At 39.5% G+C, this 144,179-nt stretch overlaps 2 protein-coding genes across 6 annotated transcripts in view; both read right to left on the reverse strand.

Annotated features, from left to right (window-relative positions):
* Positions 1 to 576: 576 nt before the first annotated feature.
* Positions 577 to 105,278, reverse strand: ltbp1 (latent transforming growth factor beta binding protein 1). 5 transcript variants are annotated; one of them, XM_069538448.1, is made up of 31 exons: positions 104,579 to 105,278; positions 98,807 to 98,877; positions 86,454 to 86,814; positions 73,380 to 73,531; positions 65,063 to 65,230; positions 56,140 to 56,346; positions 55,004 to 55,305; positions 54,032 to 54,134; positions 50,496 to 50,555; positions 43,680 to 43,802; positions 39,156 to 39,323; positions 34,912 to 35,085; positions 31,752 to 31,774; positions 31,154 to 31,256; positions 29,335 to 29,421; positions 28,348 to 28,473; positions 27,204 to 27,329; positions 23,118 to 23,237; positions 21,402 to 21,524; positions 18,033 to 18,158; positions 17,766 to 17,894; positions 14,903 to 15,031; positions 10,690 to 10,827; positions 9,291 to 9,452; positions 8,958 to 9,047; positions 8,211 to 8,339; positions 7,028 to 7,168; positions 5,447 to 5,623; positions 3,837 to 3,998; positions 2,261 to 2,410; positions 577 to 2,175 (listed from the first exon to the last, which is right to left on the reverse strand). In XM_069538448.1, exons 1-31 carry the CDS (start codon positions 104,944 to 104,946, stop codon positions 2,003 to 2,005), a joined length of 4,671 nt encoding a protein of 1,556 aa, XP_069394549.1. In that variant the 5' UTR covers positions 104,947 to 105,278; the 3' UTR covers positions 577 to 2,002. The 5 variants fall into 5 exon arrangements, with proteins under 5 accessions (XP_069394549.1, XP_069394550.1, XP_069394554.1 ...); XM_069538449.1 differs by having other exon boundaries at positions 1,237 to 2,175; positions 31,752 to 31,771; XM_069538453.1 differs by lacking the exon at positions 65,063 to 65,230 and having other exon boundaries at positions 1,237 to 2,175.
* Positions 105,279 to 122,851: 17,573 nt separating this feature from the next.
* Positions 122,852 to 144,179, reverse strand: part of ttc27 (tetratricopeptide repeat domain 27) — a 65,879-nt gene continuing 44,551 nt past the window's right edge. Inside the window, exons 12-20 of the mRNA XM_020097564.2 lie at positions 144,077 to 144,179; positions 138,281 to 138,508; positions 137,564 to 137,662; positions 136,746 to 136,798; positions 134,740 to 134,905; positions 127,832 to 128,029; positions 127,374 to 127,485; positions 124,760 to 124,860; positions 122,852 to 123,194 (exon numbers count right to left, since the gene is read on the reverse strand). The exon at positions 144,077 to 144,179 is cut by the window's right edge and continues 20 nt beyond it. Of these exons, the coding sequence (XP_019953123.2) occupies positions 123,069 to 123,194; positions 124,760 to 124,860; positions 127,374 to 127,485; positions 127,832 to 128,029; positions 134,740 to 134,905; positions 136,746 to 136,798; positions 137,564 to 137,662; positions 138,281 to 138,508; positions 144,077 to 144,179 (1,186 nt within the window). The 3' untranslated portion in view covers positions 122,852 to 123,068. The remainder of the gene's footprint in view (positions 123,195 to 124,759; positions 124,861 to 127,373; positions 127,486 to 127,831; positions 128,030 to 134,739; positions 134,906 to 136,745; positions 136,799 to 137,563; positions 137,663 to 138,280; positions 138,509 to 144,076) is intronic.

A 144,179-nucleotide genomic window follows, 5' to 3' on the forward strand; every position in this document is an offset into this window, starting at 1 on the left:
AACTGGGCTTATTTCTTGGCATGCTACAGGCTAAACCAAATCACCCAAGCTGTGTGATGTGATAATTCCCTTCACCCTGCTGTGATTTGAATCTTCCACTTTCTGTTGTATTTCACCCCAAATGGAAATCAGTGAGTGAGTTTAAAGGGATAGTGACCTAAAATGAAAATTCACTCATTATATACTCATCACTGTGCCAATGGAGGGGTGGGTGATGGGTTTGAGTCCTCAAAACACTTTAGGAGTTTCAGGAGTAAACAGAGTTTCAGCCAAATTGACCACCTCAAAAAAATTGAAACAAGGTCACTTGCACTGTGTTTTAAGATTAAAAGTCCACTACCGGAAGTGGCAGTGCTAGCGGATGTAGCCACATGAATGCGCACCCCGCACGTGCCCTTGGTGTGAGTGTGACCACACCTCAGAGGAGGCTATCGGAGGACATTTAGGCTAAAAACACTGATTAAATGACGTAGTTTTGAGTCTAATATGAATGTCGGGGCTTGCGCACACTTGGATGACACTACAGAAGCAGTATTTTGTTTCTGTTGTTTTATTATGTCTGAAGAAGAGGACACCATTGACTTCAATTGTATTAGATCCTGCTGCACCGCTGTTTACCCCTGAAACTCCAAAAGTCGCTTCACCCACCCCTCCATTGGCATAGTGGTGAGTAGAATATGAGTGAATTTTAATTTTTCTGTGAACTATCCCGTCAATGTTTACTTCATTTATGAGAATCCTGTCGCCTGCTGTCAACATCATTGATGCCAAATGAGCATGTTCTCCCATTTACACAGAGGAAATCAGCTGAGTAGGCTGGACACAGTTGTGTTTACACTGGTCAGAGACTGTATCAACATGCGTCCCAGACCAACTCTAAATGTGGTCTGAGTGGTTGGATCTCGCATTCACACTTGTTCTTACAGCTGTCCGATAGTGATCGGGGCACCTGAGACACATGTTAGTGTCGGGTCTGAACAGGGCATAAATCTATCCAGCTTTCCATACAGTCATTGTAACAGCTGGTGTTTTACTATACATGTGACTCTGGGCAGCTACACAAAACACTGTGCCTGAACTCATTCTGTTCTGCTGCTCTCACACTACACGTCCTGTATGGACATATTGTTCTACACGTATTTCAGCAGTTTGTTCTCCAAACTGACTGTTTTAAAAAAAACAAAGGTTCTGTCCTCGATCAATCAAAACTCATCCTTTTGGAAGAGTTCAACATTTGGGAAAATACACTGACTTTATTTCAAAAATGTTGTCATATAGACTATATGCTAGGTGTTTCCCCTAAGCACAAAGCTAGGCTAATGACATCTTATGAAATCTTCCCATCTATCTCTAAATGCATAAACATATCCCTAAATGCCAAATATTTCCTTAAACAAGGTAAACATAAGAAATAAGCTAGTTACCTTATTTACATTGCAGTCTCTGAAAATCCATTAAAAAAATTATACTTTCAGGCCTTTTACAAAATTAGGCCTTAACATTGGAAGTGCTTATATAATATTTGGATTAATTTTATTGGAAAACTACTAAACCAAGAAGTATAATAAATATATAACAACAGAGGTAAAGTAAAAAACAGTGATGGAGAACAGGGAGTGAGTGAAAAGAGTGACAATGACATTGGTAAATGGCAGATCTGGATTTGGATTTTCTTTAAATTATGGATTAAGATTTGAAGTCAATTCAAGGGGCAAGGTTTTGAAGGTTTGATTAAGATTATAAATAGATTTTAACAGTTAAAGGTTCTCTTGCTAATTTGGGTATATGACCCCCACATCTCAAATAATCCTCACTGCCGAGGATGAGCTATGAAGTGTTTTGGGATTAGGGAGCGCTGCTGGACACTGACCGAACCAGGGAGATGAACTTAGAGGTCGGTGATCAGGATTTGGCACTGACTGGATGTATTGGACGTCCTCACAAGTATAGTAATACAAGCTTGTGCGTGTGTTTTGTGTCTCTTGTCGCCACCTGTCCATGCTCACTGTGTGTGTGTTGACGTGTGGTGTGTTGGAATCTTCACACAGAAGTTGGGTTTATCAGAGGCAGTGAACCCCGGCAGACACACACACTGATAGGAGCCCACTGTGTTGATGCATTTTGCGTTTTTACACAGCGACATCCGATTGTTCAGTTCTGAACACTCGTTCACATCTGTGGACAGAGGGGGAAACATTAGAGAGCTTTCAAAGGTGTATTCCTTTTTCTTAAGTTTTGTTGTGTGTGGCTGCTCTCTTACCAATGCAGGTCATGCGGGACAGGTCCAAGGTGTATCCATCGAAGCAGTCACAGGTGTATCCCTCCTGAACCCGCACACACCGACCATTCTCACAACCGTTCAGTATCCCACACTCTTCTGCTTGCAAACCCTCAAATGCTTTGAATGGATCTATAACAAAAACAGACGACATTCAGTAATCAATAGATACCACTTTTGTTTGTTTGATTAATTAATTAAAGGTAGTTTAAACTATCATTAAAACCGCGGTTAATGACCACGGTGTGTAGCTCATTATGAAAACTGTCCAGCATCACACACTGGTGCACTGGCGGAACATGCAACATGGGTTTGTGTGTGAAGTTTTACTTTGTTTGTTTGACGACCCTGATGCAGAAAAGGCTGTTATCAGTTTTGATACATTAATATGGAGGATGTCAAATGACCAAAATAATTACATCATTGATTTTATTATTGATAGACTGATTTTTTTTTTTTTTGATTGAGAGGGGGGGGGCAGGTCATGATCTGGTGGGGTGGGGGCTGTAACAGCAGAAGATTAATATCTGGCCATAGCTTAGAAATCCTAAAATATACTGTCTGCAAATTGCACTCATCTCACAAACGCTGATATTTTGTCCTGACTCTTACATTTGGAGTTTGACATCTGCACTCAACGATAAAAAATTAAAATACTATCATCGATACACATTTTTTATAGTTGGGTATTTTTTTTACATTTACAGCAATTTTTAACAATACCGCTATGATACTGATTACCATCATAATTTAGTTTCATAGTGACAACTGATCAAAAGCTGCAGAGATTCCCTCAAGGTGCTGTTTGCGATACAACATTCAAGAGGCCAACAACTTGGCTTTTTAAGGCCACCCTGACCTTGTCCTTTGACCACCAAAATCGAATCGGTTAATCCATGACTCCAAGTGAATATGTATGCCAAAATTGATGGAATTCCTTTCAGGTGTTCCAAATCCACCAAATCCAGGTCATCCTTGAGTCCAAGTGAATGTTTCTGCCAGATGAAATGAAATTCCCTTTGGGCATTCCTGATATATCATGTTCATAACAACGATAACAAAGGACATGTGACCTTGACTTTTTGACCTGAGCACCACAATCCAACCTGTCATTACAGGCAGGCGTGTTCTCTCCAGCTGAGGATTCAGCTGTTGCTGGTGTGGAATGAGGACCAGCAGTGTCTAACTGTTTGCATTAATGGCTCTGATCTGAACGTGTTGTTAGTTTGATTTTCACAAGATGGCAGCAGAGTGCTGCTTGCTTTCAGAAGGACTAAACCTGTATATTTATAACATAAAACCAAATATTCAAGAAAAGCAGAACCTGTATATTTATAATATAAAACCAAATGATGGAAGCTGGTGAAGGTGATGGTAGGAACATTTTAACTGTTTCAAAAAGGTGTTGATTGACCTTTATGATTGTTTTGAGGGCTGTAGTCTGAAACAGCTAGTTTATGCTGATTACAGCTGTAGAATTTAATACTGAGAGGATCTTCTAGTGTTTTGTCCAAAGCAATTCACTGCTGTTAATATAAATTAAACAACCAATACTTACGCTCCTGGTTCTCATAGAAGGGCAGGAAAGCCTGCTGCTCAGGTGATGGAGAGTAGTCTGGCCTCACTTCGTATTCATGGACCGGGCCGGCAGTCAGGGCATCATGACCATATGGCCGCCGTCCACCACCAAGAGGTATGTTACACATGGAGGCATAATCCTCTGAGAGAGAGTGAAAACACATAAAATCAAGAAAAGTACGAAATACCAGTAACTACTATGATGTCATGATATGATCACTAATATTACTGGTTATATCATCAATATAATGAAGAGATTTGAGTTTCCACAGGCACTTAGATGACAAAGAGTGTGTGAGCATACAGTGAATACTGAAGATCAGGACTGCTCGTTTGAAAATTAAGTCTCTTTGTGTGCATGTGGGACAACACTGAAATTAAAAAATAAATTTAAATCAGGAAGGCTAAACTGACGTGGTCACAAATCATATCAGTTGATCTGGTAATGTGTTTGTGTGTATACACTATCATTCATCCAAACAAGCTAAGAGAAAGCAGGTAGAAACGAAGTCTAACCGGCGTGCGGACAACCACTTATTCCATGAAGGTCGGTGATTCGATCACTGCCTCATCAAGTCTGTATGTTAAAAGTGTCCTTGGGCAAGATATTGAACACGTAATTACTCCAATGATACACCATCATGTGTGTGTGTGTGCGTAAGGGATAGAGCAAGCACTATATGGAATGTGACCTGTAGTATGAAGCGCTTAGAGTGGTCAATAAACTAGAAAGGTTTTATAAATTTAACATAAATAAACATATACATTCAGTACATTTACCATGTGTAATGGTATAATGTAATGTCACTTGCCCTGATTCTGATGGATGATGTGGACATATTTCATTGAATAGGTCTGTATGCATGCTGTGATACTGCTATCAATCATCTGAGCGAGTGAAATACTGCACTAATAAGTTGGGTAAATGTAAAGATCAACACTTGGTCTTATGTTTGCTGCAAATGATCAGATTGGTAAATACTCTGTATTTATAAAGTGCTTTTCTGGTGTTGACGACTCAGCGCACTGCTACAAGGACACTGTGCATGCTGAGTGGGGTAGACTGGGATCGAACCTCCGACCATTTGTTAGTGGACATCCTGCTCTGCTTCCTGAGCCACAGCTGTCCACTGGTGCTTTTTTCCATTATGAAATGCATTAACAAGTGAAACCACAGACTGTTTGTAAAGATGGACTACTCTCCTAAAGTAAAGCAAAAGCCTGGTGGCTGGCTCTTCCATGTTAATGGATGGGACACAGACTAAAATAAGTCATAATAAATGTCAAATGATCTTTTCTGTTGTTTCTGTCATTAATTTGTAACTTACTGACAGCTGAGGCTGACTCGGTTGGTCGATGGCAGCATTTATATCCTAGATAGTTTGGCTTTATTATTGAATAGAAAGAGGAAGTGGAGACATGTCCTCCATCTTCATATATAGTCTATGATTGAAAACATAATAAACCAATTCATATCCAGCTTGTGTCAACACTAATGAAGACATACATAAAGTAAATCATTAAATTATGGTGTACTTGGACCTGCCCTAATAGTGTGTATGTGTGTGCACATTGTTGTGTAGTTTGTACCGGTGTCCCTCTGGGGACACAGGGCACAATCCATTCCCCAGGCTTCTCCGTACAGACAGCAGCACTCTGTGTATGTGGTCTTCCTGTTGATACCCAGCGGCTGTGTGCATGTCATGGTCTCTGTAACCGTCTGCCAGCAGATCCCCTGGTAGTCGACCTGCTCTGTCTCATGTTGCTCTGTAAACACACACACAGCATTACTATATAAAGAGCACATGTGTGATTCCATCCATTTGTGCAAATAAATAGAATTAATGAGACACAGAAATTAATTGGGGACATCTTTAAATCTTTTATTTGTATCTAATTGGTGTTGGCTCACTGACATTAAAAGTGAAATTTACTTTGGTTAGTGAAAGCAGAAATGAGGAGAATAAAATACAATCTAGAATTACTGCAACAAAGTTGTATGCCTCTACCAACCAGTCAGGTTGTAGTTCATATCCTTGTCTTTCCAGACTCATGTCATACATGAAGTGTAGAATTGAACTTTGACCTTATGCATATAAATTGTTATAACTATTCATCCTATTCGAAAATTATGTTAAATGTTGTCATAATAAGTGTATGAATTCTTGATTCAGGGCTCTGTGATATCAGAATGACCTTTGACTTTTAACCACCTACCTCTAATCAGTTCATCCATAAGTCCAACGTTAGGACCAAATTACATAGATCACGTTCACAAGAATGGGTTGAATAGACAACCCAAAAACATAACGCTTAAAGGGGATCAATTTAGCTCTCCCTTACTGTCTGTTATATATATTATGTAATGTCTGTATTGAACATGGCCAAAGTTTCAAATAATGTGATAAATGTATGTTAAAATAATGATTTCTTTATAGGGTAATCTGCTCCAAGCACAGCTCGTTCTCCCATTACAGTCTACAGTAAAAATGTATTATAGTCTTTTAATTTATTCAAATAGAAAAAAATCATAAAAATAACTGTCAGTGCAGGTTTACCATTCAGTTGTTTAGTGACAGCAGAATAACATTTTACGAGAAAAATTCGTTTCAGTATTTATTACAAATGATTCTATAATTTACAAAGAGTGACTGAAAGATTAAATCCACTGTGTTGCACAATGAGCAGGTAAAGGATGTAATATTCATTTAATTGAAACATTGTGCTGTAATCTTTGTTTGTTTTCTTCTTTTGTTCACTCACACTCTGGGTCAGATTCAGCCTGGAACATGTACATGTCTGTTACTTAGTTTTAGAAACAACTTTGATACATTTAGACCAAAGGTTCCTAAAGCTTGGCCCATGAATTTTGTAAAGGTACTAAAAAGTTCCAGCAGATTATTGGCTGTGCCTACATTTGAAGTAAGAAAACATTTTATGAGTGGAGGAGGAGAGTGGCTGTTTCAGTCTAAGGCTGAGCTTCTCCAGTGTCCCAGAGTAAAAACAGTAGAGAAGATTGTTGGTGTGGTCCATCAGAATTGGACAAGGAGTACGTTTTTTAGTCAACCGGAGCTCACAGGAGAGGCTCTGAGCAGAACTGTCTGATGTGTCTAGTTTGACTCTTTTTTGCTGATGCTCTGTTGGGATAAGACGAATATGCAGGTTTCTTACCGGCCACGTCAGGAATGAAGACACAGCGTTTGCTGATGGGGTCCAACACCATTGGATGTGTACAGAAACACATGAATGAGCCATCTGTGTTCAGACACTGTCCGCCAACACACACAGACTCATCCAGACACTCATTGATGTCTACACAAAGGAAAAAAACACACAGAGAAAATTCAGAGAAAAATGACAACAAAACCAAATCATCATACCAGCTGCATTAGCTCCACCTGTATCACATGGACAAACATAATCATACACACAAACACATGCATACTGTACAGACACAATTAACTGTTTTGCTATAAGTGACTAAATTAAGCTAACTTGTGTTATCAGCATTAATGTGTTCCAATGCGAATTTTTTTCATAATTTGCAGGACTGAAATCCAGAGTGAAATCTCTGACTTCTCTCACAACTTCAGGATGTATACAGGTGCCAGTTTTCAGTGCACAGGAGTATAAAGAGACCCAGCATGAGTAACAGTACAACACAGGACAGTGTCACACTGGCAGTGCAGGCAGAAGTGGAGAGAAGAGATAGAAGAGACTCAGAGTCTGCCAGGAGAAGCCGAGACGAGGTGTTCGAAATAAGGGCTGAGACGAGGTTGGAAGGACTGTTTGTTGTCTGTTATAAGCTAATTAAAGAGAAGTGACCAAGCAAAGAGTCTCAATTTGTTTTGTGACTGAGGGAGCTTTCTTCTCCTTCACAGCAGTCTGAGGGAGGAGAGAGAACAGGGAGCTAGAACAAGATGTCAAGCTGACAAAACCTTTGAAGCTAAACAGGACAGTAGCAACAAGGCAACATCCCCTATGCTACATCCCTGGAAGATAAAGAGACCACTTTTCTTTACTATAGCATTCCAAATACTAGTATTTGTATTTTCAGGACCATCACCACAAGTATTTGCTTACATTTTTGGACTGCGTACATTTAGATTATTCAGCGATTTTAAATAGTCCTTAAATAGTCTTTATTCAGAATATTCTGAAGTGGCTGTCTCTTATTTATTTAAGTTTTGGGGGCCTCTTCCATGTTATTTTATTGGTAGAGAATTGAATTATGATAAAGTATAGTATGGTATGTTTTCAATCGTGGACGTCCTTGTTTGTTGCTGGTTATTCACATGCACACACATGAACATATACACAAACTCCCTTGATTTTTGTTGTGTGTCACCCTGACCTCTGCACTCCAGCTTGGTAGGGTCGTAGTCCTGTCCAGTCTTGCAGTAACACTCATAGCTTCCCACAGTATCCAGACAGAAGCCTCCTTTACACACCTCCTGGCCAAACAGTGTACATTCATCTGCATCTGCAAGCAGAGAGAAGGCAGCACATGTTACTATTAGACTCTTCTACTAGAGCAGTCATGTGAATCTGAATTCTCAGACTTTTTATCTGAATTATTGCTTATCAAAATAATAAAGTGAGGATAGAGGGTGAAAAATATAAATACAATAGGACCCTACTCTCCAATAGCACAAAGAAGAACACAAACAATATTTGAAACCAGTGTTGTAAGTCAGCACAGTATTATGCATAATGTAAAATTGCATTTTTTAATTATTTCATCCAAAGATCTCAAGCTCATTTCAAACATGTTCTTCAACCCAGTAACCAGACATTAAATTAACTTTATTCTGCTTGTAGAACAAAGTTTAATGTCTGACTGAGCCACTGTGTGAACAGAACAGACCAGAACATTCACAGCAAGAAAGTTGGCGTGTTGATGACCTTTCTATACTCCCACACCCTCTATCCAAGTGCTGCCCCTCTCCTAATTTCCAGGAGGTGTGAACCTACCTGACCCAAGACAATATCCTGTTATGTGCTGCATGTGTGAAAGTGCGAATTCAGACAATGGAGTTTATGTTGAATATATATCTAACTACAACAGAGTCAGCTGTGTACATGTGAAGTCTCGTCTTACTTTTATAAGTGTCAGCAGTGGGTACTTCATACGTCAAGTCAGCACTGGGGAAAAAACCTCTTCCATATGGACACATCTGGTTAAAGTGGTCTGAAAGGGGAAAGAAATGGAAGCATTAAGGTTGGCATGCATGTGGTGTATGTCTCAGCAGTATATACTGTAAGTGCAATTTATCAGGTACACCTCACTGTGTAGGCTAACGGAGGAGTTTAGTTCCTGCTGAGCTGCTATAATGGGTAATACACTGAAGTCAATGTTAATGAATCGGCGCACATATCCCAATACTGAGTGTATCAATGTGTTCATATTGTGTCTCCTCCTCTCCTAACTCACCTGTGCCATTGACAGGGCAGGGATGTACCTCACAGTTGTCGCCCCAGCCAGCTCCCAGTGTGCAGCAGCACTCCTGCAGGGTGACGTGGCTGGTCAGCACACTCTCACACAGGTTCTCATCATTCAGGCGATAGTAGCACTCCTTACGCTCCACCGATGAAGCTGAAGCAAGAAGAGAGGAACACACACACACACACACACACACATACACACAGGAAATGGCAAAGATAAGATCGGACATACAATGTATTTAGCTCAGTTGTTGTCACTGTTGTGAAATCAAGATTTTTTCTGCAGCCCAACTGAATACCAGTACCCCTCCACACACTGTTGTACTGTACATGTCATAAGAAATAAAATAAAATAAATCCGTTGTAAGGACCACACTTTCTGCACTGCACTATTTTTTTCTGACCTGTAATCTGTTAGGAATCTGAGCTGCAAGACATTAACTGAAGAGACCAATGCAAACATGCACATATGACATTTTATTTAACAATAACAAGTGAATTTCAACAAATTTGTATAATAAAAATCTTACTTTGCTGGGAACTCAGACTGATGATTACAACTTTAAAGTCGCTTATTGAGAGGCCTCAAAGCACATCTCATGTCACTGCAGTAACATGATTATCATTCATCCAATTATATAATTTCTGATCGTGGTTTCAACTCTCTACTTATTTTCCTTTTTTTAAAGAGCACATTGTTTTTGAAGATAACTCAAATTCGGGATTAACAAATCAATCTGCAAACTGTGTTCAAAGAATCAAATTAGCTGGTTGAGACAGGATTATTTCAGCCTGATAACATGTTATCAGTTAACCCTGGTTACCCTAACCCTGGGTTAGTTACATTATGTTTGAAGAATTGTGTTGAAGTCATATAACAGTAAATGATTAAGTAAACACATAAGGATGTGAAGATGAAGATTGTGCTGCTACCTTTCTTCCTTACTTGCATATAAGGGTTAAATGCTTGATAGAAGAACTGTGTTAACTGAGTTCTTGTGGATGAACATACATTCTTTTAAACTTTACAGCATTTCGTCATACTATCATAACACTGGCTTCATTCATCACATGTTCTTTAATGAGATACTGCTGTAAATAAAGGATTATTTTGTTTATATAAACCATCAAACAGTCAACAGTCATGTCTGGATTTCATTATAGAGTCATGTTATCCTTTCATCAGCGTACTTCTACGTAATGTGATTGGCTAAAGGAGTGTCGTTTACTTCGTCTGGCTTCCTGGTCTTCTGTAGCAGTAACAAGAAATGTATTGTCTTGTGCCTTTTCACTGTGTAATGTGTGTGTAGCTCAGTTAACCAGCTTGTATGGAGAAATGGTAGTGAGAGGAAACAAGCTGTACACCCTGATGTCCTCGGGAGGCTCACCTGTGGGAACAGGCTCACACTTGGCGTTCATGACGTTATAGTCCTGGCCGCTGGGACACATGCAGTGGAAGGAACCGTCCATGTTCACACACTGAGCTTCTCCACACACACCGCTCAGCACCTCACACTCATTCACATCTGTGGAGAAGGAACACAACATTTTGATAATTATTGGTATAGACTACATAAAGTGTCTTAATAAGCACCATAAGCTGCCAAAACAGCTTCAGTGTGCAAAGATCCTGCAGGTCTGCCTGTCTTCGGATGGAACATCATTCCTCAAGATAATTTTGATTATCAAACACATTGATCCAAAATATGAATAGTTATATTTGGTTTGGTTGAGATCGGTTGACTGTAAAGGCCAGAGCATATAATTCACATAATTTTCATACTCATCCAACCATTGTAGTCTTGTTTCTCCACTCATTTCTCAGGTGTTTGCTTTGCTTTGTCCCCCATCCTGTATATTGGCCGGTTCAGGCCTCTTCAATTCAGGACATGATGTGCATTATCAAGCCAGAACACACACTCTTTAGGGCTCAGGTTAATTATGTACAGCCCCTGTTGTGTGGCAGAACCGCTGTAGTTACACACATAGGGTGAATTTGGGTAATCTGGGACATTTGGTAATGTGGGAAACCTCACCTCCAGTCTGTTTATTTTCTTTTCTAACAAAATCTAGTCAACAGAACTTTTACTACAGGTGAGCATGACTGAAATGTCATGACTTCATGGGGCTGATGTCACAGAAAGGGGCAGGGCAAGTGCCAATCAGAAGCCCCCCTTTGGAATTACATGACGAGGTCAATGACATAGGATTCTGACAAGATTAGTGTAAAGGATAAAAATATAGGAAAGTCATTTAAGTTCTTTAAATGGGCAAATATGCACTTAGTGACTTCCTGAGGTAAAACAAAGATAAACTAAAGAGATGTAGCATATGGTCTGTTGTCAGACAGGAGTTAATGGTAAATACAGTCTGTCCCTGTCTGTTTAAACTGACTGTCTGGTTAGCTAACTAGTACATGATCAGTTTGTTCCAAAAAGCACAGAAGAGCCTGTCTTGTGGTCTGCAACCATTGGTTTCATGAAACATGTGGAGAAGACAATCTGCTGATCGATGATGATAGATGATAGGTGCTTGCTGGTGATTGAATTTGTTTTTACCTTTAATAGAATGTTTTAAATAAATTTTATGGTATTCTTTTTCTTATTGATTTTTTCATAATGATTTTTAAAAATTGGTAATATTGACCTTGACATGTATAAAGCAAGGTGATTTAGGCTTTTTTTTAAGCCTCATACAAGTGTCCCAAATGATCAAGCAACATTAAATGCTGGACCATGTCTCCTCTGAGTATGCAAAAAAATCTCCCAGAATACCCAAATTCAACCTATGTAAACAGAAAAATACCCCTCAAAGCAAAAAAATAGCTTAGGTGGTGATTATACATGTAAATCTCAAGTAAAACGAAAAATTACACGGCAAGGAAGTATAAAGCTGTAATGGCTGAAACTCATGCGTATCAGTTTCATCAGATGCAAACTAGATAGCAAATAGAAAACATGTTAATGAGTCATTCCATAAGTGAATGGGGGGTGGGTGGGGTTCCCAATACCTGCATTTTGCTATAATAAATCTCCTTATTCAGTTAAACCCCAGCAGCCATCTGAAGGCAGCGAGACAGATATGTTGAATAATATGGCGCCTCCAATTTCAGAAATGCCACATAACAGTGCTATTGTGTGTGGTTGTCCATTGAGTTTAATTTGGTTCAATCACATGGGCACTCGCCTGCTCCCCAAAACTACACTCCAATTATATCTCTGCATTTTCTGTCTATATAAATGGCAGATGCTGGATTATGGAATCATTCATTCTTGGCATCATGACCTTGTGTCCTAAATTTCAGTTGTGCCACATTATATTAGTGAAATGCCTTAAGATCCATCTTGCTGTATCATATCAATTACACTAAGATGAGATCAACCATGAAGGGTAGAAGAATTGACAGCAGAATTGAGACTAAAACAGTGTTGTCTTGGTTCAGTTGTGTAAACAACTTCAACACATTTTTGGAATATTCATTTTCAACCATATTGTTAAATATTAGTGTAGCCTACATCTGAATTAGCAACAGATGCAGGGCTTATTATATGTATTTATATATTCTATGGATCACCTACATACATAGACAATGTAAATCTTCTTTATTTGTATCGTGCTTTTCTATTCTTGATTACCAAATAGTTCTTTACAGTACAGTTTTTTGCCATTACCCATTCACAAACACATTCATACAGTACATCTATGGGCAGCACTTTTTTTCGAGGATGATAGCCCTATTATTTGTATATGCACATTAACACCCCAAAAAATGATGTTTTAATCAATTAAATTTTAATTTGTGTAGCCCAGATTCACAAATTAAAATTTGTCTCAATAAGGTGTACCATTTTTTGTCCATAACTCTCGACAAGAATAAGGAAAAACTACAAAAAAAATGGGCAAAAGTGAAATAGATGCTTTGTGTTATTAAATAAAATCTGTTCAGACAACAGTGTGAACTTCTGAAATGGTGTTGGAACAACCTTTCTAAACAATTTTTAATTTCCATTATAGAGAGAACCGTTAGTGTTGCAGCTGCTGGATGAGTGAAACATTTAAATTACTGTAATAAAATACTGGATTTCTTAAGGAATCAAGTAAAAAGAGACCTGTACAAAAGGCAATATCCACCTATCTTGGAACACACACACACTTTGACTGTTGCAAAAGAGGTGTGACAATGGACTCATGTCTTAGCTAAACTAGAGCTAAATGCCAGGGAGAGACAGAAGAGTAAAGCAGAAAAATTTGGCTGATGAGGAGGAGGAGGAAAGGGATAAATGGAGGGGGAGACAGAAGATTGTGTGTGTGTGTGTGTGTGTGTGTGTGTGTGTGTGTGTGTTTATGTAAGTAAGTCCATCTGTGCTAGCCACAGTGCAGTGATGGTGTGGCAGTGAAGTTGAGTCAGCTGGCTGGGTTGCACTTGGGTGTGACTCAGTGGCACTGCCAAAGAAAAGATGGGAAGTTTGTGTGTGTGTGTGTGTGTGTGTGTGTGTGTGTGTGTGTGTGTGTGTGTGTGTGTGTGTGTGTGTGTGTGTGTGTGTGTGTGTGTGATTGTGTGTGTGAGTAATGCACATACTGTATTGGGGTATGAGAATGAGAGCATGCTGGTGGTTGTAGTACTGTACTTTGTGTCTAGGAGAGTGTGTGTGGGGGAAGTGTTCTATCAGGATACAGCGGGGGGGAAGACTTTTCAGACAGTCCTTCCTGCTGGAGGAAAATTGACAAGATGGGAGCTACAGGGGCTGAGTTAACCCAAGAAAACCACCAGCACCCATCTGCTCAGACTTATATCAACCATTTTAAAAGTATTGATTTCGCACTAATATATGACAAAACCCAGACAATACCCAACCCTACCAATGACATGTGTATAGTTCAAGTGCAAATGCAGTCAATATGAGGAGCCATTTGAGATCAAATCACCCAGACCACATTAATAAGTGATGATTCTTCTATCAGTGTGAATGCTATTGTGTCCTGGGCCACATTGCAGGACCACCTACTCAGCGGACTCGTCCTCTGACCCACTTCAGTTTCATAATTATCTCAAAATATAGGGATAAGATTGATTATATTAGTTTGTCTCAAATCTAGTAAACTCTTACAAACTTACAGACTGTCTGAGACAAACCAGCCCCTCGCCTTTCAACCAACGATGCCTTTATTTAAAGTACAAGAGGCACCAAATTTGGGCTTTCACAGCCCATGATGGCCCTAGCTGCCTTTCTTTCTCCACTGGCTTGTTATTCTATATCTTTGTGGAAAGCCAGGCAGACATCAACTATACTGTAGAAATCACATTCGACAAATGAAAATGTCATTACAGATGCAAATGTGTCATTTTACAGATGGAGTTTGTCATTTTGTGTGAACTATTGTTGGATTCTTCTGCTTGTTCACCATTTTATACATTTCTATAACATTGGCATAACTCTGTCTGTCTGTCATTTGCAAGCAGTTACAGTAAGCTAGGACTTGACAGTAAGCATGTTATTAGAGGTTAATACGGAAATCAAGCTGTGGATAGGTTAAATGTCTTGGCATTGTAATATAAGACATCCAACGTAACATGTAATACAACAGAACTGCAACACTTACCCACACAGCCTTGGCCATCCGGGGTCTCCTGGGAGCCCTGGTCACAGAGACATCGGAAGGAGCCCAGTCTGTTCTCACAGAAGCCGTGAGAGCCGCACAGTGTCTCATTGAGACCACACTCATCAATATCTGGAGAACAAACAAACAAATACAACAAAGCTAATTTATATTTTTTCCTCGAGTCCTTGAGCCACACTTTGGGTTACACACACACACAGACACACAAACACATCTCTCACACCTCCTATTAAGCAGTGATGTTGAAAAAAAAACATTGAGTGTATAGGCCTACTTAAAGCTACTTAGCATTACTTAAAGCCCATCTCTATATGACAACAGGGAAAATCATGCTGGTTTCAAAAACCTTAAAAGTCAATTCATCCACAAGTCAGTTCTTACACAGGTGAAGAACTTATCAACCAAAGCCTGTGCTTGTGTCCATCTGATTACTTGAGTGTCTCAGGCTTTAAAGCCATAGTATCTGAAGACCAGGCTACAAGACCAGGCTGAAAATAAATTAAAAAAAACACAAAAAGGCAATGTCCCACATTGAACTATTGTTTGGCCTATGATACAAGGTCCTCATATAGTCTTAGCCCTGGACTCTTAACAGCCATTAAGTTTGCATAATTATACACAGATGCAGCAACATCCATGGATTTCGGAAAGAACTGTCAGGGCAGGTGGATTTCAAGTATTTGGCCTTTTCTGTCCCATTTTGCTTAATTTAGGGAAATATGGCATTAACAATAGTTAATATTCAGTAATACTCCACAGTGCTTAACAAATGCATGATGGTGAAGCCAACAAAGCCAGCATAACATTTCTTGTTATTTTGACATTACTGCTCACTACATCTCATGCAACACTATAGTCTATTCATCATATCAAACCCAAATGGGACCCACTGGACAGGACTCTATACATCTATGTATTTGGCTCTATATAAATACAATTGAATTGAATTTAATTTCTTGTTTTTGTGCAGTAAACCCACTTTTAGCAGTTATTTCCTATATTCAGCTCTACACTGCTATGCTTGTCCATCATCTATTTTTTTTTTTAATTTAATAATACATATGAAGAAAGTGTTGATATTTCAACAGTCCAATCTTTTCTCAGTCATCATGACTTTGCATTTTGCAGAATTTAATTACCCACCACTAGCTTTTTAAGCTCACAACTAGGTCACAACCAGTGTTAATATTAGTGTCTGGGTTGCTGTTGCCTCGCAACCATATTCTCAAACACAACACACTTTTAGTTTTACACTGACTGCAATGAGGCCACCAAGGAAAAGAAATATTTGGCAACATGTTGATTTCTCCAATCAAACTATGTGCATAGAAGTGTAACATAGATGGTTTTAAATTTATTAAAATACATTTTACAATTTTTTTCAGGGGCTTAACCACCACATCCACCACCATCACCACCACTATCTAGACACTGGATGATCTTGTACTATCTCTTACCCTCATTGGGTCTTTTATTTAATGAAGATGCTTCTCAATGTCCGAATCAAATCACCAAACTTTCTTCTGTTTGTACCTTTGATCTAACTCCTTATTGCACTGGTTTGATAAAAGTTGACACTCAGCACACACATACACTTGAGTCTGAGCCCACTTCATAAATCATGAGGCAGAAAGCAACATATATCCCGCCTTGTCTAGACAGCCAGATCAAAGGCTTCCATCTGTTTCTTTTGCTCTCATTTTTTCTTTTCTCTGCTTTTTCTCTTAGGCAGGAGGGGGCATTAAAAACAGCACTGCCACAGAGGCAAACACGCCAACCAAGGTTTAGAAAACAGGATCTGCATATGTGAAGGAAACTGAAGACTTTTTCTTCAACTTTCTTTCTGGCTCTTTTCAGAGCAAACAAGTGAACAGGATGAAAGTAAACACAGCACTATGTGTGTCTGCTTATGAGGGTGTGAACAATACTTAAATTATAAATTATATCAAGGCTACTAAAGTTAAATGTGCTTAATTAATGTAAGCATTATTTTGGATAAAGTTAGATATAAGTCAAATATAAACTTGACTAATTAAAAAGTGGGTGGGAGTTTCTGTGACTGCTAAATCAGTTATATTTACAAAATAAGGAACTTTTTATCAATTGCTTATTATGAATTTGACTAAACAAACATCCACCTTCTTTTATAGCTACATGCTCTCAGATTATAGAATATTACAACATGCTTATCATATTTATGCAGATGACACAGAACTCTATGCAACAATGTTATCGAGTCAATACCGTCCCTTACAATTACTAATTATTACGTAGACATATTTATTTATATAAACGTGTACCTTACTGAATCTAAAATTGTGAATGGAAGTTGGAAATATGATTACCCCCTGTGTACACTGTGGCCCTTTTATGACCCTCGGTTTAAAAAGATCTGTGATGTGCCACTAGTTTAAATATGGGGTAATGAGGCACATTACGTCTCTTCTGGAAGACATTCATTATGTTGCACTTGGTTGTTCACATGAAAACTCAAATTTTGTGAAAAGAGAAAAAAACAGAGCGAGAGAGAAGAAGAAATCTTGTGGTATGAAATGTGTGTGATTGTTGGATTGTTAGAGAGTTACAGGAACTGTTGGATACAGCACTCCTAATTTGAGTGGGTTAACCATTCAACGATCTAAGAAGAACATCTGAGGAAGCATATACTAATTGCTTTACATGACTGGGTGGGGACTTAAATTGATGTATATTTTAAAACAGGCAGATGGGAGCGGCTGTGTGGTTCCTCTCAGTATTCTAAACCAAATCAACAAAATATTTAAGAAACACTTAAAAAAGAACTTGTGAAATTAACTTGTTTCCTTTGTATGACATTGCATCCTACCATCACAGGAGGGTGTGTCGACGTTGGCAGTAAATCCACTCTCACACACACACATATAGAATCCCTCTGTGTTGAGACACATGCCGTTGGGGGAACAGTGTTCCGGCTCATCCATACACTCGTCAACATCTGGGACGACACAGAAAGAGATACACTTAGAGGTGTGTGTGTGTGTGCGTATGTGTGTGTTCATATATTCAAGCAGAGCTACACAGACGCGTGTAGTGGTGAGAGTATGTGTCCTTCTGTCCGAGCTCCAGCTCTCACCTCTGCAGCTGGTGCCATCGATCTGCTGGTATCCCCGTGGGCAGGTACAGGTGTAGGAGCCCATGTTATTCACACACTCCCCTACAGCCGCACAGGGCCTGGTTTCCTCTACACACTCATCCACATCTGAAATACACACACGTCAGTCCCATTAGAAGAGGTTCTTCAGATTGAAACAGACATTTAGAGACACGATCATATAGGGTTCTAGTCTTCACAACTTAAAATGACCTTTTAAAACTTGGTTTTAGGGTTAGAACTAAGGGTGTGCTTGTGTGTGGGGGGGGGGGCATTTAGTTGTGATAATTAAGGTTAGGGTAAGGGGCTAGGGAATTATATATGTCAATAAGTGTCCTCACAACTATAGAGAGACGTGTGTGTGTGTGTGTGTGTGAGAGAGACTGTCCAGACACTGTGGTGCAGATAAGGGAAGAGAGGAGCTGCTAAAAATATTGATACTTTTATCTGAGTCACCTGCTTTGCAGTATTAGTAAAGACACTTCAAAAACATGACTGTTATCTTCAGTATCAGGTAATAGATAATACAATGCAGAGGCTTCCATAGCAATTGTTTTTGTTGTCACCCATATAATAGATAATACACAACATATTTCTTCCTAATTGGTTAAATATTACGTAAAGTAAATACAACTATTTCACCATCTTGTATATTTGCTTAAATCTGGTCAGCTATTTTTTAATATGCACTGGTCATTTTTTCTTTTCAGACTTGTACATATTGTCTTTCTTTATTTCAACATCAACATTTCATCTCTTGGCTCATTATCATCCACAATAAAGCCTGGATCACAAGGAATATTTCAGTTGCTTATTCACAGAAAGAAAACTGCACATTAACACTTTATGGACTAATGGAAAAGCAGAAGGAACATGGCAGTTCCCTTTCCATTGCTGGATTCAAATGTGCATTTGAAATTCAATTACTGAATTTGGGTACTTATTTCTCTTTTAAAACTGCAGTTTCAAACTGATTTCAGAAATCATATCCAAATACATCTGTTTACAACACAGTCTGCACAATGATGACGTCCAAACGTTAACAAATAATTTCATCAGAGCGCAGTTCTAATGGGCATTTTTGTGTGGCCATGACATAACGGATACACACATTTGCAAACAGAGGAAATTATATATATTTATAGACAAGATACAATAATACCTCATGGTTAGCTCTCTGCCCTCTAGTGGTTATTGATGTGTAAAGACACCACATGGAAACAGCAACATTCCTCCTCCTCCTCCTCCTCACTGCAGTACCACTCAAAATCCGAAGATAAGATAGATTTTTCAATGTGATTGCTGAAATGTGAAATATTTAGAGAAGATGCACTTTTTCTAGTGTCTATATTTAGTGTATGAAGCTTTAGCTGAGTATGTCTGAAGAAAACACGTGTCCATTTAATTTACATTATGAAGGGCAAACTATAACTAACCAATACTGCACTTAGTAGAGCGCATCCCTCCACCAAGAACCATCAGAAATTCAATCAAACTGCTCACACTCTCTACTCACGCACTCATAGATATCAGGTCCTTAAATGTGCCTGATTTCTTCCATCAAGATCCATAAATTATTAACTGGGAAAATGTTGTAAAAGGCCCTATCTCACAATCTTCTCACAGACTTCGTTCTACAGGCTTCATTCAGCTTCCCTGTATTTCCACCGTGATAACAGCAGAGAGGCTGCTCAAGCCAGTCATGGTGATGAATTTTATGTTGTTTGCTCCCCAAGGTTCCACAAGGTGGCTGGATTCAGCTGCCCATCATACAGTTATCAGTCAGTTCATATGATTCATTATACAAGTTAATGCACGAGTCAACTGATGTAAGCACAAGGAGAGAGAGCTACTCCAGGTCACCAAAGACAGTGCTGTCTTATCCTCCTCTACATCTACCCCTCACCCCCAACCCCAACCCCCTGCATTTCCTGTCAGAAAATCAATGATAGGCAGTTGGCTTTTATTTTGCACGACACAAGACATTAGTGTGAAACTAGCACAGATGTTATGGTTCCTAATTTTCATATTAATCATTGCACAGATACACTCCACTATTTCCATGACTAGCTCTTGATTATGCTGCAATAGGCCTCGATTGTCGGGGGACATATGACAAATGGAGCCTCTCTTTCCTCCTTCCCTTCTTCTGTATTTATCACAGTTATGTCTGATCCAATACATATTACTTACTTGACTTCTTCCACAGAGTCATTGTGCTTTATCATTGCACACAACTGAGATCCTGGATTGTGATCATGATCGTGGTGTGGATTATGATGACAACTAGAGGATGCTTAGATATACAATATGCCTACTCACATATACTTCTATTATTGGCATCATTACAATATTCATTGTCTGTACATACTGGGAACAGGATCCCTGTCTGAGTTTTCTCCCTCCTACAAGTTTGTTTCGGTAATTTTCCTGACTCTTGTTCAGGGTTAAGGGCAGAGGATGTTTAGCCCTAGGAGCAAATTGTGGTGTGTGAATATGGGCTATATAAATAGAATGTGATTGATTGTTATCTGTATTCAGATCACATATTCAGTCGAATGTCTTTGTTAAATATCTCACATACCAACGAGGTAAATGAGAGCAGGATCAAGCGTACAGTCTTTAATTCTTTCTCTCATCATTGAAATTAGTTTTGTTTAATTTCTCTTTTTGTTTCTGCCTTGAAAAGAGGAAACATCTGGTCTTTGGGTTATCCCTAAACTGCATAGGTCAAATTACATTTTGTTTTACGTTAAAGAAGTTACATCCACATACATATCCTAAGTTAAAGTTAAATGGTCTAATGCCTAGTTTAGCTTACACTATTTTTAATTAGATTTTTCACTCACTGACAAATTTTGGAAGTTGCCAAAAAAGCCCCAGGTCAGAGCCGTATCAGCGCTCAATCGGCCGTCCAAAAATGCTATGGGTGAACTCTTCGAAAATGTGATTCAAGGGGCTAAATATAGATAAATCAATTACAGCCAATCAGAGGGCAGGGATAGGTTGAAGGGGGTGAAGATACATGTAATGGTGCCCGCATTTTGAATATTTTCTTAATTTCTTACTATAGAAATTAATTTAGTTTTAGGCTAGGTTTGACAAAACCACACAAAATAAAAGTTTGTAATCATCAGAAATCAAGTAAATTTTCCTGTGTTATAAAAAAGTTATACAATGGCAAAGTTGAGAATTCCATATGCATATTTGTATATTTCCATTTGTCAGAGATGAGAGCTTTCTGTGAAGCCAAATCCAAGTTGTCTCTTAAAAAGCTGACTACAGATGCTAAAGTAGATTATAAACACAAAAGGGTATGAGTACTAGTACTGAAGGTGTTCCAGATCATACCGTCACACTGGTCTCCAGACGCTGACACTCTGAAGCCTGGCCCACACTCGCAGATAAAGGAGCCTTCAGTATTCAGACAGTGGCCTCTGGTACAGACCCGCTGATCCTGGCACTCATCTATATCTAAAACAACACAAACAATGGAAAACATAAAACATCACATAAGGAGAAAGCAATAGACACACACACACACACACACACAGACAAAGGTGAAAGTTGTATTGAGATCCTGAAAGCATGACAGCTGCATGTCAGCAAAATATGCTTTAAGCATCAAAGTAGGCTACTTAAAATTATAGCATAATCAATTTAAAAACTTTAAAATAGATCCTGTGATTAAGTATTATTGTATTATTATAACAACACAGATCCCTTATAAAAATGTGTCTTTAGTGATTTTGTCCCACAGTATATTTTGTGGGTGCAAAGGAACTGACAGACCTGGAGGCTTTAGTAATGAAAATTCAACCCGACTAAAGTTAACTTGGCAAAAGTCTCAAAACAGAAAATGCAAACCTTCATTACATTGTGGATTTTCAAAGGTCTGGATTTTACTTTATTTAGAGTCTGTATTTCAATCATTTACCACTGCCTCAGGAAATAACCTGAAGAAAACCTTCAGAATGGGGGAATGAGGTACAAATACCAGCATTTAAAAATAAGCTACTAGATCTAGAGCTACTCTTCACACACACACACACACACACACACACACACACACACACACACACACACACACACACACACACACACACACACACACACACACACACAGTTCTAGAGGATGTGACATGTTTGGCAGTGTCACACAAACATCTGTGAGCTGTATAATTAACTTTTATAAAGGACTCTGTTGCATGGCCTTATTATTTCCTCTCACTGCCATCATCATCCACTGCCACCCCACTGTGGCTTGGCCAGGCTTGCATGATGTGGGAGCATGCAGTCAAAACCTCACAGCTAACGCTGTGTCAAGTGGGATAAAAGGAGCAGTAAACTACTGAAAGAGGAGAAATGGGAACACCTTTGGTTTCTGGTAGAAATAACATCACTTCCAGGAAAATGTAGGCCCATACTGTGTGTTCTTTGGAAGGATTCAGTGGTTTTACTGCTTTATTGGTGATATTTTATTATGCCTGTGTTCCCTGACCTAATTCTGTATGTGTTGATGGCAAGGAGATTACTTGTAGAGTGCTAGAGATACACAATTATCTGTATTTTATCTATAGTCGAATTATAGTGGGGATGGACATGTTGTGTTTAGATGTGACCTAAGTATGGCACTGAGAAGAAACACTTTAATGCACCGAGGATGCATCTGTCCCATGTTCAGTCCAATTTTGTTAAAGATACATTAATGATTTGAGGTTCCACTCACATTCAGTGGCTTCAGAAGTGTCTCAACTAAGTCCAGTCGATTTTGTTTACCTCAAGTGTAATTACAACAAACAGGGTGTGGCTGACCAGTGTATGTGGTGCACAGCAAAGGGCTAATCCTTTTTGAAAATAACAGATTTTAGAGTTTTAATTCTTAATCAATTTGCAAATAAACCTATGTCTATTTTGTCATAATATTGGTTATTATATGTAGACAAAAAATGGTACTTTTCCCCTTTCAAGAGTAAATCTGTGATTACAAAGTGTAGATAGTGAATGTGTGTGGAAACTAACTGAATCCACTGTACGCATACACACATACAGTACACTTAAACCTACCTACACACTGGCCTCCCTGTGCCACGAAGCCATCAGGACAAGAGCCACAGTTGTAACTCCCTGGCACATTGAAACAGATTCCAGAGGGGCACACTGTTGTGTTTATACATTCATCGATATCTGAAAAAAATGTGAAAAATCTTTCAAAAAGAATTCTATCACACAGGAATGACAACTGTGTGGGAGAACTGTGGAAATCTAGAAAAAAAAACTCAGATTAATCAATGTAAGAGAATTCCACCAAAACAAATGCATTCAAAAGACACAAAAGATAAGATAAACTGGATACAATTTTAAAATGTAAGATTATTTAAGATTAAAATCAAAAGCTAGAAAATAAAAGGGTACTATTCTAAATTAGATTTAAAATGAGACAGTGGGAGAGGACCAGGAGCTTGTGGGCAGTTACAGAGAAAATGTGGTCCACATAAGTTTTAAGACTGAAAGTTGCTGTAAGAATAACCTCAGTGACTTGGGGGCAGAATATGAGATCAGGAGATCAGCAATGTAATGCGTTTAATAAACAAATACTTCATTATAAAAATCAACCCTGGATTTAACTGGAAACCAAAGGACCATTTGTAATCAGGAGAGGATGGAGTTGATCAAACCTATATTCAGAGAGTTGCAGAAATCAAGATGAGAGATGATAGCGTGGATGACTATTTTTATTTCCTTTTTAAATAAACACTTTGATTTAGTTATTAATTTAGCTATGATTCTAATCTGATAAATGCTGGCCTTCACAACACCTGTTTATCAAAATTAAGATTGATTAAAATTGTTTGTAGTCTGCATACCAGTGATAAAGATTAAGATAAAAGAACCCTATAACTGTTTGTATGTATCATGGAGTTTTTGCAATCTGATTAAAGAATTCAGTTGTGTGTGTTGTGGTCCAAGCTTATCCTTCCATGAATGAATGTGTCTGTGCATATCCATGTCCTGTGGTGAGCGAGCTAATAGCTAAGGTGTTGAAACCCTGTGCAGAAGAACTTTTAGAACTGGACAAAGTAAAATTGTCCTAAAGCATTAGTTTGTCTCATAGAACTGTCTTCGGGCAGATGACATGACTAAAGAGACAAGATAGTGAAAAAACGCTCAAGAGCACAGCAGGAAATTTCCTGCGATGAAGCAGACAAACAAGCAGCATTAAACTAGACATTTTTGTAACATGCATGATACTACCAGAGCTGAGGATTTGTTTGAACGAGTTGTTTTGGCTAAAACAAGCTGTAAGTAGCAGGATCTTCGCTATCATAAGACATCAGACACCTTGCTAAACACGAGAACTTTCTGCCACTGCATCAGAAAAGTTAAAAAAAAGGAAAGTACGTAATATTTTTATCTTTCACAGATCAAAAATTTCAGTGGTTTACATGAATAATAAATACAATATTGCAGGCAAAAGCAATTGAAACAAGTACTCTAAAATCTAGAGGTCATTAAATGATGGCCCGTGAAGGATGTTGTAAAAATGTTAATGACCCTTAAGCAAAGCCCAACCACAATTCCTCTCCTATTGCCTCATCACAGCAAAAAGCTATTAGTGATGTAATGGAAAGATCAGATCAGGGACAAAACACAACAACAGTCCCTGCCTTTCATATGTGGCAATACACATAGCTATGAAAACAGAAATGTCTGAGTTTACACACTGCTCCATCGCACGTGTAATTGAGTGGTGGTTTAGGTGAACATGAGGACTTGAGAAAAATAGTTAAAATCATGACTATAGGTAACTACAGCTCTTAAAATATTATGTTTCTATTATGTTTCTACTCTGCAGCTGGAAACGTTTTTATGTTCTCATTAAAACAATTATTTATCTTTTTGCAAATATTTTTCTTTGATTGAAAATGTACATTTTCTTTTCAATATGTGTAATTTTGTTGACCAATCCCAAGTACAACCCTTTTACATTAATATGCTAGCACCTGCTTCATCTCTATGAATGTACAGTATTAGAATTTGATCATTCTGAAAATGAGCACTGACTCCAATAAAACAGTACTACAGTACTATAACTCTACATAATAACAGCACCAATGCAAGCAGGTTCAGTTATTAAATATGTATGGTAGGACAATCTGCTTTGCTGAGTTTGCCCCACAGTGTAATAACTCTTTTTATGAATTAAAAAATATGACAAAAAATTCTTGAGCCTGTTTTTAAATTTAACTATTATGGTTGTATATCAGCATGCACACGCCTCTCAAAAAAGTCATATCCCTGATCCCTCCACAGCTGAAGGGAGGAGAGTTTTACTGCAGTTCAGAGGAAATAACCATCAGGCCTGTTTGCCCTCACAGTCCTAATTCAGTATCATTTTGGTGGGTGGGGAAAAACTGCGTTGAAATGTCAGGAAACCACGTAATGACAGAGTGCTTCATATTTATATCCCAATAAGGGGGCGAAGTAGGGAGGAGGGTGGTGCAGACACTGTTTAACAGTATGGTCGCTGGTGTTGTCCAAAATTCCATAGACTTCTAATTCTAATAGTATGCACTTAGTGTGCTGAGCTGATGTTTGCCGAAGTATTTGACCGAATACTGACCAGCATCAGAGGCTGTGGCTGTACATACCGTGCATAGTGTCCTTATCAATTTGTCCATATCTCCATCCAACACACTCTGTCCACAATCTGATATAGTATCTTGACTGCTTGATTGCCAGAAACATTTGCTTTTTGACCCTTGGGGAAGATTTTTCATGGAGAAAGACATTCACGGTCGAAGAAAGAATTCAAATATTTTCAGTTATCCCCTTGATCTTTCTTCTAGCAAAACCTTTTGTACATAAAAAATCTAATTCTAAGATCAAAATCATGCTGGGAACATTTATGCTTTATTAATGCTAAATGATTAGTGCTGCTCCCTGAAAGTCAAAGATGTTTGTTGTCATCATACTACATAACTTGATATCTATGATTCAAGATCAGGGATGCTCCTACTCAATCATTAACATTAAACCCCTCACACTTAAGGATTATTTGGGCAGATAATCGGCACTAGGTGACTTCCATTTATTAGTTAATAAATCTCATATTTTAAATAAATAAATTATACAAATATATTTTTTTATTGTACGTGGTTGTTACCTTTGTGTTCCTTCAAAGTAGAGAACAGAAAGTAAGGCTTCTGATTTAAGAGTGATTCAATAATTACATTATCTGAATTATTCCCGATAAAAGCTGGAAAACCTTCAATACCAGTGAAATTCATCATAACACTACAATATTGTTGCCAAAACAAATGTTTTATATTATGTAAGCATCGCAGTCCCACTGAACCCTGTTCAAAACTTTTATAGTTCAAAAGAGTCTTGCTTAATAGCCCATGGAAAAAAATAATGAATGCTGGCTGACAACAGGATTAGTCAGCTAAAGCCCTAGATCGCAGGATTGCAAAGATGTGGAACCACACACACATTGTCTCTCTAAGACACAAATTGGTGCAAAGGCTTTTAATCTTTCATTCAAGTCAGAATGACTAATCCTAAGGCTTTATGATTCCACTTCATAATGGTATATAGGTGAGGGAAAGGAGAAGAGTCTGGAGATAAGAATTCAGGCATAATTTACTTTTGTTTAGTTTTTTTCTTAGTTATATTTGACTCCATTTTTCATGAAGGTAACAATGAAAAAACTGGTAAGGCTCAGAGCAAAGGAAAATTACTAAGAATTGTTTTGCCTCAGCCTCCTCGCTGAACACTGTAGTGTGACAGGTTGCTGCTGACAAGGCTGTAGAATTTTGGTCTTGTTTATTTCCAGTCGAAGGAAAGGTCTTCTTACAATTAAGTTTGTGTTTTTTTTTTCTGTTTGTAACAGGAATTAAAATAAAAGTGAAATGTACAGAGCTCATCCTCAACACGTTTTATTTAATTAAATGGTAGTCAGACAAGTGTCTCAACACCAACTGAATGAATTAAAGTACTGATTGATCAAATTTAGAAATAAACAATAAAGTATCACTTTCATCAGAATCTTCTACAACTGTTGGGTGTGTGCTACATATGTTCGTATGTATAAGGGTTCATGTATGAGAAATCTAAACATCAAACTATTAATAAGCAGAAGTTATTTACCAACACAACTGGTTCCCTCTTCATCAACCAGGAATCCCAATAGACACACACACAGGAAACTGCCCTCTGTGTTCTTGCAGTGACCGCCAACGCACAGAGATGGGCTTTCCAAACACTCATCTAAATCTGGACGGCACACAGCATACAACATTAGTTAGAACTGAAATGATCAACATAAGTAATTACTGTGGCTACTAATGTCAGCATATGTCATTTTGCAATAAGACATTTACAGTGTAATAAAAGAGAGGTCCACAGTTAAACCAATTGTGATATATAGATAAAAAATGACAGCCTCAGTGTCCTACTGGATGTGAAGTTATATTCACCCATCAGAAGGAAGTTTAACTATCATGGAAGTATTTTTAATCAGGCATGCTTTCTTATAGGCTGGACACTTATGAGGTCAATAAACCCACAGCGTGTGAACATGTTGATTCTTGTGATCGCCCACTGAACATGCATGCAGCACACTCTTGTGGGTGACAACTGAGTGACAAGGGAATGCAGGTATTACTCTGTGCTCTGTCTGCCTGCTGAGGATGGATACAACTTTATGGATGAGCTGGAAGTCCCATAATTGCTAATGAACAGTGAGTAAGAGAGGGTTAGTTTGAGGTTTTTATGTTTTCATGAGAAGTCTGGAGCATTATGCAAGAGTAGTGGGATGAATTGACAATGGCAGCAGCCTTGGTCAAGGCAATTAATGGTGAACTTTGTTGGCATGTTGCTCTATTCACAGCAGCTGCAGATGTGTGATGTTATGTGAATCCTCATGTTGTATTGTTTATGCTTGCTTTTTTCACAAAAATTGTTTCATGTGCCACTCGTCTACTCTGTAAATGGTTAATTGTCAGTTAACAAGTGTCTAGTAATTAGGAAAGGTCATCTTCAATTTGTTTTCAAGATGACCTTTCCTAATTACTTATTATCTTTTGAGCACAGATTTTTTTTTAAATCACACGACTGCGTATGTATAGGACAGACTTATCTTAGCATGACAGAGAAGTCAGATACTGTGAGTCTGAAACAAAAACTGTGAAAGCTTCAAACTCTCTGCAGACATAGCTTGGTATAATTGAAGCCAGCCAGCTGTAGAAGATGACCTTTGACCTCAACTGACTGTGACCAATGGACACCTCACCAACACAGGTGGTTTGGGCATCATCCAGGTGGTATCCTTCATCACAGTGGCAGGTGTAGCCCTCATTGGTGTTGTAACAAATCCCCTGGCCACAAATGTAAGGGTTGATCTGGCACTCATCCACCTCTGTGACCGAAAAGAGAGAGAGAAAAGTATGAATGTAGAAGCAGTTTAAGAGCTAATAATGGGTCTCACAAAATATTTAAAAAAGCTGAAGGAAGCACAGCATACAATTAATGTACCACAAGTAAACTGTTCTACATAAAAGAACCACAAGTTCACAACAGGCACCACAATGTAGCCTCAAGCAACCGAGGGAGAATGCAATTAAATGAAGAGAAGTGAAGTCATAGGATTCATTAGTTTTGTCGGATTTTAATTAACATTTTAACAAAAACAGTCATTCACCATGTTTTCTTCAATTCAAGCTGTTTATGTAACTGTGGTGACATTCTCACTAATGCTCAAGAAATTCTTTATTTGTCTCATTATTTCAGGCATAAATCCTTGTTTTACGAAAAAGGATCATGCTCCCTGTCAGACACTGCTTGAGATAGATCTTTTCCCCCTAACTAACTATCCTTGTGTGCCGTCTTACCCACATTCTAAAAGACCATGTCACAACATTTCATGACAACAATCAATGAATGTCAGTAGAATCATTATAATCTCCCAATCCACTTGAGGGAGCAGAGAGAATTCCTCTTTTCATTTCATATGATCAACTCTGATCCATTAATCTCAGCTGCTTTAAACAATGAAACATTGTTGACAGTCTGATCTCTGATGTATTGAAATAATTATATTTTTCAAACTATCAGCCTCTTCCTTGGACTTATTTTCTAGTCTGCAATGAAGTTACTATTGGTTTTTTGATTGACATTTCAGCAAGCCAGCTCACACAGCTTAACAAAAAGCTGGCGCAACTTTAACTGGGTAAACTAGAAGTGAAAAGAATATGAAGACTCTGGAATGTTTTATCTTTACCAGTTGACTGTGTGGGGGCGATGTCCTGGCCTGCATTAGATGGGAGGATCTCCACTGGTGCAGGTGGAGAACTCTTCACGACCACCTCTACCAAGGCAAACACACAATCATAGATATTTAGTCCATTGCATCTGTATTTTACAATTAATGCGACACATTTTCTTTGTCAAATATAACACATTGACTTTTGAGTACATCTACATGTAAGGCTTAAATTCTTGTACATTTTTATTATGGACAAGACACACTGTATATACCCACTGCATCATTATTACACTGGCAGCTCAGCACCTCTAAAAAATTCCCTTGACAACATTTAAGGTATAGTTCAACATTCAACATTTTTGGAAAATATGCTTATTCATTTTCTTGCTGAAAGAAGATGACTCTTGGTCTCCTGTGTGTGCGTAAACTGGAGCTGGAGCCCAGAGGCTCACAAATTAAAGCTCACAAATTAAAGTAGAAAGGAAAAAAGGATGACTGTTCTGCCCCAGCAGATGTGCTCTTCATACAAAGAAGCTCCTTTTGACGTTTGGATGGGTGTAGTCTGCATTTTGAATTGCAATTTATGCTACTTTCCATCGTCAGTGGCCAATTTTTGCTGTAAGTGATCTACAGGTCTAGTCTTACTTCCTCTCCATTCATATTCAGTGTGGATCAGTGCTGCAGTGCATTTATGTTGGCAGCCAGGGGAGGTGGTATATGTTCATAATGAGAGCCGAGTACCTAGTTCAACAGCCAGTACGTCTACATAGATGGAGTCTGTGCAGCAGGTATTATACACAAATACAGCGCCCTGCAGTCCGAAAGTCTGAGACCACTTTCCAATTCACACAAATGTGAAAGATATCCATTCTAAAAAAGGTGCATGACACCACAACTTTGCTGGCAACTTTGCACAACTAACCTTTCTAACTGACCTTGCCAACTAAAAGTTCGGGGGGTGTCACCAAAATCATTCCTCTGTACTATTCTACTATTCTCTGAGAACCTTGAATATACACCAAATCTTTTAGTGGTGACTATTGAGTTATCTTGCTCTATATCAAAGTCTTGGGCAGATAAATAGTTCAGATAGCTAAACTTTTCCAACCTTTGGCTTCACCAAAAGTGAGGCAAAACTACAGAGTCTGCAGCAGATTTGGATGAAAACACACTGATCATAATGAGAGCAGAGGACCATACATAACCAAGGCTACAGCTATGCAAAGAAGGACTCAATACAATACAATGGCTTTGAACCTCTAAGTGGTTGGTTTGTAATAGTAGAACACTTTCCTGGGAACAGACTGCAGTAATCACCCAAACTGGATGACTGAGGAAAATAGGAACATGGAGTAAATGTGAGTGAAGCCTGATAACATTCTTGTGTACTGAGAACATGCACCTCATGTATGCTAGCATATCACTCTGTCACTAATAAGACGTTTTACAATCCTTAGGTACATATGTATGTATGCGTTTAAGTGTGCGTGCAATAATGCTTCATGGTTGTGTTGACAAGTTTTTGTTTGTAACCATCATTGTGAGGAATGTTTCCATTCCAACCTCAACAAGCTTTGTAATGTGTTAAGACTTTATTAGTGGGTTACATTTATAAAACACTACATATTTTATACATTATAAAACAACTTTTACTGCCACTGTAAAAATATCATTGAACAAGATTGAGACTTGTTTTCATAATACATTAAGCTTAAATTATGTGTGCTCATGTTAGGATTCTTATAAACTATAAAAAAAAACTTGAGTACAAGTGAGACTGACAGCCTATATCTGGCCACTGTAGCACAGAATAAAAGGGTAGAGAAACAGACACCTGGGTAGGCTGCCTCCATCTTCACAGTGGACACACCTGGAGATAGCTGGGGCAGGATAGGTTCAACTACTGGCCTATCACTAAACACAGGATCTATCAGCTCCTTCAACAAAAAGACAAACAATAATACCAGAGGGACAAGGTCAACAAAGCACTGTATGCATATGTTGAGGTCCAAAAGTAATCATTTAAGCTTTGCACACTGTCTGACATGCAAAACAGATGTTGTGCCTGGAAGCAGATTAGCATTTAGCTTGCATGGCAACTCGACTGGAGTTTAATAACAAAGCAAGAATGAACAGCTCAGAGAGCAAAGCCAGGAAGCAAAGACTGCCTGCTGCTTCTGCACAGACCTCTGTCTGGATTTCTTTGGAACGCAGTCCAGGATTTCAGTCCATCTATTACTGCTGCTTACATACACACATGCACATCAAAGGTACACATACTCTGACTTCCTGCCTTGTGCTGACCAGCCAAAGTCATGCAGCAATGTCGCTGACTTCATGCAAAGGTGATTCCGCAACCCCTCAGTGGCTGGGGGAGTGTGTCTGTGCATGCACACTTTCTACAGTTTGGCTGTTGAAAGCACCCAACCTACCTGATCTGGTGCAGTTGTTGCTACTGACCAAAGGGAAAAAACAAGCAAAAGTGTCGGTTTGTAACATAATATACCGTACATCGCTTCTATTGATCATGGCAAATTTTAATTTATGTTTTAAGTGACAATTTAAACTGTTATTCCAAGTGTAGGAAACAGGATATTGTACATTGTGCAGAGCGACTTTCAGTCCGTTTCCCCTGGTTCTTAGTGAAAGAGTTAAGCTGTAAAAGTGGGGCAAAAATACAAAGTTTCATTTTATAAAATGGGTTGATTGTTTTTCTAAAGCCTCTGGAGCAATGTTTAGCATTGGTGTAACTGGAAATTTGTTGGGGACTACTACAACCACAATTTTGAAAATGTTTGAGTATTTGAAAGTTAGAGGAAGCAGAATGGTCTTTGTGGAATCGTGTCAAAATCAATACAAGGCCTGCGTTCCTCGTAATGTAGGCCTACGTGTCGGCCAGGACAATCGTTTAGCTCTCCAATATATTTAAAGGGATAGTTCTCTGAAAAATGAATATTCACTCATTATCTACTCACCACTATGCAGATGGAGGGGTGGGTGAAGTGTATGAGTCCACAAAACACTTCTGGAGTTTCAGGGGTAAACAGTGTTGCAGCCAAATAAAATACAATTGAGTAACTGGGGGACCACGTCTTCAAACATAGAAAAATAACTGATGCTGCTTGTGTGGTGTCATCAAGTTTCCGTAAGCCCAGACGTTCAAATTCGACTTGAAACAACATAATAATAATAATTTATACCATGTTTTTAGCCTAAATGTCCTCTGATAGCCTTCTCACATTTGCTGTTCCGTGGCAAATTTGAATATCAGGACTTAGGGACACTTGGATGACAATTAATGACTTGGAGGCATTTCATTTTTTACGTTTGAGGACGCTGTCTCCAGTTACTTCAAATGTATTGGATTTGGAATTTTCTTTTTTGGCTAACTATCCCTTTGAGTCACATTAGCTCTAACACAATAGCTTAGGTGACTAATTTCAAAATGTACAAAATTCATTGATTTAACTCTTCTGTAATCACAAGAAAAACAAAGTTCCTCCATGATCTATATATCGAGCACAAAGACATGGTCATTTGCAATTGATATCAACTATGAGACTCACCTTTATTGCATAAATAAATGTTGCTAACTTGGCCCAGTTTCATGTTGTGAAAAGGTCATAAACATTGCAGACCATAATATAAATATACATTTATCAGCTGTAAGGTTTAACAAAAAAAAAATCTCTCTTCCTCCCACCCACAACAATTGTCTGCGGTGCCACAATCCCAATCTATATGGCTGCCAGGCGCCATATTACTTTCTGCTTGTATGCAAACACAAATCTACGCAGGTTTTGGGTGGTAAATTTCTGTCAGATTGTTTTTAAGGCCTGTCCTGTGTGCCTGGAAAACTCAGTACTCCTCTGTTCCAGAGAAGCTTAGCAGCAATTTGGATTCTGTCTGGCTTTGGCTAAGATGTTGCACAGTTTCTCCTTCCCTTGATGTCTGCCAAGCATGTCCTGAATAATAACAGGAGAGGCTGAAGCGCCTTTCCCTCTCTCAGCCAGGTCTTTCTCCCCCTCTCGGTCCCTCTCTTGAAGGCCTGTGGGCTGGGTTGTGTTTGAAGGGAATGTGAAGTGGGCCAAAGCACTTTAATCCTTGTCCTCTACAAACAAATGTCAAAATAGGGACATTTCTTTTAAGATCTGGGTTCCTAATCATGTGCAGGAGGGATCATAAATCATGACTTCTAGTGTTTTTCTTTCAAAGCTGTAATTTGCAGAAGTGAGATTGCTGTTCATCCAACAGTGTAGACTTTCGGAATTGGGGCACTGGCATTGTGACAGTGATAAATTCAAACTACACTTCAAACAACAGGTTCATTCATTATAGTAAGGCACACGTAGCATGACAAATGTCCCCTCTGACCTGCCTTAAATATGATTTGTTTGACAGTCAGTCAGTGTTTGGACACTTAAAAGTTAGATGTACAGCTAAAAAATAATCATGTCTTATTATTTCAAAGACAATAGTCCATAATTAACCGAATAAGACTAGTTTTTTGCTCTGGGAGGAGTCTAAGAAACAACAACACTAGCCTGACTCCCTTGACGTCAGTGAAATGCAATAAATCACCTCAATAACCTAACTGATCAATAAAATGACAGTTTAGGTCGTTATTCTTAAGTAGTTTTTTCCACATCAGGTTTGAATTTGGATGTGTGAAATAATCACAAAAGCTGAAATTTGCATTTGACCAAATGTCTCTGTTAAGTAACTTAATAAAACAGTGATTATTAACCTATAGCTCAGTAAAACTGGCTGCACCCAGATTTTTTTTTCCATTGTCAACAGGCAGTTCACAGGTTTCATCTTGGACAAAAATTTTTCAAATGTATTTTTAAGAATTTCAACTTTGAACCAGGGGTTTAGCACTTAATAATCAGGCGCTCAGCAAATATATTTAACATTTGCTTCAAGCAGCTTTAGTATTTGTTATCAACGGAGGATAATTGCTGCATCTTTAGGTTTTGATGTTTGTATAAAGGGTTGAGAGTTAAGAGTTGAAAGACCAAAGGACACTGTGTTTTTGCAGGCAGAGAGGTCCCCAGAGTAATAGCAAGAGGAGTCTTATTCATTCAGTCATAATGAGACAAGACTGTGTAACTGTGTCACATACGGTCAGCTGCTGTGATGCAAGGTTTCTCTCTGTGCAATCCTTAGCACTGACAGAACCCAATAGATGTAGTGTGGGTAACTGTTTAGTGTCCTGGCAACCTTCCTCTATAAATGTTCTGGGCATGACAGACTTGTGGGAGAGACCTTCGTGGACACTAAAGGAAGAAAATTTTCCCAGCTGCACCAAGAATTCCTGGGGACACCCAGGAGAAGCTGGAGGAAAATCCTTGGTAAAAAGATGCTTGGGCTGTCTGACTCACCCCGCTGCCATAGCAATCCTGACAAGGCCAGGATTCAGTTTTATGCAAGTGCACCAAGCTTATAAGGCAATTTAAATCTAAGAACCTCTTCTTCAAACACTAAACATTTTGCAAACATCTAGTTTGTGCTAGGCAACAGCACTAAACATGTGATGTTAAACTAACAATGTTCAACATGCACTGGTACAGTTACACAACAAATGCTCACCTGGTATCATCTCCTCTGGTTTCCCAAAAGCCTCCACTGGTCTCTCCGGCGTTGGCAGGGGCTGGGGGGGTTGCAGGTCAATGGGCTGCTGGTAAACAGTGACTGGCTTATTGACAGGTGGATTTGGGAGAACAGTGTAGCCCATTCCACCAGGACAGATCTCTTTGAACTTAGCTGGATAAGAAAGATACAACTGGTTATCAAACACGAACATTTCAAGTGCAAAAACTGCTTTTCTACACATGTTGACATTGTTACTTGTTTATCTGTCATAAAAGCTTTTGGTGACAGTTTCTCTGGAATGATAAATTGTTTATACAATTTGAACCAGTAAATAATCATTTGAGTCCCTAAAAATTACTTACAAGGAACAAAACCAAAGAAAATGTGCACACTTTCAAGGATTAATCTTACACAAAGAAATTCCTGGTGAAAAGACTAAGATGAAGACATGATTCCTTTAGTGAACTCAACATTTCATATGGACCCTAACTTTATTCAGAATATAAATCTCCACTTTCTTTTTCAGATGATTCTTCTCTTCATTTCAACTATGGTAACTAAATACAAACCACGTCTCCCATGTGATAAGATATTTGGCAGGGCTGCCTATTAATGGCTCTGCTGTATTTGAGAACTCCTCACTGAGACATAGGGATGGAAAGTGGATAACAGGACAACATAAGAAAATACGCCTGGCAGAATCCTTTTATTACCACCGAAGCGTTAATGGAAGAGTGAATCTGAATTTAAAGTTACAACTTCAGTATGTCCAATCCTATTTCAACTGACTCAAGTTCATGTGATTCCTAAGAATCAACAGTTGAATAATAAATGTGTCACTTCTCTGCGTGTAATCGATTATCTTCAGGATGTACAATTTCAGCTGCTTGTAATTTCCATTTTTTTCTCAGAGGAAGGTGTTCCTGGATTCTCTCTTTACCAGGATGGATACATTTTCTTACAATGAATATGGGAAAATTAAACTGTCAACAGATCTGCAATAAAGAACATAACGGAATGGAAGATTTGCTGAACCTCCAAATTAGACTGCTGAGAGTGTCTTATTATAAAGGGGAGATTAATGAATCAATAATGAAACAAGAAGGAGGAAACCATAAACAACATTGCTTTTGCCAAAGACCACTGGCTTGGGGTAGAAGGACCTTCCATTACGTGTGTGTGTGTGTGTGTGTGTATACATACATAACAGTCTTTGAACTGTCCCTGCAGAAAAATATCAGGGAAGCAGCCCTAGACCATGCAAAACAAAGTTCATCTCCTCAGCCAGAAATTATGTCTGCTAAACTAGTCCCTTGGACCATTTGAGGTTTTACCTCTGCTGCCAAAAGAAGCAGATAACTTCAACAAACATATATCTACTTCAAGAAATATGGCTGCAACAGAATCTCTGACACTGTGTAGCATACCGTGTGTACTATAACTCATAGACAAGGGGAGATGCTCCCTCATGAACAGAATGTCTACAGTAGATCCCTGGGGAAAATTTGCCGTAATTGAAAACTTGGGTGAGACCATGTAGCTCCAAGCAGACTCACTCAGCATGATCTACACAGTTTTTAGAGGTAACAGAACTACCTGGATCACCTATTATCTAAGCAGGTGATTTTAACAAACTGACCCCTCACCAACCCACAAATCCTAATCACGTACAGTTTTCTTCCATACTACACTCACTTTGTCTGCCAATAATTATATTGCCATCTCCAACCACACACACCAGTGAGCACAACATTATGTATTAACTGGCCTCCCTTTGGCTTGTATCTGAACATAAAATTGCTCAAACTTGCACAGCTCCTAGTCTACTTCCAGCAAGAATGGACATCTTAAAAGACAATGACCAATTAAACACACAAGCATATAACTTGCCCAAGCTTTGTCAGCTTGGAAAAAGAAATTGACAAGAGACCCCACAGAAAGAATTAAAAAGACTAAGTACCAAGCTAGTACAACCCAAGATCATATAGAAATTAGCCAACTTTTCAGTCCTCAACCTTTCCCACCACTTCTTCTTTCTTCTCTCTGTTTTTTTTTGCCTGCCTCTGAGGGGGCAGCCTGATGAAAGTCACAGTCCCCTCACAGCAAAGCTGTCTGCCATTGAATCATATCATTATTGAAGGCCAAAACTGGTGTCACATCTGCATTCAGCTGCAAGCAAATGTGCTCAGACTGACCAGCTGAGCTCCCAAAGAAACCACAATAATATACACTAATATTACTGGTTGTCAGTCTGCATCAAGGTCATTCAAAAAGCATTTAATGGTTTCTGACCCTGGGAAAGTGGAAAACAGTTCTCCCAAACTCCTGAACTACCCCTTGAACCAAATCACTTTCTCTTTTCTATGTGACCTCATTTTAATAAATAATCTAATAACTTATTGTTGCTTTACATCTGATCTACAAAAAACACAGCTAAGGCCAAAATGTATTGTGTATATTCCACATAAACCTCACACGTTGCCATGCAGCACATTACTGACAAAATATGAGGTTTACAAGAAGACAAGTATGACACAGCCAAACCATGTTAAATCCGTTTACATGCATATGCATCTATGCATTTTCAGAATGCACCAAACTGCAATGCCTGAAATTAACAACTGTCAGACTAAACTCTAATGACACGATGAGTTGAGTGGAAACAAAGATATATAGGCAAGTTGTAAAATCAGGTGTGAAAATAGCTACTACAAAGGCTTTGCTTATTTTCTAAAAGCAACTACTTAGCCAAGCTGATAAACCCATGCAGGTAAAAAGAATCAGGATAAAAGAATGAGAGATATTTTCTTTCTTTCTTTTTGAACATGTATTCATAGGCCTTTAGAGGTGAAGTGATAAACAAAAGTACCGGAGACACATTGGTTTCTGTTTGCTCGAAAACATTTTCAACACAGTACTGCATTGTACTGTGTTGAAAATGGGCTTACATTGAAATCGATGATGGCTTTATTCTTCCATGTCTCAATGGTTAGCATTACATTCCAGAGTCATAGACTTGTTGGAAGTTATTATCCTATTGTACTCAGTGAAACCCTGTTCTTCATTCTGAGGGTAACTATTGCTACATTGTGCTACTCCATAATTTAAATCAATTTGAAACCAACACTTGGATAAAAAAATATAGATTATATATATATATATATATATATATATATATATTTCTTTTTTAGTTATAAAAATATTATGTGAAGACAGAAGATTACCATATTATGAAACCATCATGATAATATTATCTGACAAAAACAACAATTTATGTATCCTTGCTTGTTTCACAAACGCTTTTACAAATTCGCACAGGTTACTTTTATCTCTGTTTGTGTAGTACTCACTCAGTCTTTGAGAGGTTCTACCAGCATCAACCTCGGACATAAACAGCATCTCATGTACTACATGTGACTGTATGTTTGAACGCGAACTCAAACGGCCACTGTGGCTTATTAAATTGGACATTAAACATGCAGCTGGGGTACATGACTTATAAGTTTTCATATAAATATAATTTTTTTACACTGGTGGCATGTTGTGGAATAGCGTTCTGTTGCAAATCAAGCTCTCAAATCTAAGAGGAGCTTTTCATGTCATGTCTAGATTTTTTTATGGAGTAGGGTTACAGATTTCTGATGTAATATGCATCACATTTTTAAGTCAACCTTTTCTTGTTGATGTGGATTTTTTTTCAATTCTAGGGTTTGATGGTACTTATCAGGAAGATTATTTTGTTTTTAGATTAGTTCTTGTTAAATGTCTTTGTGACTTTTTTTGTCTTGACATCTTTAGACCATGTTGGCAATAAATGTTTATGTCACTTTAACATGTTAACCTATGGATATTTTATACTTATATAATATATGTATACTATATACGATATATATTATCAGTCTGCGTGACAATGCAACACTCAACACAATGTGGTCGATAAGGTATTGATTCGTAGAGCTGATGCTGAAAACACTGAACTTGACCTGATTATGGTTCTAGATGAAAAGTAAAAGGATGACCACAATATTAAAACTCATCCTGAGGGAAACGCTATTTAATTTTTGAATCATTCCAGCCAAAAACAATCCGTCCATCACGGTCAGTGTCTTGTTTGCAAGGCCAAACTAAACTGCAAGATAAGTGAGTGGTGTTTGGTATTCCATTTGCAAGGACATAATAATTTTGGGGCCTTTAATTGTCACTAAGACAGGATGAATGTCTGATGTGGCTGGAGGCCTTACCTGTTCCTGGAGGGGGGCATTTGTCACAATGAGGGCCCCAGGCTTTGCCCACACTGCAGCAGCAGAGCTGTTTACTCAGCTGGGCAGAAACTGGGTGCAAACACTGTCTCCCTGAGCTGACCAAACGGAAGCAAGCCCCCTTCTCCTCTTGGATGGCAGGAGTGTCGGCTGAAGAGGAGCGCAGGAGGTGGACAAAAAGGAGGAGGGGGAGGTGTAGGAAGTGGTGCACCAGAGTGTAGGAGACATATACATGGGAGAAAGAGAGGACAGAGTGGAGAAATAAAGAGGTCCCCTTCACCAAAATGTTTTCCCTTCTTACCTGTATAGAAACTAAACTTTTTTCTAAATCACCAGACTGCATAATGAAAAAAAACATATATTTTACAGTGAGAAGTGGGGGTACTAAATATTGCGTTGGCACAAACAACTACAATCAAACAGTTTAAGATTTAACGTAAAATACAGACATACAAAGCACATACAATATGTTGCAGGAAAGAAACACACACACACAAACATGCCAATACTTCATGCACTATCAAAGTAAGGTGTTCAGATTAAGGCATGCAGGAGGGTTTGGCTTGGTCTGTGTTTTCCGAATCCTTGAGTTTTCCTTTTAGTCAGAAACTAGTTTTCTCTGGGCCCCTACCTGATAAAATCAGTTAGGAGATAGTAAGTGAATGCCATTATTGAACTGCTGGCAGTCGAGGTGGTGTCCAGCAAACCATGTGGGCATGATTCACAAACCTTCTGGGGAAAGTTGAGACAAGGTGGAAGAGTTGCAGTCTTACCACCCATGACAAACTCCACACAGACTGTCTTTCCCTGACCACTTAAATTTCATTAATTCAACACTAGCAATTTTTTTCACCTTCTGTTTCACATTGATTAGTATTTATAATACTTGTTACTTTTCCTACACAATTACTGCAGGTAGAACAAGATGCATGTAGTTAAATGAATCCCAGGATAGCAAGTTAGCTTAGTCACTTGACACACATCAACTGAAGGAGCATATCCACACTGCCACTTTATTCTACAATACTAAAAAATTACCAAAGCCAGGTTTCTGCAACACTAAATTCACTCGTCAAGCATACACCAGTCGTGGTGGACATCAATCAGTGCAGCACAGCTGTAACTGTAAGTGTGCACACTTCCCTCTGCTCAAGTCCAACAAAGATCTGAAGGTGGCACCACCTTGCTTTTCAAAATTACATTAAAACCTAATGAGAAACATTTTTTGAGAAATATTCTATTACAATTTCGTATTATGAGTGAGATGAGAACATTTTGAGGTTGGTCTAGCTTTGCATAAAACCTGAGTGCAGAAGCAAACCGCTAGCCCATCCCTGTTAAAAGTCTAGAAATACTCCTACCAGCAATTTACATTTGGAATGTGCAAGTTAATAAATAGTCTGTATTTATGTAGCACTTCTCTAGTCTTGATGACCACTCAAAGCTTTTACAGTTTGCCATCCACCCATTCTGGCACTGATCTATACAGTGCATCTAATGGCAGCACTTCCTCTATCAAACATTAATTACACACTGCTTGCACAGCTTTCCGGAGCAATTAAGGGTTCAGTACTTAGTTCAGGACTCCCCAGCACGTAGAATCTGGGAGCCTGGGATTGAACCATGGTTTGACCCTCTCTACCAATTTGTTTCCATCTTCACCATCCTAGGTTGATTGTCATGCTAATGTGCTACATAAAAGTGGGCCGAAATGAGACAGCTCCTCTCTTTCAGATCTGGACTCTAGACCACCAAACTGACCAACCATTGTCAGTGTTTTTGGTTTCGGGGGAAGTTATGGGCTTGAACTTTTAACAAACTACAATTTCTTCGTCCACCCAGTTCTTTCTTCCACTGTAGTGCAGGTTGCCAGGTGTAGACTTTTAGAGATGAATTAATAAACTTTTGAAAAGAGCGACAGTTATCCCCCAATCCATTCCTTTTGCTTAGGTAGGCCAATTTCCTCCTCTGCTCTAGCAACATACAGTCATGAGCCCTTGGAACAAAAGCAAATAGGTGTATTTCCCCAAAAATTACAAAATGCCTTCATAGTTCCTGATTCATTTGATCATCCTTGCGGTGCATACATGACAAGAATATAGTTTCAGTCAGGGGCACCTGATTTACCCATCTCAATGGGGATACAGTTGTGATTGGCGCTGAAGGCTCCATTCCTTGTATCTTCCCTGGATTAGCCGAGAAGCATGCTAAAATAGAACAGGGAAGATGTGCAGAACCCCCTGTTGGGTGTAGCAGGCAAGATGCATTTGTTCAAGATGAATATCGTTAACCACGACCATGTTTGGACTCAGATCTAAAAGGTGGAGGCTGGGGTGGTGGAGGTAAGTTGCCGGCAGCAGGGCGTGAGTGGCAGGGTAGCTGAGCAGGGATCAGTGAGGATCAGGTTGTATTTAAAGGGAATGCTTTGCTGGGAGAATGGGCTGTGATTGGTGGGAGACTGATGAGCAAACATAAACCAGTAGCTGACAGCTTATGACAGCTGAGCACATGCCTCTGTGTCCTGCATGAACAAATGCAATGCTTCATTAGAAATATCCACATTTCAATAATATCTATTTTTCAATATAGACATAAACATCAACATAGTTTTACACAATGAAATTATGTCAAGCCATAGTCCTTGGGAAAGGCCTACAAATCCTTAATATTTAAAGTTCCCAGGAGTAATTTAAACTACATTTAGTTTAAACTGAGACACTTCCAACAATATGTCATCTGGCCAAAATAAATAAATAGGCAAGGAGGGCCTTGTTCAAGTAGGTTAAAAACACCAATGGTCTCTAACAGCTGGGATTTTCTGGAAATAATGGGTCAAATCTACCAAAAGAAAATCTAACCCTGCAGTACTTTGACCTTTATGGTCAAATGTAAATGGCAGCCAACTTGAGTTTGGTAACCTGGACACAAGGATTGTGAAAGCATGAGGAAAATGTTTCAAAAATAAAGATTTTTGGTCCTAATGCAGCATATTTGCTAGACAACATTCTGGTGGTTGCAGCATCCTGCAGTAAGTCATTGTCAGATCAGGATTTAGGTAAGAGAACAAAAAGACCAGGTTTTCCTAGATTTCTATGACTTTCATAAATCTGAAAATCATGGAGCATTTTTTTTACCAGAGAGTTATAGCATAAATACCTTTGAGGAGCAATTATTCTAATATACACTCCATCACTGCCTTTAGATTTTTTTCTGTTTTTGAGAGAGATTGGTGACTCAGGTTTACATTTTGACAACAGGCTTTTCACCTTCCTTTGAAGAGAGGCTAACCAGCATGCACAATTATTTCAAATGTTGTATGGCCTTCTTCTGTCCCATAGCTGTTTCCTGAATGTCTCTGTGGAGTAGCTTATAGGCTATTTTAGTTTGCTCAGTCTTTTAAATTTTTACGCATTCAGCTTCATTCTCTCGGATCTGTCAAGTCCATACTTTTGGCAAACCAAGACACGAACCCCAATCCCTTTACACTTATCACACATCCACCAGTGCTGTATCACCCAGTTCCAGAGCTCTGATGACTCGGACCCTCATTCAGACAAAAGCATTGACTGGATACAGGCTTTGCAGTTGGAGACTCTAACTTTTCTGTCAAGGCATAATCATTTTTCATTCGATATTGATATCTTATGTTAATAATGTAATATAATTTAATTGCATGCAAGGGCAGGGAAATGTGTTCACCACTCTACATGCTGATTCACATGCATATCATCAGTAACAGTTAGTGCTAAGATGCCTAAAGACACCCTAAATTGTGCGCTACACTTTCATGGATTTGACATTAAATTCAACCCAGTGATTTGGACTAAGGGTAATGGACCCGACTCAGACTTGTACATTTCTTTAGTAACTTGGACTGAAACACTCGGGACTCAAGCCTCAACTCAGGCTTGAGGTTAAGTGACTCTGCGACAACACTGTATAGTACGCAGACAAACACATATACATTGCAAAACCAGGAAAGACAACATATAAAGAAAATAACAAGGAGTACAGCTGATTAATCATCAACCGGAGCTGCTTTACTTCAAAATACATCTTCCTACTGTTTCTTCTTCTTTACCTCCTTATATTAATGCTGGGTTTTTATGTTCTGTGTTACATGCTAGGGACCGCATCGGAGTATAAAAGGAACACCATGCGTTTATCCATGCACTGCATTCATATGTATATTGTGAAACACAAATTTGTCTTAGCAGCATTCCTAGCAGCCTTTGCTATCTTGCTCGTACTTTGGAGCAGGTATCCAGGAAAATCAATGAAATATCCTCTGTCATAATATGATCGCAAAGATGCCACTCTTATATGAAAATATTTCAATTATTAATTTGCACATTAAAGGAAGACATGCACATGTAATGTATTAATTAATTAATTAACAAATTAATTAATTAATTAATTAATTGAGTTCTGAGTTTGATGATCAATGATAAATGCAATGACGACAGAAAGAAAATGTAACAGAAAATATTAGAGTGTAGATCTTACGTATGCAAGTGCTGAGTGTGGGGTCTGGGACATAGCCAGGTTTACACATGCACCTGTAGCTGCCCACGGTGTTCAGACAGTTTCCATTGGGACACACACCCTGCAGCTGGCACTCATCCAAATCTGTGAATCATCAAAATGAAAAAACACAATTAATCCAGGGATTTGAGAAGGGGCTTCCTAAAATTGTGAGATGGGAGACAGACAATTTCACTACAGTCTCAATTAGTACGCACACGTATGCCAGAAGTGTTTTACACTTTTAATGAAACTTTCAGTCAGATATCTTTCATGTTGCTGTCAAAATGAGTTTGAGGATTTATGTCATCAGGCAACTGTCTAAATCTGCCTTGTGGTGCTTACTGAATATATATCACCAAATAATCTGATATTCAAGCTTCTCCTCACAAGCTCAACATAGACACTGCATAGTATTTCAGCGAGCAAGAAAAACAATCCAGCTTCTGAATAATAATAGGTGACAGCAGTATCGCCAGGTTGGAGGAAAAGAGTTTGGATTTACCAAGAAGAATAAGTCAGCTGAGTCTTTGAAGAGCACAGTTACAATGCGACTGACAATTTGTTGGCAATAGACACCTGAATCAAGGCTCATCTCCCTCAAACCTACAACTGTAAAGACTGAAAACATTACTTTTACTACACAAGGCCATCCATTTCAAATGTCCATCCCTCCTTTTTAGTCCCCAGCCTTAACAATAAACCTTCTTTCACTCAGATTAGAAAGAAAATGTTTAATTCCTTTGTGTGTTTGAGATATTTGATATTTCTTGTCCACTACCCTCAAAACAAACAAAGAGCTGACCTTGAGGAGATTGGGTTAGGGTTAGGGTCAACTTCTGTTTCAGAGATCAAGTATAAACTCTCAATTTTAATGCCAGCTTTGACAAGAAATGCAGTGGTCACTCTAACATTGTGCTGATGAAGACCATGAAATTGAACAAGCAAGTAAGAAACAGAACAGAAAGGCACCTTTTGTGGGGAGTAGTGTCCATGTAACCTAAAGTGGATCCTTAAATAATGAGTTAACAAATAAGGGAAGTTGATTTGATAATTTAGATTTTCTCTGAATTGCTCATCAATCAATCAACCAAATTTGGTTTGTATAGCCCATATTCTCAGATTACAATTAATCTCACAGGTTTTAACAAGGAGCAACATCTGTGCTTCACCCTCAAAAAGGGTGAGGAAAAACTACCAACTTGTATTACAAGTTGTGTCAGATAGGCCATTCACATTTTTTACAGGCACACAGGATTGTGATCAGAACAACGGTCTGTTTGTGTCCAGTGGGAGCTCTCTGTCATTCTCAGCTCTCCCTCTACCACATTTTAAACAGGGAACTGATTTATAATCTGAGGTATGCAATCTACTGAGTGCCATTCTAATTTTAAAATTGACAATATATTGACCAGAGTCTGAGCATTGATAATAACTTCAGTAAGGAACAACAGGCTCGTTGCTTAAGGTCAGACAGTATTGAGAGTAAGACTGAAACATTGTTGGTTTTGGCTTTTAGTCTTCCTGGGATTTGCTAACAATAAGAAAATGTGCACTATGCTCTTCTGAGGTTTTAACAGATTTCACTCAAACTTCAGTTGGATGATGTACAACAGCAGAGACCACTACAGGGTCCACTCCTGTCATCCAAGAACAGAAATTTGAGGCTGCAGTGACACCAACACTGGACATTCGAAGACTGAAAAATGTAGCCTGGTCTGATGAATCTGAATTTCTGCTGAGGCTGCAGATGAAGAGTCACAAGTTGGAGTCAACAACATAAATCCATGAAGACAACCTGCCTTGTGTCAACAGTTCAGACGGTGTGATGGTGCGAGGGAAGTTCAATCAATCATTCTTATGTCACAGTCTATCTGAGTATTTTTGCTGACCATGTTTTTCCCTCAATAGCCACAGTTTCGTCTAGTGGCTACTTCCAGCAGGATAATGCTCCATGTCACAAACTAAGTCTCAAAATGGTGTCAAGCACATGGCAGTCAGTTCAGAGGACTTCTGGACCTTTACCATCACCAGAGCTAAATCCAGGGGAACCTATGTTATTTGGTAGAACAAGAGATTAGCAGTATGAATATGCAGTTGGTGAATCTGCAGAAATGGTGTGATGCAGAACATGGAGCAGAATCTTGGAGAGAAGTCTACAAAATCTTGTGGAATCAATGGCATCAAAAACTGAGGCTGTTTGAGACCCAGTATTATCATGATTTTCTTAATAAAGAGTGGGTAGGGGAAGTGTACAACTAGCATATATTATTATTTGAAAATAATGCCTGTCAATTCAAAATTTGATGGCAATCCATCAAATAGTTTTTGAGCAAATTCAGTCTGAACAAAAAAAAAATGTATTGTTCCAGAGAAATCCAATGTAAAATGTTGTAGATTTCCTTTTTTTTCCATCCCAAAACACTATTGATGTTTCAAAACTCAACTGTGAAATGTGTCGACTTCCAGCAAGTCAAATTCCTTCATTGAGAACACACTTGGCCCATATCATAAACTGTGACTCATGTCTGTATCCCAACACATTCAGTTTACAGGTGAAAGGGAGTACAAACTTTTCAGCCAGTATGTTTTAAAAGGCTGTTAATAGTCTTTTCTTTTTCTTTGTCCTATCCTCTTACTAAAATATGGCAGGATAAAACTTGGTTGATGAGATGAGACTAAATCGAAGAGAGAAATTCAAATTACAGTGGAGCCCAGTGACCATGGTAGGTACATAAACACTAAGTGCAACCTACTTAGTAGTAGTGTAAAGGATATACATTTATACATTTCCAATATATAAACAGTTACAACTGTATTGTAATGTATTACAGTGCGTCATTGGAGAAACACTTGAATATTGCTGCAGATGGTGGGGAAATATTTTTGGAAACTGACAATGAATCATTTGCCAAGTATTTTGGTTTTGTTTCAGTCTACATTCATTTTGTTTATCTGAATGAATTGAAAAAGCGTGTTCAGTACACAGAGGAGAAAAGGCACGGGCTGATATCCTACAAACAAGTCAGTTTCTGCCAATATTTTATCTAAAATGTTCATCTGGAATTAACACCCAAAACTCCACTTGGAAATCATAGAAAATAAGATGCACTTATGACTCCAGAACTTTCCTGACAATAATCACGGTTTTACATTTTCTTCAGTATCCCAGTAATGCAGTGATGGTTTTTTGTACATCTGTGGTTGCAAAAATGAATAAAAAAACAAAAGCTAAAAAATAGGAGCCTCAAGTTGTATCCTATAGCTGATTGACTGACCCCATGATATTTTACTTTCTGTTTACATCCCCCAAAGAACCTTTTTTGTTAGTTATTCAGTATTTATCAATAGTGTTTGTAATTTTAAATAAAATCTAAAATATAACCCATCTCCAGCAATATAGAGAAATGTTTTACTGACAATGAATAGGTGTCCAGAAATGTCTTAATAAACCACACAAAGTACTATATTTCTTCCTTTCATTGGATAGCATTGTCTTCATAAGATAATTGACCGTGGACAATGATTCAAAGATACATCTGAGGATGCACTACAACACATCCTTGTTGGGTGTTTCTCTGGCTGTATATAAGTTATTTTTGGCTAATGTGCTTGAGTGAACCTTTCCCAAGCTGGAGAATCACTCTTGCCCCAGATGTGGAGAGTAGTAGTAGTTAGGACGTCATACACAGCGGAGACCATGAATTTGATCCACTGGGGTTATGCCTCTCAGATATCAGTCCTAAATATCTTTCTCTTCAGTACACCCACCCGCCTTGTCCATGTTTACCACTGCATGCCCACCATCCTGCAGTTTCCCCTCGACACTTCAGTAAAAACATTAAGCCTTCCCCCCGTTCCTGACTGCATTTTTACTTTTCAATTGAAAGAAACTGAGAGGAAATACAGGAAATTTAAAAATAACCAAGGCTCATCTCAATAACTAATAACTCAGTTTGACTAAGTGTTTTGACAGTTCTTTGAACTCCATTAATACTAGTGAGAAAGGCTTGTGATCTGGAGGAGAATGAGCGTTGCATACAGAAAACGAGATTGTCCATAAATGAAAAGAGAAATGAAATGACAGACATTTCTTTTTTTTCATTGTTCGGTGAGCATATGTATTTTGTGCATAACACATCAGCACTCTGGTGAGCTTGCATTTGTCCAGTCCTTGACTTTGCAGCTGGGGTTTGGGAAAATGAGAGGCACCCAATGAGTGAGGCTGATCGTAAAGTGCCATTACTGTAACTCAGACAATAACAATACAGTACAGCAATAGCAATACAGTATGTGGTGGGAACCCTGTGAAGACGGTTGGTATTGCCAGGCTGTTGAATAGGTTGATTCATATAACTGATGGTAGGCAAACCAAAAAATGTGTGAAGTAACGGTCCTCGGGTTGTATACTGACCTTATTTTATGATACTTAATCTGATTATTTAATCAGAAATTACTTACTTTAGAAATATAGTGATCATTGGTGAAGATGCTTGTGAGCAGTGTTATCTTCTGTTAAATGATACAAACAATATGAAAGATTCACAACAACTTAAGGTGATTCATTTAAATTGGTGTCCTAATAAAGGAGGGCATGGGAGCAGAGTGAGGCTGATGATGATTTCCTTTTTAAAATGATTTATTCATGTATCAATTGTTCCACTGCCTTCTGTTTTCTGGGATAATCAATGGAATTACCATTTGACCAGAAAACGGGTGTGTGGATGTGTAGGTGTCTTATGGGGGATGGGCCATGATAAGGCACTGAACATTCAATTCCATTCACAACAATAAAAACTTTTTTTTTTAAACTAACAAAAAAGACACATAGAAGAGAGTAAGCCAAACCAAGCACACATACTGTGGGCCCAAGAGTAAAAACAAGGAGGGGCTGTTGGAAAATGATAATTATAATAAATGAGAAGAAAAGGATGTGGTAGTTTTGAGTGAGTACCAGCTCTTCTTACAGGGTAGCCAAGTCTAGGGCTATACACACAAACACACACACAGGCCCACACAAACACTCACTCACTCTCACACACACACACACACAGTCTGACAGCAGTCTGAATCTGCAGCAGGCCCTCTTTCTCCTGTCAGAGTCCTTTTGCTTCCAGCCACAGAACTGGCAAACACTGTGGTTAACATGGCACATGACTGGAGCTTATATTGAATCCAGCACCCTCTATTGTTGATATAAGGAACAACATATGACTGTAGGAAATGGCTCATTTTGACAGGCCATTGTTGATATGTGAACCAGAAGTGAACAAAACAATCTCACTTCACAGGTTCATTTTGTGGCTATACACTTCAGTCATATCACATATTCATTGGCGGATGGCTTCTCTCAAATCCTTCTGATATCAAAGGATAGGTTCACAATTTTTCTGCAGTTAATATTCAGGTACTTACATCAACACTGAACATGTTTTTTCTTCTTCTTGCTATCATAATTTCTGTTCTAACTAGTAAGTTAAGATCCCTTCTTAGAGCAAAGTGCATAGTCCTTATTGTGGGTGTCAAAGCATTTGTCAAGTGGCTGAAGTTTCTGCCTATTTAGAACAAAATTCTTCATACTACAAGATGTTTGATGAGGAATGCGATTAACATTCATACCTTGCCAGAACTCAAATTTGAGACTCTTTGTAGTAAATGTGGCAATCTTGTCTCACCACATGTTGCACACCAGATCAAGTACTGCTTACTGGTAAAATCCTAATTCTCTTCCACTGCATTTTTAGGCCAACCAAACTGAATTGTTGGTTGGAGAAGGTGTGATACCTCTTCTATGACCTCTAGAAGAAGAGTTGGAACTTTTTTCCCACATCTGCTTTCAACAAATATACCACAAAATCCATCATGGCAGCAACATGCACAAAATCACTTCCTGTTTTGTCTTCAAAGTAAAAGCATTTTTGTTGTGTTGCTGCAATCCTTCATATCAAGCTGCACTACAGAGCTGTTATTTTGAAAAGCTGTGAATTTGGGCCAGAAGATTGTGTGAAGACTCTGACATAGCTGACATGCAATGTATGAAAAAATAATAGCAGTCGAGTGAATCATTCAAACCTATATATCAGCCATGTGTGAACACTAATAAAGCTAATTCATTTTAATTATATGAAAAACAATGACTATAATATCATTGCAGATAAATCAGGCTGGATAAACACAATGTTTTCTGACTTGACTCTGCACCATAGACAGTTTATAAAAGCTCTGCACTCAACATCCAGGACACAAACAATAAAGAGTGAGTATATAGTAGAACTGTTTGAAGAGGACTCACAAACGACATGGAATAGTACCGAAGTAGGCTGTGGAGCATCAACACAGGACAAACAAATAGGCTGTTTAGAATGGGCGCTGCACTAGTTTCACTAAAAACCACAAAATTCAAAGCTATGGTGGTACCAGAGGAAAAGTCAGGGGATCAACAAAGTTAGTAGGATTCATAATCTGGGGTGGGGACCATGAATATCTCAACCACAATCCCTCTTTCGCCAAACACACCAGAGACTGCGCCAATTTCACAATGTTCAAATCACAAATCAAAACCCACCTTTTCAGAACTGCTTTTAATGTGTGATGTATGTTGTGTGCTCTATGTTTCTTTGGTATGTAGCTTTTTATATTATTTTTAAAATGTGTAAAGTGTCTGAGTATTCTGAAAATCACTGTATAAATAAAATGTCTTATGACTATTATCAAGTAGATGTTTAGAAACAGTATTTCACAAAATAAATAAAAACTTATTAACACATATACATTTACATATATAACAAGAACTCTTACCTTGGCAATGAGAGCTGTTGATTCTTTTGTAGCCCTGAGGACAATCTATCAGAGGGATAGCTAATGCAGAGAAAAAGAAAGTGAAGGTGGAAAACCGATTAGTCATTCAAAAAGTTATTGAATGATTCACAAATATAAAAAATATACAAAAGACAGTTTTTTAAAGTTTGTTTTCTTTAGATTAAATCCCAATTTATTATCCTTCAAACACTAGTGACCTTCCCTTTCATTGGGGCAGGTGTTCAGGTATAGAGTCACAGCCCTCCCAAGCAAGCTGTATCATAGTCTGTAAAAGATGGACAATCTGACAGCGCCACAAGAGTCCAGCCAAAGTGTTCGCCCCCCTGGTGGCTGGCTGCAGTATAGTTCATAAACCCCAACTCCTCCATGTTTATGGATGAGACATGTAACAAACTCAAAGGTCAAAATGAGTCACATTAAATGTACCCAAAGATGGTCTGTTTTATGAGGTAGTTGTAATGAAACTGGTGTAAGTTGTTCATGTTTCTGATGAGTTTGTTTTTAATTGATTGATCTGATGCTATGAAAACTGGGTGAAACACCATGATTGACAGCTGAGACTGTGTTTGGCTGAGCATGTGTATTGGCAGGACCTTGATACCATGAAGAAAGAATAAAATGCACAGATGAATTAACATGAGACAGACAACAGAAATAGGGGGAGCTGAAGGCTGACTGGCTGGAAGCTGATTGGACAGCCAGTAGCTCAGAATGAATAAGATTTAGAAGTCAAACTTGTGTTAATCTCTGTTGCAAGTTGGAGACGAGGCCCTGCTGTAACAGTGAACAAAAGTACCACTGGGTAGGTGGTAGCCAAGCACCTGAAAGGAGATTGACATTTGGCTCAACAGGAAACAACAAGCCTCTGTTTGTTTAAGCAGTAAAGCCAATTTATTTACCAGCTACCAGTAGCTCCATGGCACAATGTGGTGTTTCACTCTTTACTTTAAAGAGGAAGAAATCTCATGCCACTGCCATTCCTGTGGATAATAGAGGGAGGGACTAACCCTTGAATTTGTAGTGACGCCTACTGAGTGTTTATGAGACATGTGGGCTAAAAGCTGATATGACTGATCACTGACAAACACTGTCTGACACAGTTCAAGGCAAACTAAGATCAAATGGCTAAATTGACTGCATTTACATGACCTGCATATTAAAGGACCTGGTTAGTGGATGGCACGCTTGCTCAAAATGTATTAATGAAGAATAAATCACTTAAAATCCTCTCTGAATAGAATGACAGTCTTCACTGTTGTTGAGGGGGTACTACTGCATACATGAATTCATTTGTACAAATCATTTTCTGTCTAAATGTCCCTATATGTCACTTAAAGGTACAATTTTGTGATATCTAGTGTTGAAATTACATGTTGCAGCTGAACACCCCTCACCTCACCCTCTCCTTACAAACATGATAGAGAACCTGTGGTAGCTTCAGTTGTCATAAAAACTCAAAAGGTGTTTAGTTTGTTCAGTCTGGACTAATGTAAAAAACATGGCGGCCTCCATAGAGAGGACCCCCTTGATGTAAATATAAAGTATTTAAATATAAAGGGGCTTTTCTGGGGTAAAGAAAACTACAATTCATACAATTTAGATGAAATGAACTAGTGAAAGCATCATGAAGATTATTCTACATTACATTTCTGCCAATAGATCCCTTTCACTTATATCCTACACACCGGACCTTTAAATCAACTTCTTGTCACAGCTCCTCTGTGTCTCACCCATCAGCAGGTGTGTGCCATCTTCCCCTAAAGACTAGCGGAGGCGCGGCCAGGGACAGATCACCAGCACGATATCTACCCTGGTCATACTCCCAGTCTTCACCAGTTCATACTTCAACGCCACTCGTTCTTGGTTGCTGTTTACCCCTGAAACTCCAAAACCCACCCCTCCATCCTCCACCCTTTTCTTGCCCTACATTCAATATCCAAATTCCATAGATCTATAAAGGGAATCGGGTTATATGCATACAGAGCTACAACATAAAAAGCACAGCCACAGTCAGGCTGGCTATTGCGTCCCAACACACCCACACACTCAGTTTAGCTGGGCAACAACTTCTCTAAAAAGAGCTGGGAGACAGGGGTGAGTGTTGCGTGCCACCAAGGCATTTCAGTGCTTTTCCTCTCTGGAAATAACTCTCTGGGTGAGAGTCACCTGTCTTTTAAACCCAGCCCAAAACAAAAGCCCTATAATGTTTCTTAATTTTTATAGCTTAGCATCTTTACTTTTGCCTGTTGCTCCCTGAGGCAAAAGGGGGCCCAGAGACACTTGTTGAGAATTATTTTAGGTGTAGGTTTCCAGATGGCATCACTATGACATCACCAGAGGTTATTTTCAAAGACTTGACAAAGCCACAGGCTACAAACAAGGGCAGCTTTACATAGACACTGTATAGATTGCATTGCATTTGCAAGTTAACTTCATGTTAATGTACATATTGTGTTCAAAGAGCAGTTGCAGTCTTTTAAAATAGATACAGAGCCAACCAGATTTAGTTTAAAGCACAAACATAGCCTTGTGCTACATGATGTGATGCTTGATCATTTACCTCCACACCTGTCTCCAATCTCCCTTCAGCATGAGATTGTCAGCTAAACTAAAGTGACACCTCAGCCGCACAAGTGAATACTTCAACCACTCTCTTAGATCAACTGACTTTTTGTCTCCTTTCCTCAGGATCAACCACGACCCTGCCTGCTCACCAGACACGCCGCGTCCATGAGCTGCTGTTGATGACTTATAAACGCTGTGTGTGTAAAAAGGCAGTGTTGAAAAGCTGTGTTACTACACCCTCTGATTCATTACTAAGACAACATGGTACTACAGGAAGTAGAACTGTGTGTTTCTATAAGAGTAATGAGAATAGGAGCAGTGAGTGAGTCTGAGTCTATTTCCAGGACTCATATAAGGTCATCTGTGACCTTTACCTTTGACCACTGAAATCTACTCAGTCCAAGTGACAACTGATCAAAAGTTGAAGAAATTCCCTTACGGCGGTCTTCAGATGTCACATTCAAGCCGACAAAAACATGGTTAGCAAGGCTTTCGTGACTTTGACCTTTGACAACCGAAGTCTAATTAGTTAATCAGTGAATCTGAGTGAAAATGTGTGCCAAAGAATTCCCTTGAGGTGTTCCTGAGATATCACATTCAAAATGGTGTAACAATGACCTTTGACCCCCTAATTCTAATTAGGTAATCCTTGAGTATCAGCGAATTGTGCCAGAAGTAATGAAATTCTCTACGGGCAGCTGATACATCAAATTCACAGGAAAGTAAGATCACTGTGACCTTAGACCTCCAGACACCAAAATCCAATCAGTTCATCGTTGAGTTCAAGTAAATGTTTGTACAAAATTTGAAGAAATTCCCTCAAAGGGTTCTTGAGATATTGTGTACATGAGAATGGGACAGGCGGACAATCTGAAAACGTAATGCTTCAGGTCGCTGGCTGCTGCCGGTGCAGAGGCATAAAAACATCTAAGGAAAGCAGTTGCACTTACATTGTTTCATTGGACACTTCTGGCATTTGTGGAAACCCCAGGATGTTCCAATGGTTCCACAGCACTGCTCCTGCTTAGTGAGACCTGGCAGAGCCTTCCCACACTGTAAGATGTAATACATGTAACACAGTGGGAGAGGACAACAGGGATGAAGGAGGATACATTATTATTTCTATATTACAGACTGACACTTGCAGAGCACACCCACATCATCTCCACCCCTCCCTCCCTGACAGAGCCTTATCTTCATAGCAGTATTTACTCTGCAACATGCGACTTAGTGAATGTGACATGCGATTTGTGACCTTTTATGAAATTCAATAATAAATCTGCTTTTCATTTTACACCCCTCGTCTGCAGTGCTTGATGTCGACACCAACAACAACTATCAGATATTGCTTTATTTTGGGTCTGGCACCATATGTTTGTCAATTTTAAACACCTATTCTGGTGTGTGTGCTTATACGTTTTGTGTTTGTCTAGACTGGATGGGTCTTAGATATTTTCTTCGTATGATGCACTGGGGATAAAACTGTTATCAGTCATTTTAAGTATGATTTCTCCACACTGGCAGCCAGGAAACATGCTTTTCTGTATCTAGCATGAACACTAACATGCATACTGAGTGGCTCTGTGTGAAACTGTCTTGGGGGGAACTATGTGATGCAATTCTTTCACTTTATCACATATTCTTCTTCCAGCAAGAAGTAAAATCTATTTGTTTAAGTTCAGGATGGTAGATGGCAGCATCACTACAGGACCTAAGTAGGAGGAAAAATACTTAAACGGTCTCCTTATCATATAATAGATAAGAATTAGACCTCAAGCAGCATTGCAGGGCTTGTTTTATATTACGTACTATGTCATGTAACTTGTCTCAACCTAGTTTTAATTGTATTGGCTGAATTCAGATTTTGCTGCTAGTTCATGAATAGCTTGTTCCATGAGATGTTCTAGAGAGAGACAGTGTACCTGACTGCCTGCAGTCTCCTGGAAGCAGCGGCCCAGTGTGTTCTTGGAGGTAACAGGCTGGTACTGAGGAACCTGGTAGCCATGCTGGCTGGGATAGACTATGTTGTAGCCATGGTGCTGGATCTTCTGGCTGCTGTCTGTGTGGTGGTAGGTGTAGCTGGTGGATGAAGAGGAGCCTGACTGGGAACCTTTCAGCTGGTGGCCGTTGTTGTGGAAATTGTCCAGCTGGGAAACCTGGTGAACCTGGACAGAGGCTTCTGGAGGATGTTTGATATGGATGTTGACAATACTGGGGCTGAACACTGGAGACACACAGGACAAGATGAGCAATACCACATTTCTGGAAAAAATGTAATATAATGAAATGATTAGAAAAACTGTCAATGATTAAAAGGTTCAGTGTGTTGGATTCAAGTGAAAGGGATTTTTGGCAGAAATTGAATATAAAATAATCCTAGGGATGTTTTCACTGGTGTGTTTCATCTAAATTGTATGAATTATTGTCTTTACCATAGAATGGGCTCTTCAAATCTGAAAACTTTATATTTACATGGAGGGAGGGGTCCATGGAGGCCGGTATTTACTGTTGTCCAAACTGGACACACTAAAATCTTTTGAGTTTTCATGACAACTGAAGGTCACCACAGGTTCTCCTTCATGTTTGAAAGGGGAGGGTGAGATGAGGAGTATTCAGCTGCAACATAGAACTTTACCTCTAGATGTCACTAAATTTTACACACTGAACCTTTAAGATGAGACAATTATTTATCTATTGAATCACAGTCTTTAGTAAGTGTGTACTCCAGAGTTCTATTGTAGGAAACAGGAATTATGTTACTTACATAAACGTGTTTACACCTGTTTTAGCCCATTTACCACTAATTATATTCCACTTAACGTAACTGCTGACCACCCTCCAGAGCTGCAGTAGTTTACATTTGTGAATTGTTTTTTGCACAGTGTTCCCTGAAGCCTTTGAAAAGCGTGACTTGAAGTAAATGAGCTAAAGCATGCTTCCTTTAGAGAAAGTTGAGTGATAAGGAATAGGAAAGAATTACTTTTTCCACCCACATTTTCCATACAGCTCACAGCTTTTCACTCTGCCACTGGTATCACAGTCTTTGCCTTACACTCACCATTGCTCTGGGCGTTGCTGTAGGTCAGTGGCAGCGTGTGTGTGGAGTGGACCTGAGTTTGGCTGTAGCCGCCTGCCTGCTGCTGGTGCTGCTGGTGTCCATTCTGAACCGGCATCTGGCAGAACTTTCCAGTAAAGTTGGGAGGACACTGACACTTGTCCCTGGAGCTGCACTTTCCGCCATTTATACATGGAAGATGACAAACCACTGAGAAGAGAACAAGAAAGCCATAATGTGGATGTATAAATGACATACACACCAAGAAGAACAAAATAATAATAATAATAATGTTTTGGATTCACGCGTGTGTGACCTTTTAACAGAGCATTCAATAATTATCCTTCTGAACATGATAATGGAACTGGGTTGCATCTGGTAAATGCTTTTTATGATGCATTTGATGCACATAAAAAGCTCAGGAAATCCAAGGTGTCACATGCATGTTAACCACCTCTTAACATTCACAAGATTTGCTGTCAGGGAACAATCACTGAAAATGAACAGGACTATAAGTTACTGCACAGTTTCACCAGACATCTATGACATAGTAAATGGTCTGTATTTGTAGAGATAGTCTAAATGACAGCTCAAGGTTCTCTACAGTAAAGTTTTTGTCTCAAACCCATTCACACACACTTTCATACAGTGCATCTATGTGCAGCACTTTCTCTATGAGAATGGCACAGGGGCTATTTGGGGTTCAGTATCTTGCCCAAGGACACTTCAGCATGTACATGGGGAACACTGGGTTTGAACCACTGACTAGTACAGTACTGATTATAGCCTTCTATAGCTATAGCTATATGCTTCAGGTTTGCTACTTCGTCAAATCTATTAGAGCCTCAACCCCCACCTTCTGACAACACTACCCATCCTTGTTTTTTCAAAAGTGTATTTCAAAGGTTTTCCTTTCCTTTCATATTTGCTTGACAGTTACAGTCTGTTACAGTGGGAGAGAGAGTTGCTGACTTTGTGTTTTATAAAATGCTCAGGATTGAGGATTTGATAAAAGCTAAAATGTAATTTTATAAAGTAAATAAATAATTTGCCTTTATGTTCTGGCTTAATATAGTGTTTCATTTGTTCAATTGTGTACTTGTATTACTTGTATTTATACTTTATCATTATTATTTATCTTATTCTATTTTGTTTTACTTACATTTTATTTGAAATTTATTTTGACTTTCTTTTTATCTTGTTTGTTATTGATTGTTTTCTTTGCATTAAACTCTAAATGTCTAAATTAATTTCTTATATCATAGGTTTTGTCAGTCACCTGTAAAGCCCTTTAAATTGCATTCGAAGTGTTTACATTGTACTATCTAAAGTCAGTTTATTGATTGCAGTAAATTAGGTTTTAATAATGGTGTGTACTGGAATTCAGTACTACAGTTTCTCTTCCTGGCCTACTTGGCAACAAAAATGGCAGGAACTCAGAGGCTCAGTAACAATATTTCATGATGTTAGAAAAAGAAAACCATGACCACATAGTGACTGTTGACAGAACAAATGTTATTGTGGCAGCTGGCCACTGTCGCCAAGTAGATTATAGGAGACCAGCACTTCCTTGTACTTAGGAGGGCTCAATCCTCCTCTTCTTTACACCATGTTGTCTTCTGTTAGGGTTATGATTTCTGTATTGTTAATTTAGCATACCATTTTGTTGGTCTGCCACTAGTTGTTGAAATATGATTTCTTGAATATTACTTTCCTTTGAATACATTGTCTTTGATTTAGTTAAACCCTTGTGTCTCTGTCTCTTATTTCCAATGGTTTCAAAGCCAGGCTATAAGAATATCTTAAGTTTGATTACACATGGCAAATGTTTTCTTTGGCATATTTGTTGGCAAATGGCCAATGTCTAAGCGCAGTAATCCCAGTCTGTACGTTCCAGGATTTTAATAGAGGACATAGGGACTGAACCACCCAACACGAAGGCCAGTACAGTTTGCCTCCGCAGTACAACTTGTCAAGTGTTAACCCTTATGTAAATTCTGTAGTTCCCACACATCATGGGCACACCACAGCAACAGGTGTCAGATTCATAAACAAGAAACAGACTGCAGCACTCTTTCAACCAGAGGGTGTAAATCAAGCCGAAACAGAAGAGTGGCGCTTATGTAAGAACCTAGAGTGAAAATGGAATACAGTGAATTCACTGTTAAGTAGCCAAAAGGCATAAACTCTCGGGGAAAAGAAAGCCGTGATGGAAATATATGCCACATTGAGTTCAATGTGATAGTGGTCAATAGTTGCATGTTGACAAACAGTAGGAATACTGGCATCTTCACACACATCCAAAATTCCTCATTTGCGCAAACTTTACCAAATAAATTCTGACATTGTGAACACTTTACTCACATGACTTACCAGCTACTCCTGCTTCTAAGCCATATTCTCTTTGCAATATTTAAAAAGTTCACTTAAAATCTTCTTGAAAGTCAAACATGGAAACATGTTGTATGAATTCAGGCCTTTAGTCCAAAATATGTTTGATCTACTGATAAGCTAAGCAATTAGAGCTTCCTTCAGTTTGTTCTCAGTGATGAAGATCATATTTAGTTTACCTGAGACAGACCTGATACTAGATTATTTGAGCAGCCTATATGTAACTTGGAGGGATAAACTCAGTTAAACATTTATTATATTTAAAGTTTGCACCTTACTACCGCTAGTGTGGTTCTAATTGTGTTTCTAATGTTCTCACTACAGCTCAAAATAGTTACCTGAGAAACTCATGGATCTAAAGGTTAAAAATTGACTTGACTTGTTGATATAATTTGAGAGGCATGGTGAGGATAATGCCAAGCTGCTTTCCTCTACATTAAGTGCTATACACCTGTCTTATTCCTCTAAGTTCTCCTGCCTTATCTTTCACATTCAACCCACCACCCATACCTCCACCCAGACTCTATTTGTTTTCATCCAACTGTAAATGATTTGAAACCATCTGGACTGCAACTGACACAAATGAGCTGGCAGCTACAGGCGTCTTTAATAAAGAAAGCTGGAGCTGAAGGCCAGAAAGCTCTCAGCACTTGGCAACTCCTTCCCTCACCTGGGAGAAAATATGCCAGAAGAGCTGGAAAAACACCACTTAAATCCACTCTCCAGAGGCTGCAGCCGGCCAAATGGGATACACACACAACAGCCTGAATATGTCCAATTTAAAAAAAAAAAATCCTCGTAAGCGGTATCAAGTCATTCCATGAATTTTTTCTGCTATCACCAAACTATCATCGACTGGCCAAGTAGTTTTCATCTCACCTTTGCCAAGACCTAGATTTTCTACAGTGTCTGCCGAACAAAATGTGTCTACAAAAACAATATGATCATTGTAAAGCGCTTTGAGTGGTCATCAAGACTAGAAAAGCACTATATAAAAACAAAGCATTTACCAAATCATTTACCATTGGAAACAATAAGGAAATAAAACAGGATCAGATATTCTGGGGGAAATGTATACAATTGCTTCAGCATGAAGATTCAGAATTACAATGTTTTAATGTGTTTTAAATTTGAAACAGTTGCAGTGGTAACAACAGCTTGTTGTAGTAGATAAAGTAGGTGGGCTTATAGTTACACATTTGCAGTAAAAGAAGAGGTGGTTGTCGTGACGGTGAGGGTAATAGCACCACGGAATGATATTGCATTGAAGATATAATATATGAAAAATGTACTCAGTGTTTAGTGACATAAAAAAACAAGCATCGAAAGAAAAGGCTTATATTATTCATTACAGAATATTGAACACTGATAACGTCAACCCCTTTGATCAGTTTTCCACAATTTTGAACTTCTGTTTAAAGTTGTTGTTGCTGGAAATGATTGATGTATGACAAATCAAACGTTCCACAACACTGCAGCAAATTAGCAAAATGCTGACATCAGCATGCTAACAATGTTAACAACAATGCTGTTTTTTCAGCAGAATCTCTTGTTGACCAGTGGGGTTATTCGCCTCGATGCTGCCAATGGGGTCCAGACAGGGCCACCCTGAAACAGTGAAGGCTAAAGATTCAGTCTAAACTGAATAAATGTCAAATCAGCATGGAGAGCACTGACCACTGTTATAGACTGACTGGTTTTTTTCTTATTGAAAACCTTATTCTCTAAAATCGGAGCCCTCAGAATCTAATCGATTCATGATGTGCCTATGTAACCCATGGGGTCAGAGGCACATCATGACTCGATATATATATATATATATATATATACATACATACATACATATATATAGGGTGAATTCGGTTAATCATTCTTTGCTATTTTGACTTCTCCGACCTATACCTGTTTTACACATTAGATCAACATATCTGTATATCTGTAATCCTTAATATGTTTTCTAACCACACCAGACGAAAGAATGGAGATATCATACTCAGAGGAGACATGGTCAAGCTTTTAATGTTCTTTGTGCCAAAAAGGATTCTGATAATTGATAATCTGGGACACTTGTATTAATAAATCACCTTGCTGTTTAATATTACATTATGAAAACAATACTAAGAAAACCCTAATGAACCCTAAATGAAGAAACTAATATTCTATGAAAGGTGTATCATTGTTTTTTTTTTAAATCAATTAAATTTCAATCACTTTATTCATTGATTAATTCACCATTCTATTGGGGCTGCTCAAGGAACAAACAGATCATCGTCATCATCGATCAGCACATTGTCTTCTCCACATGTTTAATGAAACCAATGGCTGCAGACCACAGGATCATCTCTTTTTGGATTATTATTTACCATGAACTCCTGTTTGACAATATGCTACATCTCTTTTGTTTAGCATTGCTTTACTTCAGGAAGTCCATTAATGCATATTTCTCCATTTACAACTCAAATGACAGTCCCAGATTACCCAAAGCATGATGTCCTACATTATCAATCATGTTTGATAAAGTGGGAAAACTAAAAATGAAACTTTTCAATAACCCAATGCACATTTTATTACTCGAATACACAACAAACCCAATTTGATAACAATAGGGAACATTGTATTATTCATGACAGATTTTTAACCTGAACATTAATCTTGTCAGAATCCTATGTCATTGATCTATTAATGCAATTCCAATTAAACAATTTTAAACTGTCCAAACCCTGATAAATGCATTTTCAAGTCTTATATTTTCAATTTAATATCACTGTGAAGCCCCTCATTTCATCATGGTCTGTGAGCAAGTTTAAACAGATCCAACCTTTCCTTCCCCTCATTCATAAATCAACACTCTTCCCTCTCCACCCCTCTCACCAGGTAAGTATGATAAACAAGACAGGGGCGACTTAGTCTGCCATGGCTCTTTAAGATGAATCTGAGCAGTAAATAAACTTTCATCTGCCCAAGTCTGCACCCTGTCACAGGGACGAGGAAGACAGTGTAAGAAAGAAAAGAGAGAAAGACTGAGGGGCATAGGAGGAACAAAGCGAGCCCGGACAGGCTCTCGCGTCTGAAGCTCTATTCATCCACCTCCAATCAGATCCAGGTGCAACGTGAAGAAACCATTTTGCAGGTTCTGCAACATGCAGGATCACAATGTCAACAGCTGCTTGAGAAAATAATAAAACATATCCCTATTTTACTGTTCTTCTTTTTCTGGCTGAAAGCTTTTACACATGCTAATATGTCAAGTGCTTTGGTTTAGAGTGGTTTATTTAAAATCTCCACTAACACTGAGCCACTACAGAAAAGAGTGACCTTAAAGTCCAATGAAAACTGGCCTCAGTACTGACTGAAGCAACTGATGAAATCTCTGGATAGTGCAGTACGGTTACATCATAACTGAGATACAAAGTTAAATAGCTTTACACTACAATGAAGAATCTACTGGAGTTGTATAATAATAGCTTTTTATGTCCTAGAAGCAGACGTTTTCCACTTTAGATGTCATAGCTCAATTTCCACAAATACGAACTTGTCAGGTATGTTTCAGTAAAGTATGGATGTAATATTCACTGAACAGAGACGTCCTGCTGTAATCTGTTTTTCTGTGAATGTCACTTTTGTTTACTCTTCCATTCTGGATCAGATTCAGACTCACACACACGCAGATGGATTAAAGAAGTATCCATTTCCAATCTATTAATTACTTAGGTTCACGGTTCGCTTTCACAACAGCAGTAAGACGCTGAGGCATTGCTCACAGGTGCTGGGTGTGCTGCCCTTTCGGCAGGCTTCTGGATGTTCACAATACAGGTCATAATATATTCTTGGTATATCAGAGGACACAATAGCACTCAATACTGTTTTATGACTGATGGTAAACCATAGTAAATTCTCCTTCACTCTATCTGAATATAAGTGAATACAAATTGTTATTAAATCCAAAAGACAGCTTTGCACATTTTGTACTGTATGACGACTTTCTCATCAGTAAGATCACGATAAAGGCGTTTGGTCCTTGGTCAGGGAGTCAGATTCACAGGTCAAAGTTAGCACATGTTGATTTTTATGCAAAAGCACTACAGGAATTGAAATATCTATATCCATTAGTGAATCCCGACATCACTGCAAATCATTCCTGTAAACAGAAAAAATAATCCCTCCAGGCCATGTTAACAACGGTATGTTTTTTTTCTCTGTCAATTTTTTTTCTCTCTGAGCTGATGTTACTCCAGTTATACTAATTTGTGAAGCTGAGTCACACAGGAATTCATCTAGTTCTGCTCTTCACAGGTTCTTGCATATGTCAGGGCCAGAGACGCCAACCTCTTTCTTGTAAGGACTGAGGCAGGTTCAGACACAGTTTGTTGGGTCTGTACGTCACATTTAAGAACACCATGAGCTCCATTACACAGGAGCTGCTTCATGATAGCCTCAGATAGCTACATTATAGTATACATTCAGTTAGAGAACATTTACTCCCAGTTTAATCACATTACACATGTCAACCTAACATTATAGACAATGGATCTGGCCTTCCAAAAAGGACTACAAGTTTACAAGGTACGAATACAGATATATGGGTTATCCAAAGTGGGAACACTCTCTTACGCTCTTACTCCACTGACTGACTGCCATACTGGATTATATCATTTTTATCAATTCTTTGAGCCTTTATTTGAAATACACAGATGCGAAGACACAACTTCAAAGTGGCTGAATATCTTCTGTCTTAAAGTCAAAAAGTAATATCTCTAATATTCTAAACTGTATCTGCCCAGAACACACACAGACAGCTCATGGACAATGATAAGGCCTCACTATTAGGGTTCCTACATCTTCCCAAAAGTAAACGGGTTGGCCCAATTCCCTCAAAGTCTGGGACCCAACACAGAGCAGTACATTTTATAATACATTTTCTAAAATGATCAGTTTTACATAGGCTTACAGAAAACAAAGAGAGAGAGGCTTAAACATGTGAACTGTGTTAACAGTGATGCAGACTATGTGCTCTCCTGCCTTCAACTACAAACCACTTCAAAATAATATACAGTACGTTGTCAGTCTGACTATCACGACACAAGTGAGACAAATGGGTCTTATCTTACATCAGCTGCAAAGCCACACCAAGCACAATATAAGTTTTTGCTAGTTTCAGACTGACACAGATGTTAGTGGATTTGGATATAACCTAATTGCACTTGCACCATGTGCCTTGACCATGAATTTAGATAGCATTGACTAAGTTGAACAGCCAGAAATAATGACACAAGACAGCAGAATGAAGCCGATTTACTAAGCAAATGTATTCTCAAATTCCCAAACTTTCCACTGAAAAACACATTCACGTCCAGTTCACAGTGATTTGACAGTTGTGCTGAGGTACAGAGAGGATCCGACTGTCTCTTAAGCATCATTATTCTCTATGTGCGATTCATCTGGACAAGGAGATCAGACACATGTGCCCTGATGGCTCAACTGGTAGAGCGTGGTACTGCAGTTCAAATCCAGCCCGGGGCCTTGCTGCATCCTCTCTCTCTCCCCTGCCAAGCCTGTCACTTTTTACTGTCTCCATGAAATTATGTGACAGGAGATCTGGGGGACAGCAGGATGCAGGAGGCAGCTGAAGCTGCTCTGCACAGTTAATAACTACAACGGCCTCCTTTATTTTTACACATGATCATTAGATCATGGGTTCATATTAAAATACTGACTCATGCAGTTTTATGCACTAACTAAGCACCCCAAGTTGAAGGTCAGATTTTGTAACTGCAGTGTGCAGCACTTTGAAATCAACTGATATCTATACAACAATTTACACCATATTCCATGGGTCACTAAAAGCCATCTTGGTTTTGATCCAGAGTCAGACGCTGTCCTATCCAAACCCAGACCTACAACCAATTTTGACTGGCACTGCTTTCCTAACCCAAGAAACTCACAGACCAACTGCATGTGTTGTAAATCATTTCAGGTGACGCCACTGACCATTGGTTCCAACAGGAGTCGGTGACACACCAGGGACAGATGAGAGAATTGACAGTTGTTATGTGAATCCGAGAAAAGTAAGTAAGTTCAAATTTAACTTTATTAAAAACAAATACCATTTTGGGCTCACCAATAAAACCCACACGTTTATGAGAATGGCCCTGACACATTTCGAGCCCAGATTTAAAATAAATGTAAAATATCTGGACCTCTCTAATTTTAACTGAATGCCCAAGGCATAGACAGCATGTGTGTTTGTGTACTCCTGTTGTAGGGACCTAAATCTGTCTACAAAAAGTCCCAGTATGAAAACTTTTCTAATCTATGGGGACAAAAAGCAAGTCCCTATTACGTGAATCATTAAAATTTAGGGTTAAGACATGCTTAAGACATGGGTACAGATTAGGTTTGGTTCAGGTTAAGTCCCCAGGAAACTATCCTAGTCAATGTAGTGCCCTCTGAAGTCACGTGTCTGTGTGGCAGGAAAGTCAGTGCTGATTTTTCGAATACAGCGAGTATAGAAGGTAAGTAAAAAATGATTTCTTACCTACTCTGAAGTTGGGTGCTGTCAGGGTGTCTGTGGCATGGCCATTCTCACTGATGATGGTAGTGGTGTTTCCCAGCTCACAGTTGTTGTGACACCTGCCTCCAATGCAGGTTAACTTGCAGATGGTGGGTGTGAAGACCACCTTGATCCTTCCTGTATGGTTGCCCACTGTTGCCGAAAATATGGCGCAAACCATGACAAGGAGGGGTAGGAAGAGCAGACGCAATCTGATTATTCTTTGATCCATTGGAAAATGTTAGATCACTTTCAGGTTAGAGCTTGTCACAGATCAGCTGGTGAGGCTCCAGTCAAAGCAACTACAAATAATCAACAAAGAACTGTTCAATTTGGAAAAACCTATGACAAAATCTTCTCCCGGCACTCGTATACTATCTGTTTCTCCTCCTCCTCCACCGATCCTAAGTCCAGTGGCGCCTGTGAAACGTGAGCAGCAAAAAAAAAAAAAAAAGAAAGAAAAAAATCTGGGAGAGACAGAAAGTCAGCAAACAAAACTCTGGGATGCCTTCCAGTTCTTCATCACACTGTAAGACTCTGAGAGGTGGATATTGGCATATCGAGTGTACCAAGCTTTCTTCCAAAACAGACAGAGGGCATGCCACCTTCAGCCCATGCGTCTGCTTTCCTTGCTTTTCAATTTTTTCTTATTCTTTCTTCCTCCTTCCTCTTTGCTCTTGAGATTTGGGAATATTAGCACATCAAATAAAAGACAAAGATCAGAAAGTAGGTTTCTTTGACTCACGACGGAGATCAAGACATAATCGCAGTCGCCCTTAGAAGCACTTAAAGACACAAGCTTATCTACTCGTCTCCCCGTGTCCTATGTCTTCCTCCCCACCCACATACAACCCAGCCCTTAGAGCAGATTCAAGAGAAGAGTGAAGATTACTGCGTCCTTTCTCTAAGTACCTGGAACATTTTATCTTTCGCCCTGCGGTGCAACAAAATCTTACAAACATCTCTTCAGGTACATTTAGCCTTGTCCTGTAATTATCTCCACACTATTTACTTTTGTAAACCTTTTGCTCCAGTTATAATTCTTGCTGTGCTGTGCTTCCTGCTATTGCTGTGTCACATCAAAACCCCTGTGTCCATCACTCTCAGCCATTCACACCAATTCACAATCGCCGGAGAATTGTTCCTAAACCTAGAGGGCGGGAAAATCCATCGACGCAGATGTTCCAGTTTACCTAAACATTTAAGATGCAGTGATTACAAGCCAATGCAAATGGGAACACAGTTTTACACATGTTGCCAGGATTTCAAAGATTTAAACTACATGAATGACAACATAACCATCCATATATAAACTTCTCATTAGTGGTAAGATCACAACCAACAGAAAAAACAACAATGAAAGGATTTGGAAAATTGTAAAAGTTTGAAGCTGCTCACTGCAGATTATTGCATGACATGCCCCTATGCATAAATGGAAAGACCAAAATTGTATACTTAATTTATGTGATGTAAGTATTTAGATAATTAATCAATCAATCAAATTTGAAATGTAAAGCCCATATTCACATATCACAAATTGTCTAGTGGGGCTTAACAACAAAACAATTAACCTCAATCTAAGTTATGAATGTTTACAAATGCTGTTGAGAGTTGTAGTTTTAATGCTGGTTTCTGTTTTCTGTACTATTATCTTAGAACTGGTGATTTTTCAACCCAAGTGATTGCACTTCTGTCAGTGGTCATATCGAACAGACTGGACCTTTTAGAACCATGTTTAAGAATGGTGTTTAGGTGTCTGACCATTTATGTCTGTTAAGTGTTTCTGGCAGTGACTTACTGGTCTTTGATTAGTTTATCCCCAACAATAAACCCTGAGAGACAAGTTTAATCAAATCCAAATATTTTTGGAAATATGTTTAACACAAACTTCTGTTGAGAACAACTAGTTGACCTAAAAGATTAATTTGACCCACTGCACAGACATTCTGAGCTTCTGTGACATCAGACTAATAAGACTATGTATAGTGTGTACTCTGAGGAACATTGCTAAGGGATACAAATATATAGTTCTTTTGTGTCTGGTTCAAATACTATCTGACACACCTCATCTTCCAACAACAAACAGCTTGCGGCTATCTTCCAAAATATCTACTATTTCTGCTATGGTGCCTCAACCACTGCAATTAGTAAGTGTTTTCTGATACATATATGTGGTTATGGTTTGGTTACTAAAAATCTTCAAAAGTTTAAAATTATCCCAGTTGCATAACGGGAGATTATGAGACTCACACAGGGATATATCAATCTCTGCTGCTGCAATGTTGAATTTGTGTCCCCCTACTTTATGGAGTTGATAAATAGGGGGGAAAAATCATTCTCATAAATTAAAGAAACCACACATTGTTGTTTGAACAGTCATAATTCATTCAGCCACAAAAGGGCACTAGTTAGGTAAAAGTAAACACAGGTAAGGATAATTTAAATTGAGTATATGTATTTTCAGAAGTTGGAACTAGCCCTGTAAGGATTAAAGTTATGTCTCTCCAGCACATATAACATTCTTTGCAATGTCAACATGGTTAACATGGTTCTGAGCAGCAGGTGCATGCCTCCAGAGATGAGATTCCTGATCTGATTCCTCCAAAAGCTCTCTCCTTCCCTCAACTTCCCTTCTAGGCCTCTATGCACATGTTGTTGGCAGAGTTCCTTGGTTGTGTCGAGCATATGGAAAGGGAGTCAGAAGAGCATCACAGCCACAATACAGACATCAATCAACTTAAAAGAAGAAATGTTCAGGCTGAGACTGCAGAGGCTGGAGAGAGTGTAGTGGGGAAGGATGGAAGCATATGACTACTGAAGGGGGTCATGTCTTTCTTTCTTTCTGGTGTTTTCCATCAGCCCACAGAGTGCTGATTTGAGCCAAGCTAGGGAGTAAAAGAGGCCTCAGTGGAGAAGTGTGGTACAAGTCTAAAAACCATATAGCTTGACTTTTTGCATGTTTACTATAGTTTGGGAGTATCACTGCATAGGTGTGAAGCCAGATAAATTTCCTATTGTGATTATGTCACCATTGGACGGGCCTGAAGACCAAAACTTTGAAAATGAAAACAATATGGAGAACTCAGTCCCTTTGTCTCTGTTTGAGGCAGGCGGCTTGAGCCTACATTAGCCACCACTAGCAAAATACATCTCCAGCCAAACTGTTGGCAATAATCTGCATTGCAATTGCAACATAGACCCCAGGCTTTGGCAAGAAAAAGGCATGCATAAAAATGTATCTCTGGTTCTGCTGCATTCATTGATAATTTCTTCAAAATTGTCCATTATAACTCTGACAGCATCATAGCAATGCATTTTGGCATTTGGCTTTTATGGCATAAGTCAAGCTTATAAGACATGAAGAAGTGTCATTTTTGAATTTCAGGACAAGGTGAAGTGCCAGAAATCCCTACTCTGACTCTACACTATCATGGCATCTTCCTTGGTTATTGACTTGATGGTAAGATGATCCTTTCTGCCAAAACCTTCAGTCAGGGCTAACACTAGAAACATTTGTCTGCAGGTGTTTTGGTAATGTTGGAGAGCCGAAGCATCGCTGGGGGACAAGGGGAATACGTTTCCCAGATGTGGCACCAAAGCAAAGTGCAGACAGGCTGTTTGTCACATGGGACAGGGCTGACAAAAAGGCTGTGGGGATTCTTGTTTTAGAAGCACAAACAGGTCTGCTACTTTCACAAAGTGTAGCACTGAATGCCTGCTTTGCAAAAATCTGCCATGCTTTTTACATTAATGTGGCCTTAAGTGCTATTTCTAGTTAAACAACTTGCTGATAGTGTTTGAGTGTTTAACAATGAAGGAACAATGTCTGAATTGCTTTGATATGACATAATTAGATTGAAAAAGTTACTGCAGTGTCCATAGTATCAAAGAGTGGACTCAAAAATAAAGTGATTATTTTTCAGTTGTCAAGGTAAAGGTAAAGGTAAAGGTAACAGTGGCCTTTATATGAATCTGGTAGAAAGTATGTAGAAATATGTACAGGAACTGCACTGGTTGGCGGAGGCGTACAACAGCAGTGTATTTTAGTTTTTTTAATTTTGCATGTGTGCCAAAAACCATATGTTGAAACGTTGGACCAACATTGTAATTCTGGACATCTGCCATAAGTTAGGGGAAAACATTTTCAGATGCCCGGTTATGTCTCTACAGTCTATTTAACTTTTCAGGTGCCATCTTTATGAAAAGTTGTGGAGTGATACATCCTGTTTTTGTTTTGATGTTTCCGGCTGTATTGTAATCAGCTGACTGGCAACCATCCGTTCATCTCTTTCTCCCTTCACTCTCTGACAGCACCACCATTGCTTGAAATTATGTGATGAAGTAATCTAAAATATGGAGCAGAATCTCAGAGGAAAGTTTCATCATCGTGTAGAATGTATGACGCCTAGAACTAAAGTTGTTTGAAAATAAAGGGAGGAACTACCTTATTAAGGTGTTCCAGACAAAGTGTTTTTTAAATTTATTTAGGGGTTCCAAATGCTTATTCAAATTTATATCCAGATTAACACCCTAACAAATATTTAAACTTTTCTCACTCTCAAAATATAAGCCAAGACAATGACAGAATGCAAAGTATTCAGAAGGTGTCACTGTCATATTCTCACAGTTCGTATTGGAACCACCAGTCAAACAAGTACAGGCCTGTCTCTTTTTACAGTTGTTTTTGAGTGAAAGGATCTATGTCACTTCAGCAGTTTGTATGTAAGAGTTAAACATTCAGAGAATATTGTGGGCTAGACTTAAGTTACATTATTATGTTGAAGCTGAACTTAAGACCCCATTTACACAGGCAGGTCAGACAGCTATCTGATCTCATTAAAGCAAAGTTTGCATGCATCCAAGAAGTTTTCAAGAGGGATTGCCCGAACCACCTCTGCAATTTGAGATCCATTCTAGCCAGATGTTAAAAAGGTGTAAATGCAGCTGTCTCTCTGGAATACAGATAAAATCTTTATTCTGCAATAGTGTAACTATGTCTGTGTGTGGAAACATATGCTCATTGTCAGATTTTCTTACTACATCCATCGTCTGTGTTCTCTGGCAGCTAAAGTTACACTAAAATGGCACTGAAATGAGCCGCTGTTCTCTGTCTCATTAAAGCAACAAGGTCTCTATACATCAAATACAAGACACACTGAGCTGCTGTAGTGTTTGTATGGTCCCTGATCAACCACTGAATAATCTGTGTGAGAGACGGAGGGGCAATAAAGATAATAAAAAAATCTTCTCTCTTATGGTTCTTCAACATGATACATTAAAGTGTTTGTGCTGGTTATGTACAGTTATGTAATTAAAGTGAAACTAACTTAGCATGAAGCCCATGAAAATAAAGATATGTGGTGTAAATGTAGGTCATCACATCTGGACATGAGACACATCAGATATGTAAATGTGGATTAATCTGATACATAATTCAAATGTTTTCAATGATATTTGATGCATAGCATATGTTTACTTTGATGTTGACTTTTCTTTCACTGACTGAAAAATAAAACCTGGAAAAACCACTGTCAACCTTTCCAGGCAAGCAACTGTATCATTTGACCAGATCCTGTTCATGTGGAAACTATATATTTGTAGTTACACTTGGTAGATATTTGATACAATGTAGACAACCAGTACAGGCCTGGACAGTAATTTATAGAAAACACTTGTTATTGAAATCACAATGTTGGTCAGACAAATTGTAATTAGATATTTTTGTCACACTATGGCAAATACTGTGGTCTTTCATTTGGAATGGAGTACTGGTTCAGTATAAACACCCATGGAGTATCTAAGGCCACTCTGGTGAGTTTGCACCGTACACTTTGACCATGTACAATACTTCAAATAAGGCAAGTCTTGAAATAAGACAAGCGTTGCTATATATTTATTTGGAAGCCATATATAAAACCAGTAATTTCTCTATGGTTTCCCTACAAATGTCAGAATGTGAATGATTTGGAAATTTTGGTGGCTGCCCTCTCCCTGCTGTGTATGCATCTGTGTCTCATTTCCCTTTCTAACTTTGATGTCTGTCCATTTCATTTGCATTTACTTACTGTTAGCTGAAATTAAACTGAGCCAAAGAAGTTATTTTGACCTGTGGCAAGGTCTGGGTCTTCTCGAGCACTGCAACGCCAAGCACTAACACGGTTCTGTCTGCTGACCTCCCCATTAATAACCCTCAGTTGGTCTGTCTGGCTGTGGCCAGAGGCATAACCACTCAAACTACAGTCTACAGATTCTTTGAAAAATATTGACTTATTCATAGATGCATACAGGAGTCTGACGCTCGATTTTGGCCTTGAATTTATGACAAGCCGCAATAACAAACCACACGCTGTGAATTATGACTGTTGTTGATCTGTAAGAACTGCCAAAGTTGGTCCAATTTTTTTTAACTTTGCTCTCTAAATGGTTTATGCAGCTCGCATATGAAAAGTGTCTCATAAAAATGTGAGTGTATGAAAACAATGGGATCTGTCGGAAGAACGTATGGTTTCTGCTCATGCTGACAGACGCACTCATTGCTTATGGAGTCCAACATGATGGTTCTGTGAGTGTTTTTGCACTTTCCTCCAGTTTGACAAAGAATTCTCAGGCTACCTGGACCAACAAACAATCTCACCCCTACAGTTGAACCTCTTAAAATATTTTTTGTGTCTGCTTCAGTTCATCTTTGGAGTATGTATGACCATTAACATACTGCACCTTAACTTTCATTTACAAGTGCAAAATACTTAATTATAATAATTATTATTATTATTGATCTGCCCTGCACTACACTGTGCATGGTAAATAACTGTACAAATTCAGTAAACATAATCCAGTCCAACATGAACTAACTACTTAGAAAGATGTTTATTTAAGTATCAGCAGCAAAATGTGAAGTAAAAGTCCAGGTTTAGTTGCTGTGACTGATACAATATTCTATAATGGCAGAGGAATGTAAAAAAGCACCAGTTCTGATACAATCTGTTTCAGCTTCAGACAACTCTTCTCATCCATTGTTGTTGGTGAGATATTAGGTAATTTTAACATTTATTGAAATGAAACCATGTGAGAAGTTTATAGGGGGAAATCACTATTTGGTGGAGTCGGCCTTGTTTTCAAGCAGCAGGCAATGCTTAAGTCTTTATGCCATTACTGCTGGAGCTGCAATTTGAACAAATCCTGTTATTACCCAACTGCAAGCTCCATAGTCTCCCCATTTTGTCAGTGTCAGAGCAGATGTGATGAGCTGTGTGTATGTGTGTGTGTGTGTGGTGTGTGCAATGGTGGACAAACTCAAGTTTCCTGCAATTTCAGTGATTGCTTCCCAAGAATATACAACTGTTTACCAGGGATTCCCAAGATTTCTCCCTTGGCCAGTCCTCTGAGCTTGATGCTTGACCTGCTGAACAGCACTCTGCGCTACTGCTCTGACTCTAGATGGAGATGTGCATGTGTGACAGAGCCTCTTATTGAACTATTTCAAAGTATATTTGCAGATGTTGCTTTTCTAAAAACTTTCTTGATACAGAGCAGAACTGTAAACTGATGTTTGTCATGAAAATTAATTAGATAAAACATTTAGGTGAAAACACAAGAAAAGTTGGAACAAGCACAACTGGACTTGTAAAAGATTTTTCCTTTCTCATCCATGAGTCTTCTTCAGTTCCGACTGACTGCTGGTCCTAGGTATTCAATATTGAAAAGGCCAGCCATGCAAACAGGCCAATCAGTACCTCTGACTGTGGCCAACCACTAGAAGGAAGGAGAAGAAAGCAGAGCCCTGAGCCCTGAACAGAACTGAGCCACTGGTTTAAATATGTGGACAACACATTAGATAAAATGAAAACCCAGCAAGTGCAAGTCTATGCAGAACACATTAACTCAGTGGACACCAAGATCCTATTCACACAAAAGGCGGTCTGCAGCAACAGCATTTCTAACTATGCTGTACACAATTAATAAGACAGGAGACATGTAGAGACATGTAACAAAGCCTTATGAGACAAATTGTGATTTGTGAATATGGGCTGTACAAATAAAATTTGATTGATTGATTGATGAAACAATGAAAATCATGTCTCCTTTAGTATTATGTTAATGTTCGACAGTAAGTCAACTTAAGTAAAAGTAAGCAAAGTAATATTTGACAATGATACAAGCATTCAATGCTATCATGGATTGTATATGTTGAGCTTGAAATATAGTTTTAGAGAAGCACAGGAAATTTTAGACTAATAGGAGAACACACATTTATAAATAACTTTCCAAAGCCATTAATTAGAATTTTCCAATTGTTACTCACCGTGGAAGGGGCTGTGTCCAACTCTTAGGGGGATTGGCCTCTCTGGTTGGGACTGAACATGTGTCTGTGTGTGTGTAGTGTGTGTGTGGTAGTATTTGGGCTTTATAACATACTGCTGGCTCTGAACTGGGTGCATGGGCATGGACCGGATGCTGGAGGGAAAGAGTGCAAACAATTAAAATAAATACAGAGTTCTGAAAAAACAGAAATGACAAGACAATGCATGTGCACAATGACAACACAGTTAATTTAACAAAACAATATTGGACAATACAATGAAGTCTTGTGACAGTGTATGAGACATATCCCTTTGAATGCAGTGTCAAACTGCAGGCGTTTAACAGTCCAACAGTCTGTTGGGCAGCAATGGTTTTTTTCAATGTTAATTCACTTAAAAAAAATAAAACATGGGTCTCAGGGTTGACTAAGAGTTAAGAGAGGTTATGTTAGTGAAGAAGATAATGAGGCTTAAAAAAGCAAAGCCCCATCACAGCTATCAAATGTAACTAATTTGCAAAACATCAGTTGGGCGCTTCCTAAAAAAGCAAGTGAGTCTAGTAAACTAGAAAATGGAGTTTAAAAACAGTTCAAACTATGGACTGATAAAAAATAAATCAACCTTCTTCAAAAGACTGGACAGGAATATACAAAGAGTCTGCTGATGTCCGTGGGTCACAGTAACAGAGTTTTCAGGTGATATTAAATGTATTGTTTTGGGTTTTTTAACTACATGTATATCTTTCGTTTTGTATTCTTTTGAATGTGGGCATCATGTGATAGAAGGGCTGTATCTCCCACAGTTATGGGCAGCCTGTTCATATGATTGTAAACTTAGTTAAAATAAGCCTGAACCTTGGCTCTGTAACATAGGATCCATTCTTGAAGCACAGAGCACGAAGAATAATCTAGTGAAAATGTCCAAATACTCATGGTCTGGACCGTTAAGATATTAAAATAGTTCCTGTTTTCCTAATAGATACCAAATATGGGGATGTGTACGTTTTGAGTATTTTTGGTATCTTTGCTCTCAGCACTTTGTGATAATACTAAATATGCTTAAGAATTTAGATGAAGACAGGTAGTGATTAGTGTCGAAAAACACCACACTATCCACACAATGATCCTTGGAAATAACATTGCTTCCTCAAGTGTTCCCAAATTCTTCAAGTTCTTCAAGACCAGCGTCATTATCCTCCACTTCCTCTCACCACTCCTTTCCCCTCTTATCAGACTGGGCCCTCAACCAGACTTCTGGGCTTAAAAACTTCCCAACGATGGAGGGTCTGTTATATAGTCATTTCAAAGAATATGTCCTCTAAGTACAGTGCAAATTACAGGACAGTCATTTATCACCCTGACAGCATTAACAAATGCACTCATGTGAAGTATTATGGCAAACACAAACAGAAAACCAGAGGCAGTAGTAACCCGTGTCCACGTGTGTTTTATGCTTTAGGCTTGCATCCACTATTGAGTGGTAAATGAGAGAACAGGGGAGTGATTTCAGACATAGCCTTAGCCTGGTTTATACATTTAGCAGTAACATCTTCAGAGGTATTTTCTTGATCTCACACATGTCTGCTGTCTGTCTGCAAGGATAAATGTTTGCCCAAGTGAAATAAAACCTAGCGCAGCAGACTCAACATTGGTCCAGTGAAAAAGAAGAGCAGAGTGTAGCACAAAGTCTGTGGATTGAAATGCTGATGTCAACTTGTTATCATTTGTTAGTTCATGAAAATTCCTTTCAAGATGTAACTGCAAAATGTATAAACCAAACTAAGCCAACATTTTTATGTCAGCAAGTAAATCAATAACATTTTGACTTTTATACTGAGGGTTGCAATTCAGAGGATTACTGAGCTACCACAGAAACTGGAATGGTACATCAGATAATACTATTTTGGACACACTAATTGTGCTTAAGGGACATTAATGAGCAAGGGGTCAAGTAGGTGAAAAAAACGTGATATGGTCCTGTCATAGCTTCAAGCAGATTTGGTTGCTATTTTCAAGAATGAGATTCAGGCTGAGCTTGAAATTGAAAAGTCTGCTGTTAAATTAGTAATAAAAGCTGCCAAAAGAGAACACTCTAAAGCTGCTATAAAAACCAAGGTGGCAGCGATGGAAAGCCCAATGGAAAAGATGTGAAAGGGATTTTCAAGATATTCAGATGATGTTGTGGTTTTGCAGTGCATAGTGCTACAAAATCAGGTGGCTGCAACAGAGGAGTTGGGAGGAAGATCCAGATGTGGCTAAGGGTAGAGCGGTATTCCCCTAACCAGAAGGTTGGCAGTTCAATCCTAGTCTTCCTCATCTGCATGCTGAAGTGTCCTAGGGCAAGATACTGAACCCCGAATTGCCCCTCATAGAAAAAGTGCTGCCCATCGATGCATTGTATGTGTGTGAAAGGGTGAATGGCAAAATAAACAGTACAGTCAAGTGCTTTGAGTGGTCATCGAGACTAGAAAGGCTCTCTATAAAAAAAATTAAATAAAAGCTACTAGTCACTTCTGTGTTGGTTCAGATTACGTGGGGTTGTGGTCTCATGTTGCGATTGGATGGGGGTGTGATTGGACACACATACACACACATGCAACAGGCTACACCTGCAGCTGTGGCAGCGTGTGAGGTTGGACAGGGAGACGCGTCATTTCTGTCTTAGTGTATCTTGAACCGAAACTGTGTACGTCTGGACTGCGATTTCGGTTTTGGTTCGAGAATCATTACAGCCCTATCCTGTAACATTCAAACTTGTAATGGACAATTTCTGAAGAAACTGATTCAGACAGGTCAACTCCGACCCAAAGCTTGAGTGGTGTTTCATTGACAAAATATCAAACAAAGACAAAGATACACCTGATACACTGAGTTTGAATCCTATGAAATGTGGCATTCTTTACTTTCCAGACAGTGTATGATAAATCTTTCTTTTGTGCTCCATTAGACAGATGGCATGGAACAGAAAGTGAAGGCATTGCATACCATTCAGTTGCTTGGCTGCTTTTAAACCCAGGATTTAGTGGGCTGAGGGTTTGTGTTGAAGCTTTGAGAGACAAGACAGCATGATGCCCTGATGCTTCTTATTTTAAGGATATCGGTAAGCAAAGGTAATACTATCTATTACTCCTGGTCCTCAGATGCTGCTACCAAGGCAATGAGTCATGTTCATTCTAAACCTAAGCACAAAATGTGGCCTGTCATGCTACAAGGCAGCAGAGTAAAAATATGGTTTTATGGACAGCTGAGCCCTGACCCTCTAGTTCCACTTGGTCCTATGAGACCATGTGTGATTTCTGAATATGGGCTTTACAAATAAAATTTGATTGATTGATAAGTGTTAACTTTGACAGTAGAAACTCACTCAGTGAAACTTTGGATTTTAATGTCTTTGAGGCTACAACCTTTACCATGTTTGTTGGAGACTCAACTTGTTGAAAATATGACCCCATAGATCATCTGTACAGCAGCTTAATATGATCCATAGTCATGGTTTATTGTGTAATAACTGTAGTTATTATTATAGGGACAAAGAAGGAAGTCAGCTTATATAGTATTACGAACTATAAAAGTCCCCATTAGTGTGGCTGTATTTCACGTAAAAAAAGGATTCAATCAGCTGGACAAGAATGGGACCCAGAGTTCGGAGTGGTGGTATGGATCTTAAATATTAATAAAACATTTCTATACGTAAATTGTGCTTTTTTTAGTCTTGATGACCTCTTAAAGTGCTTTACCATTTTTTTCCATTTACACATACAGCCATACAGGGCATCTATATTCAATACTTTCTATCACATATGACTCAAACACTGCTGACACAGCAGGCAGGGGCAATTTGGGGTACAGTTTCTTGCCCGAGAACACTTTGGAATGTGAAACAAGGAGACTGGGTTTGAACCACCAACCCTCTGGTTATTGAACGACTCGCTCTCCTTCTGAGAAAGACAAATAACAAATCTAGTTGTCATTTCCAAACTGTTCAAATAGAGCTTCACTCTCTCCATTTCCTCTGCTAATGCTACAGAGTCCTAGGCTAGAATTACCATAGCTAACTGAGTATGTTCACTTCTATTCTGCTTTATTAACCCGAAACAGGGCAATTGAAAAGGATATGCAACAGAGCCCACACAGGCAAAAACACACATATATTGCTGCCTGACAGTCGGACAACACTTCATGCAAGCTGGTTTGTTTTAAAAACACACCTCATTTTTCTAAATCATAATGCAAACTTAGTAGCACCAAAAATGTGAAAGGAAAATCTTATCACATTAAAAAGAAGCTTAGGTCATCAAGACAATGACCATCAACAGTTAAACTTTGAGACTTTGTTTTGGCATATAGCCAGATGGGACTGCTTGTGTACTACTTTAGCATAGCAAAAATAGTAAGTCTATTTGAGCCCCTGGATCCTGGCATGGGCTTGTGGTAAAAATAAAGGTCAGCATGATTATGCTGAATACTATGTGTGCTCATCCCTGTTTGTTCAGCTGTTAGTGATCGGAACCTCTAGGCATCCTCGATATCCTCAATTTAAAAGTAAAGATGTGGCTCCCTATTTACTGCCCAGATATATACTGTTTCACATCCTTTATCTTCTCGATTTAGTCAAATGAACCAAAGAATGTGTTCAAGAATACATTGAATAGAACATATTCATATTGAAGATTAAACACTGATTGTAAAATGACATGGCCTTCTCCAGGTTATCATGGAGGATACAAGGAGAGTGCAGAGCCACAGAGAGGCGCTAATAAACGCAGAGGAAGAGTCATTTGTCAAATGGACATATTTTCATCCTATTCATATGACAGCTCCCATGCTACACTATAAATAGACACAAAGTGATACCCTTGTTAATAGCTCTGCTGTGACCGTTCTTTCTTAAACAGCTCTTTCTGTTTGGGTTATGTAGCCATGTAAAGGATATGTGAGAGATCCAGTTATGTTATCACAGGTATTACTGTGAGTATGACGTGCACTTTTATGATATGGTCATACAAATGTCCTTCGTTAAAACCCTCTGGATAGTCTCATGACAATTATTCATGAATGTGTGCTCATGTGTTCAATATGTGGGTAATTGTATGTGTAAACATGCTTGTGCATGTGCAAGTACAAAATGTACACTGGCATCTGATGTTATTTGGATGTGAGAGGTGGCAGTATTTATATTCAGATATAGATCATATGTTTTTAATTAACATTGTCATTGAGGTCATAGCTGATTGCTCACTTATCCAAACAGTAAGCTTCAGTTAACCATGTAAGAAGTCATTCATTTCAATGTGTTTTTGCTATATGGTGACAACAAAAAATATTTCAGCTTCGATTCCCTGTCTTGTTGACTCTTGTGTGTGTGTAAAAGGACAAATACGCATGAAGTTAAAACTGTGAACATTAAAACAGAAACACGTTTAGTAGTGGTCGTGTATTGGTGTGTCTCACAGCGTGTCCTCCCAGAAAATATTTGCAACTTCCAAACAACGTGCTACTTGCTGCACTGAGATCTTTTTCCTGCTCTACCGAACTTCACTCACCAAAAAATATTAGTAGCACATCTCTCCCCTATTTCTGTTTATGTATTTATCAAATAAGCTAGACTAGTTATTTCCCCAAGGCACCAAATATAAACCATGGTAGACCACACACTTGGGCTTAGCCACTAGCTTTTCACTCACATTCCATTGTTAGACCCACTATGGACAGTTTAAAATAACAGACTGAATACTGATGCAACAGAGATATCATCTTTCCCCTTCCATCAATCATTTTAATTGTCAAGACATAAATTATTGACAATGCAACTCAACTACTGTCAGTTTGGTTGGAGATCCAGGTGTAGTCTTGAATAACCTTTGACAAGACATATCTCATTAGGGTCAGATAACACTTCAAAAAGCTCCCTCTGGAGACACAAAAGGTTTCATGCAGCATTTCTCATATGCAGTCTTACTCTCCAGCACCTGTAAACAGACTGATGAGTGGTGATGAATAAAACGGTGGCATCTCTCTGTTACTCAGGATTGATACAGATCTATTGTAACAAAACAAAGCACCAAAATGGAGCTAATACAAGTTTGAACTATTGGATTTCTTTCTTTAAAAGGGGTTAGTATTCATACTGACAGCTTTGAGCATTGTTAACTTCCAGTGGGAAAGTACTTCATATTTTCAAACCTGCCAAGAGTTGGGACACACCTCTGGTGTTCCTCTTTGAAAGCAGCTGCACAACTGAAAGCCACAGTATGCGGCCAATGATATACAGGTAGCAGATGGCCCACTTCTGGAACTCTATATTGATGGTTCATACCAAATTTACTGCAGTGACACAATTTCCCAATACGAAGCAATGAGGTTTAATTTTAACTTGTGTTATATATTTAGACAAGAGAGTGTTGAGAATCAGGAAAGAGACCACTTACATCCCAAATATGTCAAGCTGTCACCTCTCTCAGCCTCTGGTTTTAGTTTAAACACATCACTTCTGCTAAGTTTACTCTATACGTCCATATTACATTCCATATGTTAACCCCCCCTAAAATTGAAAACTTTGCAAACAATTCTGGACACATTTTAACTTGACAACTCCAGGCTGGTGTTTTAGTCTGGATACACAGAAACTGAGACTTTTGAAATAAATGACACCCACATTCACTTCTTGATTGGATTCTTATCAGTCAAATTACTGAATCTTCTAGCATTGAATGCAAACCATTTCTAACAAAGAGTACCACCACATTGTTTCTCCAAGAAAAGGAATCCCTGCTTCTACTTTTTGCCATTGCATTTTATATAGTGTTTTCTGCAACTAAGCAACCAACAGCAAACTGACAATCTCCTTCCTGCTCTAGTGTACATTTTCACGTATGTTAGTAGGATGGAGGTTACTTCTGATAAGAAGCTTAAACTTTGTTTTGTTTTAAAAATGCTGGTTTAAAACTTTAACATAGTGTGACTATAGCCTCTGTTTGGCTTACCTTACTTGCTTTTTTTACCGTAACATTTAATGTCTGCCCACATCTGGTACAGGTCAACCTACAGTAATTATACATCTTGTATTTTACTTCACCTTGTTTTTTTTGGTGTGAGTTTAGGAACAAACCTCTAAAGACTGTGAGGCTGTTATAGTCAGAGATGCAGAATTGTGTGCAAGTCTGCAGTATATTGATATATTTAATTTTAGCAAAAAGCCAAAGCAGTCAGGGGTGATAGTATCATTTTTTATGTATGCACACAAAATATTATGGCATTAGATTAACATCTAGATCTACAGAGGCTTGATCCTAAATCTGGCAACAGCAAAGAGACTCAAACTTGAGAGAGAGATGTGAGACAGAGAGTGACGGCAAGTGAGAAGGTATAAACATAAGATCTTACTCCAGTCTCAACAAAATATCTGGCATGACTGTGTGTGCTGGCAGTGACTGCACCTTTAAATGAAAAAAGTCAGATGGGTTTGGAGAGTGTCCAAGGATGGTTACAAGAGACTGCTAGTCTTAAATATCAGAGAGGAGATTTTACTCATTTCTGCATAAACACATTGGTCAGTTAGGGTTGAGGGAGTGAGAGGTGTATATATGTGTGTGTGAGGGCGGCTGAATCTGTTCAGTCTCGGTCTTAACTGCTCTGGCCGCAATCACAATCCACCACCGACCTCTGCGCTCTAGTCGTCCAAGTCTTCTTCCCCACGAGAGCTGACATACTCTGGTCTACCGAACCCACTGAACCTCACCAGAGCACTCTCACGTATTAGCAATATTGCAACTGAGGGCAGACAGACTTTATGAAGGGAAAGGAAGACACTGTATGTCAAAGCTCTGTTCCCAGTAACTGGCTGTCTGACTTCTTAAATGTAGGGATCAGAGAAACATGGCTCTCTTAGAATGTGAGAACCATGACATAGTTTGGCAAGGATCTGTCATTGTTTGATGTACTCTACGTGATTATCATTTTTATTACTACAAAGATGAACAGATATTTGAGGGGTTCAGTAGAGCAAACAACAGTATTGCACTGGTCACAAAGGGCTAAATGTTTCCCGAGGAGAAAAGTCTGCTCTTCCTTTAGACTGCCTCTGTGCTGTGTTTACAGTCCAATCTAATGGAGACTCATACATTTGCAGAGGAATCCATGAGATTTTTTGCATTAGGAACTACAATGCAATAGACAGATGCAACAATATCACAGTTTATTATTTGCCATCTTGCCATACAAGTCCATAACCAGCTCATCTCCACTGGATGCCCCTGCCTCTTTAGTCTGTCCCCAGCTCACTGCTCTGCCTGCTGGCCGTCATCCCACTCCACTCACAGCTTAGTTTTCTTTGGCTCCATCCTGCAAACGGCCTTTCTATCTTTGCCCCCAGCATTCACCTGCCAGAACCCTCATCTCCCCAATAAATCTTCACTTTATCAATGTGTTATGCATTTAAGTTCACACTTCCAACTATGACAGATTCTGGGCTTACATCACAAGTATTTCCTTTTTGCTGAATCTAATTGCAAAGAATACTAATTTGTTTAGGTTAACCACTGCAGGTGGTTCTCTGAGTTATGTGTTTTTTCTAGTAAATTTGTGACTTTATATTATCAGAGAATATCCAAGATTTTTTCCCCATAAATGTACTGTTCTAATGTTGGAAGTTTCTTGCAATTTCAACAGTCTTAATGCACCATCCCTGAAAATATTAAAAAAAGAGAATACACATTCAGTTTACATCCATTTTCAAAATTTTGCCGATACATAATGTGGACTGTTAATGTGAATTATGTAAGTATTGTCACTCACAGACAATGACATCTATCTGTCTATCTATCTAAGCTTTCATTCGCTGATTTTGGGTAGCATACCTTACATATTACATTAAGTGCAGCTCAAATAGTTCCAGCCATTCATTGCATTAAACAGTTGTTTTTCCTCAGATCATCAACACTGAAGAACACCTAAACTAAGATGAGGGGTTCTCAAGGGTCAGAGACTGAATTTTGTGTAGAGAGAAGGGGCATTCTTTTCCTGTAATTACTTATTAAACCTCAAGTGTACGTTTTGATTCCTGTGGAAGTCTGCTCTCTTTTTTTCCAGTTGTCACACCTTCAAGGGTTCAGCTGCAGCATTTGACCCTTGCAGCTGAAACACAGTGACAGCCATTACGATAACATTACTCTGTCAGCGGTGATTTATGGGCTGGACGGCGATGATGTGTAAAGGACTCTTCATCACTCCCTAGCCTTATAAGCACACACAAACCAAATGGGAATTGCCACTGATATCTCAATGCAATTGGTCATCCTACTGCTGACACAGACAACGTTTTTCCTGGACATTGTCTTTCACCTTTTGTATGCACCCTTTCTTCTTCTAGTACTGGCCAAGTACTTCATGATTCATCACTTGACAAGTGAGAAAAAAACAATTGAGTATGGTATGGAGAAGGACCCACAGTGTAACTGTTATGTTACAGGTTTTACTAAAGCTTGTGGTTTAGTCACTATTTGTCCATAGGTTGGTAGCCCAAAATATCATACACTGTTTCGGGGTCCCTAAATCCTTACCCCTTGTTTACACATACAGAATCAAACACAAACAGCTTGACTGGCCGCAATTCATTATGAAAAGAAATCCTCTATTAGAAACCTGGATACCATTGCAACCATAGACATTAACATATTGGCTTCACTGGCAGAGGCACAGAATAAACATGGGAAGGGAAAAAATAACAGTTGTGTTGCAGAGGAAGTCAGTGGATTTCAGTGAAGAACATCAATTTCAATCTCATGGAAAGTCTTATCACTCAGGCCCCTCCAGCTGCCGGAGGAATGATGAATTCTGTTAAGCCAAACACTATCACTTGTTTTGGACCTGCTCAATTGTGAATACGATTTGTTTACAGACTTACACAGAATTAGTGACTCAGGTTAAACAATTACTGGTTTCAAGGTATACCATGGTAAAATTCACAATTGTTATATGTACTGTTTATTCTTTAATTACCATGATGATGGGGGCCACAAGGGAGCACGGACGATGTAGGATGAGTTTTATGTTAGCTACGTGGGAATGTGTTGATATATAACTTTATTAACTTCTTATGTCTGTCCACTGTTCATTTCTGTTAAGTTTGGACTGCCTTTACTCTATTACACATTGGTGGGGCCAAAGAAAATTAAATGGCCGCCACGTGAGTACGGACCGAGATATTTCCATAATATCGAACAACCCTAATTACCAGGATGATTTGGTTGATACTGTCAAGCTGATAATTTGTCCCCACTCTGACATTTGGGGTTGACGTCTGCACTAAACATAACACATTTTCAGCCTTCAATAAGTAATGAAAATACTATCATCCTTATACTAAAAAAATATATAGTTTGTGTCTCAGTGATTTTTGAACATTTACAGCATGTCATGATAATTTTGGTCAGCATCAAAACCTTCGCCCCATTTCATCGGCACAGTCTACTCAGCTTCTATACACTGCCCCAGAAAAGGGTCTGAATACTTTCTTAAAAGATTTTAGTTTTGATTTTACCCAATTTTTCCCAAAACATGTTTTCATTTTTTTATGATGAGTTATTAAGAATGGATTGATGCGCAAATATTGAATTACAACATAATCAAGTGCCAAAAATGAAGAAGTCTGAACAAATTGTTAGCTATTAAAAATGCTTTCCAGAACCTCTTTGTGCTTAGTCAATACTATATTCTGATGAGAGGGCTCTTACCTGTGGATTACTTTCCTATTTATTTATCCTATCAGATAACAAAACTGCTTTGTTGCTCAGACCAATTGGAGAATAGATCCTTGTGAGAGACAAATCCCTTCTCCAAATTGAGAGCAGCTTTCGAGGACACAGATCTGGAAGCAATTACTTTTGCCTGTGCAGTGCATTAAAAAAAACATCTTGACATTTAAAAAGTACATTAAAAACACAGAATATGACACTGATTCATTAACAAAATAGCAATCATTAATATCACAAATTTTGTCTGATGTGTCCCAACATTAATTACACAGCAATTTTTACTGTGTCTGATGCAATTGCGTATTCTATAGTTGTCTGTTCTAACGGCGTGCAAAATTAACCAATAGTTAACCCCTGGAGGATTTACATTTCAACTCCACTTATGAAACTGTCAGGAGAGACTAATCATAACCTTCTAACCATTATTCCACTGATGTGTGGTGATAATGAAAGTGTATTGGCAAGGTCAACATCCAGAAACCAGTAAGAAATCAAAACTATGAAATCTAGTCTAGGTGTGACGCAAAAACAAAATCGGGACGACTGATTCTTCTAATACATGCTCTCTCAACAATTGCCAAAAGGTGTGAGGCAACAATGTTAGACATAGTGTATAGGTCTATAGCTGAAAGAGTCACTTGTTTTCACATTGGGCTGGTTTAGCACACACATCTGGATTCTCTTGTTGATATGAACCTGAAGTGGACAGCCATTAAAGTACTGCAGGTGCAACCCAGGTTCCTATCCTCAGGACATTTAAGTCCTTTGAGTCAGTGTTTTCCAAATCAATACATTGTTACCAGGCTTAAGGGAAACTATATGATGCAGAAAAATGCAGAATAAAGTATTGGCTATTTGTGTAGTAATACCCTTGAACTGAATGGTTTGTTAGTGTTACAGCTCTTTTTATCAATCCCTGTCAAGACCACAACACAAGACTCATGATTTTAAACTAGGTCAGTGCTATTAAGAATGCCAGCTCTCTCTTTTCCCCAAATCTGCATGCCTAGAATTGTTGGATTCATTTTATGGAAGATAACATTAGACCAGGGATTACTTTAACATTGCAATCAGGCCAGTCATCAGCAGTGACAGAATGAACTGACAGCTGCAAACATGTTGAAAAGCAAAGAGACAAAGAGAGAGCAAAGAGAGAGCCCCTCGTTCATCTTATTCTATGCTGTCCTCAATATGCTCGGCATTCATTTCAGACAGGATACCACCCACAAGAAAATATTGGAATGAAAATGGTTTGCAATGAAAAATAAACAAGGTCAGATCATCGAAACATCATGCTCAGTGGCAGCTTTATGCTTAAGTATCCTGCAGTAACAGTATTATAGTTAATCAAAAAAATAGGATTAAGAATCTGATTCAGAAGGCTGGTATTATACTTGGCAATGCTCCTAATTTGCTAGAAATACCATTAAGTGAAGAACCAAGAGAAAGGTTAGGTTCTTTAACATGATGCTTTACTCAACAGGCCCAGATGCTTCGCATAAACATTCAGAGCATTTTGTGCTGGCAGCTGTGCTTTTATATATATTACAGTTGGCCGCAATTATACATTGATGGCTCCATATTGTTCTATATATTAATTATTTAGTGGAAATATTTTTGTTGGATGGCTGAGAGCTGGTATTTTTATTAATGGATTGCCTTTGTAGTGACTTGTATTGTATTAACTCACTATGGTGCATGGTGCATTCGTAATGGGCCTTGTTCATGATCTATTAGCATAGTCATATTAATTATATTTTACATGTGCAAAAAACTTTCTAAAGAAAAAATATAACTTTAATTTAGAAAAAGAAAAAACTAACCCACAGCCTCAGGTCAAGATTGGGTCTCAAATTTGGTTAGAGACTGGTTTCAGGTGTTCGTTTTTTGTGCTAAACTCTAACCCACAGCCGGTTCTGTACATCAATGTTCAATGAAGTGATGTTCCCATGACCTGAATATGGAATTCTTATCAATACATTTAAGAAAAAAAGATATAAGTCCATGATACTGCATATTTGACTGGTCTTTTATGGAGTGATCTATCTATAACCCTTGTATACACTCCATGCTCAAACAGGTAATCTGTTTCTCTTCAGTGCTGTGCCCTTGAGCAAGAAGCTGAACCCCCCCCCCCCAGTTTTTACAGTAGAGTTGTTCAAGAATTTTCAAAGGGAATATTAATAAGCAGATAATAGATGATTTGAGTGGTTCTAAAGGTTTTTCCCAGAGTAATTTAGGGAAACTATATGATTTTCAACTGGAAGACAGTATAGAGTAGCATTTTTTGAACAAATAAAAAGTTGAATCAAAGCGGAGTACTTACTGCTGTTGGATGTGTTGCTGCACATAATGTGGTCGCACAAGCTGAGGGTACGGCTTGACGGTTAGTTTCATCTGAGCCATGTTGCTAGCTGGTGGGGGGGCAGAAGCGTACCCACTGGGAGGCACTTGCTGAGGTATGGGCCGTTGGGGTACTACATTGTGTCCATTAGTGTGACCAGTGGTGTGTCCATTCGTGTGACCGGTGGTGTGTCCATTCGTGGGTTCATTCCCAGGCAGTGCTGGAAAAGGGTGTGTGGACACCGTCTTCTGTTCACATGCCTTCCCTTTGGAGCCAGGCTTACAGACACAGAGCTGAGGCCTGAGGCACATTCCTCCGTTCTGGCACTGAGGGATGCAGTTGGCTATAACACAAAACCCAGACATAGAAGAAAGAGAAGAGGAAAAGAAAAAGAGAAAGGAGAGACGGATGGAGAATGAAAATGAGTGATGACAAGGTCACATACAAGTATGCAAGCATATGGATAATCTGGACTTGTATTTTCACAATTTTAAATGCACACTCATACACACTGTACCTTATTAATTTACTCATTGCATGGTATACAACTACAGTATGTAGAGGGTGCTCATTATAAAGTTAATCAAACATTAAAAGAACAAAGAAAATATTCAAGACCCCAGTCTCTTTTTGTCTACATTCTCAGCATTAATTATGACATATGTGGCTCAGTAATGGTAATGGTAAATAGTCTGTATTTATATAGCACTTTTTTAGGCTTAATGACCACTCAAAGCGCTTTACAGTACAGGTTATTGCCATTCACCCATTCACACACACATCCATGCATCTATGGTGCATCTATTGTGCATCTTTTTTCTATGAGGGGCATTTAAGGGTTCAGTATCTTGCCCAAGTGGGAAGACTGAGATCAAAATGCCGACCTTCTGATTAGAGGACAACCGCTCTACTGCCCCGTGGCAGACTTGACTAAGAATAGCCTTAATAGTTTAGTAGAAAACACAGTCAACAGAGTAGAGAGTCTAAATCTAAAACAATCCAGCTAATTACTTAACATCTTTTCAGACAGGTAGCCAGCCAATGGCTTGGTAGTTGTTAAGTGTAAATGGAAGACAGTTGGTGAACTACAACAAATCCCATTTACCTTTTAATGTTATTCTTTTAAGGGTATTACTTTAGGAGCTGTGAATTTTTGATCTATGAGGCAAATATTAGCTTTAGCAGCTAAGAGTTGCAGCAGTGGGAAGTTATAGTTAAGGATTGTCAGTCACGCGTCAGAGGTAAAGACAAGGAACTCTTAATGCATGAACCAAACAAGAGATGAAACCAGCGCCTCAAGAGACTGGAAGCTTATATAGTACAATGATTGATGAAGTCCAGTACGTTGCAGTTGGAGCTTCTTTAATACGGTGCAACAACTGGTACTTCAACATATTGTAAAAGAGTGTCAATGTCGACTGTTTGATGCAAACTGTTTTAATTGGCCTATTAAAGCACCAGGACACAGCTGCTTTAAAAAAATACTGTACTGTAAAGCACCTGATAAGTATTCTGCCATGTTGCGCAAAACTAGCAGCAGCAAACTCCATGTAAACAAACACAGCTGATCGTCAGCTGTGCTGCGGCTGCGCGCCTCTGCGACGTCACCCCAGTGAAAGCCTGGGATGTAAACAAAGCAACTTGGACTCACAGGGGACTGGTGCTGGCGATTCATAGTAAATAAAGAGTTTCGCGGCAGATAATGCATTATTTAGAGGCTGTATTGTGGATGCCCCAGTCACTTGTGTTGTATGGATATACGCCGATCACGTGTGGATCTAAAAGCGTCCGAAGGACTCCAAGTTACTCCAAACCTTTATGGTCTTGAGTTCCTATTTAAGTGGGTATTTTCCAACATTTCTCATTATTTATTTTGACAATCTAAAGATTAGGACCATGAATTTGTTATAATCAGCTGTTGAGTGTATGATGTAAAAAGATAGTTTGATGGCTTACTGCCCATGTTGTCAATCTGTCTATTTGTTCTATACTTTGTTCCTTAGCAAGATACAGTGCAGACATTAACACAAGACAACAACAGGGTGCTATTACTTAAATACATCCCAACAATTAATCATTAATATAGAAGTTACAATTTGAAATTATTTCATTTGTGTAATTTTCAATGGAACTGAAATTTAGTAAAATTAGTATACATATGATAAACGATTTCTATAGGAAAAAAATGCAACTACAGATTGTGAACTTTAATGATTGCTATGCTTTCCATGTACAATTACCTATATAAAGTGTAACCAACTCTGATTCTAACTCCACCCACTGTAGAAAAATGCTAAAACTGGGCAGGTGGATGAGGGCTGAGGGAAGTTTGGCTAGATGTGAGAGTGACAGTGTCACAAGACAACTATGCCACAGAGGACTCTTTTGAAGTGGAAGACTTTTCACCTTCAGAATCTACTAAGGTGGGCATTAGTGTTGTGGAGGACCATGGTGGTCCCTAGTTTGAGCCGTTGGCTCCAGTTTAGTTGGGCCTAAAGCTGGAGCTCTCTGTGTTGAGGGAATGGAAGGGGATGGGGGGTGTCTCTGAGTGGTAATATGTTAGTTAAGGCTAATGTCAATTAATTTTCAAATAAATTATAAAGCCAGGTAATTACCATACATATTTTTCTACTACATGAAATGTCGAGGAGTGACACACCATCATCCCCATCAATAATGCCTGTTAGCCAGGTGTGCAAGCAGCCACCACAGTAGCCTGCCTATCTTAGAGAACGTGTGTTGTAGGGAGGTGCCAAAGCTAATGCTATGCAATTACATTAAGACCAGACCACAGTTTGTCTATAAACACCATTTCCCTAGTCTAATAATTCATCTGCCCACATTATCAGGCATTCATTTTAATGTAAATCTCATGACATGGGTCTCATGACATCCCAAATGGGTATGAGCCATGATTAGCCCATGACGTGCTAATTTCTTTTTTATAGATTTGGTGAGAAATGTAACCACCATTAATGTGTTTTAGCACAGTACAGTCATATCATTTAGTTTACAGTTCAAAAACAAATGAACAAATAAACAGTCACTTACAATTAACCAATTAACCAGTCCAGTCTGACCCAATAATTATTTAGTAGATGGAAGTACAGAATGTGTGTGTGTGTGTGTGTGTGTGTGTGTGTGTGTGTGTGTGTGCATCTGCCCAGGGGAGCAAGAAAAAGCCTGTAATTACACAAAGCCCTACTGTCCCCAGGCAGCTGATGATAGGGGCTTCCTTTCATCAACTACAAAGGCTCCCTTACAGACAGCATACAGCAGTTTACATACTCAACTCCAACACGCACATGTACTTGCATGTACAGATATGCTGGTTAAACCATACAAAGGAAGGTGATGTAGGATAACACACACCCACATCTAGACTTTCCTCTGACTGCATCCATTCCTCAGTCTAGCTAGCAAGAGAAATGACTCAGAAAGAGACTGGCTCTCCCAGGGGTTCCTGAGGGTGTGTCACCTCTCCATTTTGCTTATTAGTCTAATTAGTGGCTTTGACATTTGTGAAAATAATTACTGATGGAAAACTAAGCCACTAAGACATCTGCTGGCAAACTCACACTCTCTGAGGCTGTTCCCAACATATTGTACAAGATCTTTAGTGAGTGAGAAATTGAGTGAGTGAGTGAGTAGTATATACAGTTCCTATTATGTCATCAGGAAGTGCAACTCATTTTTGTTGGCCACTCCGACACTCTCAGCTCCGGTGTCAGGTGTTTGCCTAGCTCTGCCTCCAAGTCTGGAATTGCACACCCATCACTGAAATGCGCACAACCAAAGCAGAAACTACAGTGGTATGGCAAGTTAACACTGACTGATGATGCTGTCAGCAGCCCAGCAAGAGAGACACTCTACAATGTGGTAGGATTTCATTACTGAACTATGACCAAGTCCCCAAGTTGATGTCTATATGGTACAAAAGGATTGAACACTTGAATCTTTAACTTACCACGGCACGCCCATACATGCTCCAGAAGTTTGTACCTAGTCTGGTTTCAGCCAGTCCCAAAACACTCAAGTAACAGTGGTAAACTTATGGCATCACCGCTGTGGCTACTGTAGCTTCTACAGTAGCTTCTACAGTAGCTTTCAGATGTGTATGCTTACTAATGCATTCCCACTATCCATAAATCTGCATTTTACAATGCTTCACAAAGCATTATTTTAACATGAATGCAAACCTTACTACATGCATGCATACATGTTATTGAGACAGTTTACAATTTGTAAAAATGTTTTGCTGGTGTGAGCAAGGTCTAATTCTATATATGTTATTGCTGGCAACTCGTTTCTTTTTGCCGAAGAACCTTGAAACAAGAAAAATTAAGTATAAAGAATAACTTCTTCAATACATGTGAGGTGTGAGTGGTGAGGTTAACACACTTTAACAGTATGGAATTTCTTCAGTCCAAAAAGTAGGTGTCCAAGTACTGACTTTCTACTTTCATCATTTATTATCAGTTGAGTTACACCTCCTCCATAGAGTAATTACCTCAAAAGTGACATCATTGTTGTATTTTCCCCCCTGGAGCTGAGTTATTTTCACATTTTGAAACAACCCCACGGCTAATTTTCCACTTTGGTCATAGCTTTTTTGCTTTTTTTTCCCAACAAGTGTAAATAGTTTTCATCTCCCCCGCCCCACCCCCAAACCTCTCTGGTCTGGAACAGAGGCTGCCATCTGTTCTGCGAATAGTTTTCACTCTCCCTCTCTCAGACTGAGGTCAGCTACATAAGAGCTCTGTTCTGTGACGAGGGTGACAGACTAAGTGATGGTAATTTACTTGTTAGCTGGGGACAGGAAAGAGATCAGTCATGCTGATGCCCTTGCCCTTTTGATCAAACTCTGCTGAGCATGGCACTCAGAGAGCCCCCCCCCCCCCACACTTAGGTCTGCTAGAGGTCTGCAAGAGTTAAAAATATTTTTGGGTGTGTGAGTGTTCATGTGGTGGGAAGGTATAATGATTTTCTTTGTATCAATGTATTAATGCCTCAAAATCAAAATGAAGAGAAGAAAATTGCTCCGGCTTTATGGGTAACTGCAACAGTGTGTATGTGGCTGGGACAGATGTTCACTGAATTCAGATGCAGGTAGCGGTGGGAAGATATGACATCGATACATATGAGGTATTGAATTCCACATTATCTGAGTCACTGCTGGGCCTCAGAGCTCAGATTGGCTCTGATAAGACTGTTGAGAATCTTTTGGCCTCGCTAATCCTGTGGGCGAGAGATACACTTATCTCTTCACTGGCTAGGACTGACGCCAAACAAACCCTGTCATATTAAACAGCCTATTTATTCAAAGTAATGCATTGCATCTACTTTGACTTAACTCCAGCACTGTATATATCACAAGGTAAACAACCACTTACACATACAAAAAAATACTCTAATCTAGGATGATACAAAACATAAGTGATCATTGTTTGCTGCTGGCGCATGGCTGATTGAGCCCATACGGGGTCACAAAAAATGTGCTGTTAGGCTCCTGATTTTCCCCACAAACCTCGCCTTCAGTCCTCTGTGCAGTCTCCACATTCCCTAAAGAAAATCTCCTTTATATCACTACCCATCAGTTTTTTTTCAGTGATAACACTGTAATCACTCACGCTGTCCCCATAAAAGTTGATGAGTTCCTGCATCAGTTAAGAAAACCCTGAGTTGTCTCACATTTCATGAGTGAATTAACTGGCCAAAAGATCAATGTGGGGGCAACGCCATGACAGGCTGTAAATTATACATAACCAAGTCTTAAAAATGCCTGAAAACAAATTGCGATGTCCAACTAACAGCACTTTCAGCAGCCCTGCAGGAGAGGAGCTCCGTGGTGCAGCAGGATTTCATGACTGAGCTATGACCAAGACACCAACATTTACTTTCTCTGACTGTGTAGCTTATACATCCATAATAATGAACACAGACTTTAAGTTTGAGGTGAAACTAAGTCATATACAGAAGTGTGGTGTGATACAACTGCAGCTGAGTTGAACTGACAGCACCTATGCAGAATGAATAATATATTTCTTTTTGTAGATATCTTGTAGCCTTCAGGTGTATGTAAAAGCTCTGGCTTCAGCTGTCACACGTGCATTCTTTTACAGCTTCTACCTAACCTTTATCACCACAAAGGAAAGGACAGCAATTAAAATGAGACTGAGGGAACCAAAACTTAGATCTTATCAAAGAAAATCAACGTGTCCTGTTGACAATGAGATTGACCTCTGATGTCAACTAAGTCACAATACTTTTTCCATTGTGGTAAATCATTCTATTGTTGGATAGCTCATTCAGAAAGCTCTTACCTGCTGTGGTGGTTAAGTAGGGTGAGTTTGGACATCATTCAGACAAAATACCCAAGACAGTCATGTCTTGATTGACTCGACTCCCCAATTTGCCCTGTGAACCAAAGTGTTGAACCCATTGCTGGACAGTTATTGTGCTTCCCTTTTACAACACCTGCAGCAACCCTCCAACGACAGTTCTGCCCATGGACACAGTAATGAGCTGTAATGGGCTTTGTCACTGGGCAATGAGTAGTGAAACATTTGAGTCAGCAAGTTGCCAGGTGTTCTTGTAGCAGACCCACATAGGGAAAAACATTTTTGATTGTCTTTGTGTGCGTGTGTGTGTGTGTGTGTGTGTGTGTGTATGGGTGGACAAACTACCCTCATATTTTTACACATTGCCACAGAGATAAAGACAAAGACATGGATGGGAGAAATTTAAAAATATATATATTTTCTTTATGATATTATAACAATTGTTGAACAATAAAAAAAGAATGGCTTTACAACTCAATTATTGGTTCTGCTCTAGTTATAATGACAGAGATAAGAAGAGCAACATGAATTTTGTTTTTAGATTAGTAAATTGGGAAATTGCCTCAGGGCACGAGAACAGTCCTGGATGAGATACTGCATGTCAATTGGTTGTACTGATTAGATTAATGGAAAATTTAATAGAAAATCTAATGAAAAAGTTGTACAATATCAACCTCAGAAGCTCAGAGTTCTCCCTAGGTTCCTGGAGGGTGGGCAAACATTAGCCAGAGGAAAGGTGAAACAAATATGTTCACTGATGAGGTGACTGATATGCCCTGAATTAACCCTTCACATTTTTGTGAGTGATCATTGTCAAAACGACAAAAGCCTTACAGTGAATGGATTTCAGCTGGACTTTTTTCATCATGACTCTCTATCTATTTGGCATCTTACTAAAATGTTTGGTTGGTTGACGTCATTATCACTGGATTACGATGTACAACTACAGCCATTGGAAAATCCCACAGTAAGATTTGAATGTTTATTTTTACTCTTAGTATTAATACTTTAATATAAATAAACATAATGAATGACAATCTTTTAATGTAGAAATAAACTTTTTTCCTGCAGATTGTGCTGTGAGGCTTTGCTCTGCTCATATATAGGTATGCATGACGATAGATATTGCTTGGTTAGTGACCATCAGTTGTACACTTTTTTTCATGATGCATTATGGGATAAATGACAGCACTATATAGGGTATAAAAAACATGCACTAAAAAGTGATTAGTGGATGAGTTTGGTCACAGCCACTAGCTCTAAGAGAGCAGATCAGAAGTTTCAGTTTGACCTGATATCGGATTACTCACAGAATAAATGTAGCAAAACCTGATGTGATCTTTTGCGACTGTGGCTCAGGAGGTAGAAAAAGGCTGTCCTCTGACAACCACACTGAACCCCAAATTGCCCCAGACGGCTGTGCCGACAGTGTGTAAGTGCTGTGGGAAAGTGCTGCACAGAAATGCTCGGTATGAATGTGTGTTTGAAGCGCAGGACAGGATGTGTGATTATGTGCTCTGTGGATGTGACTTGTATCGTAAAGCATGGCTGATAAAGCTAGAAAATAGCTATATTAATGCATTCCATTTGCTCTTTAGGTTGTGGTAAGGTAGATCAGGGTTGTAACACCAGCATTGGCGTTAGATCTGATTTACTTTCGATGATAGAGATCTATCAAAATGAACCCATATCAGTCAAACCTAAAACTGTCTAGTGTCAAAAAATGCTGGCCCTCAATTGTTACAGTACGGATAATATGGTCATGTCTTGTAGAGGAACCCTATGTCGCTTTTATGACATCAATCTTATAAGTATACTTTTACCCAGTTATAATGGAGGCAGCAGTCAATAGTTTGGCTGCTTTCTTTCAGGGAAGCAAACCGTAGAATTCTGATTTACAAAGATGTTTTGTCTGAGACATAGACATGATGTGTTCCCTTTAGGCGGATTTGACAAAGCACGATTCTGCTCCGCAATTCAATAATCTGCCAACATCTGACTTCATTCAGTCTGGGGGAGAAACTGGAATGTCTCCTGGTCATTTCTCCTGAATCAGATGGGTTTAGTGTAGGTGAATCACAAGTTGACTTATTTGGCTGCCAAGAGAAGAAACAAACAAAAACTGTGTGCTCTATGTCAACACAGAAAGGTCCAACAAACACTCACCGAGCACAGATCAGGAACACCATACCATACAGAAAGTCCTTATTTTCTAAAACTGCCCCCCCTAGCCCTCAGTTCTTTGTGTCTGCTCCATGTTGACGAGACTGCATCACATCATCTCTGCTGGTTTGTCAGCTGCACATTCATACTGCCAATCTTTTGTTCTACCACATCACAAAGGCTCAACTGGATTCACAACTGGTGACTGAAGTTCACTGAACTCACTGCAAAGATGGTAAACTGTGGCCATAAAGGGATGAACGTGGTTAGAAACAATACACAGACTGACATCTATGGTTTATTGGGGCCCAAAATGAGTCAAGAAAACATTCGCCATATCATCACCACCAGCAGCAGTCTGTACTGTTGACTGGCAGGTTGTCACCATGGATTCATGATGTGAACACCAGATTGTGACTCTACATCTGCAGTCTCAGCAGAAATCCATAGTCATCAGACCAGGCTTCATTTTTCAGTCTTCAACTGTCCATTGTTGGTGAGTCTGTGTCACTGCAGCCTCACATGTCTGTTCCTGGCTGACAGGAGTGGAACCTGATGTGGTCTCTGAAGTTGTAGATCATCCACCTCAAGGTTATTGATTTTGATACTTCTCTGTTCACCACAGTTGTAAAGAGTGGTTATCTGAGTTACCGTAGCCTGGCTACTGTCAGCTCCAATCAGTCTGACCATTCTCCTCTGACCTCTGAACTTACTCAACCACCACTATCCAGTTTCCACCACTTATCTGGTTATGGCTCACTGCAAGGTAGGCCAGATACATAGCCGTGTACTACAGCTCTTCCTGGAGGATCCAAAGACTTTCCCAGGCCAGATGGCTCATGTATTCACTTCAGCATGTTCTGGGTCTGCTCAGAGTACCTCCCAGGAGAAATCCTGGTAATATTGAATGAACTCCCCACCATGTTTTTAAGAATGAGCACAGCCACTCTGTGAGGAAAACTAATTTCCTTCTCTTGCATCCATGATCCTTTTCATTTGTCACTATCAAAAGACCATAGGCGTGAGTTGGAATGGACTAAATCAATCAGTAAATTCAAAGCTTTGTCTTCAAGCTGTTAGTCTGTTAGCTCATTCACAGTACAGCCTTAAACAGCCTTAAAATTATTATATATGGTTATTCAAGTTAATGATGTCATGTGTATGTGTTAAAGGTACGGTGTGTAGAATTTTGTGATATCTAGTGTTGAAGTTGCATGTTGCAGATGAACACCCCTCACCACACCCTCTCCTTCCAAACATGAAAATGAACCTGTGGTAGCTTACCAAAAAGGTGTTTAGTTTGTCCAGTCTGGACTAATGTAAAAAACATGGCGGCCTCCGTAGAGAGGGTCCCCTCGATGTAAATATAAAGTATTTGAATATAAAGGGCCTTTCCTGGGCTGAAGAAAAGTATAATTCATATTATTTAAATGAAACGAACTAGTGAAAACATCATGAGAATTATTCTACATTAAATTTCTTCCAATAGATCCCTTTCACCTAAATCTTACACACTGGACCTTTTATTTACATGGAGCCTTTGACACTTGAGGGGCTGAGGACACACAGATAACTGTAATAATAAATGTTGAAGGAGGACATCCCTCAATACAGAGAAATCTATCAATACTATTTCTATAAAAAATTAATAGAATAGATAATATAAACTTAATGAGCCAGCACTTTAATCACATACAAAAATTCAATTAAAACTAAACTAAAAAGATAATTGATTCACCAGTTTGATCTAGGTTTGCACCTCTTTGAATTCGGAACCCCATATCAGGATATTAATAAATCATTTTTACTAGTTAGCGCAAGATTGTGCAAGCAATATAAAGGAATTGTGCTTCAATTGTTTTTTTAATATCGGTTTTTACATTTTAAAGCACAGGGCTCAGCATGGTGACTTATTAATTTGCACATCATTTGTGCATATATTGCAGGCAAAACCTTTTTGCTTTATTCTCACATTATGAGAATCACACATTAGCTTAATAAACTGTTTTAACTTTAGAACTGTTTGTTAGGCTTGCGAAAATGTATAATTGCACAAATAATAAAAGAACACTTTGTAGTTTTGGAAAAAATTATGTTAATATTTAACTTCTCCATAACAGTTTGAGCAACATTTTGTGTGCAGTAAAAAAAAGATTTATTTATATTTCACTGCGATATACCCATTAGACTGTATTCCATCTCACGACCTCGTCACTTCAACCATAGCAAGACTGGAATTCTACAACTAAACTGACATGAATCTGTATTAATCTTTTGCTATAAGCTGAGTTGGTGAACATTAGATACAAAAATTCCCCCCATCCACCAGTTAACAACTATGTACTGCTGGACTCTGGGGAAACGGAAAGCAACAACATCAAAAAGAATGAAAGCTATTTGTACCTATTAGCTTCAACATCCTTTTCAATGCCACCTTGCAAGACTGGAGTGTCTGTTGATCCTCAAAGGATAAATGGTCACATAGAACAGTCGTCAGGGGCATGGACAACAGAAAGGAATGTACTTGAACATCCCAAACACACTTTTATTACGTTGATCCAGCTCACCAGTATCGGCCCCCACCTGTTCTTTCTAAGTTAAATCTTTTTAAAGGTATATGTGTTTCAGTAACTTCTCCATAGTGCTTCTCTGTTGTGGAAGACAAAGCAATGAAGGCACTGGAGAGAAGCTGTTTACTTATTAAAAGGTTGGCAAGATCATGGAAATATGTAAGTGATCTGACCCCTGGATCTGGGCCAAGAGGTATTATCCATTTCAAGTCTGCTTCTCTTTTACTCTGAGACACACGCTCTTGCCTGATGGACAATATAATAACAGTCTTCTCATGACTTGGCAGGCAACTGCCCAGACACAGGTCCTCATTCATGAAATGCATGTTTGTACAGATTTGATCTTAACTTATGCATATGCACACACATTCATGTGCTGCAGGATTTATCAATAGTTCTTGAAATATGGATAAATGGCTGGAGGAACAAATTGCATCTATATTGCTGGGTATACTGCTTGGGAACTGATTTGTGCATAAAAACAAATAAAGCCCACAATGAAATACAGCATATCAAACACCAATATTAAGTATACCCTGAAAACAACAGGCTTGGAAGATGAAATGTTGACAGAATAAAGCAGAGTCAACAATTATGTATGTGCAGGGGTAATTAACTACACACAACAAGGAGCCACTTCACCTTGAGCGATTAAGTCCTCCGAGTGTATTTACTGTTTCCTAATTTATATCCAGGCGGTTATTAACACTGTATCCAAGCCAGTGTATCACAGTGCAAACCCCACTGTTAATTAGAAAACAACTGGGCCCTGAGTATTTTTTTAGTGTTTCATTGTCTACCCAGGTTTTGATTAGTTTTAGAAGTTAGAGGTAAGTGCAAGCCAACAGCCATTTAGAACTGTCTCATGTAGGTGATCTATGGTACCAAAGAGGATGATTAAAAAGATTTTAGAATATAAGACTGTGGTGTAAAACTTTCTGTGAGTAATGTTACATACATGTTTAAGAAATAAATATTTTACATTATATGTAAAGGAAGCAAACAACACATGAACACGAAAATGTGTCTTCTCGAAATACAATTTATTTACTATTAATTTGCAACTGCTAAAAATAAGACATGACTTCTCATTACATCAATGTTATATAAACATTAAGAAAAATTGTTTTTACTTGTTAGAAAAAATGTAGTTTGGGTGCCTGGTGCACTCTGGCTAGCATCTGTTGTTGTGATATGTGGCTGGGAACTGCTGTATTAATATAAGGCCGTTGTTGTGTTGAAAGGACTTGAGTGCACTTACGCTTCGTGCACCGCTGCGACCCCTGAGCTTTGCTCCATCCATGACAGCACTGCCCTCCACAGATGTTCACCCTGCAGAGAGAAATCAAGCACAGGCAGATGAAACAAACAGACGCTAACGTTGAAATGTCAAACACAACAGCAACAGAAAGGAACCCAGACTTCCTCTGCTGTATATCAAAACTAAGAGTTAGTTGTTTTCGAGTTAATTTTACTTTGCTCTGGCTCTTTTAGCTTTGGAGACATGTTGTTTCAATTAGACTGTACATTTGACGAACAGTTATCTCCTTTAGTCAGGTGCCAACATCAACTACTTGTTCAGTTCACTGGAGGAATGCAAGTCTTGCTGGGCTGTCATCAGACTTTACTTGTGATTTTTACACAGGAGGCTGTTTCTGAATATACATGTATTAAAGGTAAGCAGCAGGCCATGTCAACTTTAATTTGATGTCTGCAACATCTACAGCAGTTCACACTGTTGTCCACAGGGTTCATGGGGTTCGAGACAAGTCACGTCATCATGTAACTTTTCCACCATAGTTATCTGATTTTTGGCACAAATCAGGCTCCACCAATTCTCACCGGATATTTTCCAGACTTGAATGGCCTCCCAAACACAGATCTCCTGAGATGTGGTTTGGCCTTGTGACACTAAATGTGACAGGGAAGGCAAGAATTTTCTGTGATACAGAAGTAACTGAGGTGTAGTGTTTATAGGGGTAGGTTTGTTGAAGCCAACCTGAATCTGGCCAACTTAGTTTTACTACAAAACTTTGGTTTGGAAAAAAGGTCTTGATTGAGTCAAGCTGTTGGAAGCTGGGAAGTGGAAGCTGGGAACTCACGACTCAGATCATCATCATCATAGAGACTGGGTTAAATAGACTCACCACCTCCTAAACCTCCTGAAGACTTTGAGATAAAAAGAAAAGAAAATATGTGCATAATTCAATTGTGGGCCATCTAATGTAGAAAATTGATTAGTACAGGCCCTGGTCACTACAGCTGAGAAGACATTTGTGAGGGAGGATCAGCTGAACTGCACTTCATACAGGCTGCCAGCACTGGCTTAACCTGCATCACTTTGTCTGTCTAAATGAAGTGATATGACATCAGTACAGTGTTTCCCACAGTTTGGAGACAGTCTGGGTAGGGGGGGGGTGCTCCTCATATGGTGGTGAGAAGCATTTCGTTTGAGATTCAGCTGTGAAACATCATTGCATTAATCAGTTGTCCATTCCTTGCCTGTAATTCATTTAAAAACACTTAAATACCTAAATATTTCAAAGTAGCTGTCATATTTTTTTTAATCCAAGTCACCACAATATGTATCATGGAAAAGGTAAGTGGGGCATAACACATTAAGTAATACTGCAAGTCTTGCATGATGTACAGTGAGCAGCATTGTTTGTCTTTAACAGGTAACTGGTGCAATTGAAAACATACTTTTGTTACTGGGCAAATGTTGTACCAAAATCACATGAAAACAAGTTATGCATTCACACACACACACACACAGACACACACACACACATCACCTGATCCTTCCAGCCTTGTGTAACCTAGTAATGAGACTGAGAAGAGCTTTGGGTAGGGGGACACCAGTACACTGCCAAACTGTATTCACTAATCACACATCAAAATGTTCCAATGGGCCAGAAACTGACCAGCTGAGGTCAGGCTGCTGGACCACACACAGCCTGACAAACTTGTGTTCTTCTGCTGTATTTCTACTGTATCACAATCAACACACCCCCACCAACAAAGCCTTGTGCTTTGTGTTCCCACAGAGCTGTTATCATTCTGAATGTCCGCTAAGACAGAAACCTCCCACACATTTGGATGGATCCCTCTGGTCAGAGGTCTGGATTTAATTAGGTGGGAAATGGTTATTCAGGTGAGGAACAAATGCCCCATTTTAACACTGATGTTACATGTGAGGGAATCATGTTCAACCTATGGGTAAGAAAATGAAAATGATTTGAGGTATTCTACACTGAAGAGAGAAGCATCAGAGTCAGTTGGAAACTGGTTCTTCAGGCCACATTTTTTAACACTGGTCATGAACATAGAAATACATAAAATAACATGAATCCTACTCTTAGGTTTAAAATAAGATGCTGGTAGAAGGCCTGGCTCTTTAATGTCTTACACTGTAATCAGCCCATATGACACTATGATAAAAGCAATGATCTAATGTTTGTCTTATCCGGCTTTGAATTGTACTTGCTGCTTCAGATTCAGAGTCCTGGTGTTCTTCGTGATCATTCTCTGCCAAGGCAGAGGCAATTCACTCTGATGGATGTGTTTTGTTGAAGTAAAAGCTGAGCCACAAAGCAATGGTTTGCTCAGTTCATAAACAGGAGTCAAAAATGCACCTTTTGGACTTAATTGTGTGAATTGGTTGTTTGGATGAGCAGTAAGCTAACCAGGGTTGCCTATGAATCAGGAGGTAAGGCAACAAAACAGAAGTTGGCGGTCCGATCCCTGGCTCCTTCAGCACAATTCCTTGGGCAAGTCACTGAGCCCCCAAATTGCTCCTGATGGCTATGTGTCTAGATATGCCCCTGGAGCTAGTCAGTTGGCTAATTCACTGTTAGTGAGATTGTTAGCCAGAAGAGAATTATTATCCCTTTGTACTATATCTATATTTTGGCTGTCACTTATTTTATATGTTATATTTTATAACAAGTGAATGTGATGTTTTGGTGTGATTGTGGCATTACACTGTCATGGACTAGAACATTGTTTTTATTAGAAACACCTGTACTTTTCTTATGATGAATAATCTAATTTAAAAGGGCTATGAAAGGCTTTACGACAGGTAAGGTTTGGCTTAAATTTAAAAGTATACATACAGAGGAAAATACGGTGCATTAGAGGACTAATCAGAGAATAGTGGCTTTCAACCAGGAGACTGTGGTTCAAACCCTGATATATTTCTTGTCGGTGGCCACTTATTCATTTCATTTATTGTTGTTCAGTTTTTACTCAGAAAGTGGTTAGTGATAGGAAACAAGACTTGTTTAGGTTGCCGAAAACCCACAGGATCTATCCAGCAGTTGTCAGAAGAAACATATACCTACAATGAATTCCCTTGGACATTTTTTGCATACTAGATACACCTAAGCCAAGGAGGTTATGTTTTTACCCCTGTCCTTTTGTATGTTTGTAAGTTGTTTTTTTTATTGTCAACAATATTACATAAAAATGGCTGCACGGATTTCTAATTTGCTGCAGATTCAATCAAAAATCCGGGTGTGCCGGATTTAAATGTGGTTTCATGGAGGGGTAGGCTTTTTTCCAGTGCCATTCTAGTTAATGACATGTTCTCGCCCTGGAGCACGGCCACAACCACAACTTTCAGAGGGTGCATTCTAACCTCTTTTCAGTCATGTAGAAGGTACTGAAGTGTAAATGCAACAATGCCTGAAGCTCTTGGCAAGATACCATTGTCACCACCACCACCACCCGCTGCCAGTTAGCAACCACATTTGACAGCAAAGAAAAAAAAGTGATAGAAATAGAAGCAAAACAAGAGCTAACATTGGCATTGCGTCCCAATGCAGAAGAAAACTAAAAGTGGGTAAAATAATTGAAATTTAATGCTGATTGCAACATATCCTCAAGACTAGAAAGGGAACTACTTTGGATGTCATTTAGTGATACGAAAAAAATTGCATACTCCACCTTCTGCTCAGGTTGAAGTCTGTTGTCTAATGCTATGTTCACATTACATTTAATGCTCATTTCCAATTTGACGGATACAACTGTTCGTGTCACTAGTACTGTGCCCATTCTAAACATGCTTGTTTGGAATGGGTTGTTTGCTTGTCCTGTGTTAAAGCTCCAGAGTCTACAGCAGAAGTTTTACTTGACATTAGTGAGTCTTTCCAAAAAAGTTCTGCAACATAGTGTCACTTTTTATTGTTTGCGTGCTGGACGTTTTGTGCAGAGCTTTTTATGTCTATGGATATTAATAAGCAAGATTTCAAACACTGCTATAGATCATCCCACGACGTAGATGTAGACATGTTCAACTTGGTCTGCAGACTGAGCACCCCCACTGACTGCAAGGAGCTGTTAGCCTGTGTAGTCAAATGTCATCACATTCGACACTGCATTTCTTCAAGCCACTAACAATACACAAGCCAACTGTGAAGCCGATAGGATGAACAGTTTACGAGATATGCATTCCACATACAGACAGACATGAGTGGAATTAGTAAGTAGTTTACATTCATTTTACCATTAATTTCTGTTGTTAAACTGCCAAGCGTGCACAGATTTGATTGAAATGTGAGCCACACGCACACCAGGATTGTTTGTTTTGCTATTGACCAATATGCTACAAATGATAAGGATGAGAATGCAGAGGCGTCGAGCGGTAAAAGCTAAAGCTGCTCTCCACCATGCTTTGTATTTGCCAGGCGAGGAGGTGCAGCCACTTAAAGGTACAGTGTGTAGAATTTAGTAATATCTAGCGTTGAAATTGCATGTTGCAGCTGAACACCCCTCACCTCACCCTCTCTTTCCAAACATGAAAAAAAGAAACCGTGGTAGCCTTTAACTGTCATAAAAACTCAAAAGGTGTTTAGTTTGTCCAGTCTGGACTAATGTAAAAAACATGGCGGCGTCCATAGAGAGGACCCCCTCAGTGTAAATATAAAGTATTTAAATATAAAGGGGCTTTTCTGGGGTAAAGAAAACTACAATTCATGCAACTTAGATGAAACGAACTAGTGAAAACATCATGAGGATTATTCTACGTTAAATTTCTGCTAATAGATCCCTTTCACCTAAATCTTACACACTGGACCTTTAATGATGACGAGGAGCACATAACCTGAGAGCAAACATGAATCAGATAGAGGACCATAAAAAGGGGCCCAGACCTCATGTGAAAAAAATGTTATTTGGTATGTTCACACTTGCGTGAAAAATATCAGTGTCAGGATTGTGTGACTTGAAGGCCCAAAGAGATTGGATTAGGGCCATTTCACCATGGGATGTAAATGTAACCTAATAGGGTCAGGAAGGGGTCAATGAACAACAGTCCATGGAAGAGGTCTAATTAAGCAAAATAGAGAGCACCTCAGTGGGTGGACCAGTGTATAGCACCTCTACAACTATAAACTCATTGCTTTGGATGAGTTTTTGTGAGACTTACATCACATTCTATGTTAGACACGAGAGGGGCTTGGGCCACCTAACAACATGGCTGAGGGTTGTGAGGGATGCAATGGAAAGTGTGGATTCACAGGCTTGACACTGATATGAGTTTAAGACATGAGATTAAGCACAATTAGACGACATCAGTTTTAATTGAATTCCGATATCGTAGTTCACAATTAACAGGTCGTGTAGCCCAGTGAGAGTGCAACCAACTCCCAAATCATCACTGTCACCTCCACAGGTGTCTGAAAACTGCTAAGTTCAAGTCAGTGTCACTGAGAAGTCAGAGCCTGATGACACTGGAACACTGTGTGTGTGTGTGTGTGTGTGTGTGTGTGTGTGTGTGTGTGTGTGTGTGTGTGTGTGTGTGTGTGTGTGTGTGTGTGTGTGTGTGTGAGTTCACTCCAGAGGAAAGACCAACCCAAACATGTCCATTATGTCTGTGTCATTAAGATAAGGTGAGAGTGCAAATGTGCTTTTTAGATCCGTTTTGACTGTGGTGCCTGCTTGGTTTATGATCAAAGCTGACGGGAAGTCATTAAGTTCATTCTCATTCCCTTACATTCCTCCGTCCTGACATGTTTTTCTCTGACTTTCTTACCCGGACAGCTTCATAACCTGCCGCTGCTGGCTCTGCTCCTGTCCGCTGTGCCGGACCACTGATGGCTGCTGCGGGCTGAACTGGGGCACCGGAGCCGCCTGGTTCCCCATCCTGCGGGTCCGGACCTGGCCGCCGTAGTTGGCGGCGAGCTCCACGTTGTACGTGTGCGGCTGCCCCGCCGCGCCATGACGCGTCGAGATGGAGCTGACCCGCACCCCGCCGTCCCCTCCGATCGAACCCGGCCCCGGCCCCGGTCGGGGCTGCAGTACGTACAGCCTCCTGAAGCCGCTCTGGCCCTGCTGCTGCTCCGCTGACACACACAGCAACACACCGAAGACAAATAAGAGGCCCCGGTTAATCCAAGACATGTCGACACCGAGCAGTGAGTGAAGTTTGGGAGGCAGTGAGTGAGGCAGGGGGCTGTCCAGGTTAATTTCGGCTCCTTTAAAAAAATCTTTCACTTCTTGAAAGTAACAAAAACCTGTGTATTCCTGAGCATATTCATGTAGGTATCGACCTCCAACCTCAGTAAGCTAACTTTACCCAAAGAAAAGCGTCGGTTTCACTGTCAAAAGTGTCAAATAAAAAAGGGCATGTCTCGTAAAAACGTTCCTCGGGGGGCGGGGGGGGTGAATGAGACTCCGCTCCGTGTCCTCCTGTGGCTCGCAGCGTGTCCGAGCTGCCGCGGCTTCCTCCGGACAGTGAGTGAGTCGCTCCGCGGTCAGAGGAGCCGAGAACTCCAGGAAAGTTTCTCCGCTGGAGGTGAACGGTGTCAGCGGCGCGAGCAGCCAGCCTCCAGACGTGACGTCAGGAGGGGGGAGCCTGCACGCTAACCCCGAGAACTGTTCTCCGAGTTTCCTGGGGCCCAAGGGTGAGAGGGGGGACCCAAACCCAAACCCCCACCCACGCACAGGCTCACTGTCTGACCCACCCACACACACTTACACACACTCACACACTCACACACTCATGTTTGTACGTCGATCTTAGTGATGACCAGGCCCGGATCTACACTGCTCAGATTGGGGGGGGGGGCAATAGAAATTTGGGATGGGCACCTTCACACCGTTCACTTAGTGATGAGAATTTTCCAAGTTTTATAGAATGCGTCACTATATCAACAGAACGATCCATCCTCTTTATGAATCAACATTAGAACATTCAAATGAAGATCAATTTTAATCAGAGAATAGTTGTTTTTTCAAAACCAGCCCTGTGACCAACCAGAAATTGAGAAATCAGGAAATTATGACAGGGCGAATGAAAAAAGCAGATTCAAATGGCACAGAATAAAGTTGACCAATTGGGTGGGAAGAGTAGAAATGTGTGTGGGCATTGCCCACCCCTGCACACTTCTAGATGGTGAGGCATTGGTATAATGAATCCCCTAGCCCCTTACCCTCACCTTAACTATCGCAACGCAATGCCTAACCCTAACCCTAAAAGCAAGTCTTAACTCTATTAAAAGTGGGTCCAAAAGGGAGGACCAGTCAAAATGTCCTCACTTTCCCAAAAAAATGTCTATCCTCAAAATGATCCAAACAAATAGAAGTAGGTACAAGCACACATTCCAGGTCTCTGTTACTTAAGACTCACCTCTTGTTTAAATGAGTAAACTGTACAATGTATCAGACATGGGTGACCCTCAAATATCACACAAGTAGGTACCTCTGCAGTTAGTAGTGATCACTACAGACACAGGTCCACAGTATTTATTACGTTTTAGTATTTAATCAGCCTGTTACCTCTGAGATAGCAACTTATCTTATTCTCACACTCACAAGTTCACTCTCTTATTACTTTATAATCAAAGGTTATCTTTAGATATAAAACATTACTTTCTTGTTTTAACTTCTTTATTTTGATCTTAGGATAATGTGAGTCATCCCTTCACAGGCTATTTATTTATATTTGTCAGCTATGGAATATCCCCTTTTAATGTTGTTGAAGTAGTTTGCAATAAGTAAATGGTTTTCTTTTCCTTATTCAAAATATTATATTTTAACCAAAGACAAACCCACAGAAGATGTATTAAAGACTATGTCTACTTGACTTAGGTCACAATATTTGATCCAGACTGAAATTAAGTATATATATATATATATATATATATTATATATAAATATATACAAACCTACCTATTTTCACTTTTTTGCAGCACTTCCGCATACATCTCAAGTCAAGGACAATGTACACACACTCACACATTACCACTTTATTAAGAGCCCAATCAACACTGGCTCCTCCCTTTAATTCTGCTCCTTGTTGACATGACTGCATCTAACAATTTCTGCAGAGTCATCTGCTGCACATTCATACTGCCAGCATGCTTGTGGCTGGGTGAGAGTGTTGAGTCATGTGTAACAGTGGTGCATACACTTGCTGACCATTGTGAATTTGGAGCCCTGGGAGAAGAGCTAATAATGGACCGCATTGTAGTTGGCACAGGAGATTTTAGATTTAGAGTTAAATTATCAGAAAGCTTACAGATGAATGCAGAATTTACTTATTAGAAAAAGCCACAGTGGTTGAAAGTTGAGTCCAGGGGCAGATTTTACATCTAGGTGTGAAGGACCCTGGTAGACTGAGTTTTGGAAGCTCTCCTTTGTCATCAGGACAAGAAGACATGTGGTCAGGTTTTGGCTACACATGTATGCCCATCTATTGTTCACCAATAGTGAGTCCCAAGACAGTGCTACGAGAGACTGAGCACTCATCAGGATACCCAGTCATCTGGATGCAGCAGAGGAAACAGCGAGGAAACACCTCTGGAAAGACTGACCAGCTTGTGATGCCGAATGTCAGAGATGCCACAAAAAGGGAAATCACACAAAAAATGCAGTTCAACTGGGGGCATCCATGACCACAGAGGCACAGATAGAAAGTAATGAGAAAAACTTTGCTTTCTTGAAATGTGTTCAGAGGGAAACACAGAGTAATATGAACTGCTGCATCTGAATGGAAAACAGATTGCTTTCAAACTGGACAATGGGGCAACAGCTACAATAGTCCAAAGCAGCACTGACTCCATTGAAAAGGAACATTGCAGGTGAGACACAAGGTGCTGTATGGACCAGGATATCAGAGGGAGAGTGAGCATGGATAAGTAAACAACATAACAGGACATTTATTTAGTCTGTCTAAGTGCATAGAGCACTGTGAGTGGTCCTCAAGACAAGAAAAGCGCTATATAAATACAAACCATTTAAGCCGCTATTGGGTCTTCCTGCAGTTGAGGCTCTCACATGAATACATTGTGTCTACACAATCCAGGCCCAGCAGAAAGATTGCAAGCCCAGTACCCCACAGCATTTTCTGGAAGAGGTCAATTGAAGGAGCCATATAAAACTCCCATATGCAGTGTCATGCCAAGTGCACCTGCCAGTGCCACAAGTGCCACAAGATCCAAGCGGAGCTGAATCTGATGATGGGAATTTTTCACATTTTCAAAGTGTCCCAACCCATACCATGGTATGCTGGCATGGTCATGGCATCACAATAGCCATGATGGTCAGGGTATGACACTGACTCAAATAGGCCCCAAAAGCACAACTTGGGGTGCTTGGATCCCTCCACAGCTTACTGAACACCTCCCGGATAACGTGGTTACAAGCTGGAACAGTAGATCAGGGGTCTCCTTTTCCTCAGGGACAGGTATGAAAGAGGGGGTAGAAAGGCTGTTCTGAGGGGGAAAACAACTCCTCACACACCTCTGGCCCAGGATCTCTCCAGGACCAGTTGATATGAGGATTGTACTTGCAGAGCCAAGGGAAGGGAATGTGGTATGACTCACCAGAGTCCTCTGTCTCCTTGGAGTCCTCTCTCTTGCTGGATAGAAGGCCAGGAAATGTCCCAGTTGTGTGCAATAGGTGCACCAGCCCTCCCTCATGCGGCGTTTGCGTTCCTCTGGTGATAACCGGGTTCTCCCCAGCTGCATTGGTTCCTCCGAAGAAACAAGGGGTGCTGTAGGAACAGTTGTGTGACTGACTGAGCTCAACAAAGGGGCACTTCCGAAAGTCTTTCTCTGCCGGCTCAGCAGGGATACGCTGATGAATGATCTCTCTCTTTCTCTCTCAAAAAGTATTTTATCAACCTTTATTGTCAGCGCGATGAGTTCATCCAACTCCTCAGGAAGATCCAGGAACACTAAGTGATCTTTGAAAGAGTCTGAGAGGCTGTAGGGGCCTTATTTCATCCGCTCTCCGCAGCTAGGGTCTTCAACTCGCTGGCATAGTCGGCCGCTCTTCTCTTTCCCTGCAGGAGCTGGACTATTGCTCAGGCTGCCTCTTGCCCCAGAGAGATCTATGGAAAAATCTGGGAGAAAGTGAAGAGCGGCACAGTTTAACAGACGGGTGGGCGACTCCACTTGGTGGTGGCCCATGCTTCCCTTCTGCCTGTCAGGTGGGAGATGATATAGGCTACTTTAGACCAGTCAGAGGGAAAAGTCGCCTCCTGGAGCTCAAAATGTAAGTCATACTGGGTCAGGAAGGCTCTGCAGTCACCCGACTCCCCCCGAGTCTGTCTGGGCAAGACAGGTGTAGCGAAACCATGAAAGTCAGTGAGATAAGAATAGGAGCTGATGGAGTGGGACCCGGAGCAGGGAAGGCTGGACCTGGCAGTGAATTCCGCCGCTGGACATCTCTCTCATATCAAGCTGCAGCATACTTTGTTCCTCAGCTGTTCCTACAGCTATTCCTCCTGCAGATTTATCTTCTGTTCCTGGTTCTGTAGAGTGTAACAGACTGGATCTGAGTCGGCTGAGTCCCTACTTGGCCCGATCGTACTATCACACTGACTCAAATAGGATCCAAAAGCATGACAGGCTCACAGGTAAGTGCAAAACATTAGGCAGGAGCAGGATATCACAGGAGTTGGAAACACAGGAGGGCAGGAAGGGGGTACCTGAAACAGTTCAAGAGGTGAGTAGGGCAAAATTAATCAGGAAGACAAAAAACAAGAAACATTAGGGAGAAAGCAAAACATGACCTCAACTATCTTGTGACAAAGGGGCGATGGTGTTCACAAAGCTAGATGCAATTTCTCACCGAGGAGAGTGACATTCATCAACCCATTTGGGCGATATCCATTCAATCACCAAACATTAGGGATTTCAGCAGCCAAGGAGCACTTCCATTGTTGTATATCACAGATGCTGGAGGGATGCGAAGGAGTGCTGTGTCATGCCAGTGACCTAGTGGTGTATGGGGAAAACATGCAGCAACATGATGACGGCCCCTTGTTTTAGATGTACGCTGGATGAATCCCACAACCACTGCTTCAGATTTCATATGCATGAGTCATAGAACCACCATTTTAGACATACGCATGCACCATTTTAGACATACGCATGCACCATGTCTGAAGTTTAAATTTTTGACAAATCACAAGCCTCTGGTGCCACTTCTGAGCACTAAGCACTGAAGGAAGCATTCAGCCACAATGGTACCCACAGGCAAATGGACATGCACTGGCTACCATGAAACGACTGTGGAAAGGAGGAGGTAGGAAACTAAATGCTCTGAATACACACCGTACCACACTGCTGGAAGGTAGCTACTGCCCTGTAAAACTCCTCATGGGAAGACAGCTACACACAACCATGTCACAGGTTCCAAAATCCATACTTCCCCGCAGGATCAGAGGATTCAGGAAGTCTTAAAAGGTGGCCAAATTAAAACCAAGAACACAACTATGTGGCTCCCGAGAGAAAAGATACAAGAGACAGTCACACAAAATTCAACAACACTCAGGTCCTACATTATAATGGACAGATAGATCAGGAGAAACCGCACACACATCTATGCTACTGCACTTTGACATTGGTTGAGTATGATAATGTGATCTACGTGATTAGTGAGGTGAATAGCCTCAAGGGGGTAAATATTTTACCACAACATCCTCACTTGAAAGGGGTGGTGCTCTGTAAAAGCTGTGCTGGGGGTGTTACATGGACTTTAAAATGTGCAACTGGTTATGCTTTTTAATGACTTACAACAGCAAATGAGACAATCAGAGAGGAAACTTGCTTTTTCTTTCAACTATTCTGAATGTCTGTGGTCGGGTCGGAACACTGGCAAGGTCAGACGCGACGATTTACGGCAGTCAGTCTGGAGAAGCCTGTGTTTACATTTTCAGCATGGGGTTCAGTTTCAACATTTATTTTATCCGCCCAGAGATTTCTACGTACCCCAGAGACCACCAGCATTACTATCCCACTAGCAAAACAATGTAGGCGGCAGAGAGGAGAGGAACAGAAGCGGGCTATGCACTAGACTAAAGGCTAAACTGTACAGAACAGGGGTCTCATTTATAACCGTTGCGTACGCACAAAACAGGGCCTGAAACGTGCGTACGCCACCTCTCATGCAAACGTTGGGATCTATAAAAACAATGTCCCATTAAATCGATCTTCACCTCCAGGTCTCTAGCAAACTACTCAGTGTCAGGAAGTTTCGCTTCCTCTTCTCATCGCTTTATGCCGTGACTGGAGTGTAGAGGGCAGGATATGAGGCAGCTCCAAGTACCAACATTTCCAGGTGCATTGTGATTTATAAAGTGAACATTGCATTCAGGAAACCAGTTGATCGACACATGTTGCAGAACAGCCTAAGAGTGGGAGAGATAGTCTTTTCGCTCAGAAAACCAAGGTTACAATGTAACTGAGCATTCTCTGTCATACAGTATATCTCCACTCCGTTACACATGCCATATGAATTGGGTAACTCTTTAATGTGTGTGTGTCTGTGTGTCTGTTTCATACTATTTTTAGGAATTTATTTTTCTTGCAAAGTCACAGTGTATATTAATTTGCTCACAACTATTTCTCCTACATATGTTTATTTCAATAAAAAAGATGGGAAAGGCAAATATTGAAAAAAACATTGACTGCAAAAATGTCCCCTGTGTGGGTTTTAAAACACTGCACACAAATGTTCTTACTGTGGACATGAAAGCAAAAAACAACTTTTTCCAAAATGTCAGTGTTCCTTCAATGTAATTAATTCATTTATTGATTTATATTAAAATATTATTTACCATGTGAGGAGTTTAACATTGGGTTGTGGATGTGGCCAGCAGTGCTACATTGTGGTAGTGTTCGGACAAATTATTCAACCTGAGCTGCTGCCTTTAGCTTCAGGTAAAAATGTTCATGTCTTTCCTACAACATGAAATTGGCTCAATTGCAGGGTTTTGTGTCTAAAGTGGTTTATTTAACAAATCTCATTTTCCTGTGTATATAAAATGATAATTAAATGTGACATTAATTTAGACTAAGCTGTTATAGCATGAATAGCGGACTTTATTGCACAGCTTGAAGGCTTTACAGTATGACCAATATCCACTTCGTTAATTAAAATCCTTAAGGTGACCTTGCAAACACAAGGAATGTCTTTTTGTTAAGCACTATCAACACTGTCATGTCAGCCCTTCAGGCTGCAGAATACCTTTAATAAAACATAGAATGTGTGTGTGTGTGTGTGTGTTATGAAGGCCAATTTTGATTCAGTGCCATCATTGTGAAGACATTCTGACATTGTAAAGACATTTAGGCTGGTCCTCACATATTAAATGGGCTTTTTGAGAATAAAGACTTGGTTTTAGGGTTAGAATTAGGTTTAGGATAGGGTAAGGGTTAGGGTTAGGCATTTAGTTGTGATGGCTAAGGTAAGGGGCTAGGGAATGTATTATGTCAATGAGTGTCCTCACAACTATGTGAGTCTGGCAGAGACAAGTTTCAAATATAAAATATGGAGTTCAGACAGTTGCACCAGTTGCATCTCATGCAATATGCTCCAAGGAAGAAAAGTGAATATCAGCAGACACATCTGTTTCGGAGAAATTCCCTGCACATAGCTATCTGTCAGGTGCAGAGTCCAGATGTATGTCTGACTTCCAAATTGCACATTTGAATGTGAACTCTTTACATGCACATATGGTATCTCAATTCTGAATATGGTCCACTAGCCTAGACTTGTGAGTCAGAAACACAGATAAGTAGGGGTTTGGTTTGTGTGTGTGTGGTCCAGATATTACTCATGTTGTGGGGACTTGTCTTCCCTATGGGGACAAAAAGGGTTTAGGGAAAGTGTTAGAAGTAACTATAGTTAAGGTTAGAGTAAGTCTCCAGGAATTCAAAGTTTACTTGTTTAACCTAGAGTGTTGTGTGTGTTTGGATGGCCGTCTAGGGGGCTTTGTCTTGACTGTCAGAAATACACACAAGAAACACAGAAAATAAACAGTTCTAAACAGTGAAATCTCTATAGAGAAATTCAAAGGACACTGGTTTATTACAAGGTATCAGTGACAATGAATAATGCTGTCACTTAGAGTCATCAACCCATAGCACCATATCTTTCGTCTGCTCTAGTTTTTCTTGAAAATGCTCTGACCACCTCTGCATTACCTGCCCAGCACTAAACATAAGACAAACATAGCAACTAGATGGTCAAGTCAAGTCAGGTTTATTTATATGCTGCCAAATCCTAAGAGACATTATCTCAGGGCACTTTTCAAACAGAGAAGGTCTAGACTGTACTCTATAATATTACTTACAGAGACTCAACATTCCCCCATGAGCAAGAGCTTGGCTACAGTGGAGAGAAAAACACTCACTTTAAACAGGTAGATACCTCCAGAAAGAACCAGAAAGTGGGTGAGCAAGAAGAGACTGGGTGCAGGTCTCCTAATCCAGCCCTAAGTATTTGCTTTGTTAAAGAGGAACTTTTTAAGACTAACCTTAAATGTAGCTGAAGGAACCAGGAACCACAAGTATGCCTGCAATCTCGTTGTGGATTGTTATAGTTGGGTAGTACAGTAATATGAGCTCTTTAAGATATGTTGGGACCTCTGACCATCATTGGCTCTGCTTTAGATTTGCTTTCTATTATTGAGGCAACCTGATAATAAGGAATTGTAATAATCAACGCTTTTTTGCACCTTTTATATGTACACTTTTGAGATGTACACAAATACATCATAGCTGCATTGCTTGCACTTTTTCAAAAATAAAATAAATAATATACAGGCAACCCTGCAAAATTAAAAGTGTTTCTCAAAGTGAAATTGTTGAATATCATTAAGATATGTTGGCATTGCTTTGAGCTTTGACAAGTCATTGTAAGAATGACTGTGGAGCTTGGAGTTAGTCCCAGGTCATTCTGCAGCAAAGATCCCCAGTTCAAATATCGGTATAGGCTCACACTTCTGTATGACTGGTGAAATCTACATTGCTGAATCTCTGAGTCACTGCAAAAACTCCAATGGCCAGGAACTTCCAAATCTAAACCACCAGGTTTCAGTGCCAAATCTTCCATCTCTAATTTGAATTAAATTGCATGAAAGTGCACATTTAACCTAAGTAACAAGGTTGTAAAATGGAAAGTTTCCCTATAATTTTGTCTGGGCCCTGATTATCTTTGTGTGTCCAAACATACTGTAGCACATGCTCATTAAGATGTTTTTCTGTCAAATCGTTAGTTGAAGGTTGAAATACCAGTGGAGGCTTGCATTTATAAAAAACATTTTGTTAACAATTAAGCAGTCTGCTTCGACGCTGATCACTGCAGTTATATGTTAATTTTGTTTTGCTGATTTTCAATGATAACATCACTCACTTCATCACCTTTGTATATTATCACATTGAAAAGATAGAGGTTAAATATTGCTAAGGCTGATGGAAATGTCATTAGGTTTAGAGGAATTTGGCCAAAAAACAAAATAGCACACACCTTAAAAGTTTGATCTGATGATGGTGCTAAATTAAATGTCAGGGAATTTACAGTTAGTAGGATTCTGTGTCTGGGAACCATGAACGTCTGTACAAAATGTCATGATAATCCGTTCAATAGTGGTTGAGATATTTCAGTCTGGACCAAAACAATGGACCAGTCATATTTGGCTGAGCCATCAATCCAAGCTTATTTATGTTGTGATACCGAGATTTACAGCTGGGCACAGAGAGAGGAGTTCAGCTGTGTAGCTACAAAAGTGAGACCATCATCCCACCCAACAGCCTAAAAATATTCATTTTGATGGACTAACATTTGGATTTTTCATTTGTTATTGCTCTTATAAGAATGTTGTGTGTTTGATTTACCTCAGTTTGAATCACCAAGTTAAATGTATTCAATTATAAATTAAAGTATAGTATTGATTTATATTAAAACAAGAATGGAAACCACCTATTCGTAATATGCACAATAAACAATGTTCAAATAAAAGTGAGATTTCTTCATCAAATTATTTAAAATGGGGGAACCACAAACCAAAATCTAGAGACCATCTTGCATCATGCTGTCATGGTAACAAAATCTGTCTGTCCACAGAGACAGACACCTGCCAAAGCATTCAAAACCACCATCTGTGGTAGTTCCTGCAACACTAGCTGTCTCCGGGACCACATTTTTAAATCAAACACACACACACTCACAAATGCACAAATGCGCACACACACACACACGCACACACAGGGGAAAACAATACCAACCACATGATTTTGCAGCTGGTAAACAATGTTGGTACATTGTGAGACTGCAGTTTCTCTGAGCATACTGTGAAGGTTATCCAAAGGCAAAGTGTAGTATCTGTATTTTATAGGAAATGTATGGGTTCCATGGCAATGACTGCTTTCACTACAAAAATATACCCAAAAGAACATAAAATGAAAGCATCACAAGTTACTTTCCATCTGTTTCACTCTTTACTGTCCTGCCTGAAAACACCATTTTCCCTCCACTTCACTGCTTCAGCAGTTAGTGCTATCTGTCTTTGTGAGTTTAATGTAGGGGGCCACATTTTTAGACTTTCAAAGTTCCAGGTTCAGACTGGCCCACAGAGGTTGGAGTTCAGATTGAGATAAACTATGGTCTCTATATTCCTGTCAAGCAGCTATTTCCAGTGCCAAGAATGGACCCTGAGGCCAACTTGGTTATTTGTGTCCGTGTTGGGAAAACTCTGACCTCAAACTTCATTGTATACGACACAGCTCCTAAAGCCTCAAACTTGTGGTTGGGCCCCCTGGGGAGTCATATTGCCACTGCAGGCAGGACATGGATGATTTATGTCAGGAAAATATACAAAAAATAGTTAACTGAAAAATATTTCATTGACACTTGTTTCACTTCCTTTATTTATTTTCATTTCAATTAAATATTTTTTCATCAGTTTCTTATCTTGTCATTAGCCTTTGTGCTATTCACAAATGGAGAGATACTTATGACCTAGTTCAGGGATTCAACTTGAGCTCATTGAACTGATGTGACATACCTCACTCTCCCAAATCCTGTATTATAAACACACTCACAATTTGGTGGTCTTTTAAAGCTGCCATTACATTATGTCGCCCCTTGTGCTTGTCAATAGCTCTATGTCAGTATCGATATGGGGTCAAAGATGTTTGCTCATTACTCCCCAGTATTCATTTCTGGGGGTGATTACATCGGACTTGTCTGAAGGAAATACCATCTGAGCACCCATGGGTGTGTTGGTGTTAATATGAGTTGTGGTCATATGCATTGTTGGTGTGTTGCTATTATGAAGACGTTTTTAACTACTAAAAGGACAGAAACCTGGTCTGAAGTCAGTGATCCTGAATTTCACTGTTATTTTAAGGCTCATTATCAAGATAGTGACATGCACCTACATGGGAGGCTACATGCTTGTTACACACACAGATGAGTTTGTGGTCACAACATGGTCACACAGAAATACATACACACCAACCAAACTTGTCCCCTCTTCTTCCCATTTAGCAAAATTTTCCAATTGTGTCACAGTGGCATGACAAGACTGTCCCGTTTCAAAGGCTCCTTCAAATGTGGCCAAAAAATGCATCCCTTCAACAGGTGGCAACTTTTCCCAGGATGCCTTGCGCTTCAGTGACAAACTGTATTTTTAAAGATGTAGTGGTGCGTACATGCTACTAGTAGGCTTGACTATCACGCTTCCACTCAACGGAACATGCACGTGTTAAAAAAAGTAAGGGGCGTTAAACTTTCTTGTCGTGTTAAACCCCACTCGGCAGGACAAGCTGGTGACGTACACCACAAAAATCCTCTATTTTGGTTTGATTGGTGTGTGTATTTCTGTGTAAAATTTCGGTTCAGCCATCGCGGTCTACCTGGCCCACAAAGACCTCCTCCTTTGTTGGCTGGGTAGGCTGAGGGTGCATACTTGGTTGTGCTAATTCGCAGATACATGCACATAAATCTAAACTCACCATTTGTTTTTTACCTAAGGCATAACGTTTCTTGAGATCACATCATGTGCAGCTTGGGTGTCACGTGAGCTACATAACTTGTTTTTTAGGTTTTTTTGTATTTTACATTTCTGACATAGAATATATGTTGCAGTGGAAGGAAATTTAATTATTTTCTGTTTAATTTATTTTATTTTTCTGTGCTGAAGACCCCTTACATAGGCAGATAAAAAAGACTAGGGTCTTCTAGTTTAGGAGGAGCTGCCTTGTCTTTGACATGTTACAAAGAAGGTAACGTCTGGTATCCTTGAAAACAAAGTGTTTTGAAAGGTTGAAATGAAGCCTGCAGCAGCTGGCAAATCTGCCTTTTAGAATAAGTCTACCAGGGTGCAAACTCACCTGGCTTTTAAAAGGAATGAGCGATGGCAGTGATTAGTTTATTGCATGTTTCATTCAAAACACACAAATGATTTTTTTTTTTTTTTTTTTCAACCATGCACCTGGCATAGAGAGCTTGCAGACTAACAAAAGTGGATGTTGGTCATGTTCTAAATGCAGTTGCTCCATGAGATTTAGACCACGAGCTCAGATCGTTAAAAAGAGCCCTATATAGCCACCCTTTTTCGAGCCTTTAATTTGAAATGATGGATACAGGAAGTGGAATCACAAGGCAACACCCAGCTGAGGAGAGAGGGGGAGAGGAAGATTTAATTGGCTAAAATTAAGTTGGATAGATTTTATGACCAACTGATACTGACTCCAAATGCTGGCAGACTATGAGCGTGTGCGATCCAGGTGACTGGCCATGAGGCATACAGGGACAAATGCTGGAGGGTCACGGCATCTGTGCACCGTCAAAAAGTCCATTACTCGTTTAGTGGTCCCCTCTGGATATTAGTTGGCTGTTGCATGTGTGTTCTGGGACTGAGCTCATTTGACCAAACTGACCAGATGCACCATTTGCTCTTTAGTCTGAAGTATGCTAAGGAGGAGACATTCATTTAATTATGCACAGGATTTTGTACATACACATCCTTATGTATCAGGTGGCCATGAGTGTATTTTTGACAGATCAAAGCTGCTTGCCACATGTAAAACCCACCACACACTTCCTCTGCAACCAAACTGTCAATTTCTAATTCGTAAATTTCTGCACCTTGGATCTATTTTCCACCACCACATGCCACCAAGCAGGCACAATTGTGGGTGTATCATGGCCTAAGAATTAACTGATTCCAGGTGAATCTCATTCTACCACCATGCTGATCCATTACATCTGATCAGTGATGTCATGTGTGCTCATTTTGGTTGCACGAGAAAGTTTTACACATCTAACCGAAAGATTTTCTCTCACGGACCGACAATGGAAAGTGTGTGTTTTTGTTTGTTTGATGGTTACATACGTGTGAGACTGAGGTGGGTGGTGGAGCCTGCTGAATCTGGGCTCATCAGGGGTGATGATAAACAGGCCAGAGGCAGACTTTCAGCTGTAACAGCTTTCTTGGGTAAGAGGGTGGAGGCGAGGAGCTGTTTGCCAGACTTGTGGGGAAAGACATGGCACGGCCCTGAAGAGGGCTGCAGCCGCGATGTGTAATCACAAATGATGCAATGTTTGCAAATCCAGGCAGCAACTTGATTCACTCAGTGAGTCTGGGTCATCAGCACAGAGACTGCTTTCATCAAGACAAACGTGTTTAAGGGATCGTACAGAAAGGGGCTGACACTGATGAAAAAATATGGATTTACACAGATCAGCCACAACAGTAAAACACTTACTGACTGGTGTATATGTGAGTAACCTCATGTCTGACCTTGTTTGTGTGAGTAAGACCCACAACCAGTCAGCAACATCATGTAACTGGGTGGTGAAATGAGGGAAGAGTCGTCATGAATTCTTCGTGGTCACTGCAAGGCAGCGCTGCCTGGCTCCCCCCTGCTGTGAAGCAGTAGTGGAAATACATCATCACGACTTGGCTCGGCACAGAATGACGTATAACGACCCGGGCCAATGAAAAAACCTGACATACATAATGAACTCTTTCACAAATTTATGTGGAATTGTAATCACGTCGTCATGAACATGAAAAAGCCCATCCTTACTTTTTTTAAAGATGTGCCTAAAGGTTTTTGTTTAAAAATGTGAAAACCAGTAACAAAATATTACCTGATATTATATTACAGGGACAATTAAAGTGAAATACTGAACAGGAAGAAACAAAGTCTGCGGGTGTTGGAATAAACCAGAGCTGTGAGAGGATTATTCTCTGGAAAATAATTGTTTCAGAGATGAAGTCCAAACCCTGGTCTTGAAACAGTCTCTCTCTCCAACGTTAAGTAAAATGGGATGGAATGGGAGTTTCGTGAGCGGTGACATCAGCTCCAGAGGTTCCCTGCTGAGGAATACCAGGAATTCTGGGAGAGCGGGTCTGAGGCAGAACAAGCAAACTTGTGTTTGCTTCTGTTAAAGCTGTCCACTGTGCGATGACAGAACAGCAGCAAATCACTCTTCTATGGTTTGTCTCATAGCATGTGGGAAATTTACTGTGCCATTAAGAGGATTAGTCAGCACTGCCGACTGATCCTGGGTCTGTGAGAGTAATGTACTGTGGTGATTAATGAATGATACAGAGCCTGAAATAGGTCATTATTTTTTGCCACTTTTTTATACCGTGACTGGTCTGTGAGGCTGGAAATGTGGATTTAATGCTGCCTGACCTGAGTGTTGGCTCACATGCACTGCTGCACAAAACACCAACCAGGGCCTTGAAGAATTAACATCTATTCAACATTCAGTACCTGTATTTCATATTATTGTAGCCTTCCACTCCCTCATTTGATAACAGACATATCATCCATGGACAGTGGTTTTCATAAATGGCATTCATGTATCCTTCCATTCTTATCAGCCTGCTACAACGGGCTTTCACCTCAAAGCAGAGGTAGATGATGTGTGCGCTGTGATAAAAAAGGCACAAATGAAACACAAGCTCCATTATAGTAAAGAAAAAAACAAGGGAGATGAAATCCCTGAGCAATGTCAAGGTCATTTTCCTGCTGGCTGAGAAAACAAATTGGAACGAAGATCGAGGGATTCTCCTCATACTAACTGCAGGGCAGAGAGATGAGCCTGCTCTGACTATTAGTGTGTGTGTGTGTGTGTGTGTGTGTGTGTGTGTGTGTGTGAGTGTGTGAGTGTGTTTGTGTGTGTACACACCATCTTTGGATGTGCCAGGCCAGGAGATGATCTCTCAGAGCATCAGCGGAGGCACTCGGGTTCTTAATAGCTTTTAGTTTTTAATAAACCTGGAGCCCACAGAGCAGAGGCAGTGTATGAAAACTCCAACCTGCTTGCCAGAGGAAGCTGTGGCAATGTTGCTCATGCTGTGTTGACATTATATTGTTCAGTGCGAGTAAACACTCATTGTTCCAAGTTTGAGAGCAGTAATGCCCATATCCCACAATCCAATTAAGTATCATGATTAGCAAAATGGCTGCTAAGCAAACGTATTTTCATTGCATGGTGGGGCAGCGGTTAGCAGTTTCCTCACATCAAGAAGGTTCCTGGTTTGAATTCTGATTCGACTTTTTCCAGGTTCTCAAGCTTCCACCCATTGTCAAACATGCAGAGTGGGGTTCTGTTGGACTCTAAATTGACCGTAGGTGTGAATGAGAGTGTGAAAGGATGTTTGTCTCTCCATGCTGCCCTGCGATCATAGACTGTATATAAAGACCTGCGATTCCCGGGCGAACTTAAGCCACTTAGTTGCTGTGACAAAAAGCTAGAAATAGGGCTTACAGATTACAGAAGCGGCCATTACGTCCGTTCATTAATGACGTGGCATGAGTACAGAAAAGAACCTTCATAGAAAAAAAAGAAGTACAAGCTGTTGAACTGAAGAATCAAACTTCACCCTGTCAAGGTTTGCTAGGACACTGAAGCTAAGGGACGTCCTCGCAATCTGCTCAACCCATAAAACTACGATGCCCTGTCAGACCTGATATTAACATCTGTCCTGAGACGAGTGGTCAGTGCCAAGTATGTACGTCCCCACATGGCATTAGAATGCGTCCTGAATGTGTCTCCTGTGACCACTTGCGATCGGATGTTACTTCCCCACTCTACATGCAAATTAACACATATGTCATTCGTGTTAGTTAAGACCAAATGATGTTGTTTGACCCAGTCTGAGTTCACAGATGTGTCTGAAGTCATTGTTTGTGTACACGGGCACATCACACAAAGAATGTGGACACGTTACCCAGACCACCTCCAAATGTGGTCTGACGTGATCGGATCGCTATTCGATCTGTGTGTTCACACCTGTACTTAGAGCTGTCCACTTGTGATTACAAAAACCACAACCACAAAACCAGATGTGTACGGGGCCTATGCTTTCATTCAATGGACCTTCTGCTAACCTATTCCTTTAAGCCAGATGATTTAAACTGTGTCCTATGTTTAGCAGCAACTCAAACACAGCTTTCCTTAGGATCGTCCACACCATCTGACCAACCAACTCCTGAGCAGCATGGGTCTCGTGATAACAACTCTGAGTGGTTGAATAGTTTGCTATTTAAAAAACAGTTGTCAGGCACTCATGTGAACATGGAAACCATAGACTGTATATAAAGACTGACGATGCGTCTCCACGTACTTCCCAGCCAGAAACGATGCAAAAATATCCCAGATTCAAACGTTGCCATCTTACACATTTGGAGCCAGAGTCTGCGCAGTAGTGATCGGGGGATGGAGCAGTGGCAAGGTCTCGTTGATACATGCACTTGACCAATCACGAATCAGTCAAACATGATGTTTCACCTGATATTATACGTGAATTAAGTGAAACATCCCGCCTTTTGTGTCGTTTAAATTTGGATGTATTTCATTTCAATATTTTTCTTTTTATTAATTGCTGGGGTTTAGGACAAAGAAAGCAAAGAGTAAAATGTATGATCAAAGTGTAGATGGAGGTTAAAACATAATTGTTTGTTTTGTCCTTAATTAGTGGTTTAAATGTGTGTATACAGCACACCGATGTTCTTATTTTGGGTCTTATCCTGAGAACACGAGTATATTTATCATTTTGGTGATGTGCTTATATTTATTTTCGCTATCAAAATGAAAGAAAAATGAAAAAAAACACAAAACTTGGTCACATACAGTAAAACCCAGCATCACTCACGGAACTCATGGAGGCTTCCACTGAAGTGCTCCTCATTCACTTATATCAGGTGTTTCACCAAACTGTATGGTGGTTCCATTGCTTCGCTTTGCTTTCGTTGTGTGAGGTACAAGTTATGTTTTCAAGCGGCAACACAGGCATTAGCTAATCAAATCCATTGGTTTTTGCACATGACTGCTAACTAACACAAACTCTAATGTAGATGAAAACATGCCCTCCTTGGTGGAGGTTACTAGAAACATTGTGACACTATCCATTAACAGCGGCCATCAGAGCAGTTATTTAGCAGCATTAAAGGGGGTGGTCTTTCATTTTGAGAACAGCTGTGGCTTTGGGGGAGAGCGGGTCCTCCTCTAACCAGAAGGTCGACAGTTTGATCCCCCAATATCACAAATGTTGAAATGTCCATGGGCTAAATACGTAACACTTCTGACGGCTGTGCCGACAGTGTAAGAATGATGTGTGATGAGAGAAAGACCTGCACATAGACACACTGTGTGAATGTGTGGATGGCCAAACTGCACTGTAATACTCTCAGTGGTCTATATAAATACAGACTATTTGCTTAATTCACATTTCATGTTATCCCTCAAATCCCTGTCCTCTCTCACGTGCAGCTTTGTTCTGTTTCTGCTCAGATACACTGCTGCTGAAGGTTAAGACACAAAAGATATTATAAACCCAGAGGTTGCACGTGGATCTACAGAGCGCTCATCGCTCAAAGTTTGAGATCACAGAAGAACAGTAGCATTTAGCCTCAGAATGAAGACAGCACGTCATTTTCTTCACAGTAAACAGGCTCCTGCACACTCTTCCTCTGATCAATGACAGAAGGTTACTTCATGCAACATTCACAGGTTTTGCCTGTGTAACAAAAAGACTCCAAAGCAAGTATTAAAAATGTAATGTCTTACTGTTTAATGGCTTACAGTCATTGTTTCCTTTCCAATGTGGACATAGAGGTACAAAAACATCATGATTACAGAGCGAGTCCTTCGTCTTTCCATTCTAGATTACTCTTTTGATTTAAAGGAGTTCAAGAATTCTTAAGGCCGAGGATTCAGAGCCACAGCTGTTTCCGCAGAAAGGAGGGGGCGTGTCAGAAGGATGGTCACTGTGATTGGTCACGCAGCTTCCCACTGAGATCCTGCAGCACTGCGATGAGTTGCTCCAGAGCAGCAACGGCGTCCTGCAGCTCGCCGTGGATCTGACCTGTGGCCACATCTGTGTGCATTTGCTGGAGAACAAAACAGAACAAAACGCTGAAACAATTAAAGAAATGACTGAAGGGTCAAATTTTTGCCGACGTTATTAATTTACTTGATAACAGTGATGATTTGGAAGTTGTTTAGTGTCAAGTGAGACCCAATACTGCTGTGTAAGAAATTCAGAGCTACTACTATCAATAAGTGTGTCGTAATCAGAAGGTGCTGCTGATTCATTTATATTTTCTTGCATTTCGAGTGGAAACAACATTTTTTAGATATTGAGAATATTCCAATAGATAATCAGAATTGATTATTTAAATATATATATTTTAGAACTGTGATCAAACAGAACATTTTATAGTAGAAAATAAGAAGCGGTCAGTGCTCTCTGCTGGACAAACCATGTAACAGCAACATTTTCTAAGTTACCTCAAACATAGTTTTTATGCAGAGTTTTGTGCACCCCTGGATAAGTTGTATTATTTTTGGATTTTTAAAGCAAAAAGAAATTAAATCCTTCAAATGTTAATGCACTGTAACCTTTGGTTTTCTTACCACAAGTGTTCACATTCCGGATTTAAGAATTTCCACGCGCTCTTCCTTTTAGATCCCTTCAGGGTGACATATTTTTAGACTGAACTGCACACACAGCAGTTCAAGTTTTTTAAATAATGTTGAGGTTCAGAGGGCGGTGGGGCTGTTCAAAAAATCTTCATCTGGACAGGTTTCCGTCTTGGCTGATTGTTTTTCACGATTCACACAAATGTATCATCATAAATTCTCTTATAAAGTAATTTTATGTTCATGTTTTCTGTTTTTTTTTAAGTATCACAGTAATGTAGTTACGATTACTACATGTGCTGCCTTGAAGGAAATCCTCACCCTGATTGACTTGCCAGATGCTTGTGAGTCGCCATGTCCACCATTTGTCTTCATGGACAGGTGGACATGGAACCTTGTGTCAACCTGCATTCTGACATCACAGGCTGAACGCTGTATTTGACCTTGTGCTATCCCTGCTGACGACACATTTCAGCTGCTGATAGTGTCTCACTGAGAGAAGATATCACGGTTTTATAGTAAAACTATGGAGCTCGAACATGATTCATTTTCCAGTTAATATTCGTCCAGAACAAAACTACAGAGCTACATGCACACAGATGAAGAAACAGAGGAAAGAGGCTGTTAAACCTTCTCTTTCTATTTTCTGTATAAAGCCTGTGGAACATACTCTCATTATAAAGTATGCTTATATATCCATTTTAAATTTCTCCACTATGGACCAGAAGGATACACATTACATTAGTGACCATGTGCCTGTCTGACATGCTACAAACAGCAATGTAGTGGACAATGCTGGACTTGATTGCTCTTATTTAACCCATGTTTCACTTACTTTGTGCTGGTTGTGGTAGTGACAGCTGGATGAATCATTTAATTGCATGAGATTTTTAAAAGGTTTAAGATGATTTAAAATATGAAAGTGACTCAATTAGGAGGAAAGTGGCAGTGAAAGGCAGTGATGTCTGGATGTGTCCTCGATCTTTTAGCAGCTGAGTTGTAGAGAGGGTGTTTGGGTCGATCAAATCCGTACCTTAGCTCTGGTGACCAAACTCCGCAGGCTCAGACGGGTGGAGGAGAGCATCTGAAGAGCTTCTGTTGGATTCGTCTTCTTCTTACTGCAGCTGATGGTCACTAAGACACCGAGAGATTCAGACAAGGGAACCTTTGTGATTTAATTAGTTCTGGATTCGTTACTGATAGTAGAACCATGTAAAAGAGGAAACCACTAAGTGTGTTGAAATTTGTAAATTGAAATCCATTGTTCTGTATTTCATTGTTCTGTGCCAAAACTAAAAAGGTAAATATTAACTGATAATCAAAGAACAATAAAGGGCAACTAGAGAAATATTTCAGGGAAATTAGAGTTTCACAAGTTTCAGCTTCAGCCACATTGTTAAAATAAAAAAGCAGTGATGGACTAAGTAACTACAGTAATCTTCTACTGCACGCATTTCAGGGGGAAACATTGTACATTTAACTCCACCACATTAAATTGTTGAAGTTTTAAGTAACTCAATAAAACAAAACAATTTTTAAATTAGCTCCACCATCAGCTTCAAATTAAAAATGATTCTTACACTTAAATATATGAGCCATGCTGACCTTGTATCAAATATACAGAAATGCTCAGAAAGGGACTGTCACAATTATTAGTAATTGATTATACAATCAAATATTTTGCTATTATTTTGAAAATTAATTAAACATTAACAAAGATGTCAAAAATGTCTTAGTTTCTTGAGCTTGCTTCTGTTTTATTTCTCTGTACAATAAATCACTTTTACTTTTGGACAAAACATTTAAGACATTAACTGGCTGTTGAGATTTCTAAAATATTTTTCAATATTTATATATTTTCACCAAATATTGAAATTAATGATGAAATCAATTGTTAGAGTTCTGAAATTGATATGTTTGCTATCTCAGTGGATTACATGATAAATCAACTTTAGCACGCAAGGTTGAATGCACAAATGACTTGCTATTCCGTCAGTTAAAAAAACTGCATACTTTATATCATACACCAGTGCTGTGGGTTCTCTCCAAACAATTCATCCTAAATTTCATCAGTTCACTCAACTTTTTCCAAGTGATACAGCTGAGCTCTATGACAGTAACGTGTGGCTTCACAAGTGCCCAGAAACAATCATGAGAGCTTTGTGTAACAGAAGCTGTTCTGAGGTGTGGACACTGACAGGTCATGTCCCTGCAGTGTTACCCTCCTCCATCTGACCGTTTCGCAGGTCAGCTATCTCTCTGTCACATAGAAGGAAAACTCGTTGTTTCCTGTTTCCTCCCACTGCCTCCTGACGGTGCAGCCCATTTCTGCCTGTGCTGTGACTGTAAAGGTCAACCTGCTGAGATTGATGAAGGCCCTTCTGCTCTGCTTTATCTATCCTTTGCTTTCTTCTCATTTGTTTGGGTACAGCACCCACACCCATGGTGGGGTCAGTGAAGCTGAGTACAATGTGTAGTCCAGGGTGGAGGTTGGGAAACTGACACATTTATCATTCTACACTTGAACATCGCTGTGGAATGTTGACGTAATACGAATACATTGAGACTGAACCTGCTGAGAGTCAGTGTTTTTATCTGAAAATGACGATGATCATTTTTCATGCCACCGTGGGAGAGCACTTAGGCCATGGGAAACACGGCACTAAAACACAACATCAAAGGAATCTAATTACATCTGTATACATACATGGCATTCTGGCCTTTAAAGGACAACTCTGGTGATATTCAGTTTTTCTTCCTGAGTATTCCGTGTGTTGTCATACTACTGTTGTCTGTAAAAACAACACTGGATAACATATTCCTTCATTACCTAACACAATTTTATACCAACTCCCCAAAATACACTTTCCTATTTTCCCAAATGTCACTAGAGTGACAAGCGTGGGAAAATCTGGTGCTGTAAACAACCCCCACCCCAAAGCTATCTATGAACAAACTTCCTCTCACAGCGGAATCCAGACCAATGACAACAATGTTGGATAATGTTGATGTTGATATAGAGACATGCCTTTAACATGCGTGCTGACTGGTAGAGGAATGTCCTGTATTTAGGAAGACAGATCATTTGGAATTCAAGGTTGTAGGCAATAAAAGGCGGTAAAGATTCTAACACCTTATCTATTCCTCACTCTCTGAGGACTGTCCAAAAGCAGAGCACAGTACCAACACGTTTTAGTTTTGAAGTATGGTCTACACCAATTATTATAACTCTTTTGTAATAATTCAGAAAAGTGAAGTTGTAACACAGGTGTTTGCCATGAAAACTGAAAATCACAAAGACACTGCAGAGTATGAGTCACTGGGATTTGTGCGTACATGAGAACTAAGCATGTGAACTCAATAGAAATTAACAGCTCACACACCACCCCCACACACCCATACACGCACACATGCACACACACCAGACTACTCTGTAGTCAGCTGGCTCTTTTTTGATTCATATGTAAGATTCGGTTTATGTGATCTAAAAACTATAGGAGGGCATATAACATCTTACATCTCTGTGGTAGATGTTTTACAGAAATTGTACTTGTTCTTAAATGGTATAGTCATAGATTCTCAGTTGGAGGACAAGTAAGGTTTGTGTGTGGCTGCAGGTTGTGTGTACTGCAAGATGGTTCTTTCACCTTCTCCCATGTCAATGGCTCTTTTCATCACCTCCTTGAAGAGAGAAGGTTCTTTCTCCCAACCACCAGCCTGAACCTCACAGCGATGAGCTTTCGACAAGAACTGCAGAGCCTGTAAAATCCCCACAGAAACACCACCTGACAGTTAGCTGCAGTCATTTCTTGTGATTCTCCTCATTTTCACTCCATGCCTTTGCCCCAGGGTTTTAATGATTGGCTGGTGCAGCTTGATGATGTGAGTAGCTTTGTGAAACTCGTTGTATCGTATTTAATTTATGTGATCATTGCAGGCCAAAATATTTTCCCATTAACCATTATCACACAAAAATAATATGAAATCCTATATCCAATGTTTTACAGATTTACTCACACATTGTCTCCAGTGAAATTACAATTAACATCCACTTGCATATCTTCATTGACTTTGTATGGCTCCAGTTATCATACTGGTTACTGACCTTTTCGTTGTCCTCTGGTTTTGAGCTGTGGCCGTCACCATACAGTCGGGCATACTGCCTCCATATCTCGGCATCGCTGCTGTGGCGGGAACTGACCCGACCCAGGAGCTCCTTCAGTTTGGACTCGTGGGTTGCTGCCTGTACCCCGTGGTTGTCTGTCAGATTCTCAACTACTGCTCTTACCAATATCTGTAGGATCTGCCACACAGAAAGAGTCAAACAGAGAAAACATCAATACCAGATTTGTATAGAAACGTCATGGGGTGGACTTATTTACCAAATGCAAACATTTAATTACTACGATTTTATGGGAAATGTGGTTTAGATTATTGAAAATGACCAGTAAAAACATGCAGTGCACACCCATGTACACCAACAGTTGCAGAAAATGCAGATATATGCTAACAACTGTGAACTGTATGCTCATCACCAGAATGCACACAGCTAAAGCCGAATGTAACGATGTCATGTATTCTGCCTGGCTAGATGGTAAAACTTTATGGATGTTTTGTTGGTCCACCAGCCCACCAATGGAGAGAGAGAGATGAAGAGACAGAGAGCAACAGTGGGGCAAAGAGAATTGCATGCAGCCCCACAATAAAGCAACAGAGCAAAACAAAAAGTCAGAGATCTTTCATGTAATTATTAAAAGTTGTGGATCATTATGATACTGCTGTGGGACAAATTCGACCAAGACTGGTCACAGTATAGGCGATTACTGGGAAACACTGCTAGACATTCGACAGCATCTTTGGTGCTCAGTGTTGTTCTAAAATTACAAAAAGAACATCCCAGGTTTACTGAGGCTGAAAGCTATCAGTCAGATTGCTCTCTCAATCCTCAATAATTGTTTATGTTAATATGTCTAAAACAGGAAAGTGAGAGCAAAAATCATAGATTGCACATTTAAAGATCTTATAAACGAGCATCACTACTCACAAGCCGTTCAAATTGGATATGCAATTTCTTGATCAACCTTCAGAATCACCTCATGTGTGCCTGTATGTCTGCTCAACTCTCTCCCTGCTACAGTATGCTCACCACATCACAACTCTCCATCCCCGGCTCATCTCTACCGCTCTCCCACTTCACTCAGCCCCCTGCCTCATCAGTCTGTCCCCAGCTCATTCCACTGCCTGCTGGCCGTCAGCCAGCCTCACTCTCAGCTCAGCCTTCTTAAGTTCCATCCTGCAAACTGCCATTCCGTCTTTGCCCCCGGCGTTCGCCTGCCAGAACCCTCATCTCCCCAATAAATCTTCACTTTATCACTTGTGCCACTGTTCTGGATCATACATTCAAACATGACAGGTTCTGGGCTAACATCACAAGTATTTAATATATTGAAAGTATAGTATTTCTTGAAATCCAAATGGAAAAAAAAAAAAAAATTTGATTAGGCCATACACTGCAAGTGATTCTGTGAAAACAAACAAACCCTTTTAGTAGTATTTTTGGGACTTTAATCTTAGAATATTTTTCTCGCATATTCACAAATTTTGTATTTTTTCATTTTGGCCTAAATATGCTAATGTAGAAATAATAAGAGCCTCCAAGTGAAGTTAACCATTCTCATCCTCCTTGATCTGACTGCAGCCTCTGACACCAAATCTCACCATATTCTCCTCTACAGACTAACCTCCATTGGCATCACAAACACAGCCTTGGATTGGTTCAAATCATACCTCTCTGGCCAAACTCAGTTCATCCAACAAAAATCTAGCCATTTCCAGTCACTACTGGTGTTCCACAGGGTTCTGTCCTTGGACCCCTTCTGTTTATTGTCTACTTACTTCCTCTTGGCCATATCGTCGGTAAACTTAACATTCATTTCCTTTCAACCAAACCCACCTCCATTCTCCCGCCTACCTCCCTCTTGGATTGCCTAGAGGAAATCAAGTCCTGGTTCTCCTGCAATCTCCTCAAACTCAATAGTGATAAAACCAAAGTTCTCCTTATTAGCACCAAATCCACCATATCAAAATCAGACAGCTATTCCTTCAGTATTGACAACTCTTTAGTTTCTCCCTCCCCTCAGGTTAAGAGTCTGGATTTCATCTTTGACAGCACTCTATCTTTCCAAGCCCACATCAATAACGTTACCCAGTCTGCATACTTCCATCTACGCAACATTAATCACCTCCGCCTGTCCCTCACACCAAACAGCACCGCTAACTTGTTTACACCCGTTTCTTCCCATATTGATTACTGTAATTCCCTTCATTTTGGTCTCCCTCACACATTTCTTTATAAACTTAAATTAGCCCAGAATTTTGCCGCTCGCATCATCTCCAGAACCCCCTCCATTAATCACATCACTCCAGTGCTTCAGCAGCTTCATTGGCTCCCGGACAAATACCGCATTATAAAATTCTGCTCCTCACCTTCAAGGCCGTCCATAACCTCCCTCCTCTATACCTTTCTGAATTCCCGGACATGGCCTCTGGAGTTCTCTACTGCCAACCATAACATTGACTCTCTCTCCATTTTTAAATCTCATCTAAAAACTTGTCTTTTAAAACTGGCTCATTCAGTTTGATTGTCTTCCATTTTGCAAAATTACATGTTTTATTCAAGGTTCATTTTTATTGATGTTTTAGATACATTGTTTTTTTGTGTTCTTATCTCTGCCGTGTAAGGTTGTAACCTTGAGTGCTCTGAAAGGTGCCTATAAATGAAATGTATTATTATTTATTATGATTAATTAATACTGAGGTGGAACACTGGGAGGACAGTGGGAGAGCTTCAGCATGTGCTGAATCTGTTCAATATAACAAATTGTAGGAGATCAGACAAAAGTGCAACAGAAATGAAGGCTTGTTAGGGTGTTAAACAAAACGTCATCTGTGATGAGAGGAGTTTCCAAGAGGATTCTGAAGATACAGAGAGATATCCCTGTTTGTTAGAGTCTGATAGGATTCTGGGTAACATAAAAGCAGTCTGGACTGTAAATACAAGGTGTGAAGGGATGGCAGTGCCACACTACAGAGGAACAAAGTGGCCAATGCCAAACAGATGTGTGCAGCACCAGAAGCTCCTTTAGACAAGAACTATATACTTGAATTGGATTCTGATGGCCATGATAGGCCCACCAGAAGGGCATTATAGTAGTCACGACGAGAGATTAACATGGCTGTACCAAGGGTTGAGTGGCATATTGGGTCTGGTAACACCCACATTTGCTTAGATTGTATAGTAGCACCACACGGCCAGAAAATGCTAGCTGATCAAACATGACACCAAGGTTTCTCGTGACCTTGGCTGGAGTGACAGATAAGGAGTTGATTTCGATATTTATGTTGTGATGGTGAGTTCTATTGGCTGCGATGAATTCAGTCTTGACGATGGCTGAAGGGGACATACCCTTATCTTTGTGGATATGTCACAGACGAGCAGAGATATGTGCTGTGGTGTCATCTGGTGCGCATGACATTAATGGGTGTCGTCTGTGTAGTAGTGATATGAGAAGCCATGTTAGTGGATAACTGGACCCAAGGAGGTAGTGTTTATGAGTATGTTGAAGGATGACCTACCTTGTCACCCCATCACCTCCCCCCTGAGGAACATTATTGGCCCCTTTAATTGAGTTCCGGCTGAGATCTGCTATCTAGTTCTCCACCTTCCACAAGTACTGTAACTAATAAACCATCTGTCAGGATTCTTTGGTGTGTGACTGTGAGGCCTTTCACTGCAGTGACAATTAAGATAAATCAACTAAATCTGTAACTTCACTTCAGACATCCTGAAAGATGCTGTAGAGAAGGCTCGATGGGGGCGGGCTTATCATCCACATCAGCTCACACCTCTACATACAGGCTGCCAGAACAGGCCTTTCATTGACACAATGGGGCATGCATTTTTTATATTGAGGCACTGTTACAAAGACCAACACACACACATTGATGTCATCAAATGAATAATGCCTGCCTCTGATGTCAGTCAAGTGAATTTTTTTGATATGCGTCCCTTTGCTGTCCATCACTGTGGTGAAAGCGACACTTTAGGATGAAAACTGAATAGATGACTCAGATCCAGTTAGAGTGTGAAATTAAGCTGAAAAGTAATAACCTCTCTGTTGACAGAAAAGGAGAAAAACACAAATGCCAAGCCAGAATTTGCGATGAAGCTCATTTTGAAGTTCACTTTTAGAACACAACAATGGACGGTAGAAAAAACTCACTTGTTCTTTCTGAAGGGACTGTGGGTATTATTGCCTATACTGAGTGAATGTGTCATAGTACAATTCTTGTGGAGACACAAAGCTGAACCATGAGACTCTCAGCTCCTTTGAATTCTATCAGCCAGTCAAAGTTTTGTCACCAGCCCTCTACACATTCCATAAGAGAGCAATTCATGGTGGTCCCTGCCACTATCCTTCCTTCACTAGTCCGAAGGCTAAAAACAACTACAGGGAAGTAAAATATGACCTAGAGTTCAGGAGGAATATTTGATCTGGTTATGTAGTAAAAGGAAGCTGACTGTCACCACCACTTATGCAAAACACCATTTGAAGGTGTGAGATGAATGTTCATAAAAATAGAAGGATAAAAATGGCACAGTCGTTTTAGAGACCATACTTTCATGTGATGTTTTGCAGTGAAGTTTTGACAGATTTGTTTCAGTGAGAGAAGGAGAGAGGAAGTGGTGCATTTATTTCAAGTAGTAGAACACCCTTCCTATTCAGACAGACATCATGGGTTAAACCTGCAGTGGGGGTCTGTATAAATGAGTCAACCCAACCAAACCTCCTCTAAGACCTTGCTCTTGATCGGGTTTGAACACCACTTCAACGCTGCCAGACTTTGGTCAACTGAGGTTTCTACCAGAAATGGAAAAATGTTTTTGTGGTCACAAGAGGAACTTTGTCTTAATAAATGATCATTCAATTCAATTTCAACAACTGTAGGTGAAATATAATGTGTGGAGAATATTATCAATAATGCAGAGGATGAATGAATAAAAGTAATGAGAGAGTGTTAATGCCATAACTTTTCATTTAGCACATCGCCCTGAGGTAAAAAAAAACAAACAAGACATTTGCTCCAGCTGGCCGTAGAATTGCCTGAAATTCAGAAAAGCTAATAAGTGGCCCTCGATATTACACTTTTTCTGTTTGGACTGTGTGTGCTTACAGTGCCAAGCACTTGGGTAAACTGTGACAACTCGTGAACTAATGATAGATATGAATGTCTCGTTGGTCACAATGGCTTTCCCTAGATACAGTAGCTACCTTGCTAACTGCTTTTTAGTTTGCTAGGTTAAATGCACTATAATAACCAGATGATTTGTCGATCTTGTTTGTTGAGTCTGTTTCTCTGTCTGGTAGCAAGATTACGCAAAAGCTACTCAACAGATCTTCTTGAAATTGGTGGAAGGATGGGCCAAACACAAATCTGTAAACTTGTGAAGTGGATCCAGTTAAGGGGTATCCATGCTTTTTTCTCATTTCTTTTACATCGCAACAATAATGATGGCATATGCATTTGAATTAGCTGTTTTTTTTTGCTGAAATCCTACTTTTCCACCACCACATCCCAGCGTGACTGGGCCCCTATTTCAATAGTTTGTCTAAGTCACTTGGGGACAGACTATAAATCCCACTGTCACATTGTTGGTCCTGTTCCAAATGAGACGCTGTCTCACCAAACAAAAATGTGCAAAATTAGGGAGAGGGAAATTGTCCCACTTGTGTTGTCATAGCTAAAAATTATGACAGGGTCATTTATATGACCACACTCCAAAACTATGAAACCTGGGAAATCCTTTTTTGGTAAAAGGAAGATGTACTTAACAGTAGCTTAAAACTACTGGACCTAAGATGAAGCTGTCTGTATTATGACGGCAGTGAAATTACATTATACATGCATTTGCTTTGTTAGAGGAATTAAAGCAGGAGGGAGGTGGAAAACAGTCAAATTCCATTTTTTAAGATTTTTACTTTGAATATTGGAGGCTGCTACTGACCTTTTCTACTTTGATGTTTTGTAGCCTTGCGAACAGGATAAATGAGCATGCAAATGTTGAAATGATGCCTCAAACAAAAACACAAGCAAAGGGTAGAAAAGTTAATTCCTAATAGTTTGCAATAATCCTAAAAAATTAAGGTTGGGTTTTCGGCCAACAGAATGTCTATTTGCATTAGAGTTGCAACTATTCCACAAGTTTAGGAACTGACTTTTTCAAAGTTCATTGCTCAAAACTACAAGACTTAAATTATTACAGGGCTGAAGGGGAGAATTAATTATCCTGAAAATTCCACTGTTGGCTGTTTTTCCTTATTTAGGCAGAGCTGATGGTTAATCTTTTAATTTTGGTGGTTGTGCAATTACTGAGACATGACTGAGGGAGGCTTTTCCTGCAGTTGTTGTAATGACTCTGCATCTGTGACCACATTGAAAAAGTTTGCACAACAGGAAACTATTGGTTTCTTTGCTAGGCTTAACATATAATTAAAAGTGACACATTTTGCCTCTCACAAAGCTGTGAGAAATTATCTAAAAGCATCTTCACCACTTTCCACAGACATAAGGAGGAGAGGAAAGCAGACAGTGGTTCCGGCTTTTGTTTAAGGGTGATGTCCAAAAGAAGCTACTAATGTACCAGGTTTCATCCTTTTAAAATTCAAAGAACAATTTAGAGCTTCCTCTGCTAATTCTCTATGCTAATTACGCTCTAAATTACTAATTGAATTGTAATAGAAAGTAGCAAAAACAAATTTCACACATACAGAATTTAAGAATTCAAAAGCAGATTATGTGTGGAAGACTATACTAAATGGGTTTTATGTTGTTTTTGGGGTGAGGCTGGTTTTGTGGTTTTAAATGATCATTGTAAAAATGTTTAAAACAAAGAATGAAGGAATATACACACTTATATCTTCATTTCATGGGGCTTTCAAGTACAATTCTTACTTGGATGTCCTTGTAGTTTTCCCTGAGCTCCATCAAACGGTGGTAGGTTTTGATGCTTTCTGCAAAATCTCCGATGTCAATGCTCACAGTGATGAAGTTCTCCCAGATCTGCCAGTGTTCGTAGTTACACTTCAGGGCTTCCTGCAGCGTACGAAAGGCTTTGTCCCTGCCGACAGGGGACAGGAAGAGACAATGAGGGAAAAGAAGAATTGAAAGACGATACTTAGCAGTAAAAGCGAACACTAAACCAAGAAATGTAATGTTCCAATCGCAGGAAGGAACAGTATTAACTGTAATGAACAGTAATTGGGATTGGTTGATTGTAAAGATACAATGCTGCTGCTTCTTCAATCACACACATACACACACAAACGCACGCACATACGCACAAACAGACACACAACCCTTTTCAGATTTAAAAGTGCTAACCAGGTTTTAATAAAAGCTTTCCTACTTTGCTTTTCAATTTCAGGCCTGAAAGCACATGAGTCTGATGTGAGAGAATGCTCAGAGACACTCAGAGGTTTCACTGGGTACCACTATACCACTGTTGCCTCCGCAGAGCCCTCACTACAACAGCGCATAAAGCCACGTCTGCATGAACATGACTTTCCAAAGACCAGAGCCATTAAGAATTCAAATCTGTTTAAAATTTTGTGACCAGTAATACATTTAAAAAAACATATTTTAGGGGAATACTCACAAAATGTAGTTCTGTTTCTATTCTGTACAATTTGCTTGCATGCATCTTTATACTCTGTGTTGATGAACCAGCTTGTGTTTTGTTGATGTGTATTTTTTGTCTGGGGGTGTTTCTTCATTTGCTTGAGTTGAGTCCACTGGTATATTTTCATCAGTTGCACTGCACACAACTTTCTTACCCAGTGAAACTATGACCGTATTAAATTATTTACATTAGCGAGCAGGAGCCACTCCTGTACTTTTGCTTGATAATGTAAATAATTAAATCAAACATTGTTGCAACAGCAGAGACCACTTCAGGTTCAGTTCGAGACTGGAAAAGCTGGATTTCTGCTGATAGTGCAGATGGTAGGTTCAGAGTTTGGTATCAATGGTCAACAGTCTGAGCAGGTGCTGGTGGTGTAACAGTGTGGGGAATGTTTACTAGATCTGACTAGTCTTTATCTCAGCTGCCACATGCAGATGTTAGTTACAACATTTGGTGTAAACAACATGAATCCATGGATCCGTCCTAACAAGGGTGTATGGTCCACCCATCTTCTAATGGCTACTTCCAGCTGGATGATGCAAACACAAACATGACATCGAATAAAAGGTCTTTTCTACCAAAGTTGGATAAGTTGGGATCTCTATTTTTGTTGAGAGTTTAGTTTTCTCACTGGTTTAAATTCTGCAGGGCACAGTATGGCTGTATTCTGAAAAGAATCATGTAACCAGAGTTACAATTCGATATATTCTGATATATACTCACAAAACTGTGTGCAAGGAAATAGATTGCCATGATTTAATCTAATTTTAGGAAAACTGTCAATTCTCTATTCTCTAAAGGGATTACGAACTGTTAAACACAACACAGCCAGTCTGCCACAAATCTTTCAATGTAAACTATGCATTTAAAATCAACACATTGTTTTTTAGAAACTATACAGTGTCACAAAATGAATGAATTTTCAAATGTATCAGTATTTCACTGTATCACTTGGAATTAATTGAAACAAAGTTATTATGCCAAAGTGTCCATGCACCAATTGTCACCCCAACATAGTCCTAATGAAGTATGTCAGAGATTCTGATACATTTTTATTTTCCAAACCTTTTATTTATTAAGTCATGAAAAGCTGCAGAGAAATGACAACTTATCTTGAAAAGTCAAGCAGTGTTTTTTAATTCCTTATGCTTTGCTCATGGAGACAAAATTCAATTTAGACAAATCTCAACTATATACACATACACACACTAAATCCCGATGCAAACACCTGAACGCATGTCAAGCACATCTCATATGCACTCATAACCATACTCACTTCTTCTTGAGGCGAATGTACGCTGTAGAGAGGTTGTTCCACGCTTCTGCGTTCTGAGAGGGAGAAAAAGAAGGGAAGGACAAAGAAGAGCAGAGGAAAAGATATGGTAAGGAAGAGTTTCAGATATTAATAATAGCAGAGTTATATATGAATGGTAAAGACAATGCAGTTTCAATTATCCACATAATAATGTATGGAGGCTGACAAAACGTGACGGGGTGATGAGGGACAATTCAAAAAGCGTGGATTCATGTGGCCTGTGTTTTTGTTCTGTGCTGTCCTCTGCATTATTCAGGCGAGAGGTGGAGCCTCAGGTAGAGGCAGGAAGTAAAGTATTAATTCTGCTAAGACATGTGATTTTCTTGACAATACACAGACACCGGTATCAGCTCTTATCACCTCACACTCTCTAGACATCTTCGTCAGTGTCTTCTATGTGTGTGTCACCAGCTTTTTACAGAGAAATACGTTTTTTTGTTTTTTTATTTTTGCGTCTGAAGCTTCATCAACCCCCCCACTCTATCTGAATCCAGCGGGGATCCCCTGCTGTGTTCTCCTGACTTTTTGAGGACTTTATACTAATAGGCCAGGCAGAGAAAGTCTGCAGATAATCTAGAGGCTGTCACTCTGATATTTGCGTTCAGACATGCACCTCCTCTGGAGAAAGTAAGGAGAATCTCCAGAGTTAAGTTCATGTCTGAAGGCAGCTTTGGAGAATTCAATTCAAAGATATTAAATTGTTATTTTGTCTTGCTTGCACTTTTCCATGTTATGATGTTTAATTGTATTCTGTGTGTGTGTTGGTTGTAGGAACTTACATCTGGCTCCAGTCCCACACACCTTTGGAAAGCCCTGGCAGCTCCGTCATAGCCCTCCAGAGTAAAGTAGGCACAACCAAGGGAAAACCACACGCCAAGCTGTCCAAACACATACACACGAATACAAGTGAATATAAATACAAGTATTGAATCTATGCACGGTTTGTTGTTTCTGGTGTAAGATGAAGAAACAGATTTTTTGAATTCTCACAAGACCCACATACAGGCGAGACAATGTTAACATTTCACACCTGTTGAATCTATATGGTGTTAGCGTGCTAATATTTGCTAAATGCCACAACCCAATATAATGTTGGCATTGGAAGACAAAGGTGCAGAGACTCCCTGGGTAGAACACACAGATGGGATTACACATCGATTTGGCCTGGGAATACCTCGGCATCCTCTACAAGGAGCTAGAGGATGTAGTCTGATATCAAAGCAGCGTACGCCAGAATAACAGTCATGGAAAAGAAGGAAGTAAGGGAAGGATGGGAGGGAGAGGGGAGGCGGGAAAAGGGAGGATGGATTTCTATGCCTTCACTAGAGTTTGATCAATTTGGTACATAAGCCTGCAGGCCATTGAACCTAACATTTAGAGACTGTAGAACCAGATCTCTACTCTCTTTTTAATCTTTAATTTACTTCAAGCGTTTAAGCAAAACAGTAAACACATGTAATCACGCATTCCCAGCAGTGCCAGCGCTTTACTTGTACCTGCATGGTGTTGATCTTCAGTGACTGCTCAAAGCAGTCAGCGCACTGCTGGAACTCCTTGCTGCGGAGGTGTAGCAGGGCTTTAGATCGCATGGCTCTGGCACTGCGCCTGCGCGACAGCTCCCATGCACGATCGTAGTACTGATGGTCCCTCAAGATGTCTCCCAGAAGGCAATACAGACTGGGCGTCTCCTTCTTCTCCAACTCCCTGCGAACGAGCTCCTCGGCCTGGCAAAATGGATGGCAGAGGAGAGCAGGATGAAGTAGAGGAGGAGACGACAGAACAGTGAACAATAAAGACAGAACTAAACTCAACAAAGTAATGGGTAGAAAGTGAGGTGCAACACAAAAGATTTGGTAAAAAAAAGAAAGAAAAGATTTTGTTTCAAGTACGCAGTCAAATAATGTGGACATATCTATTTGTTCCACCTCACCATTCCACTTGCTACTTCAGATTCTGCTTGGAAAAGCTGAGACTCACACTTTCTAAATGGCCTCATATTGATTTGGACTGTGAGGTGTTCCCGTTTAATCGCTGAAAACTTGAGGTCCTCTGAGGAGAGCTTTAGTTTCACTTAAGAGTTTCCTTTGCTGAATCCTCCTGTCAGGGAGGCTTACAATGGGACATCATGACCCTATCGCCCCTGGAAACAAGAAACTCCATCATTCTTATCTCAACTATACAACTCTGAACAGGTTGATCCAGATACAGGATCCTGTAATTAACACATAAAGCTTCTATTCTCCACTGTGTGCTGAATATATTTAACCACACATCGCTCCAGTCTTGCTGGCACTGCTGAAGTAGTAGAGTTATACGTACAAACAAAACTGTTAGGGTCATCACTTTCTATTTGAGTTACAACTACACTATTAACAAAAAAAGTAATATCTGTTTTGGCTACATTCAAAGTTCACAGTGTGTTAGAACATCTTATTCTGAATGGATGTAGGCAAGATGAAAGTCTGCTTTGATTATGATTTCTGATGTGAGTCTGTGAAGCATATCAAGTAGTGTGAATGTCCCTGTACAAATTAAACCTGGACGGCATGATGTAGACAGTAATGAAAAAGGGGAAGTTTAAGTTAACATACTGATCATAAATGAGCTACAACCATGTTTAGGAGACAGCAATAGAGGCATGATGTAGTGACATGATAAGTTTACTGTGGCACAAGATATTTTTAACATTGTGTTAATTGCTTCACCCACTGTTATTTTTAAATTTTAAAAAATCTAATTGAACCTCCAAATCTGATTGGACTGGGGAAATGTTTATTTAGGTACAGCCCCACTGTAATCGATCAAGTTGTATTTTTCCATTTATTGAAATAAATAACAGAATAAAAGATGCATTAAGTATAAAAGTCTGGCTAAATAATAGAACAAATCTAAATAATCTAGATTTCAGCAGCTTTTAATGTGTTTCACAGTAATACAATAATATAAAGTAATAATGATAAAGGTAATTTAAATCAAGCCTGAGAAGGATTTTCAATTTTTTAGATTTTGTTATATCAATGTCGTCATTATTAACATTAACTTACCAACTACTGGTAGTTAATTTGTGCAGAAGACCTTGAAATGTACAAGGGATATTCACAACCTTGTCCTATATTCTAAAAAATTACAATTATATTTGAAAGAGTTAAATGCATTATCTTGTATCTTGTTTATAGGCCACGCTGCCTTACTATGAGACAATGTCGCTGTGTCAGAGGAAAGCAGGAGAGGAGCAGTCTGGGCGAGAAAAGAGAAGCAGCATTGGACTGAGACCAAAGCACTTCAAATAAATGGATTGCCTTGTTGCCTTGTTATTTTGGACCCCAGTGACTACATAACATGGACTGTTGGCTGGGACTACTGCACCACATGGTTTAGGACAAGAGGGGAGCAGGAGACTTTTATCATTATCCAAAAGCACCTGGGTAATTGAATTGGATAAAACAAGCTGGAATTGACTAACGGAGGCCTGTCAGCCTGCAGGTTTCTCACTGAGGACTACGTACCGAGCCTCCACTCACAAGTAGTGTCTGTTGTTATTGAGTGTGTTTGTATGCAGACCGAGGTAGCTGGTGAGCAGTATGTTTATTCAATTTGTAGCTCTACAACTCCAGCAGAGGGACAAAGTATCGAATGCTTTTAATGAACATAGGCTCAGACTCGTTGAGAGGACAGAACATGGTCAACACACAGTTCACCCAGCAGGATGACTCCCCCCCAAAAAAACAGAACTGCCAAACTTCAGCAGCCACCCTACACCCTCAGATGGCCCAATCAAACCAGATGGTCCTACTGGAAAAGCTGGTATTGTGCGACTGACCGACTCAAACGGAAACCTCATTGATGAGAAAAGTAAGAGGTGGCCAAGCTTTGGTGTCCAAACACAGAGATAGTCAAGGGAATCCTCTCTGAAACTCATCTTGCCACCCACAGCCACACCCTTCATCTTAGCACAACAAAAGACACAAAGACTTGAGAGCTTTGAGTGGTCATCAAGACTAGAAAAGCTGTATATAAATACAAGCAAACTAACAATTTACTTGGACACAGATGAAAATGTATAAACATACATTGTATGATATTCAACTCAGAGCCACCATCTCACTTTGCTTATTAATATTTGCTTGTTTTCTTATACTATGTATACTATCTATTCCATTCATTGTTTTATCTTATTGACCATTGGTATAGGTCATTTGAACTTTTGTTGAGGGTTAAGGACAGAGGATGTCACACCTTGTTAAAGCCCTATGAGAAAAATTTGTGAATATGAGCTACAAATAAAATTTGATTGAATTTCTTTGATTTAATACGGTATTTGTGCTTTTGCAACACATGTGAATGTCATGTCAATGAAGGCTGTTATTGAAATTGAAATTGAATACTGGCCTGCAGTAGTCCACGGACTTGCATTTGTTATATTGATTGCCATATAGTGTATGCATATTGACTGTGCCTATGAATGTTAAAAATATAAATTTTACATTTGTGTAATATCGGTCTGCATAAGGATGATGTGAGTAATAAAACATTGGTCGTAGATTTTGATGTTCACTTTTGTCTGGATGGTAATTTGTCCAGTCCCATTTTTTTTGTCTGTGAGTGGGAATGTTTGGATATGAAGAGCAAAATATATATGTATGTTTTTTGAAATTGTATATAGTTCAAACTTTCAATTCTAACCAAACCCAAAATTGGTTGGTTATATATTTCAATTAAGGAGCAGGTGCTTTGGGGCCCTGAAAAAGTGGACACTGAGTATAGATTTCAATTAAGATTCACTGAGCTCCTTACAACAGAGATGAGCTGCAAGAGAGAGAGAGAATACTGCCACAACAAAACCAAAACAGAATGTTCTATGCAATGTATTGTCCCTGTTGCAGTTGATTTTTTAGCTTTTTACTGTTTTATATGCTGCACATATTTCATTTATTCCAACATTATATTTCTTACTTTGCACTAACACATGAACTTCCTGTGCACGTGTGCATGGATGTCAGTTGGGATAAGCAGACAATGGGGGCTCCATAAGATACATGATCACCTGTGAAGGGTGTTTGGCCGTACACTGTTTCTGCACACTTTCTGACAACTGACCAAAAGATGTTTCTTCATGAAAAATAAATGAAAGTGTGGTTAGCAATATTGCAGCACAGTAAGAAACCTCTGGGTTCAAGCCTGCGGACCAGCCAGGGCTTTCTTGTAGAGTTTGCATCTTCTCTCTGAGTCTGCGTGGGTTTCCTCCCACAGTCCAAACACATGCAGGTCAGGTTAATCAGCAATTCTAAATGGCCCATAGGTGTGAATGAGGGCAGAGATTGGCTCCAGCTCCCCCACGAACCAAAGGGATAAGTGGTTTAACACAAGGACGGTCGATAGGAGTTAAAAACTCAGTAACCTTTTCCAAATTTCTTATTTATATTCCACAGCACTTTGACAAATTCAACAGTAACATCTCCTCATAGAAATGCTAGACCACTGTGAAAAAAACAAAACAAACTGTTTTCTGTTTGGGCTTTTTTTTTCACAGTCGCTGAACCTAGAATTCGAAACTAGTTGCCCCAACGTTCCCAGAGGAAAACATCAGTCTGAGGCTTTTAGTGAGCACTTATCTGACTCACTTGACCAACCATTCAGCGAGTGACTGGTCTCTGGTAGACTGTACCCCTCAAATACCGCGAGGAACCACATTGCTACAGTTTCTATGTTCACACCACATGAGTCAAGTTTTACTTCATAAATATGTGTCACTGAATGGGTTTTATTTACTGTGGAGGACTATCCCCTGACTGTTCTCTTCCTACTCTGTTCTCTATAAAGCAGGAATGTTTATACTTGAGGAAAACAAAGAAGCAGAGAAAGTTAATTCCCGCTGGCAGTGTCTACAGACACATGAGTGGCCAATAAACAATACACACCAAATAATGTTTAACAAAAACATATAATCAAAAAAATCTACAAGAGTAGAATTTCCTTGTGCAATCAGAGCATGAATTGTATTGTATTGTTGTCATGATATAAAGCCTGTTCTCAGATGGTGTTGGGCAACACCGAGGTTCCGTCTTGTGGTGGGTCAATTGTGTTTGAGATGGCGCCTATCTCTTGGTGCAGTCCGAGGATGGAGAGAGTCCAACACTTTGGCCTCAGGATAAGGTTGGGTTATGTATTGCAGTTGATGTTGTTCTGATGACGTAAGGCTTAAGTGTGTGACAGATGGGACCAGAGTCAGACCCCCAATGTGTGGCAGTATGGCAGGAAAACATGTGGAAGCTTGATACCCCAAATGGAGAGAAACAGGCAGATTGTTGAGACAACAATCATTTATACAGTAATATCAGTGTTGTGTTGGATGTTTGTAACCCAGTGATTAACCAATGTATGATCTATTTTCCAGCCTTCACCTATGGATTTGCATTTTAAGTGTGGGAATTCTGATTATCCTATTATGCCCATGTCAAGTGCCAGATTAACTACACTGTGTTTGTGTGTTTGTGTGTGTGTGTGTGTGTGTGTGTGTGTGTGTGTAAACAACATCATCTAAGTACTAAATGATCCCTCAGCTTAAATGTCATCTTGAAGAAGACAGCAAGAGTGCCAACAAAATAGAAATCCAAGTGTGTGTGTGTGTGTGTGTGTGTGTGTGTGTGTGTGTGTGTGTGTGGTCCAGGTACCACTCATGTTTTGGGGACCTAAATCTGTTTACACAGTCCCCATGACATCATTACATTTTAAAGTGAGGACATGTTTTAAATTTAAGGTAAGTCTCCAGGAAATCAAAGTTAGTAAATGAAATGTCCTCTAATGTCTCTGAGTGATGTGTGCACTACTATATGTAAATAGATGGATACAGATGCAACTACTAATTCCAGCTGATATACATATGTTAGTATTTTACTGGATGTGTGGTTACTTTAAGCCATGAGTAGGTGTGTTTCAATACTTAACAGTTAAATGGTAGCACAACATAAAGCATCAGTAGTATTAGCACTATGTGTTGTTCATTATTGTTTGCTTTCAGATTTAGAACAATGTTGATCAGTACGATGTTTAAGTTCTCCCTGCATCTCCACATGCAGAAACTAATATGAAGCAACGTGCACCGACAATCTTCACTGAAGAACCAAGTTCAAAGACACAATCCTGTAGAAACCTGTGAGTTTCTGAATGCAGCTTCTGAACAGTGGCAAGAATCGTTCGGAGAGCCACCGACTGAAGAGTGTTTTTAGAAAATTCAAATACTATATATGAATGAGGTTCATTTGACCTCAGATGTCTGAGTGTGTGTGGTATACCTTCCCATGTTGGCCCAGCCTCTCATAGCAGATAATGGCGTCCTCCCAGAGCTCCAGCTTTTCATACATAAGCAGAGCTGAACTGGTGCAGCCGAGGTCCGTC

The sequence above is a fragment of the Paralichthys olivaceus genome, chromosome 14 (assembly GCF_024713975.1).
Source record: "Paralichthys olivaceus isolate ysfri-2021 chromosome 14, ASM2471397v2, whole genome shotgun sequence".
Lineage (NCBI taxonomy): Eukaryota > Metazoa > Chordata > Actinopteri > Pleuronectiformes > Paralichthyidae > Paralichthys > Paralichthys olivaceus.

Excerpts from the sequence above, each read along its gene's own strand:
- ltbp1 (XM_069538448.1), bottom strand. The coding sequence starts at position 104,946 with ATGTCTTGGATTAACCGGGGCCTCTTATTTGTCTTCGGTGTGTTGCTG. Across the intron at positions 35,086-39,155 it reads ATGCCCCCCTCCAGGAACAG|CTAAGTTCAAAGAGATCTGT; the intron begins GTAAGGCCTCCA and ends TTTCTTATCCAG. Across the intron at positions 9,048-9,290 it reads CTGCCCTGTCAATGGCACAG|ACCACTTTAACCAGATGTGT; the intron begins GTGAGTTAGGAG and ends TTCCCCTTTCAG.